The 121,896-nt window shown below is 42.0% G+C and overlaps 1 protein-coding gene across 1 annotated transcript; it reads left to right on the forward strand.

Annotated features, from left to right (window-relative positions):
- The first annotated feature begins 57,433 nt into the window (after positions 1 to 57,433).
- On the forward strand, positions 57,434 to 110,756 carry CTDSP2 (CTD small phosphatase 2). The gene is made up of 8 exons (XM_070937906.1): positions 57,434 to 57,587; positions 94,434 to 94,582; positions 95,997 to 96,035; positions 98,919 to 99,020; positions 100,610 to 100,666; positions 102,752 to 102,844; positions 103,537 to 103,722; positions 107,308 to 110,756. The coding sequence occupies exons 1-8, from the start codon at positions 57,524 to 57,526 to the stop codon at positions 107,431 to 107,433; spliced, it is 816 nt and encodes a 271-aa protein (XP_070794007.1). The 5' UTR covers positions 57,434 to 57,523; the 3' UTR covers positions 107,434 to 110,756.
- Positions 110,757 to 121,896: the final 11,140 nt, after the last annotated feature.

Raw genomic sequence — 121,896 nt, forward strand, 5'->3', positions numbered from 1 at the left:
ACGGGCAACGGCTTGCGTGCCCGGAGAGATGGCTCTGCGTGCCACTTCTGGCACCTGTGCCATAGGTTCGCCATCACAGTTCTAGTGCAACTTCCTTTCAGGTCTTGCCTTCAGCTTCCCTCCCCTTCCTTATATTGAATCTGAATTCAAAAGTCAGTGATGCTTGGGCACTCCACGAGGAGCAGACACTCTATAGATTCATGAATACATGACATATAAGCAGATTCTCATTTGCAATCTTAGCTTCTCCCACCCACATGCTCACTAGTCTCATAAACTCGACCACAAATATTGGTCACACAAATGCCTCCTTCACCAGATCCATTGGCGGAAAAGGAAAAGCCAAAAAAGGCTTGCCACAGAAATTTATCAACTGAATCCAGGTCTGTATTAACAAACTAAACTAGTCTAAGGGACCAGACAAGCATGCTGAATAAATGTACTGGATGATGAAAGTGTCCAGCTGCCAACTTCTCCTCCTGGGCGCTGCCACTTGGCTTGCTGGCATTCCCTGAAACATGTAGGGCACCTGAGGAGAGCTCATCAGCTGTGTTGCTGTGGGTCATATCCAGTGGTGGGATTCAAATAATTTAACAACCGGTTCTCTGCCCTAATGATCAGCTGGGTAGGTGTGGCTCGGTGGTCATGTGACCGTGTGGGCATGGCCAACTCAACGTCACTCAGGTCGATGGGCACTTCGCCTGAGCTGTTACAATGTAATAAGGGTTAACCAGAGAGGCAGTTTCTGTAAGCAGGGCAATAAAGATTAGGCTAGAAACAACACCAGAATGTTTCCTTCCTACCTTCCTTACAGGATTAGCCCTGTAAAGTGGAAAAAAACGAAATAAGATTTCTTCCAACAACCGGTTCTCCGAACTATTTAGAAAGTTAACAACCAGTTCTCCCGAATAGGTGCGTACTGGCTGAATCCCACCACTGGTCATATCTGAACAGCAAAGACACCACGAGTAACTTTTAAAGAAGGAATGCCCCATTGCTATCTGAGTTTCCAATTCGAAAAGCAAGCTGCTACATTTGGGGCAAGGCCCGGGCATCGGAGTGCTAGAACTGTTCCGTTGTACTTTCTGAACGGGAATTATTAAAACCCAATCAAGGTGTTGCCAGCTTAACAGGTATACATAAATTGAAGCGACACTAAGTTTGTCTCTGCCAATGTTGACTCTTCCTTTCCAGTTTATTTTGTGTCTTGGTTTCCCTGGCTGGTCAACACATCACACAATCATCATGTTGAAAGAGGCCATTTAGATCTCTGAATCCCAACTCAGTGCCGGAATCCAAATTAAAGTATTTCTCCAGACCAAGTGAAGGGGAGTCTATCGCTCCTCTGAATAATTCTTTCCACTGTTGAACAGCTTTTACTGTCAGGAAGGGATGTTCTGCACCATGCAATGATGAAGAACAGAGGTTCTTCTGTTTGACATCCTTTCACATGTTGCCAGAGTCCCCTCTTGGTCTTCTTTTTTTCCCCTAAGGCTCAACTTCCAATTGATTTACCTTCATCGGCTTCCTTTCTAGACCCCTGATTAGCATTGCGGATTTTCTCTGAAGAACTTAAGTTTTTTTTTTTTTTTTAATGTGGCGCTCAGAACCAGACACAGTATGCAAGGTTGGATCTGATCCATCTAAAATAAAGTGTTGAACTATTACAGGTAGTCCTCGACTTAGAACAGTTCATTTAGCGACCGTTTGAAGTTACAACGGCACTCAAAAAAAGTGACTTATGACCGTTTTTCTCACTTACGACAATGGCAGCATCTCGATGGTCACGTGATCAAAATTCAAGTTGCTTGGCAACTGACTCCCATTTATGACAGTTGCAATGTCCTGGGTCATGTGATCACCTTTTATGACCGTCTGACAAGCAAAGTCAATGGGGAAGCCAGATTTCACTTAACAACCGTGTTACTAAGTTAACCACTGCAATGATTCACTGAACAACCGCAACATGAAAGGCTGTACAATGGAGCAAAATTCAATTAATGGTCTCGCTTAGCAACAGAAATGTTGGGCTCAGTTGTAGTTGTATATTGAGGACTATCTGTACTTTCCACAACTCTGTAACTACTATTGATGAAGTCTAAAACTGAATGTGCCCTTTTGACAGCTCCAGCATATTGCTGATTCAAATTCAGTTTGCAGTCAACTAGTACAGTGGCCCCCAATCTTTTGGGCACCAGGGACTGGTTCAGGGGTGAAATCCTACCGGTTCGGACCGGTTCGGGTGAACTGCTAGGGATTATGGGCATCAGTTCGCCGAACCAGTAGTAATTACCCCTCCTTGATCCCACCCACTCCTGGCCGGTTGCTGCTCACCTCTTCCATCCGCTCGATATTCCACAGAATTCAATGTTAAATGCAGCAGAGAGAATGCTAACTTTTCTCCCTCCATTCAGAACGGAGCTGCTGCAGCCTGTCCCTTTAAGGAGGCTGCAGGCCCAGGAGGGAGCAGGCTGGGTGGGAATCATAAAGGGAGCAGCAGCTCCGTTCTGAATGGAGGGAGAAAAGTTAGCCTTCTCTCTGCCACAGAATTCAATGTTAAATGCAGCAGAGAGAATGCTAACTTTTCTCCCTCCATTCAGAACGGAGCTGCTGCAGCCTGTCCCTTTTAAGGTAGTCCCCAGGAGGGAGAGGAATGGGGGGGTGGAGGTGGGATGGAGCCATTTTTGTGAAAGGCAGGAAAATGGGGAAGGGGATTTTCCTGCCTGTCATCCATTCCTCAATCTCAGCACAAACTGAGAGAAGGATGGTAGGCAGGAATATTCCCCTCCCCATTTTCCTGCCATTCGCAACAAGGAGTGGCTGGGAGGGGAGGGGCCGGTGAGGAGCCCCTCGATGTGAGTGATGTCGAGTTGGCCATGCCCACCCAGTCACATGACCTCCCCCAACAAGCCACGCCCACAGAACTGGTAGGGGAAAATTTTTAATTTCACTCCTGGACTGGTTCCGTGGAGAGAGGTTTTTCCGTGGATCGGAGGGGTGTGTGGTTTCGTGTGCTGCCTATGGATGGAGCTTCGCTTGTTTGTGCGGCCTGGTTTCTGGCATGCTGTGGCCCAGTGCTGGTCCACAGACTGAGGGTAGGCGACCCCTGAACTAATATTCTAATATCTTTTCTTCAAAAACACAATTGCCAAGCTAGGTATCTTGATTGAGACTATTTTTCCTTCTCTGTTCTTTTTCTGAGAGAAATGGGTGGTTTATAAATATGAAAAATAAATAATAAATGGTATTCATTTATATAGGTAGATCTTGGCCTGTAAATGAATACGTGTCCTCAACCACAATTGAGCCCAAATTTCTGTTGCTAAGTGAGACATTTGTTAAGTAAGTTTTGTCCCCATTTATGACATCACTTGTCACGATTGTTAAGTGAATTGCTAAGTTAGTAACACGATGGTTAAGTGAATCTGGCTTCCCCATTGAGTATGCTTGTCAGAAGGTCGCAAAAGGTGATCACATGACCCGGGACATTGCAACCGTCACAAATATGAGTGAGTTAAATTTTGATCCTATGATCATGGGGATGGCTGCAATGGTTGTAAATGTGAAAAACGGTCATGTCTTTTTTTTTTCAGTGCTGTTGTAACTTCAAACCAGGGGTGAAATGCTTCCGGTTCGGACTGGATCGCCCGATCTGGTAGCGATGGCGGCGGGTGGTTCGGAAAACCGGTAGCAAAAATCCCTGCGCCCCCCTCCCCCATGCCCAGCTGAGCCACACAATCATCAGAGGCTTTTTTTTTTTTTTTTTACTTTTAAAAGCATTTTTTCTACAACCTCTTCCAACGAAAAAATGCTTTTAAAAATAAAATTAAAAAACGCCTCTGACGATCGCGCAGCTCAGCTGGGATCGTCAGAGGCTTTTCAAAGCATTTTTTTCTGCAACCTCTTGGCCGAAGAGGTGGTAAAAAAAAATGCTTTGAAAAGTCTCCGACGATCCCAGCTGAGTTGCCTGATCATCAGAGAGGCTTTTCAAAGCATTTTTTAAAAAGCCTCCCTGACGATCCCAGCTGAGTTGCCTGATCATCAGAGAGGCTTTTCAAAGCATTTTTTAAAAGCCTCTCTGACGATCCCAGCTGAGTTGCCTGATCGTCAGAGGCTTTTCAAAGCATTAGAAAAAATGCTTTGAAAAGTTAAAAAAAAAAAAAGTTGGCCACGCCCACCCAGTCACATTACCCCCCCCACCAAGCCACGCCCACAGAACCAGTAGTAACAAATTTTACATTTCACCCCTGCTTCAAACTCACTAAATGAACCATTTAGTCAAAGACTACCAGTATTCATTTAATAAACCTCTCTACCCCCCCTCCCTTCCAGATTTGTCTTTCAAACCTGCCTAAGTCGAGTGGCCATACCTATTTCACCCATTTTAGCTATGCACGGGCTGAAGAGCATTCTTCATTCTGTTTGTTTTGGGTCTCTCTTCCTCTCCTTTCATGGGACGACCGAAGTTTGTTACATTAAGAAGATGGAATGAAAATTCCTCCCTATTTTTTTTTTTTCCACATCATACAAGGTTTTATATACCTCTCGGTTTTGTTTTTTTTTGTTTTTTGTTTTTTGCAGGCTAAAAAGATATCCAGATGTGAGGTTGTTTCTCAAGTGCTGGAGTCTCTGATGTGACAGGAGAATTTCCAAGCGCTAGGCTAATTGCCAAGGTTCTTTTTAAAAACTAAAAGCCAGAAATACCGCTGCTGTTATTGCCTGTGTATATATCTATGCGTACGAGAGAGAAAGAGAGGGGCTATCACTGCACACACATGCAAACTATGATATCCTGGGAGGGCATGGGGCCTCTGTTTTTGCAGACAGTCCTATGAATGTGACCTTGTCAGAACTGAACTCTGGTCTGTTTAAAATAGGAATCAGAGCCAGAAAAATGTTGTTGACTAAGCTAAACTCCCAGCCCAAACAAGAAAGCTTTTATGTATTACTTCCTGTCCAGGAGAACCCCAAGGTCAGTTTGAACTTTGCAGAGCAGGGGAATATAATGCAACTGCAATTATCTCAGCAGATCCCACAAGGCAGCCTCCTCCTTGTCCAGGAGCTTCACACACTTGGCTGGAATGTAAAACCCTCTATAGCAGAGTTTCTCAACCTTGGCAGTTTGAAGACGTGTGGACTTCAACTCCCAGAATTCCCCAGCCAGCAATGCTGGCTGGGGAATTCTGGGAGTTGAAGTCCACACGTCTTCAAACTGCCAAGGTTGAGAAACTCTGCTCTATAGCCTGCTCTCCTTCAAGGCTTCCAGATTGCCTCAGAAAGCTACACTTTCTATCTTTGCCCTTCTCCTCCTCATGTAGGTGCTTCGTGGAGATCTGTCCCTACTGTATACTGATAGTTCCTGACTCACTAGCTATATATCACTGGCCTTCAGCCTAACTTCAGGTGAATTACATATGGTAGAAAGAAGGATCGCCAAATATAACTGTAAGCAGTGGTAGGATCCAACTAATTTAACAACCGGTTCGTCCTAAAGACCGTGTGGGCGTGGCTGGGGGTGTCATGTGACTGGGCGTGGCCAACTCGATGTCACTCACGGCAAGGTGGGGTGGCGTAGGCAGGCTGAAGCAGCAATGGCGATGGCCGGAGACTTACCTTTGTGCAGCAACAGCAACGATGATTCTCTGATGCCTCATCTCTTGCCTGGTCTCGCTGCTGGAAGTTTTTGCAGTAGGAAATGGCAAGCGGCTACTTCCGGCCTTTGTTTGTGCAGCTAGGCACACGACCCCACCCCAAGACACTGGCCTGCAGCCGCCACTCTGCCGGTGAGAGAAGCCTCCAGCCACTGGTCTTTTTTGGTGTAAGAAGCCTGCAATCACCGCTCTTTGCTGGCACAAGGGGCCTCCAGCTGCCACTTCTTTGCCGGTGTGAGGGGCCTGCAGCAGCCACTGCCACTTTGCCGGCATGAGCAGCCTCCAGCCTCCTTCTCTTTGCTGGCTGGAACCAAGACGGCAGTGGCGGCTGGAGGCGTCTCGTGCCAGCAAAGAGCGGCAGCTATAAGCTTCTCGTGCCAAAAAAGACCAGCGGCTGGAGGCTTCTCATGCTGGCAAAGAGGCAATGGCTGCAGGCTTCTCAGTGTGGGGGAACACTGTGAGGCTCGGCCACCTTTCGGGCCCTGCTCTAGGCTGCTGCCTGCTTGACCTCCACTCCACCTCAGGTCCTGCATCCAGCCCACGACAAGGGGACATGCTGCTTCCAGGCCTGCCCGGCCAGTGGATGGGCAAGCAAGCAGCTCTTGGGGGAGGCATTTTCTCTCAGGCCTCCTACCCAGAAGGTCCTGCGGAAACCAAAGCTGGGCCCGAAATGTGGCAGAGCCTCACCATGTCCCCCCCACTGAGGCGGTCCTTCAGCTGAGCACACCAAGCCTGGAGCGGATCTTCCTTCCCCGCCGTCAGCCTTACCTTTCAGCCCATGGGGCTTGTTCCATTCTCACAGTGGTGGCCCGACTTGAGGCGAAGGGCAAGTGGGTGGCATGAGGGTGGAGGCCCTGGGAAAGGCCAGAGCCAGGAACTGGTGCGTCACCTGACCTGAGGTGAAGGGTGAGTGGGCAGAAGGATGGCAAGAGCCAGGCCCGAAAGGCGGCCGAACCACACTGTGTCCACCCCGAGGTGGCCCTTCGGCTGAGCGCCTTATCTTCGCGGGCAGCCACAGTGAGCAGAGCAGCCGAGGCAAGATAGGGCTGTGCGGGGTGGGGTGGGAAGGGCCAGCCAGTGGTGAGATTGGCCGGTTTGCTGAACAGCGCAGAATCTTAACAACTGGTTCACCCGAACCAGCCCGAACCAGCTGAATCCCACTTCTGACTGTTAGCCAAAGGTAGACCACCAATCTACACAGGCTGAATAGTGTTCCCTGATCTTCCACCAATCTACACAGGCTGAATAGTGTTCCCTGATCTTTCTTCTTCTTCTTCTTCTTCTTCTTCTTCTTCTTCTTCTTCTTCTTCTTCTTCTTCTTCTTCTTCTTCTTCTTCTTCTTCTTCTTCTTCTTCTTCTTCTTCTTCTTCCTCCTCTTCCTCCTCTCTCTTCTTCTTCTTCTTCTTCTTCTTCTTCTTCTTCTTCTTCTTCTTCTTCTTCTTCTTCTTCTTCTTCTTCTTCTTCTTCTTCTTCTTCTTCTTCTTTCTGCTACATGTCTTAAATTTACCCCACTCTTCATATTTTGACTGTAGAATATTTCTAACAATACTCTGCAGGGATGGGGAACTATGGCCCTTTTGTTTGTTGATGTTGGTGTTTCCTCTTCTGTATGACAGGCCATTAAGCATTATGGCCTTTTTATGACTGGTGGGCTTCAGGAATTCTGGGAGTTGAAGTTCACCAGTCATAAAAGGGCCATAGTTCCCTACCTCTGCTTAATGGCCTGTCATACAGAAGAGGAAACACGAAAATCAACAAACAAAAACACAGGATGGAAATAAATACATAAATAAACAACAAACCAACAAAGAAATTAAATGAAATGAGCAGGAGGTTAAAACAATCTACCTGCACAGTTATTGTACAAGTTATATCCACAAGTGTGGACATTCCAAGGAATAAAAGATCCTCTATTATACATGTATAAATAACTACAGTATGTGTAGCTGCTACATTTGGCAGCATTATCAGGATTCCCACTCATGGTGTCAGGCCTGGAAGCCATTTTTTGTATTGGACCTTCAGACCTGCCACATTTACTACTGTGGGAAATTGGGAGGTGGGATTGTGTAGAGCAGGGGAAATATATAGTCATAACAACATACCTTTCTCAGAGGTTCAAGGACATCTTGCCCTGCACCTGGGAGTTTGGAACTGGGAGGCATCTCCAGTTGGGGTGACGCTCTGATTGGACCATGTGATGGACTTGTGGGTGTTGGACAGGGACTTGAACTTTCTTTTGGGTGAGGGAAACCCTGGAAGCTTTCAGGTTCGGGTTTCCTCAGATGTGCCAATCTCTAATAAAATGTAACTTTGAGGAAATTCAAGCCTCGGAGTTTTCTTTCATTGGGGGTGTTACTTGGAACTCTGACACATGGCATATCTTGAACTAGCAATTTGAGAAATACCAATCTCTAAGCATTATCAGTGGAAGGAGACAAACTTATAGACACTTTGAACCATGTCCATAGGCTCTTTTTCTAACTCGCTAAATTAAAAAAAAAACCACTAGGACACTAAATTAAGAAGTTCTACAAATAAGTTTGGAAAATAAGTTTGTAAAACCTCAAGTGGACTATTGTACTATTCATGTACCTGAAGAGTAACAAAGCAAAATAAATTTTAAGAGAGAGAGAGAGAGAGAGAGAAAATGAGAACATTTCTGGGCCTGTTCCCACAAGTTAATTCATATAAAAAATACTAGGAGTAAATATGTAGTCACAGCTGCAAAGATTTTGCCTTCCCTAGGTTTATACCAACAGACCAGAGCTGGAGGTATGATGCTACTACAGTCCTGTAAAGGATTTGGGTTCCAATGTAATTACTATTTTGAGTAATTTCAGCTTCTGTTCTAATAAGTCTTATTCTTGGGCAGAAAGTGAATCTGATGGGTGCCTGCAGAGTTGTTCATAATCCACGGAGTTCCCTGGGCGACCTTCAACCTGAGTATTATTCAGGAACTAGCTCTTGTAAGAAGTTAATAATAGAAGAAGTTTCATTTTCAAGCCTACCCTATGGGCTTTTTCTCATTTCTAAAAATCCAGGTGTTGCCCTCAGGAGGTGCATCTGTATCTGAAGATGCATAAAAGCAAAGCTCAAAGAGAGTTTACACTTCTGGCAAAACAATCTTCTTGAGAAAGAGATTTGCACTGCTAAGTAGACGTTTCTCATATTTCTAAGACAGAGCCACACACACCAGAACTCACGGACTCATCAACAGTGATTACACGAGAGCCCAACTTGATTAAGAGGTTGCTGAAGTGCAAAAAATATGACATTGACAGGTAATTGATGTGTTTTCACATCCATCCAGCCATGCATATGCCATTGTTACATTAATCTCCCCGTGTGGAATTTGATAAAACAGATACAAAGTGCTGGATTCTTCATCATGTGTCTAAATCTACCTTGTGGAAGTTGAATGCAGAATACACACCTTTCCCCTGCAACCTATTCGGCAATAGCACTTAGACTTATATACCACTTCATAGTGCTTTACAGCTCTTTCCAAACAGTTTACAAATGTCAGGGTAATGCCTCCAACAATCTGGGTCCTCATTTTACCAACCTTGAAAGGATGGAAGGCTGAGTCAACCTTGAACCGGTTAGGATCAAACTCTTGCTTCTGTGGGCAGACTTAACCTGCAATACTGCATTCTAACCACTGAGCCACCATGGCTCCTATTTAAGGTCATTATTATTACAAATGTGTTTATATATGATTTTATGTCTGATTCAAGTCATTTGCAATATGACTGTGAGGTCAGTTTTCAGGAAGCAGTTAACATAGCTTGGCCTCTAAACCAAAAAGGACTTCAAATATTTTCCCTTTCCTTCAACTTGGTTAGAAGCAGTGTGGCTTAAGTTACATACTGTTTATAAAGTGTTTTGCATATAACTTGGCAGAATTAGTTTAGGATAAAGAGATGATTGTATAACCATATAGGCTGGCAGCCTATGATGCTGGTGAAACTCATCACAATATGGACTACAGTCTTCATTAAAAATATTTGCGTTTGAAACAAGTTCAACCAACCAGCCTTCTACTTCCTGTGGCAATATACTGTGTGAGACTGGACTGTTTTCTTACTAAACATTATTATCATGATGAATGGTCTAAGTTTCTACTATGTACTGGAAACCTTTCTCTGTTCCTTGTATCTTTCATCTTTTGGTAACAAATCAAATGCAATAATTTATTTTGAATGGATGGACTTTACTGGTTCAGTTCATTCGTTGTGTTTCTGTTATATCAGAGTCAAAAAAATGTCCTATCTTTAAAAAAAGAGAATAAAGATGTATGTTTTACAGGTCTAGATACAAATCTGATTTAAATAGATAACACATATGGTATTCATCTTATACAAATATTCTGTGTTCTAGCTACCATTTTGGAAAATGTCAAGATATGCGGATGGGGCTGATGTAGGCTAAGGCAAGCCATTCTTTGAAGAACTATTTTTGGTCTGGAAAATATTGCAGAATATATATAGGTAGTCCTCAACTTGCAACAGTTCATGTAGTAACCATTCAAAGATACAATGGCATTGAAAAAAGTGACTTATGACTGTTTTTCAGTTATGACCGTTGCAGCTTCCCCATGATCATATGATCAAAATTCAGATGCTTGGCCACTGGTTCACATTTATGACAGTTGCTGTGTCCCAAGGTCATGTGATCACCTTTTGCGACCTTCTGACAAAGTCAGTGGGGAAGCCAGATTCACTTAACAACCGGATTACTAACTAGTCAAGTGATTCACTTAACAAATGTGGCAAGAAAGGTCGTAAAAAGGGGCAAAACTCACTTAACAAATGTCTCACTTAACAGCAGAAATTTTGGGCTTGATTGTGGTCGTAAGTCGAGGAGTACTTGTAGAAGCAAAGAAAGTATCTAGGTGGGTATATACCTTAACCCTCAGATTATCTCCAGTTCTTCTCAGACTATTTCAAGACAAAGTACCAAGGTGATGGTTTTAACTGTCAAAGCTGGGATAGCCTTGTTCAACTTGGTGTTCTCCAGATTTAATAAATGACAATTCCCACCATCCGCAGAGAGCACGGCTATTATGGAAGGACAATCACTTTTCACATAGGCCAACCCAATTTTTAAGAGCCGCATTGTTGTCTCTCGAAATGTAGAAGGTGACCCAGGAGGAAGGTTTTGGTTGTGTGTTTATTCAGGAATCTGCTCCTTGGAGAAGCCAAATTCTTTTTTTGAACATATAATTTTGACTGCACAGTTGAGTGTATTTTTTTTTCCTGATGCTTATGCATATTTTGGTGGTTTGACGATATCTTTTTTTAATTGCTGGGAGTCACCTTGAATATATTTCCTTTCTTTGTAGAAAGACATCTAGCAATATATAGTAGTAGTAAAGCTATCAGAGCATTTTATTAAATTGTAAACATCAAGATCACACAAACGTTACCTCAGTAACAAGCCTGGTGCAGATTTATACTTAACAATGAAAGGTAAACTAAAAAAAATAGGAAAGAAGGGAAACTAGAATTTGTATAGTGGTAGAATTAATGAATATACAGAGAAACAAACTGGCATGTTTGCTATTTGATGCTTTCCCTTGAGGCTAGTGCTAATTCCTTGCTATACTCTGTGTGTGTGTGTGTGTGTGTGTGTGTGTGTGTGTGTGTTCCTTTCTATCTTAAACTGGATGCAAGCAATGTATACAGACCAATAGTTCCAGTTCATTTATAAACCTTTGTAATTTATAGAAAACCTCTGAATATTGCTTGTAACCTTCAATTGGGCAAAATCCTGCAACATAGGGCAACAATTTTTATCCAAAATCCATGAACCATGATTCCCATGGGATTGAAATTTAGCAAACTAAATTTTGGGGCTTCTTCAATGCCACCATGCCACCATGCAGCTACCATCAGCCGCAGTCACGTGATTGCCATTTCCAATGTTCCCTGCCAGCTTTGCACAAGGAAAGTCAGTTAGGACGTTGTCCCCACTTCCATTGCTATTTTTGCCATTGTTTCTCTATTTAGGTACAGAAATATCTTTGAAACAATGACTCAACAGATCATGGGTTGTCTCATAAAAGCTGTAAACAATATGATGATTAACTCTAAAGCCGTAACATTACCTGATTGATGGGAGTCTAGAGGCTAAATCCAAAATCGTTCCCACTGTAATCAAAAACAGAGAACACAACGTGACATGTTCTGACAACTTCCATCAAACTCCCTCTGGAATCGAAGTCTGGGGCAGACTGATCAAATTGGCTCATCCTCCCTGGCAGAGGGAGCTCCATTGCAAAGTCCCAGAGCAATTAGGGGATGATCTGATCACAATAAGAAGAGATGTTAATGTCACTCATCCTCAGATCATTTCACAACTACCCCAAGACAGATCTAATGGGCAAGCACCTCAGTCATCTGGTTTAGGTTCATGGTTGCTATGGTGATCTTTCAGGCCCTTCTAAGACCTCACCAAGAGAAGGAAGCCATCAGCCTCTATCTATCTATCTATCTATCTATCTATCTATCTATCTATCTATCTATCTATCGTGATCATACTATTAGCCAGGAGACTACAACACTAGTTATTTGGCTTCAGAAGAGCACTAGTCTATTTATTTCACACTCATGTGCATATCCAAGTGTGCATTACAGGGGGCAAACTAGCTCTGCAGCAGAAAAGTAAGCAGCGTCATCTGGGGTGTTCTCATACCATCAATGTTGCCTCACAGTCAGGTGTCACATCCGGGCAGGTCCACACTGGCAGGGGTCTGACTGTCTGCATGAAACCCCGCCATGTTTCCGAGTGAAGTGGTACCTATTTATCTACTTGCATGTAACATGCTTTCAAACTGCTAGGTGGGCAGAAGCTGAGGCAAGTGACGGGAGCTCACTCTGCCACGCGGTGCTAGGACTCAAACTGCTGGAGCAGAGACCATCTCCAGCATCTTTAAGCCACCGAAGTACAGTGTCTCTCCACCAACTTAGTGAAGGGTTTGAATAGCTAAGGCAGGGAAGCCACCGAGTAGCTCAGCAGGGAGGTTGGTACAGCAGCAGGAGTCTCAGTATTCCTTGGAGTCCAACTTCAAATGGTTTATATGGCTATAGATTAATTTTAGTATCTCAGGAACCATACTTATGAATAACACAGTACAAAGTGAACATTGGACTCATTAGGCCTTGGGGGAGTTCCGAGCTATTCTGCCAAGCTGCTCCTGTCAGCATAACATTAGGAAAAAATAAAAAAACAAACACGTTTTGAATTTACTTACCCAAAGCCTAGGAGTTGTAGAAATAAAATCTATAAAATTCAATGGGTAACTAGCAAGACTTCCATATATAGAAAGATTTAATGAGAAATGATATTTTAACACAATGCAAATCACTGAAAAGCTACAGCCCAGCCTACTTTGCAGAGTTGCTGCAGGGATAAATTGTAAAATATAACATACTTTTAGCTGCTGGAGGAAAAATGGGATAGAAATCAAACATATACATAAACATTTATTGGATGGAAATGTTGGTGGAAAAAGGAGAAACCAGAGTTACACACACAAAGTATTCCAAATAAAGCTAATTTCCATTAGGCAATTTTAAGTACGTACATTTGAATTGGTGAAATAAAATCATGGATCTTCAAATACCATATGCACAGGCTTTCTTGCAGAGAAAAGGACCTTAGCAACTCTGGAGTCATAATTAGGTGTCACCAGGAAGACCAAGATTGAGAATGAAGTTTCACATCTTTAAGAGAATTTGAGAACTGAATCAGAGCTACCACTCAGTAGTAACCAACCATTTATGTTTTGCATTGTGAATAAGCTCCATTTTTTTGAGGTTACTGATTCAATCTAAAAATTCTTTAGAGTCTGCCTTTAGTGGCTTAGCAATATCAACCAGCAACCATAAACAATGATTGAGGAGCGGGGGGGGGGGGGGGGGGGCTGATATCTAAACTATGCAAAGAATACTAAATTGTCTACCCACAATAAGGATTCTTGTTCCCCCCCCCTCCAAAAAGGAGAGTAAACTACAAAACCACACAGAAGAACAGATATATGCAACAGCCATTCTGTGACTGCCTCAGCTGTAGGAGAATTTTTGATAGAATAGGCCCGATATAATATCCCAAAGAAACCCATTTTACCTCCTGTTCTCCTCCACTGTCAATAGACAAGAATCTTCTGCATTTCACCCTTGTAACAAAGGATCTAGATTGGTCTGGGTTTGGAAGATAGCATGTCTCAAGTGTGTATTAGATACAGGTAGTTCTTGATTTATGATCACAATTGAGCCCAAAATTTCCACTGCTAAGTAAGACAGATGTTAAGTGAGTTTTGCCCCATTTTATGACCTTTGTTGCCACAGTTGTCAAGTGAATCACTGCAAGTCAGATTAGTAACTTGACAAGTGAATCTGGCTTCCCCATTGACTTTGCTTGTCAGATCTCAAAAGGGGATCACATGACCCCGGGACATTGCTATCATCATCAATATGAGCCAATTTCCAAGCATCTGAATTTTGATCATGTGACCATGGGGATTCTGCCGTGGTGAAAGACAATCATAAGTCACTTTTTCCAATGCTGTTGTAACTTTGAATGGTCAATAAACAAATAGTTGTAAGTCAAGGACTACCTGTACTGGCATTTTTTAGGTGGGGCTAATAAGAGCACTTACTTATAGAGGCAGTTCTCACCTGTACTCATACTTTAAATGTCTTTGCAGTTAAATGTTAGGTCTTCAGATCATTAGTCCTGCATACGTTCCATTTCCTTCTATTCAAAATGCTTGAGGTATGCTTGTCTCTTTTATGTTGATAAACATGTTTATTTGCCTCAATATTTGCTCACTCAGACACATGGCAGTTGTTTTCTTCTTTACCAAGGAGGAACTGCAAGGAACAAAATGAATGAAAGACTTGCGAAATAAATTCCTATGTCCCTAATTATTCCTGATGAAGAAATATGGTACAGAACAAATATTTTGTTCTTTCAGGAGGAATCTTCTTCGGGACGTGTTGAAGGTCAAGCCAAGAAGTTTTAGTTAGACCAAACGCACTGAGAAGCTGGAGCTTCTACTTTCCAGTTATATACCACAGAAATTTAGCAATTTGCCATTTGAATGAAAGTACAAAGCAGTCACTGCCTACGATTCTCACCAGAGGTGGGTTTCAGCAGGTTCTGACCAGTTCTGGAGAACCAGTAGCGGAAATTTTGAATAGTTCGGAGAACCGGTAGTAAAAATGGAGACTGGCCCCGCCCCCATCTATTCTCTGCCTCCCAAGTCCCAGCTGATTGGGAGGAAATGGGGATTTTGCAGTAACCTTCCCCTGGAGTGGGGTGGGAATGGAGATTTTACAGTTATCCTTCCTCCTGCCACACCCACCAAGCCACACCACCAAGCGATGCCCACAGAACTGGTAGTAAAAAAATTTGAAACCCACCACTGATTCTCACCCAAATGCACATGTACCCCATAAAGTCTAACTGATTAACTATGCAAACCCAAGGTTCTGAACAGTTTGCATGGGAAAATGAGAACTGAACAAGTTGCTAGCATTCTATTCTGTTCAACTTCAAATCATTTTTATTTACAGGAAGTAGTGTCTGTCTATCGGAGATACAGAAAAGCCTGAGCATCTCTATTCCTACTGCATAGATGGAGTTGAATCCCTAGGTACTCTTCATATAAACAAAATACCACGAAGCAGGTTTTGGATAATTATATGCAAAGGTATCTTTGCATGCACAAGGCAAAGGCATGGGTTGATCTAACTACAAACTTAATTTGTCCATTGAAAGTCATTTACAGAATACCTCTAAAGTTACCAATCTGGCAGCGATACAATAAAAGGCAGAAGCCGGGTTTTCCTTGTGTAGCTTCGATGCTTTACTACAAACAGTTCGACGGCTTCATTAAGATTTGTCTGCATTGTTCTTTAGGAGTGTTTCACCAATGCTGTGAGGCAGCTACTTCCTCTCTCTCTAAAGGAGAAGGAGGAATAAGATTGCAGACATAGGAAATCTGACATCACCAGTAGTGATGCTTTGGAAAATGCAAGCAGCTTTAATGCTAATAACTATCTTACACACACACACACACACACACACACACACCCCAATCACCTCTGTTCTTCATTTCTGTATATATACTGACTATCTGAATGCACTGAAACGTGCCAATCTTCATTTCTGTGCATATACTGACAATTGGATACGCAAATATTTTAACGTAAAAGCTTTATGTAAGATGAAGCAAGACACAAGACATTAATAACGGTTGGGGCAGTTGATTCCTACAATCGCACACTTTAAAATGGACATTCATGCATAAATTAAAGCTCCCTCACTGTTCAATCCCGGAGAAGCCTCTACGCTTCTACGTGTGCAAAAGAAGAAGGTGTTCAGCGCTACAGAGAAAAAAAACAGTAATGCCTTTAAAAAAAAAAAATGTTAATGAGATGGTGCAAAGGCAAGAGGGAAGCAGCCCGGTTCTCTTCCTCAAATTACTGCAGCTTGAATGTATCTCATTCAGCCTTCAGAATTTACCAGGAAGTTGAGACTTGGATCCTGCACGAAGCCCAGCCTTCAGCTTGCCAGGAAGTGGGGGTGGGGGGTGGGGGCTTCCTCTATATATCAAAGCAGCTGTTGCTGAAGGAATGATGCAAAGCTCCCCAAATCGGTGAGCCTGGCAGCTGCCCTTTTCAGAGACAGCTGAGACCGGTTCTGCTGACAGAACTATTTCGAGTTGATGGCAGATCTCCTGCTCTAATATGCTGAAACCTCGGCTTTGCCTTGTCGCCTTGTCTAAGAACTGCCACAGAGCCTGCTTTCTAGCTGCAAGCATCGCTTGATTTGAACGGAGCATCTGCCACCAACTGCCACGGAGATGTCATCCCCTCCCCCAACCCTTGCAGCATCCTCCAGGCTGAGCTCCATGCAATGTTGCTGCCCCATTCCTGTTTAAAGGTTGGGCAAAACAAGGCAGTCCTGAAATGGTCCTACGTTGTGGAGGGTTAAATAGTTCCACCTGAAAACATTCAGGAGAGATGGAGAGGGTGGAGCCACCGGTGCTGCTAGGATTGGATCAGAAGCACCGATTTAGAGCCCCACAGTCTAGGAAGACTCTCCAACAATGCACAGAAGCTGGCAGTGGCCAGTTTTATGGACTGGTCAAGACTGCAGTGGGGCACCTTTTAAAAGAAATCATTTCTCAATGTTTGAGCAGCAGGAAGCTAAGCCAGTCAGATGCTACTTTTAATAAGATTCTTTTCCCCTTTGCACCCCTGGAGTGTGCACTGATGATGTTTCTACAAGAAAACAAGCAAGCTCAAAGAGCATCAAGGATCCCCCATGCCAATGTTCAGCTACAAACACAGATAGTCCTCAGCTTATGACCACAACTGAAACAAAACGTTCTTTTGCTAAGCGAGACAGGTAAGTGATTTCCCCCCACACCCCAGTTTTACAACCTTTCTTGCCACAGAGGTTAAGTGAATCACCGTGCAGTTGTTAAGTTAGTAACACGGTTGTTAAGTGAATCTGGCTTCCCGGTTTTCTCGTCAGAAGTTCGTAAAAAGGTGATCCCATGACCCCGGGAGACCGTAACCATCATAAATATGAGTCAGTTACCAAGCATCTGAATTTTGATCATGAGACCATGGGGATGCTGCGACGGTCGTAAGACTGACAAAGGGTGATAAGCCGCCCTGAATCTTCGGAGAGGGGCGGCATATAAATTGAATTAATTAAATTAAATTAAATCAGTCACTATTTTCAGTGCTGATGTAAATTTGAATGGTCGCTAAATGAACTTTTGTAAGTTGAGGACCACCTGTATTCTCCTTTGTCAGAGCGCATGCTATTTTAGAGTTGGTTTCGATTGACCAACTCTAGAGGAATGAATGAACGAAGCCAGCCAATCAGAATACTTGAGTAGTCTATCACTTGTCACTCTTGTGCGTAAGTCAAAAAAGGTTTCCAGAACAATTAAACAGTTTCTACCCTCAGGATTAAAATCTAAAAGTCAGCATCAAAGGGAGGGGGGGGGACGACAAAACAAAACAGAAGAAGCAACCCAGCAACTAGATCCTAATTTTAAAGTTTTTATAATTAATCGGTTGAAAAAGAGCCAGAAAATGTTGCTTTTCCAAGAAAGCCTTCCCCTTCTCTCCCTCTTTTGCCTGTCTGATGCCAGAGGGCAGCTGATAGAAGCGGATGTTGATGGAGATGGGTTTTCATCACCTCCTAGTGATTGGAACTAACTTCCTTCTTCCTTATTGCAACTTGATAGAACAGCTGATGGCCAAAGGAAAAGACTATATATCTTTTGAACTTATGCTATTCCTTGTAAAATATTCTGTGGTCTGTGAGAATGCCCTCTAAACTGGAGTCTTTTCAGTTTCATCAGGAAGCAGATAGACAAGACCAGAGGTTCAAATGGCAATTGTTTCACCCAACAGGGTCTAAAGACAACTCACCATGGACAACTCATCACAGGACAACTTGCCGCGGGACAATGGAATGCTTTATTAATTGTTTCATTCGGATACTTCTATTGTTGTTGACTACATTTTCATCCAAATTATTATAACACCGGATTGACCTTCTTTATTTTATTATTCTTGGCAACAATTCCGTCGAAATCAATTTAACTTTTGTATTGGTTGAATTGTCCAACTATGGCGAATTGGCCATAGCTCATTGGCTGTGGCGAGTTGTCCCATTCTGCATCAAACATTAGAGTATTATCTTTTCCATACTGGGCAAACTGATGGGGAACCTATTCCGCCACCCAGACCTCTGCTTGGCAATCTTGGTGGGGGAGAAGAGACAACACTTGGAAAGCAAGCATGAGAATCATCCTGAGATGTGATAATAACATTACATCAATAGAAATGCCATTAGACTCTGTGCATTGTACATCACATCAGCTTGTCTACCTACAGAGGTGCAAAGGCTGCAACTTGGAGTCACAAACGATGAGTAAGTGATCAATAGTCTTGGGGGCATCTAAGCAGATTTCTGAAAATTAAGGGCTCCAAATCCAATCCTGGGCTGCCTATCTTTAAAAGAATGGATTAAAGATGTCCCAGATGCCCCTCGAGGGAGAGGAGGGACAACAGAGAAGTGTACAAGGTTAAGAAAAAGCCTGGTGGGGGGAATGGGAATAGGGCAATGCCCACCAGGAGTAGTGGAGGGCATATTGTCCAGGATCTCGCAATTCTGACAATGCCCCTGGCCATGCTAGCAGGGAATGTGGGAGTTTGTTTCAGCATACCAAGATGGAAAAGACTGGCATGCTTTCAAGCACATATTATATATACCAGTGATGGCTAACCTTTTTGCCATCGCGTGCCAGGAAGGGGGGTGGGGTGGGGGAGGGTCGCGCGCATGTGTGTATGCCCACAACCATAATTCTATGCCGACCGGAAGTTGGCAAACGGGCCATTTTTGGCCTCAGGAGGACCTCCGGGGGAGGGTGGGAAAGGCCATTTTTGCCCTCCCTAGACTCCTAGAGAGGCTCTGGAGGCTGGGGACAGCAAAAAAAACGGGCCTTCCGGTCCCACTGGAAGTTGATAAATGGGTCGTTTCTGGCCTCTGGAGGGCCTCCAGGGAGGTTGGGAAGGCAATTTTCACCCTCCCCAGACTCCTAAGAAAGGCTCTGGAGCCAGGTGAGAGAGAAAAATGGGCCTTCCCCACCACCACCACCCCTGAGGCCCTCCGGAGGCAGGAAACAGCCTGTTTCCCTACTTCTAGTGGGCCCAGAAGGCCCGAAAATAAGCTGGAGCTGAGCTCGTGTGCCCACTGATATGGCTATGTGTACCACTAGTGGCATAGGTTCGCCATCTTGGATATATACTATTACATATTGAATTATGTAATAAAAAGTATTAGAAGGGAAGAGCCTCTTTGATAAGAAATTAAGAGAATCTATCCTGCTCACGTCAAACAGTGCAATCTTTATTTTGCCTCCTTAAAGAACTTTTAATTTGCTGTTGTTGTTTTTTTATGCATGTCCTGTATGTCCCTGATTGTTATTTTTGGTTGACTTCTCTCTGCTACTGTTCTCACTTCTTTCCTAAGCTCTTTTGTAAGCTGAATGTCAGGGAGTTTTTTTAAAAAAACCAAAAAAACAGGGCAGGCAGATTTGTAAAATCACAAGGTTTTGTTAAAAAATAATAATAATCCAGAAAGGTCACCTCCGAAGAGAGGGAGAAAGTGAAAGGGCAAGAAAGTGGCTGCCCTGAGGAGGTGCTGGGGGAGAACCTTCTAAGCAGCAGATGTAGAACCATTCTCCTAACTGTTGCATAACAACAAAGCTGAAAAGAAAGTCTTCACAAACAACCTTTGCTGGGAGGTGGGGAAAAACCACAGGATGCTCGCAGCTGCTTTTTCACCTGCCTTCCCTGCACTCATACATAGGAATGCTCAGCTGCTAAAGGCTTACTTTGTCCCAGGTTCAGATCAAAATCCAAAGTGCTGAGCTCACCACCTTCACATGTCAACACATGTCTTTAACGCTGCAGATTTTGGGCCTGAATGGGAGAGGAAGTGTGGAGGGACATTGATATTTCTTCCTGCCCTGATGCGTGACCCTCTTGAGATGAATAGAAAAGACGCTGCCCTTAAAGGACCCTTTGGATTTCATAATGATGGGACAATAAAGGTTTAGTAAGGCTCCAAGCCAAAGTGTTCAAGGAACTTGGTTGAAATAAAGAGATTAACCAGATGGATAGTTGTTCCCTTGCCAGCGTCAGGCACAGGAAAAACTGCACACACGGAAAAATGTTTTCTCCTGGTTTCAATGTGGCCTTGGCCACTATAATTAGCTGAACCACACAAATTCAGGTCAATTTGATTGTGACTTCAGAACAATAAACTTCTCTGCTGAAAGAGAATCGAATTGCTCTCTGGGGCTTATTCGGGGGAGGGGGTAGCTTCCCATGTGAACAGACTTCTGTGGAATAGGCATTAAGCCCACCGGTACTGCAGAATAGCACTGGGGGGGGGGGACACTCCAAAATCTAATTCTTTGCTTTGATCAAAGAAGTAACAGGAAGCAGGTGGGGTAATTCAACAGTTAACTGCCAAAGCAAACTTGCTGGATAACTTCCAGCAAACCATCTCAGCTTGAATCTGAGCTTCTCCCTGAAATATGGGGACAACTATGCTATTTCCACCTTAAAGGTTAAGAATAAACATTATATGGGACAATCTATGGTAGAGAGGAGAGATTAAAGTGAGACGAAATGTAAGAGACGTGAGGACAACAGTTTGAAAGTGATGTAAAGTGAGCTTTCTGGAATGGTCTGGAAAGATAATATTTCTGTGTTTCAGCGGTCCTCTTTCCAGGAAAATTTCTGCTATTTCTGGTAAATGCTTAGACAGTTTTCCCAGGGCTCAATCGTGCAGCTTTGCAGATGGGGAAATTGCATATGCATAAAAAGTGATTAAAACACTCGTATATCAACGGAAAAATTGTATGCTGGAACCACACACATTTGCAGAATGTTGAAGAAAGAGTCAGTTAATGCAGTCAGGCAATGGTTGCTCAGTGACTGGGTTTGTGCCTTAGTTAATTGGTTTAACCATGGTTTATGGGATAAATGCTTGCTTTGTTAAATGCTTAATCAAAGTTTGTGCAATAAACTGCAAAATCTAAGCCAGAATTGTAATATATAATTTCCCTAACTAGACTTAGCACACAAAGTCAGAACCAAACCATCATACTACAGTGTGGCTTACATTAGAAGATGTGTCAGCTCTGAAGTAGTACCCCAGCCCTGCCCCCCACCCCTGATATTGCTGCTAAAGTGAACAACAATTGGTATCTGTGTCTTTAAGAACTATACTGCAGGTAGTCCTTGACTTATGACTACAATTGGGAGCAGAATTTCCATTGCTAACAAGGCAATTATTAAGTGAATCATGCAGGCATTAAGCAAATCTATCTCTCCTCATTGATTTTTGCTTCTCGAAGCTGGCTGAGAAGGTCACAAATGGCCATCACATGACCTTGGGATGCAACCATCGTAAATGCCTTCCGGTTGCCAAGTGCCTAAACTTTGAACAAAGGACTATGAGGATATTCTGATGATTGTAAGTGCAAGGACCAATCATAAGTCATTTTTCCCCCAGTGCCATTGATCACTAAATGAACGGTTGTATCGAGGACTACCTCTATACACAACAGAAGCCACCTCCCTTTGGGGCATAAGAGGAAACCTATATATCACTTGCCATGCAGTTATTAAAGGTAATGAAATAATGCAAAATTCTTCTACTGTTCTGGAACTTGGAGTACAAAGATAAAGCTTTGGAGAGTAGGAAGAAAATGTTACCTGACATTCTTTCTCAAAATTTTTATTAGCGGGTTACCTCATCAAAAACTGGTTTTCTACGCCTTCAATCATCTTATTCTAGAAAAATATCACCAGTTGATGGGTAAACCTCAGGCAGACACAAAGCTAGGGACATCACAAAGCCAATCCAGTAGGAAAACCAAAAGCAGATCATATCCCTCGATGAACTAAAAGTGGGAATCGTCTTGAGAAATAAAGTTCTGAGCAAATGAAAGTCATTAAAGTCTTTCAGTCCCTTAATCCCACACAGAAAAACAAAAGAAAGAATTGGAGTCCACCATGTGAAAACATAGATTGAAACATTCCCCTCAATTCTAAAGGATTAAACAATAATAATAATCTACAATATTAGCCAAGGTTTTCCTCAGGGAGAAGATGCCTAGTCCAAAAATAGATAGAAAAGGAACCCGTGGTATCTTTGCTTCCTGCTTGTTTTTTCAAGCTTCTGGTATTGGACACTGATAAAAGCATATATTTTTGTCTTGCTCCGGAAGACTGACTTATTTCAGAAGTTCCTCTGGCCAAGGTTAACGTCCAAACTGTTGAATAATATTTCTTCTGCATCTATTTTAAAAAAGAAGATCTTAAAGGCTATCCTGCCTGCTGAGGATAATTTCACAATCCTAACCTTTGAAAATTACCGATTAAACTCCCTGGTTATTCAGTTCGAAAGCAGAATCAGAGGGAACAATTGCCAGACTACAGTTGGAAGAGGGATATTGTACCGTCATATTTCTCCTTTAAACAATGGAAAAACAGCAACTACTGCACGTATCCCTCTGGGATTTTCCTCCTCCTCGTCCACCACCTCCTCCTCTCCTTTCTCTTGGATGTCAGACTTGAAATCCCACGAGGGAAGTGGAGATGGTCACAAGGAAGCACAGTTGTGCAGAAATAGGCAAAGTTGACAGATGAAGCACTTCCCCCAATGTGGGTGGAAGAGGGGAAGGAAACTATCTTAAAGGAAATCATTACCCTATGAGAAAAGCCAACTAAATTTAAGTGTGACAGTAGTGGGAATAAGAGCCAACTGGCTCTGGCATAGCTTCCTTTCCTCCTTTTGTTTGCACATGCATGTAATCTGGGTTCAAAGTGTACCAAGCTGCATGTGATTTCTTTTGATAGGATGTAGCATAATGCATACGTCCAGCCATGGAGGTTTGTTCAACAAATCATGATAACAATAACCTACTACAAGACATGAAACTCGCTAGTAAGAGGAAGCTTTTCTCAAAGATCTATGTAGTTCCCAGGACTGGAGTTTCCTGGAAAACTGGGAGTGTTGAGGATTGGATGAAATTAAACTAAGGGCTTTGCTTTCACTTAGAGCAGGGGTGTCAAACTTGCGGCCCATAGGCCAGATGCGTCATGTGCTGGCCACGCCCACGCCCAGTTTAGCAAAGGGGGGAAAAGTTGCGATATGTCATGTGACGCCGCGGGTTTGACACCCCTGCCCTAAAAGATCCAGTCAAATGGTAACAATGGCCTCCTGCATTGCTATCACAACAAACATGGATCTTTTAAACCTCTTGAAACAGCAGAATGGACAACTATAGGTAGTCCTTGATTTATGACCACAATTGAGCCCATCATTTCTGTTGCTAAGCAAAATATTTAAGTGAGTTTTGCCCCCATTTCTTGCCACAGTTGCTAAGTGAATCACTGCAGTTGTTAAGCTAGTAACATGGTTGTTAAGTGAATCTGGCTTCCCCGTTGACTTTGCTTGTCAGAAGTTCGCAAAAGAGGACATGAGTCCGGGACATTGCAATCGTCATAACTTTGAACCAGTTGTCAGGCATCTGAATGTAAATCACATGACCATGGGGATACTGCAATGGTCATACATGTGAAAAATGGTCATAAGTCACTTTTTTCAATAGCTTTGTAACTGCAAACGGTCACTAAATGAACTGTTGTAAACCGAGGACTACCTTTATGATGTTTGCTCATTCTCTTGGTGGAGCAATATAAAAGTTGCCTCTTGCTCTACAATCTCCTTCTTTGAATCTTTGAATCTCTTAATATATAAACATGGTCCTTTATATTTTGTGACGTCCGTAAGACCTTTTGAATCAGGTACCTGGCCCATTTTAAAAAACTTTTTTAAAAAAAAATCCCACCTTCATTTTTATAAATAATTCAAGGCAACAAATATATCTAATATTCTTCCTCCTCCTATTTTCCTCACAGCAATAACCCCGTGAAGTGAATTGAACTAAGAGAGAGTGATTGGCCCAAAGTCACCCTGCCGGCTTTTATTCCTCACTCACTCCTGCTTTAACTCTGAGATTCTATTCAGAGGTTAAGCTAAGCTGAACAGCTGAATTAACAATGTACATGGAATCATTTTACACATACATGCCCCATCTTTTTCCCTTTACTTGCTGGTCTTAATGTTTGTAACTTAGAAAGGCATTAGAAACCGGGAGCTTCTATCTGATGTTGCCAGAAACCAGGTCTTCTACTTAGACAAAATCTAGGTACCAGTTCCAATTTTGGACATTCAAAACAAGCTTTTTAGCTGTGGGAACACAGCAAGGAATGTTAAACCCCCCCCATACACACACACACTTATTCTTTTCTGTTATTTCTATGTTACATGTCATGACAAAGCTTTCCCAGAGCAGTCCATATGCATATTTAAAAATTAAACTATAACTAAAATCGCATCCTTATTACTATGATGTACATCTATTCAATGCTTCTATAACTGCTGCTCTTTCAAATTATGGAGTATTAGAATTTTGGGACAAGGGAGGAAGAAGAATTGATCAAACTGAGATCCTAAACAATAAATCTGTAAGTGTCTAATCTCTTGTCCATTCAAAGTCCCTAGATTTAAAGGAAAAACAAAAAGCAAAGATAGCTAGGTTGGCTGTCTGCAGATTTTCAAGTTCCATTTTAAGATAGCGTTTTTTCTCAGGACAATTCGAAATCCCCAAATTGCATCCAACCTCTAGAAGTCTTATTAGGCAGATGGCAAGCAAGACAAAGGAATAAGGAGGACACTGACCTAGAATCTGTATTCAATCACCATCATCATGCTAAGCCACAATACGATTTGTTTCACTTTAGATTAGTGTGATGCATGAACTCAGATGTGGTTTATGGTTTAGCGCGATGCATGAATCCAGTTTAACTTTAATTACGGTACATTCAAATCATCCAGCCTTTTACTGTAGGTTCGTACTGTTGGTATGCTGTTCAAAGCAGCCAAGCATATTTTAGCCTGGCGTATTGTGTGAAGTCTAGGGACTTAATGTTTCAGAATGTCATGAAAGCTAACACAATAGATTTTGTTAGCCAAAGAGAAAAATGCTGTCTTAGAGTTCTGCACAAGTCCAGTGAACCAAACCAAACACATAAAAGAATGGCTCAGGACACATTGAAGTCAGAGGTGATACTTGCACAGCAACTAGCACAGAGTTAACTAAACTAACATAGCTGCCAGAGCTGATGGCATCCACAGGCAGTCAAAAGAAAGTCATAAGGAAACAGCCTCATGGGATTGCAAGTCCTGCTCCTTTTGAATCTGTGTGGTGATGTCCAATGGTGGGTTTCAACATTTTTTACTACCGGTTCTGTGGATGTGGCTTGGTGGGCATGGTATGGCTTGGTGGCCGTGACTTGGTGGGCATGGCAGGGGAAGGATACTGCAAAATCCCCATTCCCACCCCACTCCTGGGCAAGGATACTGCAAAATCTCCATTTCCTCCCGATCAGCTGGGACTCGGGAGGCAGAAAATAGATGGGGCGGGGACAGACAAAATTTTTACTACCGGTTCTCCGAATTACTCAAAATTTCCACTACCGGTTCTCCAGAACTGGTCAGAACCTGCTGAAACCCACCTCTGGTGATGTCCCATGTGAGCAGTGGAGCCAGCAGTATGATGCTGCTTTCATCATTCTGACCAAACCAACAAGATCCTGCAGATGCCCATTGAAAACATGAAAATAGTGTGGTTGCCACTCATGACACAGTCTTTGCTCTTTTTTTCTCTGAGAGGTGATGTCTATGCAACTGTGTAGAAATGTAGTCAATCCCTCAAATTCAAGACTTCCAGCAAGTTTTCTCCACTAGGTTTCAATGGGTAGGCGGGCAGGCAGGAAAGCTGAACTGAGAGAAGATGAGATATCAACTGGGGCAATGGTGAAATCCAAATTTTTATACTACCAGTTCTGTGGGCGTGTCTTGGTGGGCGTGTTGTGTCTTGGTGGGCGTGGCAGGGGAAGGATATTGCAAAATCCTAATTTCCTCCTCACTCCTGGGGGAAGGATATTGCAAAATTTCCATTCCCACCCCACTCTGGTGCCAGCCAGAGGTAGTATTTGTCGGTTCTCCGAACTATTCAAAATTTCCACTACCGGTTCTCCAGAATCTGTCAGAACCTGCTGGATTTCACCTCTGAACTGGGGCTTTAGAGGTGATAACTGCCACTGAATTGCACCGAAAACCAGTGCAGATCCTGTGGTAGTCCTGGTCCATGATTCAGTCTACATACTGCCATAACTACAGGTCGTCCTCGACTTGCAACAGTTCATTTAGTGATCATTCAAAGTTACAACGGCACTGAAAAAAAGTGACTTGTGACCATTTTTCACCCTTACAACCACTGTAGCATCCCCATGGTTGCGTGATTTACATTCAGATGCTTGAGAACTGATTCACATTTACGACGATAGCAGCATCCCAGAGTCATGGGATCCCCTTTGCCGACCTCCTGACAAGCAAAGTCCATGGGAAAGGCAGATTCACTTAACAACCAGCTTACTAATTTAAGAACTGCAGTGATTCACTTCACAAATGTGGCGAGAAAAGTCGCAAAATGGGGCAAACTCACTTAATCGATTTCTCACTTAGCAACATAAATTTTGGCCTCAGTTGTGGTCATGAGATGAAGACAACCTGTATTTTGAGCTTTGGTGGCGCGGTGGTTAGAATGCAGTACTGCAGGCTATTTCTGCTGCCTGCTGGCTGCCTGCAGTTTGGCAGTTCGAATTTCACCAGGCTCAAGTCTGACTCAGCCTTACATCCTTCCGGGGTTGGTAAAATGAGGACCCAGATTGTTGGGGGCAATAGGCTGACTCTGTAAATTGTTTAGAGAGGGCTGGAAAGTACTGTGAAGCAGTATATAAGTGTAAGTGCTATTGCTATTTTAGTTCAAAATAGTGAACTATGGTGAACCTCTGAATGGCCTTCAAAGGCCGCCCTAAGTAGGTCAAACTGCAATACTCTAACCACAAGGTAACCAAGATATGAGTCAATGAGAGGAAAGCTTCCTGTTCCAGAAATTGCTTCGATTGGTACACACGATATAATTGTCTGAAGGCCTCTTCACCACAGCCTTTACCTCCTGTTTCATATTGCACTAAGCTACGCTGCGATTTCTTTATTTTTAGCAGGGCAGTGGGTTTTCGAAATTAAATGTGTACCCTGCCTTTGTTCTTAAGGAACTTAGAGCAACACAGGAGTACAGCTCACCCATCAATTTATCCCCACAGCAACAAACTTCTACAATATAGCTGGGCAACACTCAGGACATTTTAATTGCTAGCAGCACAGTGCAGTAACACCCGCTCTTTCTCCACCGCTGCCCTCATGACAATTGACATTGGCTGTGTCTACGTGAGCGACATGTTATATTTCTGCAGGTGAGACCAGCCTGCAGTAACCTGGATAGCTGGAGGGGGAAACGGCAACCTTCATAATTCCCCACATGGCCAACACTCAACTGAGGTGGGCAGCCAGTGTGAGGAAGCGGCAATGTTGCTATGAAAGGGAAGTACTATTTTCTCTCGCTGACTGCACCCTCTTGGTTGTCGATTACCATGGTGCTCCAGCTGGCTTAGCAAAGGTTTGTGGGGAGGGGCAAGGTCTCTCTAAGGCAGAAACCCACTGAGGGGCCTCTGCTGTTGAAAGAGTTGTGAGAGCATCTCCATAAACACAGTTGGGATGAAACTCAATCTATCGCCAGAGTTTCCCTATTTAGGAGAATCTGCTGGAGTGGGGCTGCTAAATTAACTCTTGACTCCTGGGGTATGATGTCATATGACCCTTATGGCATAAGGTTACCATTCATTCCAGCAATGCACCCAATAGGAAGGCAGGCGGCTGATTCCATGCCTGCCTACCTTATTTATGTCTGTTTATGCGTCTCTCTAAATAACAGTCCAGCTATACTTTCCCACATAATCTTCTATTATAAGGGAGGGAGGGAGGGAGGAGGAAGAGGAGGAGGGAGACCCACTCTAGTTCCTTCCCCTTTCACTCACCTTTGCTGTTTCACGAATGATGTGCACGAAGACAGTTGCTTAGGGAGGATTAGCAAATTATTGTCCCAAAGGTTCACAGCAAGGGGTTGTATGTTAGAAGTCTCAGTCTGAAGCCTTTACTTATTGTTTTCATCCTCCGGGGAGCACAGCATGCTTATTTATCGCTAATATTTTTAATCTGCTCAATAACTTGCTATTTGGATGGATGGCATATGAATTCTTTTATTGTGCCGTGGTTCCGATTTCTTAATATTACACTTTTATGAGAAGCAGTAAATGAAGTGGTGGCTGGCTTTTAAAAACAAACAAACAAACAAAAAAAAAAACAAGTAATCCACCCACCATTTTATTTACTGCTTCTCATCTTTGCAAAAGTGCTCTGAGGAAGTGAGGCTGAACATGAAACATTTCGGACGAGCTTTGTGGCAGAATAACTGTTTGGGTCTGGTTCTGATCCGTGCTGAGCTACTCAAAACCACCATTCCGCAGGGAGTTTTCTAGGGGCATAATTCTGAGGGGGGGGGAGGTGTTGGGGTTTTTTTGTTTTGTTTTTATGTATTGGGGATCTCCAAGCTATCAATTGGCAGTATCACTTGGGAATAACATATTTGATGGGGAATAAATTGATTCCAGACAACATCTTCCTTCTACCTCTCATCAAATAATCAGTGCTTTCAAAACTTAATAGAACAGAACAGAACAGAACAGAATAACAAAGTTGGAAGAGACCTTGGAGGCAAGAGTGTGCTTCAAAAATTTTAGCATGGGGTTCTCTGCCCGATTGCTGGGTGGGCGTGGCTATGGTGGGTATAGCCTAGTCAGTCTCCTGCACCACTTTTTGCCCTCCCCAGGCTCCAGAGGCTTTCCTCAAGCTTCCGGGAGGGCAAAACTGGCCTCCCCAGGCTCCAGAAGCCCTTTGGAGGCTGGAAACAGGCCTGTTTCCAGCCTTCCTGAACTTCCAGTAGGCCCGGGTTTTGCCCTTCCTGAGCCCCCGTTGCATCCTGCACTTACTTGCATCCAAAAGGGGCCACGTGGGGACTCCTGGGAGGGGCGGGCAGGGCCAGCCAGGAATGGGATTTGGGGGTTCTCCAAACTGCACAGAATCTTAGCTAGAGTTTCTCCCAAATCCCCGTGAACCCCCAGCAGCCCACCCCTGCTTGGAGGTCTTTATAATATTATTTGTCTGTTCTGCAAAACAGAACTGGGCATCATATCTAACTGCTGCACATATGTGACCATCTTCCCGCAATCTTAATCATATTTTTTTCAAATATGTTATTTCTAGAAACTAACATTAAACAGGTTATACAAAGCCATTATATTTCTCACACAGTCTGTTTTTTTTTTTTAAATAGACAAACTTGTTAGTTCTCATTATTCGTTTACAGGCTTTTTAAAAATGCAATTCATATGTTAAAAGCTTAAAAACTAACTAGCCAATAACATTTTAAAATAACATATGCCTTTATTCACAATTCTCCTGTAGTATGTTATATACCAGTCTTATGATATGAAAGAATGGTGCTTGATTTTTTTTTTTGAAAAATGTAAATCTAGCAGCTGTGGCATAGAAGTGTCATAATTCCATATTTCTGAAATTACACATTATGTTATATCTTTTTTTTTTATCCTTCCGGATAAAAAATGGAAGTGTTTTACCTTCTCTGAATGCCTTTTTGTGAATTTGCTGTTTAAAGAGGACACAGAGTCCCTGTAGCAAGTGGGCGTGAAGTAATAAAGAATAGTGACTGAGGAGAAAAACAATGGTAAATTAAAATGGCCACTGCTTACAGAGGACTAGTGGAGTGTCTGTGCATAATATGTTTACTTAGACTTCAAAAAGAGGTGTTGAATGACAGAAGATCCACTGGGAGCTGCAGCTTCCTAGTCCTTTGAATACTAGATTTCACAGATAAAAAGGGAGAGCTGTTTTCCTGAGGTTATCAGAAGCATATCAGACTATCTGGCTGGCTTTTGCTAGATTGGATGGTTCCAGCAAGGCAATTCAGAGGAACTTCTGAACTGAGAGCATCAGACAGGACCACTGCTGGGCAACTAGAAATCCCAGGGCCACAGAAAGTGGACAAATGTCCCCAAATCCTCTTTTGGTGGCCCTGGGAGACCCTTGATTGCAGTAAACAGACGGCCCACTTCCATATTATTTTGAAATAGGAAATAGATGAACACTGTGTGAAAAAAGTAGTGAAAAAAGTAAGGTTCTACATTTAGGCAAGAAAAACAAAATGCACAGGTATAGTATATGTGGTACTTTGCTCAATAGTAGTAACTGTGAGAGGGATCTTGGAGTCCTAGTGGACAACCATTTAGATATGAGCCAGCAGTGTGCAGCAGCTGCCAAAAAAGCCAACACAGTTCTGGGCTGCATAAACAGAGGGATAGAATCAAGATCATGTGAAATGTTAATACCACTTTATAATGCTTTGGTAAGGCCACACTTGGAATACTGCATTCAGTTTTGGTCGCCACGATGTAAAAAAGATGTTGAGACTCTAGAAAGAGTGCAGAGAAGAGCAACAAAGATCATTAGGGGACTAGAGACTAAAACATATGAAGAATGGTTGCAGGAACTGGGTATGTCTAGTTTAATGAAAAGAAGGACTAGGGGAGACATGATAGCAGTGTTCCAATATCTCAGGGGCTGCCACAAAGAAGAGGGAGTTAAACTATTCTCCAAAGCACCTCAGGGTAGAACAACAAGCAATGGGTGGAAACTAATCAAGGAGAGAAGCAATTTAGAACTAAGGAGAAATTTCTTGACAGTTAAAACAGTTAATCGGTGGAACAACTTGCCTCCAGAAGTTGTGAATGCTCCAACACTGGACATTTTTAAGAAGATGTTGGATAACCATTTGTCTGAAGTGGTGTAGGGTTTTCTGCCTGGGCAGGGGGTTGGACTAGAAGACCTCCAAGGTCGAACTCTGTTATTCTATTCTATTCTATTCTATTCTATTCTATTCTATTCTATTCTATTCTATTCTATTCTATTCTATTCTATTCTATTCTATTCTGGAAGTTTCTGCACTGCCTTCCCAAGCAACCTTCCCCATTGCTAGCATTGGAAATGAGGCAACATCTGGAGTGCTACAGGTTACCACAAAAAGGCACCGTTTCCATTCGCAGCTTCATTTTTTCACACTTCTGCTGCTGGAGGGAAGACAAAAAGAGTGTTGTGCTTTTGATGTGCGGTGCAATTGGAAAGGGTTGATTTGCCCACACCCCTTCCCCACCTTCTTGTGGGATGCTAGCAGAGCTCCAGGAGATTAGATGATTACAGCTAGAATCTCCCCCTCCCTCCCCCCCCCCCGCCCTACCTGCCTAAAACCATTTTTAAACTCCCTGTAACACAAAGTTTGCTTAGGTATTTGATGTTTCCTCTTCTCATGAATTGCCAGAAGTTAACGTAGGTGGTTATTTTAGAGGCTTAGAAAGGGATTACCAAGAACACCCACATGCAAGAGAGAAAAAGAGAATCAAACCCGTAAGAATGAGACAGAGCCTATTTCCCCTACCGTTGCTGGCAAGGAAACAGTTCTCTCTGTCAGAACTGGGATCATAGAAGAGACAGATTTAGCGATGGGATTTCTCTTAGTGTGTCTTCGCCTATGCAATCAAAAGCACTAAATATGCCTTATAGTTTTTGGGGTCGTATATATTCCTTTTTAAACCATAAGGAGCCTTGGTGGTGCAGCAGACTAAAGTGTTGTTAAGTAGCACTTAGCTGCCAGCTGCCTGCAATTACTGCGAGTTCAAATCTCACCAGGCTCAAGGTTGACTCAGCCTTCCATCCTTCCGAGGTAGTAAAATGAGGACCCGGATTGTGGGGGCAATAAGCTGACTTTGTATAAAATAGAACACCGCTTAGGGGGGGCCGAAAGCCCTACTAAGCAGGTATATACAAAAGTAGGAAGGCTATTGCTTAACGCATTGTAAGCCGCCCTGAGTCTCCGGAGAAGGGAGGCATATAAATTGAACCAATAAATAAATAAATAAATAAATAAATAAATAAATAAATAAGTCTTTAAATTATGAAGTACGGTGGGGACAGTGATGTGGCGGTGTGGAGGAAGATGGTCACAGCTAATGCATGATGTGGGACTTTTTAACTTTGGAGCTGAACACTCTCACAGAAGAGTTATGGGAAAAGTGAGGGTACCCCAATTATATTTAGCCACCGAATTAGCAGAATAACAGAGTTGGAAGGGACCTTGGAGGTCTTCTAGTCCAACCCTCTGCTCAAGCAGGAAACCCTATATATATATATATATATATATATATATATATATATATATATATATATATATATGTAGGTCTTTGGTTATTCGGGTCTTCTCCCACGTAAAATTGGAAGTGTCTTGGCGACGTTTCGACGAAGTCTCATTCGTCATCTTCAGGCTGGTGTTCTCGGCTTCGTGCTTCCAGGAGCAATGTGAGATCTCAGCTGTCTCTTCCTTTTAAAAGGAAGAGACAGCTGAGATCTCACATTGCTCCTGGAAGCACGAAGCCGAGAACACCAGCCTGAAGATGACGAATGAGACTTCGTCGAAACGTCGCCAAGACACTTCCAATTTTACGTGGGAGAAGACCCGAATAACCAAAGACCTACATACAAACACCCGCGAAAACCTGAGAATATATATATATATATATATATATATATATATATATATATATATATATATATATATATATATATTTGATTTATATGCCACCCTTCTCTGGAGACTTAGGGTGGCTTACAGTGCGTTAAGCAATAGCCTTCATACTTTTGTATATTTTATACAAAGTCAGCTTATTGCTCCCACAAACTGGGTCCTCAATTTACCTACCTTAGAAAGGATGGAAGGCTGAGTCAACCTTGAGCCTGGCAAGATTCGAACTTACTTTAATTGCAGACAGCTGGTGTTAAATTACAGTGCTTAGTCTGCAGAGCTATCCAGGCTCTGCAGAGCTATATACCATTAGTTCACATCTAATTTACCATATTCCTTTCCCCCCCTTCCCACAATGAATGTGTGATACTGCACTTTGGAAGAATACATAGGGGAACCAGAGAAGAATGTTTAAGATGCCAGAGTGGGGATCTTTAGTTTTCAGAAAGGGTTAAGGAATTTAGGAAAAGCAAAAATGATTGAAAAAAGGAGGCACTCTCTGGATTTGGAAAGCCATCCAAGGTTTTAGGGCTGGTACAAATGTGATATTTACAAGAGGACAGCTTAAAAGTGCCCTACTTAGCTAATTCTATCTATAAAATGGAATGAAGCTGGCTTCATTTCAGATACTACTAACATATTTTGAGTTTGTGGGTAACTCTAGACTGAGGATGGCACACTGTTGGTGATTCAATACAGGGTGGGATGAGGGAACACAGTGGGTTGCCCATGTCATATGAGGAGAACTATGGTTTTTCAGATTTTTTCCTCGGTTTCCTGGGGTTGGGCAGTTGGATCTCTTTTCTTCCTTTTAAATCTGTGTGGAATTTATTTTAGGGTTTACATTACAGCTTTCGGATTTCCCAATCCCGCTCCAATGGTGGGCCACTGATTTTCAGCAATTGATTTTAGAGGGGGAGTACGAGAGGAGAACTATCACGAAGGCTCAAAGTCTCTCCTCAGCTACAAAAATCAGCGGCCGGAGATGCAGTGGCTGAAAATCGTAGCTCTGCTCATGTACCTCTTCTGCTTGCACTTAAATGCTACTACACTATCCTATTTGAGCAAAACACTTTGAATTGTCTGAATTATTTATGATCTGCAGAAGCTGTAGGTTTTACAGTGATGTTTGCCTGAAGTTGGTTTTCCAAGAGTGAGGATAGGTTAAATGAGTCAGATTGGGGGAATTTCTTATGTGCATAGCGAGAAGGGCACATATGAACACATTCTGACTACTTCGTTCTTTCAAAAATCCCTCCGTGGTAGCAAAGTTAGGGTCACTCAGATGATCATCTGATGTAGTTATCCTTTAAATATCATGGACTACAACTATCTTCATCTTAAGCCATTACAGGCACCAGGTTCCAGAAAGTTGTAAAATAATTAGAAGCGGAAAAAATAATTTGGAGTTTTGTTTCTGGGAATTCTGCATGAAAGTAACCAAACAGAAAACAAAGGAGTTCAAGGCTGTTGATTTCCCCCAACATTTAATAGAATGTTAACTTCTCAAAGAAGCTTCTGTCTATGAGCTCCTGTTGTGAACAAAGAAGTTACGTGACCCAAAAGAAGCAAAAGAAAAGAAGCATATTGTATTAAAGAAATGTATTGCAATATTATGCAATATCACCCGGACAGTTAACTTTAATAAAAAAATTAAAAACAGAATAAATGACTGTTGAAATATTCTCTTCCTCTTCCTCCTCCCATTCCTCCTCCCATTCTTTCTTAACATTCCTTCTGCATCCCATGGTGATGGCCTCTATATAACCTCTTAGCTCCATGATCATCAAAACACTCAGTACGTATCGCCCTTGCAATTCCTGGGGAAAACAGTTTCCTTAAACCAGGGGTCAGCAACCTGCGGCTCTGGAGCCGCATGTGGCTCTTTCATCCCTCTGCTGTGGTTCCCTGTCACTCAAAATATGTGTCACAACCGCCAATGTGCGACACCCGCCAGCACACGATTTATTAAGCTTTTCAACCCCCGGTAGGCCAACCATGGATAAATCCAAGAAAAGAAAAGTTTCAGAAGAAAACAGAACGTTTAATTCAACTACATCTGCTAGTTTTGTGGCCGCTCAAGAAATAGTCAGGCGCAGGAAGGGTTTTGTGGCTCCCGGTGTTTTCTTTTCTGTGGGAAATGGGTCCAAATGGCTCTTTGAGTATTTAAGGTTGCAGACCCCTGCCTTAAACCATGTGCACATCGGTTATATGAATGGACCTTAAGTACAGCAGAACCCCTACAGGGCCCAAGGAGAATGTCTTTCATGAGCAGGAGATGTAAATTGGTTCATCCAATGGAGCAACCCTTAAGGGGCCGAGGCTGATCACTGAAAAACACCAGCCAAAGCTCTGCATCAAACCAACCACTGCTTAATAACGCATTCCAGTCCTCTTGCTGACTCCACTTTTCTTTGTGCTGAAGAGGTATTTTCCTTAGAGGAAATCTCCAGTCTTTTAGTGCAGCTTGGCAGTCTTAACAGGATACTAACATCCTGATCCCCCGCCCAATCTTTGCAGCTACTTTTTGAAACCAACCTGGCTGCCGCACCCCAAGAGCACAAGTAAACTTTCCTTTAATAGGCACTGATTAGTCTCTCCAGCCCACCCAAGCTGGGCTGCGGAAGTCCTCCGCAGCCAGTCATATCCTGACGCTTTCCTGGGTTGTTGTGACTTGGAGAGAACTTGCTGTAACTTGGGCACTACAATCTGGTGCAATGCAACAGTTTGCCAGGACTGTGTCAGGCTTATGCAACATACCAACATACCCTGCAGACATTCAGGTATGCCTATGTGCATTACGAGACACATTCTGGTAGCTGATGCTAATACTGGAAGCACTGTAGGAAAATGGGAGTTTTCCCCTCCATTTAAACATTCCTTTGTTTTAGTTTCCAAGAGAACTAAACTTGTGCCTGTTGCTTTCTTTCTTTCTTTTTTTGAAGTTTTTAATTTTTATTTCTTATAAACATACTTAAATGTACAGTCTCTTATCCATTGTTAATCATACATACTATCTTTTAACTTTCATATTAGTTCATTCCTCATCCTAAAAAATTAAGGTATATTAAAGTATATTCGGGGTTGCTCTTCTACCATTTCCTCTATTTTACCACAACCTTTCCTCACCTTCTTCCTTTCCCTTCCTTCTTCTATCCCTTTCTACTTTCTTCTTCCTCCGCTCCTTCCCCTTCTCCCCTTCCCCTTCCCCTCCCCTACTCCTCCCCTCTTCCTCCCTTTCTAACCCTCTCTCCTACTCTTATTCCCCTCCCTTTCTTCCTCTCCTTTTCCCTCTCTTCTATACCTCTCTCTCCTTTCCTCTCTTCTCCTCTCCTATCCATCCCTCTGCGCCTGTTGCTTTCACACATCTCTACCTTTTCAGAAACCAAGATACAACAAAAGGAAAGAGCCTGCATTATTTAATAGCAGAACAGTTAGTCCTTGTTTAGTGACAGTCCACAGCTAAGATGGTGATGGAAAAATAACTTTGCAACCAATTTTTGTATTTTATCACCTTCACAGGTCTGTAAAGCAAAGGAAAGCTGAAATAAGATCTTAAGCAGAGATAAAGTTTGTTTAGTGGCCGCTTCACTCAATGAGTGTGTTGCCAATCCCAATTGTCATCAATAAATGTGAACTACTTCTATATCTAAGATAATAGATAGAATTTTTTAAGACCATCATATAGTCACACTGTCACCATCAAAGCTGACACCAGCCGGAACATAGAACAATTCAAAGAAGTAATGCAAGATCAGAAGATGTGGAGAGACCTGGCCCATGGAATCGCCAAGAGCTGGATACTGAATCGATAACATTATCATCATCATAGTCACATTGCAGGATCTTGATTGTTGAGGTGAAATCTTCTCCACCTATGCTTGAATCAACAGAAAACTTTCCTGGCATGAAATTTGTTATTCATATTTTGTCTGCCTGCCCCCACCCTCTCTATCACTATCTATCTATCTATCTATCTATCTATCTATCTATCTATCTATCTATCTACCTACCTACCTACCTATCTATCTTCTATCTATCTATCTATCTATCTATCTATCTATCTATCTATCTATCTATCTTCTATCATCTATCTATCATCTACCTATCTACCTACCTACCTACTTATCATCTACTTACCTACCTATCTATCTTCTATCATCTATCATCTACCTATCTACTTACCTATCTACCTATCATCCATCCATCTATCTATCTACCTACCTACCTACCTACCTACCTATCCTATCATCTAATCTATCATCTATGTATCTAATTTTAAATCTGCCCAGCTCCCTCACAATATTACTTTACTTTACTTTACTTTTATTAGACTTCTATACCGCCCTTCTCCCGAAGGACTCAGGGCGGTGTACAGCCATATTAAAACACATAAAATTTACAAAATTTAAAAACCCTTAAAATCAAATATACCAAAATTTGGCCCACAAATTAAAAACTAACATACACCCATTAAAATTCATATTCATATTAGGCTAGCCCGGCTTGTTGAAACAAGAGGGTCTTCAGGGCGCGGCGAAAGGTGCGCAGGTCGGGGATCATACGCACATCTATTGCAGATTCCTACCCTGCCTCTGTTTCAAATTAGTCCCAGTCCCCTAATTTTTCCTCTGCGATAATAGGTAACAAGGTCTAAGAGCTTCTAATTTCCTGAAAGGTTTTAGAATAAGTAGAAGAAAAGATACTTTAATGCAAGTGTAGTTAAAGTAAACATAATTCAAGACTGTTTCAGTCATGGCCTGGAGAGAAGATGACCCACAAGTCATGTATGTATGGTAGAAAAAAGATGTTGCCAGGGTATGCTTACTCCATGGTTAGGTGCAAATAGGGAAAGGTCCTTACTTATTCTGCATTTAATATTAGCAAACCTGGAAGACTTGCACCAATGTATTAATGGAAAGGGCAACACAGTCTCTCCTCCCCACATGTCTTAACTAAACATGGGAGGAAAGAAAAGGTGGGTTTTTCCAAGTCAGAATGAACATGTATGTCCCATCAGAAACCTCACAGGAGCTGTGATTGTCTTGAGTTTAAACGCTGTTTTCCAAGCTGTTCCAGATTATGCAAATCACCAAAGGGTAATTAATTCAGCCAAATTTATCATCTGCAATTACAAGTTCATTATTTATCTTCCATTTCTCAATTGCCATTTATAGTCCCATGTTTATTATGCATTGTTTGCATTAGAATTCTCCCCAGCCGGTCTAATTGGAGTATATCGATGAGTATCTCAGCATGGCATAAATGCATCTGAAATGCATAACTACAAAGTATAAATGGAAGAAATGGCTACTTTATGAGTGTCCCAAATTCTGGATTTCACATTTTCATTTTAAAAGTCATTTCTCTTAGACCACAGTCATACGGTTTTATGTCTACTCAGAAGCAAGCTTTACTGCTTTAGTCACAGTACAGATTATCAAGGCAACAGGAATGCTTCGAATGTTGAAAAGGATGACAATAACAACAGCACCAACAAATTGGCTTCAATAAATAGGAAGGTTTTCTCTGATTTTTCCCAAAGTATCATGGAGCTTTTTAGTTAGCATTCAAACTTCAAGTCACTTGCACCATTACCTTATTAAATTGTTATTTTACCCTAGGTCTCCCCCCCCCCTGGTACTCTCAATCTAAAGGAATCAGGCATGTGGTTTTGAAATTTCTCGCATACTCCCAGAGAGTGAATGTTAGTTGTACTAAAAAGGCTTTTCAGCTGTCAAATATGACAGGTCTCCTGATCAAGCAGCACTAAATCTGAAGGCTTCTTACATCTCCGGATGTCATCGGGGACCATGACTCCTGAGGCAAAAAGACATCAGTCTGTCAATCAGCCCCTTCTAGCAGTTTCTCTGCATTCCACCAGGAACAGCAAACCAGCTCTCCTAGTTCCTAAAGACATGGGGTCTGGAGCTTTTCCCACGTGAATCCTGGGAGAGTTTGCTGAGATTAAAAGTACACCATTACAGTACTTAAAGGGTTTTTGTAGGTCCCAGTGCCCTCTAAGTTTGCTTGCGTGCCACAAGGGAGCAGAGAACAAGAATGGGAAGCAAGGGTCGTTAAGGAACTGAAAGAAAGCGACATTGGTCATAGGGTGAACTCATCCTCTAGAAAACTACCAGGAAAATCTGTTTGGATGTGGATATTTTACCCTGCCCCCTCTAAGCATCAGGACAGAGGAACAAAGAACAATATGTGGGTGGCACTAAGTCGGGACTTCTGCTTCCTGGGAAAATTGCTCAACTTTTCTTCACAGCCTCCCAGTCGTGCAATCTCTTCAGAAATTTCACTAGACGCTGAACTCATGGTCATAAGGGGTTGAAGTGCCCTCATTTTTGTTGAGAATGACGGATGAGATCAATTGCTGCAGTGAATTCCATGGCTTGCGTACAACTGTCACACTTGGGCACTGTAGTCATGGATTTGCAGAATATAAAAAGCATTGGTCAGAGGTTAAAGGGTAATGATTAACTCATGAAATGTTTGGAAATTTAAGCATAATCTGTCATGGACTTTAGTGTCATAATTTGCCTTATTAGGGCATTAGATTCATTTATTATTCTGGCCCAGCTGTGAAGGTAATTCCTTCCTTCCTTCCTTCCTTCCTTCCTTCCTTCCTTCCTTCCTTCCCTTCCTCCCTCCCTCCCTCCCTTCCCTTCCCTTCCCTCCCTCCCTCCCTCCCTCCCTCCTCCCTTTCTCCCTCCCTCCCTCCCTCCTGCAATCACAATACAGGACCTTACAGGCTTTACAGCAAACTACAGTAACACTAAAACATCTAAGGTGAAAATATAAATGTCCTAAAATAAACCAATAAGAAGTACAAAATAGAAAAACTCCTAAACTATTGATGATACATTGGTGTTGCCACAAGAACGGAGCAACAGTGTCATGATTAGGGTCTCCATTGCCCATTCAGCAGTAACCATGAATCCTCAAGGACTCTAGAATTACAGATCTGCTTTTTTAAAGCCAGGCAATGCCACCCCATCAAGAGACAACACTGGAACCAAACCCCACCCCACAATGGATGAACAGCATTCATCAACAACAAGTATCTTACTTAAGTTCAGCCTATTTCATCCCATTCAGACATGGACAATCTCCAGATACTGGGTCAAGATGTTGACAGCATCTCCTAGATGCCCTGGGCATCATTATTATACTATGATACTATAGCCTGAAATACAAACAGCTCTCACAGAGGCTGCTGCATAAATGTGTGAGACAGTAGAGGGGGAGAGAACCAATCCTTCTGATACCCCCTAAAGGAGAAAGCATTGTTGATCTCCTGAAGGAACTGAAATTGCCTACTCAGGAAGGAGTAAAAGTCACCTAAAACAATGCCAGCAATCCTGAAGTGTTGCAGGCAGTCCAGCAGATGCCATGAAATAACTTAGTTAGTTAGTTAGTTTAGTTTATTATATTTATATACCGTCCCTCTCCCGAGGGACTCGGGGTGGTGAACAGCCAGCAAATAAAATACACAGATACAAAATTTAAAACAATATTAAAATCTAATTAAATCAATTTGGCTCATAGTTAAAAACCCTATATTAAAACCCCTAATTTTTTTAAAACAATTCTTGTTTCAGGCAGTAGATCAATAATGGAAAATTAATCTGCTGGAGCTTTGTTGTTTGTAATAACCACACCTATTATTTTGTTGTCTTTCAATATTGGGGAAGCAGACTATCGGTATTACATTTCCAATACTGAAGTAACAATTCATTATTCCATGGACCAGCTTCTAATGTAGAACTACAGAATCCTCATTTTGTGTTCAATACAAATGTCTTGGACAGACCGCATAAAATAGAATCAGCTGAGAAGTCTTGGGGTGCTCATCTCTCCTCCCAACAATAAGGGGGAAATGGAGGAGGCCTACATAAGGATTACTGCAGCTAAATAATGTGAAAACATTATCTATCTATCTATCTATCTATCTATCTATCTATCCATCCATCCATCCATCCATTCAGCTAGCTAGGTGGCTATCTACTATCTATCTATCTATCTATCTATCTATCTATCTATCTATCTATCCATCCATCCATCCATCCATCCATCCATCCATTCAGTTAGCTATGTGGCTATCTATATCTATCTATCTATCTATCTATCTATCTATCTATCTATCTATCTATCCATCCATCCATCCATCCATCCATTCAGTTAGCTATGTGGCTATCTATATCTATCTATCTATCTATCTATCTATCTATCTATCTATCTATCTATCTATCTATCCATCCATTCAGTTAGCTATGTGGCTATCTATATCTATCTATCTATCTATCTATCTATCTATCTATCTATCTATCTATCTATCCATCCATCCCTCCCTCCCTCCCTCCCCTCCTCCTCCTCCTCCTCCTCCTCCTCCTTCTCTCTCTCTCTCTCTCTCTCCCTCTCTCTCTCTCTCTCTCTCTCTCTCTCTCTCTCTCTCTCTCTCATTTACCTTCAATCTCCTCCTCCCCACCCTCTCCAATCTATCAGAATTGTTTGCCTCCCATCTCACCTAGAGACAACTCTGGATGGCTTACAAACATTAAAAGCCAATAAAACATTTAGTTTGCATGACCTAAATTTATAGTATTTATGACATAGGATGACCTTGTCTTCATTTCCACAAATATTGCAATTTAACTTCCTATTTTTAAAAAAAAACCAAAATCACTTGCAGTCCTCACACTGAGTCCAACCTTCTGGCCACTAACAACCTGGAGAATCTTGACATCTGATGGATCTTAATTGATCCCAGCCATGCCCTGGAGCAGTGGCAAAGCGAGGAAGTACCACTGTGATGAGGCCATACTTTTTCACCTTCTTCCCCTTTAACAAAATGTTACCAGGGAGATACGGTCTGTGGTATCTGCATATTATTTCCCTGGAACATGGAAGTTTGGACCTTTCGGTTCTAAAGTTCACAGCCCATTATTCATGCTGTTTGTTGGCCCGAGGAACTACTGCTGATTGATGGGAGATGCTTTGACCTCTGGCCCCAGCAGAGGAAAATGCTACAGCCCCACCCTGCTGCCTAAGGAGGGAAAGCCGTGCCCATAGAGAACCTCAGTGTAGGCCTTTCTTTGTGGGGGGAGACAGTATTTTCCCCTTGCTTATGTTTCTAAGCAGAGCTGGGCATCGGGAGAAAAGAAAAGTAGGTCCTTCTGGACAGATGGAAAGGCCGTAATGATCCTAAGGTGGTGAGAACATATCATACTGCCCTAGGGAAGATTGTCTGAGAACAGGGACTGGCTAAATGTGCTCTGAATGGCCTATTCATCTGGCTAAAATCTTCTATTACCGTATATATTTGCCGGTGTTATTTAGATTTGTATGCTGCTGAATTCTTCCAGCTAGTGCTGTTTCAAAGTGTTGATGGCATGACTGGAAAACAATACAACGGTTCATTTAGTGACCGTTCGAAGTTACAACAGCACTGAAAAAAAGTGACTTATGACCGTTTTCCACACTTATGACCACTGCAGCATCCCCCATGGTCATAAGATCAAAACTCAGATGCCCGACAATGGACTCATATTTATGACCGCTGGCAGTGTCCCAAGTTAATGTAAAACACTATTTGCGACTTTCTGATGAGCAAAGTCAATGGGGATTCACTTAACAACTGTGTTTAGCTTAACCACTGCACTGATTCACTTCACAACTGAGGCAAGAAAGGTTCATTGCAGTATCCCCTTGTCACATGATCAGTATTGGGATGTTTGGGAACTGGCATATATTTATGACCGTTGCAGTGTGTGTTGTGGTCCGCCAGCAGCCTGCAGAGCTGGCAGCAGAGTCGGACAGTGAGGAGGCTGGGGAGGACGATGGGCCAGTCCTGGAGTCTGGGGAAGGCTCAGACGAGGGCTCTGCATCAGAGGCAGAGAAAGGGCCATCTGGGAGGTACATGCTGCCTCCGAGTCTCCAGAGTTGAACTTCAGTGAGGCAGAGGAACAGGGGGAGCCTGTTCCCAATGCGCGCATGTGCAGAGCTGCCAGAAGGCAAGAACAGCTAAAACAAAAGGGACAACTCGGGAGTAGGGCTGGGAGATGATTGGCCCCCTCCCATAAGACTTAAAAGAGGAGCAAAGGCACATGGGCCTTTGCAGGAAGCAACGTTTGTTCATTTGGTTCAGTTTAAAGCCTGAAGCTCTGTTTGATTCTAGACTCCATGTGGCTTTGCCAATTAGGTCTTTGGCAGCATGTCAAGGGAGATAAAGGTGGGTGATTATCCCGAAGGACTCCTCCCAAAGGACTCTTTATAACTAATTGGGACTCATCAGTGAATGAACAGAATTCACAGCTGTTGCAATAAAAGAGGTTTTTGGGATTACTTGTGTGTTTAAATGACTCAGGAAGCCTAGGTCAGCACAGTGTGCAAGGGTCATATGATCATCTTTTGCGACCTTCTGACAAGCAAAGTCAGTGGGGAATCCAGATTCACTTAATGACTGTGTTAGCTTAACAACTGCGGTGATTCACTTAACAATTATGGCAAGAAACGTCGTAAAATGGGCCAAAATCCACTTAAGAATCATCTTGCTTAGCAACAGAAATTTTGGGGTCAATTGGGGTCATAAGTCAAGGACTCCCTGTATTTTCTTGACTCAAAGCCCTGCCTCTGAGAGAATCGGCTCCAAGAGTTGTCTCAAGTTGAAGCAGGTGACCCTGTAGATATCTTTTTTCTCCAGTCATGATGTTTTGCTGCCTGATTGGGACAAGGTCGGAAGACTCTGCAGCTGTTCAGCTTGGAAGAGGAAAAGGTGCTTCAAAGTGCCTGGGGTATTTGTGTTGCACCTGTTAGCAACTTCTTAAAGCAGCTGCATCTTTTCCCAAGATTGCACAGCTGCCCTTTGCAGCTACAGGGCAGTTCTGGGAATAGACACTTTTGATTTAAGGAATTGCTGACAGGTGGCAACTGCATACCCAAGCACACCCCAAAGTCCTTTCTGCTTTTCAATCTAAACTGCTGCACAATCCCATGAATGTGGGTATGGATGCATGGAAGCTGGCTGAAACCAACTTTAGACAGTGATTGACAGTGCTCATCACTCCACTTTTGGACAGGAAGCTTGTTTCAGGTTTCTAAGAGTGATGTATGACAGGGGTGTCAAACTCAAGGCCCAGCTTAACACCGCAGTTCTTAAGCTGCGCCCATGGGGTGCTTTGATCTAGCCCGCGGGGCCAACCTGGAAACAGCAAAGGACCGGCCCATGGTGCCTCTGCCAATGAAAACGGAACTCAGGAGGACTATGTGTGGCCCTCCCGAGTTCCGTTTTCGCTGGCAGAGGGTTGCAGGAGGCCATCATAGCTGAAAATGGAGCTCAGGTGCCTGTTTTTGCTGGCAGAACATTCGGGCTGCCACAGGCACCCCCAACATGAGTGACATCAAGCTGGCCACACCCACCCTGCCCATGCCCACCCTGGGCCACTGAGGTCAAACACAATCCTGATGTGGCCCTCAATGAAATTGAGTTTGACACCCCTGATGTACGATATATCTAGCGCGTCCTGGTAGGGCTGCTGCAGCAGCTCCCAATGTTAAATCCAGAGTCCTGTGATACGCTTAATTTTTTTTTAAAAAAACTAGTCAGTTGCCTTTTAGGTTCTGAATAATTTTTTTTAAATCGGCCAAGTTACCTAAGCCTTTTAATCTTCATTTTTGTGGCATGAATTATATTTATGAAGCCTTCATTGTCTTCACATTAAATATAAAAAAAAAACATTACACACAAAAATATTAAATATAGTCTTGTTATTTATATTGTTCTTCAGTTTTTATAATGGTTTGTTTAGTATGTGTTAATAGTTGAGATTGTTCTTGGTGAACAATAAATTTTGTTACATATTGTTTTTGTGCTGGGCTATGGCCTTCAAGATGTCTATCTAGCCAGCTGTCTGTCCATCCTTAATATTCTATGGTGATGTAATATCATGCTTACATTATTGTTATAGTGGAGATAAAAGCAGGGAGGCATTCCTCGCAGGACAAAACATATATAATGATCCCCATAATGAATACAGGTAGTCCTTGACTTATGATCACAAATGGGACCAGAATTTCTGCTGTTAAGCAAGGAGTTTGTTAAATGAGATCTGCCTGATTTTAAAACTTTTTTTTTTTTGCCATGGTTGCAGAGGTGGGTTTCAGCAGGTTCTGACCAGTTCTGGAGAACCAGTAGTGGAAATTTTGAGTAGTTCGGAGAACCGGTAGTAAATATTCTGACTGGCCCCGCCCCCATCTATTCTCTGCTTCCCGAGTCCCAGCTGATTGGGAGGAAATGGGGATTTTGCAGTAACCTTCCCCTGCCATGCCCCCCAAGCCACGCCCCCCAAGCCATGCCACGCCCCCAAGCCACACCCACAGAACCGGTAGTAAAAAAATTTGAAACCCACCACTGCATGGTTGATAAGTGAATCATTAAGTGAATCACATAGTCGTTAAGCAAATTGGCTTCCCCCCATTGACTTTGCATGTGAGAAGCCAGCTGGGAAGGTCACAAGCGACGATCACATGACCCAGGAAGTTGCAAGCACTTTGAAATACACTCTGGTTGCCAACCACCCAAATTTTGATCACGGGACTGTGGAGATGCTGTTGTGGTTATAAGTGTAAGGACCGGTCATAAGTCATTTTTTTCCAGTGCCATTGTAACGTTAAAGGATTGCTAAATGAATGGTTATAAATTGAGGACCACCTGTAATTGAACCTACATTTTAAGCTAGTGCACCATTAAGTCTTTCTTGACTCTAATCATAATTTGCATGTTCATTTATGATTGGTTGTGTAAAGGATCTCCTCTATACCGGACTACGGTTCTTCTCCAGTAGAAAAGGGCAGACAGCTGTTTTTCTTAAGGCTCCTGCAGTGGCCGAACCAATCAGAGCACTGGGAGAGGAAATGCTGGCTATTTTTGAACATTCCTTAGGTGATTTCTTGTCTGGAATTGCTTGAAGTCCTTGACTTTAATTCTTTACTTTTCTCATGGCTGGGATTCAGGTACACAAATCTGAAAATTATTGGTTTGAGTCTCAATGCAGCAAGAGCTCCCTAAATCAAGGTAGATCCAACTGAAGGTGGGATTTACGCCTAAATCTCTAGGGTGTTTCCAAGTGAGACTTTTATTATACAATTGCTCATTTACAGAATTTTAGGGGAAAGGAATGTCATGGTAAATGTCTAACTACTACATCTCCCTGATCACCCGGACCTGCAAGGGTTAACTGATCACATATCCCATAACCCATGTAACCACTCCTTACCTCTTTGCCCCTCCTCCTGGGTATAAAGGCTCCGACCACATGGTCCACAGAGTATTCCAGATGTATACCTGAAAGAGAAAGGTACAAGGTCAGTGACCTCCAGTACCATTAAATCTATAATAAAGTTACAGAAAAGAATCGAAGTCTGCCTTTGAGTTATTGGGCTAGATCCAGCTTTCAACAAGGAAGAAAGGCTGAAGATTGTTTTTCATTTGCAGTTGACTTACATTTTCCCACCACTTATGATTGTTTAATGAAGTATAGACTAGACAACACATACAGTGTCTTCTGATTGCTAGTACCATAAGTGCAGGGCGCACACGGAGGCTTGGGGAGGGCCGGAAGTTTGGGAAGGCCAGAAATAGCCCCTGGGGAGGCTGTTTTCGCCCTCCCGGAGGTTCGAGGAAAAGCTCCAGAGCCTGGGGAGGGCAAAAATGCTCCCCTCGCCATGGTGCAGGAAGCCAACTAGGCCATGCCCATCATGGTCACGTCCACCCAGCAACCGGGCAGAGAACCCCTTGCTAAAATTTTTGAAGTCCACCCCTGCTCTGAAGGGAGATCTACTATGGAAGGAGACCATACAGCAAAGACTCTTTCCTTAGTTATTGCTGCCTAAAAGGATGTCCAGAGAGGAACTGAGAAGATGACTATTAAAACAGACAGGTTCACGTAAAATTTAAGGCCTACAAGAGATGCAGTCCTCCAAACTGAGTTGAGCATCAGCTTGTCAAATGTGGAAGCGTATATGTATTCCATGCATCTAATAGCAATACCACTTAGACTTATATACCACTTCGCAGCCCTCTCTAAGCAGTTTATAGGGTCAGCATATTACCCCCAACTATGTAAGGATAAAGTGCAGCCTTACAGAGCCAGCTGCAGATGTGCTGGCTCACAACTCCCAAAGACCTGGTGGTTGGTTAAAGTGCAGTTGGCAGAATGGAAGCTTCTGGTTTTAATATGGTTTCGAAAGCTGACAGCCATCCCCCCTGTCCATAATATGGAAGCCATATTAACACCAGAAGCTTCCACACTGCCAGCAGTTTTGCAGCCTAACTCTGCCCACAGCCTGGAATTTGATCCTGACGGACTCAAAGTTGACTCAGCCTTCCATCCTTCCGAGGTCAATAAAATGAGGACCCAGATTGTTGAGGGCAATAGTCTGACTCTGTAAACCTCTCAGAGAGGGCTGTAAAACACTGTGAAGCAGCATATAAATCAAAGTGCTATTGCTGTAACCACAAATTAAGATAGACAACACATCCGAAGATGTCAGGGTGTAGGAGAATGGGATCACACCTGATCTGGGACTTCCTGAAGTTCCCAAATAGCTTTCAAAGACATCCAGACTGGCAGCATGTTAAATGACACAGGCCCTATAAAAACACCAGTCAGAATTCCTCCCCGCCCCCATCATATGATGATCACTATCATCATAGTGTTTTGAACATTTGAAAATATTATCTAATTGTTGCCATTCATCAACCTCATAACCCAACCTGGTGCCCTCCAACTGTGGTGCTGTCTACATTTTCAAAATCGATTTCAAGATTTCAAAATTGATTTAAGGGAGGCTGACAATTACGGGAATTGAAGTTTTAAGGAGGACTTTAGATTGGAGAGTCCAGCCTAGATCTTCTTGCTTGAGAAGGAAACCCATCCTTGCCCGGCAAGGAAAAAGCTTGCCTTTTGCCATGCTTTCACATTGATTCTCCAAGACCAGGCCAACTCAGTTCAGCCATGTCAATTGTGAGCTTATGAAGTCCAGCTGCCTCTTTTACTGTCTACTGAAAATAGTAGATTCCTGTTGTGGGCCTCAGTGCCAGCTGCAGGATTTGGTAACAGAAGTCCTGGCCAAACATTCTCAGTGGGCCTCTTTAACCTAGACAGCTCTAGTGTGCATTTTGTTATGCAAGTATGCTTGAGTGTGTGTGTGTGTGCACGCCTTATAACGGATGTGTTACAAACATGTACGGCTGGAACACAACGTGCTCGTTTCAACTGTGCTGCTGCTATTAAAACAACAGTAACGTTGGTCTTTCCCACCCCACCTCCCTCTTGTCCAGGAGCTGCAGAATATAAAGTACTATATATATATATATATATATACAAACACAGTGTTTTCTTCTCAAAAACAGAATTAACTAGAATCAGATGTCCTGCAATTTATTTCCTCCTTTTTTAAAAACAACATGTATTTTTTTCCTCTCATTTCTAGTAATATAACCACCATGGTATGCACAGGAGGGCTTCTATTCGCAAAAACCTTGAAGATGTTTAGACGTTGAGAAAACACAAAAGTTTTGGTTTTTTTACTTGCGTATGTGAACCTCCATCCCTCCTTGATGTCAGTATGACTGGTGGTCAAATTTATAATTTCAGAAATGGAAGGCAAATTTTGCCCTTCCACCAGCAATGTTCCTACATGGAGTACATCTTCCTCATAAGAATAAACAGCCATTCATTTTTTATGGGGGAAAAAAGGAAAAATACACAGAACAATATTTACAGAAGACTAAACTTGCTTCTCAGATAACCTTCTCCCTTGCTTTCAAGAATTGGCTGTTGTTTATCAATATGTCCCTGAATCTCAGGGGTGAAATTCAGCAGGTTCTGACAGGTTCTGGAGAACCGGTAGTGGAAATTTTGAGTAGTTTGGAGAACTGGCAAATACAGCCTCTGGCTGGCCCTAGAGTGGGGTGGGAATGGAGATTTTGCAGTATCCTTCCCCCAGGATTGGGGAGGGAATGGGGATTTTGCAGTATCCTGCCCCTGGAGTGGGATGGAAATGGAGATTTTACAATATCCTTCCCCTGCCACACCCACCAAGCCACACCACGTCCACCAAGCCACGCCCACAGAACCAGTAGTAAAAAAAAATTGAATCCCACCACTGCTTAATCTGCATGTCTGCTTTTGGAGTTTTCTTTCTTGACTGGGTTACCCTTGTGCTGGAATTTGGGAGAAGAGAATGGAACTGGCTTTATAGGTGTCATTGGATGGTGCCATGCAAGGTTTTAAAGAAGCTTCAGTCAAGGAACTAGAAGGTTACTACACTTCCAAACTCCTGGAAGAAAGGTATCAATTTAACAAAGAAATAATAACAATCAGAATAAAGCAGAAACAGGAACTCTATGGCTCAGAGAAATATAGTGCTCTGTGAGGATATTACTGAGGTGATACATTAGCAGCCAATTCCATGTTACATCAAGGATAAAGCTGAATCTCACTCACCACACAGCTGCCATTTCCTTGCCCCATCAAATGTTCTGCAGAACAAAAAGGGGTGAGCAGAATAATTATTGATGTAAACATCACAGCTCAATTTTGATGGAAAACCAGATAATGTTTGGAAAAGAGCAGGATGCCAAGACATTAACCATTTAAACCCAGAATTTATTTGTTTGTTCAATATCAGTAACCACCCATTTCAAATATGAATGATTGAGGGACCTAGGAATATCTAGCTTATCAAAGAGAAGGATTAGGAGGGACATGATAACTGTCTTCTAGTACCTGAGGGGTTGTCACAGTGAAGAGGGGATTGACTTATTCTCCAAAGCACTAGGACAAGCAATGAGTGGAAACTTGTTAAGGAGAGATCCAACCTAGGAGAAATTTTCTGACAGTGAGAACAATCAATGGAAAAGCTTGCCTCCTAGGGTTGTGGGTGCTTCATCACTGGAGGTTTTCAAAAACAGACTGGACAACCATTTGACTGGGATGGCTTAAGATCTCCTGCCATCAGCATGGGGTTGGACTACAAGACCTCAGCCATATGATTCAATGTTCTATAAGTAGATGGTGAACAATCATAAAAAAACAAGTACAAGTATAGTAGTCCTCAATTTACAGCAACAATTGAGGAAAGGAGCGCGCATGCGCGGCCCCCGTTGCAAACCGGTAGTAAAGGTAAGTAAAACCTACCCCTGGTGGGGCCAGTCAGAATTTTTACTACCGGTTCTCCGAACTACTCAAAACGTCCACTACCAGTTCTCCAAAACTGGTCAGAACCTGCTGAAACCCACCTCTGATGCCTGGTCACCCCTTCACTGACAATCTTCTGTCATATTTCTCCCTACCTGTCACTATCTGCATTCACAATAATCGCATCCACATAATTGCCTTCCCGAGTTCATTGTTAACCAATCTGAAAGTAATCCACATCTTCTCAACTCCTTAATGCGAAGCAGAGCCTCTCCTCCATACCATTTTTTTTTAAATGTGTATGTTGGCAGTCCTAAAACAATGGTTCCAAACATACCGATGGCTAGCATTTTGCATCATCTCTCTTTACCACATGAACTTGGGAAAATACCACAAGCGAGCTTTCTTAAACTCCTCACAGGGACCCCTGGAGCGCAGGGAAGCTGTCATTACCCTCCAGACAAAAGAAGAGAGCCTCTCTCCTTGCTTTGTGACGGGATAAAGTGAGACAGAAGGGTCCAGGCAAAAAGAAGAGGGTGAACTCTTCAGGGGTCAAGGAGGCAGGGAAGGAGGAGGAGGAGAAACGATCGGTTGGGCTCCTTACTGTGACTCATTCTTCTCCAGATGGCCTGGAGAAGCCCATCTGTGTCTCCCCAGGGTCATACAGGCCAGTTCCTCTGCTTTAGAAGGGTAACTGTTCTTGACAATGAGGGCAAAGGGCAAAGGCAGGGGAGGGGGCTCCTGCCAAAGGGGAAAAGCCCCATTGTCCCATTTATCCCAAGGCCATCAGCACCAGATGTGCAGGAGAGAGAGAGAGAGAGAGAGAGAGAGAGAGGGAGAGGGAGAGGGAGGGAGGGAGGTGTAAAAAAGGACAGGTATGAATAATCACCTTCCATTGCTTCCATAGCATCCCTAGCAGTGACCTCAAGGCCAGAACAAGAGTCAGGCTAGCTGGCTGGTCTTCCTAGCAAAACAATCACAATTCCAGTGGAGCCCCACCCCCCCACTCCCTCCCTTGGATAATCCATACGTTTACTTAGGGGGTCCAATATTTTTCTTTTCTGGATTTCCTGCTTATAGCAGCATAGTTATCGTAACTAGTGGATATACACATTTATGTCTGATTTTACTTGAGTGGCAATATAGCACAACCCTAGATATGTTTACTCTGGTCAGTCTCTTCCAAGGCTAGCTGATTTCATGAATGCACCACCCTTAATGTTTTCTTGGCAACAGTACGGAAGTGGTTTGCCACATCGCCTTCTTCTGGGATATATATATATATATATATATATATATATATATATATATATATATATATATATATGTATAATACATATATATATATATGTGTGTGTGTGTGTGTGTACACACACACACACACACACACACACTTTTTTATCTTCCTAGTCTAGCCTACATCTTTGGTATTCCCTTAGAAGTTTCCATCCAAAGACTCACCAGGCAAAATATTGCTTAGCTTTTGAGACAAAGTCAGCAAAGCATTGCTACCTGATTGAGGTCCACCTGACTTCCTTGAACAACTTAAGGGACTTGTACAGTTTAGAAAGCTTATTCCAAAATAAGTCTGGAACTGACCTTAAGACAATCTTTGATGTGATATAGACTTAAAATGTTAAAAAAAGAGATACAGATTTATATGTGTACTAAAGAAAGAAAAACATGTGAACAGCAGGAAACAATAAAAATAAAAAGTAAGTTGGACTTCCCTCCCAAATATCTGCCTAAATAAAAAAGCAGTTTGACCAATAATTCTTTGTTTACTTGCCAGAGAATAAGCACCATTTCATCCATCAGAACATCCTAGATTTACATTGTTCTCTCTCTTTGCATGGGAAGTCTTCCTCTGCAGCCATGATTAAAAAGGCATTTAAGTCATTTTTCCTCTTGAAGGGAGGAGAAATTTATAAAAATATATAATAGTATTTGGGGGAATTCTATATTAGAATAGAGATAGTTCTCGAATTATGACCACAACTGAGCTCAAAATTTTTGTTGAACATAGAATAATAGAGTTGGATGGGACCTTGGAGGTCTTCCAGTCCAACCCCTGCTCGAGCAGGAGACCTTATACCATTTCAGACAAATGGTTGTCCAGTATCTTTTTGAAAGCCTCTAGTAATGGAGCACCCACAATTCCTGAAGGCAAGATATTGCTATGCAAAACATTTTCAATGCCCTTGTAACTTCGAACGAAGTTGAACTATTGTACGAATCATAGATAAATGAACTATTGTAAGTTGAGGACTACCTGAATAAGGTAAAATCTTATTCAAGTCATGCTTGCTCCTGTTGATATGGAGATGCAGTTTTCTTGACTATAATCTGGAAGTTCACTTTGTGAATCCCTTTTTCCAAGAGGATTGCTTACTTCCCAGTCTAGCATACGGTCACGGGATTCCTTGGTGGTCCCCCATCCCGGCAGGCTCAAGCCTCCTGAACTTTTGAGCCCAGACTTGATCAGCCAGGTGCTGCCACCTGCTGAGACATTTAAGTGGACCAAACACATTATTACATTTGTGTGCTGGTCTCTCACTTTCTCTTTCTCACACACGCACACAGACAATATAATATCATGGGATTTGGCAATATGGGAAACTAGATTATACCTAGCTAGCTTCACACCTTGTACTAAACTAAAATGTGGTTTAATTTTGGCTTACGTAGGTGCTTGAATTTAGGTGTGAAGTATCCTATGGTTACTTGTTCAACAAACCATGGTAAAAAAAGGCCATGCAATGTGGAAATCTAGTCATTGAAATAAATCAATGATTCATTTAGATCAGGAGTGTCCAACCCAGAGGTGAAATGCTCCCGGATCGGACCAGATTGCCCGGTCCGGTAGCGATCTTGGCTGGTGGTTTGGCGATCCGGTAGCGATGGCAGAGTGAAGCTCCGCCCATCTGCCCGGGTATCATTACTTCCTGGTTTTAACCAGGAAGTAATGTGTTTTTTTTTACCTTCTGCGCATGCGCAGGTTTTGCGCATGCACAGGTTTTGCACATGAGCAGGTTTTGCACATAGGCAGTGTCAGGATTCGGCGTTCCAGGCAGGTTTTGCGCATACGCAGGTCTGCATGTGCACATGATGCACACACACACGTTAGCGAAGCACACGTGCAAAGCACACATGCAAAGCACACGTGCGCGGGGTGCATGCACTTCCAAACTGGTAAGGAAGGTAAGTAGATTTCACCCCTGGTCCAACCCATGGACTTCATGCAGCCCTGGACAGCAAGTAATGTGGCCCCACAAGATCATAAACCTTTAATATTATTATATAATTTTTAGCATTTTTTAGCGATACTATATCTTTTATATGTCGCCCAAGACTACTCCTTTTCACTCGATGCAGCCCAGGCAAGCCAAAAGGTTGGTCGCCCCTGAATTAGATCATCGTTTATTCTGGTAAGGATAGAGAGTAAATCAAATCTGTTGGTAGACCTGATTTGCAGAAGATCAAAAAGATATACCCAATTGCATAGTAACTGTAACAGTTAAAAACTCCTCCCATCCCCACCAAAAAAAAAAAAACCTTCATATTATTCAAGAGTATATTTTTTGTGCGGAAAAGGTATGAGATTTTATATATTTAAAATAAATTTCCAGGCTCATATTTTAATTCTGTAATAACGTCTTGCAGCAAGCTAAATTTGGCTAATGCTGGGAATCTAGTTATAGATCCATCTGAAATAATTTTTATAGAGAATCAAACAGATTTCTCCAGAATTTCAGAGATGCTTTCTTCTGGACATTCTGGAGAAGTTAGGATCTTCTGTATACATGCGAAATGTGTGCACAAGTAGCCTTAGTTTAGACTGCCATATCATAGGACTAACTACAGAGGAATGGCAGAAAGGCATAATAAAGGTATGTAAACAACCATTCCTGTTTTGCTGATTCCACACTGCAAGGCCTAACCCCAGGAACATGACCTGCTGGTGGGATATGCTCCAAGGCAGGTGGCTAGTTTTTGTGGCAAAGAGAATGCAGGACCAGACGGGTCTTTTGGTCTAAACCACTAAGGTGTTTTTAGAGGACCTACTTTAAGGCCCCATTCCAGCACTTCCTCATTGCTAGGGCTGCTTCCTTTCCCATCCCAAAGAACATCATCAGCGTTCAAGGTTCTAGCTCTGCCTTATGTTTTTCCATAGAAAGGTAGAAGCAGATTTTGGAGATCCAGCTGCAAAATGTAAAGATTCCGGCTTATAAAAGCAAGGTTCAGGCCTATCTACTGCAATTTTGCCATTCCTTTTCCCCCCTCTTTATATGTCCTGCCTTAGTTGTGATCAAATCAACTTTCTACAGCTATTAAAGGTAAAGGTTCCCCTCGCACATATGTGCTAGTCGTTCCTGACTCTAGGGGGCAGTGCTCATCTCCGTTTCAAAGCCGAAGAGCCAGCACTGTCTGAAGATGTCTCCATGGTCATGTGGCCGACATGACTAAACGCCAAAGGCGCACGGAACGCTGTTACCTTCCCACCAAAGGTGGTCCCTATTTTTCTACTTGCATTTTTTACCTGCTTTCGAACTGTTAGGTTGGCAGAAGCTGGGACAAGTAACGGGAGCTCACCCCGTTACCCAGCACTAGGGATTCGAACCGCTGAACTGCCGACCTTTTGATTGACAAACTCAGTGTCTTAGCCACTGAGCCACCGCATTCCTTCTACAGCTATTACTAGTGTTCATAAGCTGACATTCTAGTTTATTTCAGATGTAACAGAAAACCAGTTTAGCCCAGGGGTCAGCAACCTGCGGCTCTGGAGCCGCATGTGGCTCTTTCACCTCTCTTCTGTGGCTCCCTGTCATTCAAAATATGCGTCAGAACCCCCGATGTGCAACACCCGCCAGCATGCGATTTATTGAGCTTTTCAACCCCCGGTAGGCCAACCATGGATAAATCCAAGAAAAGAAAAGTTTCAGAAGAAAATAGAATGTTTAATTCAACTACGTATGGCCACTTAAGAAATAGTCAGGCACGGGAAGGGTTTTGTGGCTCCCGGTGTTTTCTTTTATGTGGGAAATGGGTCCAAATGGCTCTTTGAGTGTTTAAGGTTGCAGACCCCTGGTTTAGCCTCTCTAGATGCAGTATCCTTGGCCACAAGTTGGAGATTGCCGTTTTATTTTTCAATGGTGCCGATATCAGTTCTTTCCAGATCCTTTTCCTGAAAGTTCCTCTCCTCCATCAGATGAAGCCAGGTTATTCCCTGATCTGGAATAACAAACTGCTACAATCCAGACAGGGAGAGCGCCCACAATCTCTGCAATATGCTCCTTTGTTTTTCTTATGTAATGGGGTCAGCACAGCATCCATTTTTAAAAAGCATTTCCTCTACACTTCCAAGGTTAATTTGACTCTGTTCAATGTGTTACAGCAAATACATACATGGTTATGTATTTACATACCAACTACAGAGTGGTATTTACTAGGGGGCACAAAGCTTAATATGAATCATCATTTCAGTTCTGACCAAATGTTAACTCCGCTTGCTTTGGAGCCCAATGTCAACAGAGATAAAAAGAAAGAGAAGATTGATGAACTAGCTGATCCTACAACAGCACTCAAATGGGCATATGCAGTTTGCCTACTGCTTTTCTGTTTGGTTTCTTAGGAAAAATAGCTAAGACTCCGTTCCTCAACCAATCACATCCTTTACCATTTTTAAACTCTTATTATTTTTTCCCCCCAAATCTAACTGGGGGACTTTTAGTGGATTTAGTGAAGCATGAGAAAAGAGATACAGAAATGCGACCGGAAATATCGAATAGTGCCATTTTAACCATTCTAAAACCAAACAGGGGAAATGTGTTAAGGGGCTGAGGTGTAAATGCATGCGGGGACCTGAACTATATAAAAATTGCATATATTGTAGTAAGTAAGAGCTATATAAAAATTGCATATATTGTAGTAAGGGTTTTTCATCTAATAAAAGTTACTAACTTCTTCGGAGTTCTGCTTGCTTCCCTGTCTATAAATACACACCCCGCTCTTCCGGAAAAAAAAAGAGGGCAGCTACATCACCGAGAAGAAACAAACAAGACTACAATACGGGACGACTTTAATCGTGAATTTACAAGAGCCATCGCAAAGCAGAGCCACCGTTTCCTGTTCGTTTTAGAATCGACTTTCAACTTTTGGTTTTTTTTTTTAAATAAAAAAAAAAAAGAGGCCAGATTCTCGGGGAAGGCGCCGATCTGCAGTTTTTAAGAACCACTGGGCGGGCCCGTCAACGTTAAGTTACGCTGGTCTGCTTTTTATTTTTCTTTTACTCCAAGTATAATCTAATAACATATCGGGAGGGTATACAGTACCCGAGGAACAGAAAGGATCGGCTTTCATTCTCCCTGGAGAGAGAGGCTGTAACATTCCTTGCAGTAATTTAAAATTTTATTTTCTTTCACTCGGAGGGCGTTGCACAGCCTCCCGAACGTAAAACTTCAAAATCTTCAATTCCCCTCCTACACATTTCTCCCCCCCCCTCCCTTCCCCTCCCCTTCAACCAGCGGTGCCTGTTGGGAGAAGCCAGTCGTCCTACAAGGCGGCCAGCCCCAAAGGGGGCGTGGCCACGCCTGCCCTTCTCTTTCCTCCGGCGCCTGGAATGTTTGTTAGGTAAACACCGCATAGTAAGAGTTTTAGCCACGCCTCCTTCGCTCTCCCCTCGCTCACCCTCTCTCTCTCCCTCTCTCTCTCTCTCTCTCTCTGGGCCAATGGAAACGCTGGAGCGGTTTCAAGGCTACTCCCTGTGTAGAGAGCCACTGGGCTGGTGGTAACAAAATAACAAAAGCGTCGAAGGTTGCAAGAGTAACGGGGCTCCTTCCAACGCCCCCCCCGCCCCCTCCTCGGCTTGGCTCCCCGTTTTGGGCCCTTATGCACGGCGGAGAGCCTGTTTTTGGTCCGATTTGTGGAAAACCGCCGGGCGGAAGCGAAGCGCAGAAAGGAACCGGAGCTCGCTTGTTGTTTATCTGGAGGGAGAGGACTGGAAACCGCCTGTGTCCCATTTCCTCGCGCTTGTGCGTGTGTTGTGTTGTGTTGTGCGTGTGTGTGTGTGTGCGCGAGAGGAGAGAGAGAGAGTGTGGGGTTGCCTCCCCCCACCCCCCCACTTTTGCTTCAGCCCTGGATTCTCCATGTTGGACCCGATCTGAGGAGCATCTACACGGCTGCCTTTGCAAAGAGCTTACTCCTCGGCTTTGCAACTGAAGGAGGAGCGGGGCGGACTCCCTTCTCCATCGCGCCCATTCCTTCTCTTGCTTCCTCTCCCTCCCTCCCCCCCCACTCATCCTCCTCCTCCTCCTCGGATATTTCCCTCCTCCGGACTAAAGGATCCCCAGGGTCTGTGGGATTGTTAGATGGAAAGCCGGTCTATCATCACCCAAGTGCAGAGGGACGAAGCCTTGGTCTTTTCAAAACAAGGTAAGGGCGAAGTCGAAGTTAGAAACTTGTTTTCTTCCTAGCTGGCCAGCCGTCCTGGGGGGGGGGGAGGGGGAGGGAAGAGACCCTCTTCTCTCTCTCTTCCCCCTTAAAACAGCCTCGGGTTTTTTTTAAAAAAAAAAGTGCGCGCGTGGGTGGTTCACTACTACTTGATCCGTGCAAAAATAATAATATAATAAAGGAGGAACTCTGAAAGTCCTGACGTGGGTGGAAGGAGATGCGTGTTTCTTTAAAAAAAAAAAAGGAAAAACACTTTCCTCCCAAATGGTGGGGAGGGTACGCGCGTTTTTTAAGAGGAAAAAAAAAAGCTTCCCCCCCCCATCGCGTCCTGATGTATCGCGTAGAGCTTGCGTTCGCGAATGTCAGTCAATCCGTTTCGATTTGGGGGGGGGGGGGCAGGTAGCTACAGGTCTGTGCGAGGATTCCCCTCCCCTCCCTTCCCTTCCCCAAATGTCGAACTCGACCGGGCCCCTGTGCGAATTGGGGGTGGGGGTGATGGTGGGGTGAGAAGTGAACTTGGTTTCCCTTGGTTGCCTTCCCCTGGGAACGGCCTTGTTTTTTCCTCGGTTTCCCCCCCCCCACCCTTCCACCCCGCCTGGTCCGAGGGAGCCAGACAGGCAGGGGAGAATTTGGGCGCTTCTTGCATAGACACCACACACTCTCTTAATGAGGAAGGGAGAAAACTCTCTGAACGCTTGTTTTTCACCCATCTCTCTTTCTTTCTCCCTCCCTTCTTTCCTTCGCTTGTAGCTCTTCCGCGCGTGCGTAGCTAAACAGGCACTTGAACCTCTTCCAAACGTTGCTGTTGAATCGTTCCGGATCTGGAGCTGGTGGGTGGGTGATTTTCTTCTCTTTTTTTTTCTTTTTGTACCCAAATCCCAAATCTTAAAAGTCACATTAGAATCATTTTATTTATTTTTATTTTATTTTATGTTTATTTTATTGCCCACCCCAGGTCTTTTCCTAGCGTCTAAAATGAAGCGTCTAAAATGAAGACGAAGCCATTACGTTGACATAGACACAAACGCACATCTCTCCATAAATCTTTAAAAAAAAAAAAGACCGAAAGTGTCGATGACGGCATATCCATATTCTCTGCGCGACGACTTTCCGTGTTTTTTTTACAATATGTTCCGGTGGAATGTAGTCATAGTACTACGGGGGCTTTTGAGGTTGACGATCCGGATCGCATTTACTATAGAGCGAGGAAGCGGAGGCTACCGAACAGGTTTCCTCCGGATAGTTTAATGCCACCATTGGGCGGAAGGCGAAATGCCCGTTTCCTAAATGTTTGAGACTTGTATTTTCAGTATCCTAAAAAAATAAAAAACAAAAAACATTGTTTTCCTCTTTGGAGGTTCGCACAGGATTGGATTGGATGGGATCGTTGCGTTTTAATGTTGCCACCTATTTATGTTGCTTTTCTCCTAACACACCCCCCCCCCCTTTCGTTTGTGCTGGTGTTTATTCAGCTGATGTTGGCTAACCAGATTTTTCTGCTTCCCTATTGGCCAAACGACTCCCCCTCCCCTTGCGCTCTTGACAGAAAGGGTCTTGGGGAGAAGCAATGGGGGTGGGGGAAAGGCTGGACAACTTGTCCTCTGCTGGATGTCACTTAATTGCTCTCCAGTGGCAAATCTAGATTCGGTGTAGCTACTTCCACTCTCTCCCCAGGTAAATGAATGTAGGAGTTGATTTCTCTCCCCCTCCCCCCCACCTTGCAGATTTACATGCAGCTAAATATGCAAAAGTTATCCCAGATGCATTTGGGCAGCTCTTCCCAAACTGTTGCCTTCCAGGTGGTTTGCCAACTGTGGGAGTTGCAGTCCTACGCCCTATCAGGATGTCAGGTTAGGGCAGGCAGCTTCTAAGGATTGGGCATACCCGCTCTCTGTTGAGGTGGAGAGGGAATTAAAAATGGAGTTTTGTTTCTGCATTGTGTTCTTAATTCTGGGCCGTGTCTACCACCCACTACAGCTATTATGAGTCCAGGTTATTTTATTCCCAACTCCTTCTGATTCTTTTGTATTTATGGTGATTTGTGAATAACGATCTAATCATCGATAACATCCCATTATTTTGTCACTGGTCTTGATAAAAGTTTGCCAGATCAAAAAATTGGATGCTCTGCAGTGCCGCAGAGCTGGATGTGTTTTGTGATGGAATCTGAATTTCAGATGTTCCAAAAGAAGGGGTCATCCATCAAATTCTCTTGAAATGGGTCTTTACAAGAAGGAAGGTTGGGGGGGAAGGAGGAAGGTTGGAAAGTTCTTATTTGCCAAGAACCCATACCTGATCACCTGAGTACATGCAGTAGGTATCAAGAAAAGTGAAAGGGACTGATTTGGAGAAAGCAAAGTAATCCTGTGCATAATGATTCAGGAGGAAGACCCACAAGACAATAGGTCCTTAGAATAAGATTAAAAGGCTGAAGAGGGGGGGAAATAGCTGGTGTTAAAGATTTGCTTTGGAGTAAACAGTCATGCATAAAATTGAATTGGTGCATTTAATGAAATGCTTGATCATATTCTCCCCCCCCCCCCACCTGCTTCTCCTCAGTGCCTGGAACAGTTTCTCGTTGCCAGCTCTCCATTTGCCCTCCCCCCCTTTTTTAAAAGTTGTCTCTTTTCAGGGAAATGGAGGTTTTGGTGGCAGCCATCCAGAGAAGCTTGGATATGGAAGCCTCTGGTGAACAAACAAGATGCAAATTAAGCTAAGGCCTTAGCAGGGCCTGCCAAAGTACATTTAAGCCCACTAGCCAGTTTCCGAATACTGCAGCTCTCCCCTGTAATTTTAACAGGCAGTGTTCTCTGCAATCTTTGTTGATCAAGGAATGTGAATAAAGGTTTGTAGGAGGACTTGTTGATAAAGGCCTTGGGGCAGAGCCTGGGGGCTGGGTGCATTTTATTAGCAATCTGTATAGCTGGCATCAAATAGAGAATGCAGGTTGTTTTTTACTTGATGGATTGGCAGTCAGGTGAGGATTTCTACTCTTGGGAGAGGATCCTGGATTCTGAACCAGGTCTATTTTCTGATGCTGTTTTTTTTTTTTTACTGAAAGTTTGGTGTAGTACTTAAGGCATAGCCTGTTGGGGGGTGCAAAATAGTGAGTTCTAGTTCTGTCCTAGGCACAAAGTCAGCTGGGTGATCTTGGGCAAGTCATTTTCTCTCAGCCCTAAGAATAGGCAAACCACTTTTGAAAACCCTTACCAAGAAAACTGCAGGAATCTGATAGTCTTCAAGAATCGAACACAATTGAATAGAAAAGTTATTGAAATGCACTATAGGAATAGCACTTAGACTTATATATCACTTCGCAATGTTTTACAGCCCTCTCTGAGAGGCTGACAGATCTGGTCAGCCTATTGCCCCCAACAATCTGGGTCCTTATTTTACCAACCTCGGAAGGATGGAAGGCTGAGTTAATCTTAACTCTGGTGAGATTCGAACTGCCAAATTGCAGGCAGCCTGCAGTACTGCATTCTAACCACTGCGCCACCACGGCTCTTCCACTATAAGGTAGTAAATGGTGTTTTTTGTTTTTTACCAAAAGAGAGTCAGTTTGGTCTAATGGTTAAGGTACCAGGCTAGAAAAAGTGAGTCGATTTCTAGTCTCATCTTAGACATGAAAGCCAACTGGGTGACCTTGGGCCAATCATGCTCTCAGCCCAATTCACCTCACAGTGCTCTTGTTGTGGGGAAAATAGGAGGAGGAAAGTGTATTGAATATGTTCGCACCCTTGCATTATTTGTAAAAAAAATAAAAAAACAAGGATACAAATAAAATAAATCAAATATGCTAGTGTCCAAAGGAAGAGGATCTGATGGCTGTGTGCTTAGTTTAAGTAAAAAAAAAATGGTAAAAAAAAATAAGAGCAGAATAACACTGAGACCCCTTCTCAACTATTTCAAAATTAACCAGCAAGAAAGAAGAGGACAAATTGGTAGGTGGTTGTTTATAATCGCTGTCCCTCAGTTATGGAACTGCTTTTCGTTAAAGGTCACCTTTAAATTGGAAGGGTTTAAGCGCAAAACAAGTTGATGTTGATATTTAGAGACGGGTGGAAGAATTATTTTGTGAAACATTGTAAATCGTTGCAAATAGCTCTGAACTTTAGAGAAAGAAGAGATGGACATGAAACTCAACATTTTATATGAAGAAGCATGTGGATTCTGGAAGGCAAATGATGGCAAGCTTATTTTTGTTGACAAGAAAGGCATTACGTATCCATAAAAGTTCATCAATGCCGGACAGATTAATAAATGCAAATTTCAGAAATCAGTGGAATCTGAAACGTGGGAAGAAAATCCATTCTATACATAACATGTACCTAGGTCAGAATGTAATAATTCAGCTCGTATGAATATGTCACAGCCATTGAATCTTAGGTCTGATGTGAACTTGGCTACAATTTGCCAAATCTCCAATCAATCCTTGTGCTCCTCTCCTTTTAGAAGTACATTTTTGGAATGTGAAGTCGATTTGTCAAATGGAAGGCTGCTACTGTATATCAGAGTTAGAAAGAGGAGAGGCCACACATACCATGGGGAAGGTAAAAATGAAAGCAAAAATGGGTTATACAAAATATATGTACACAATGCATATTTGGGGGGAGGAGGGCAAGGTTTTTTTTGGGGGGACAACAGTTTGTCAGGATTAGCATATTTTCAGGATATCCATGAGGGTAGCCAAGCAGGAGGCTTTTCATTGTCCAGCAGAGTAATATACCAAAGAACAACAAGAGCCTTTTTTAAAGGATTCTAACTGTTCCCAACATTGTTGGGGTTGTGCGGATTGATCCAGGGCGAAGTCTGTCCCAGTTATTACATTCCTTTCTAGGTTTTTGTATTCTGTATTCTGTTGGAGGGAGAGCGTATGGATCCATTAAATGGGAATTGCAGGAGGAATCCGCTGTTGCCATGAGCTCTTTTGTTCTCCTGTAACATGTTAAATTTTGTGCAGGAGTTAGTAGCACAGACTGATGTAGGAAGCTCTCATGCTTGCAGACAGTGGTTGCCTCTGAGATTGATCTAGGGCGAGTAGGTGACGTCATTCAGGTTTTCAGCTTCCCTTCCCTTTGCTGAGTTCATGTTCTGGAGCTGGGCATCCGTGTCTCGTGTTCTGTAAAACCAAGAACCGCCATTTGGGAGTCCACCCACTCCTGTTCCCAGGAGCCTTGGAACAAAGCTAACATTAGTCTGGTTTAATGGGAAGGGATGATTTCTATTTATGAGCAGAGGACATGCTCCTCGCGTGGCTTTGCTTTTTGTTGCAGCACCCACGGTCTTTTAAAATTAATATTGAAGACTGGAAATCTGTCTTTGGAATTTAGTAGGGATTGATTTAATTGGGATATCTGCCGCCTTTTTTTTTTTAATAGTCTGTCTTTTTGTCTCATGGTTTCAAGAAATAAGAGTTGTTTGAATGGAAGGTCTCAAATGGTAGGATACCTGAACACTGGTGTGTGTGTGTCTGTATGTGTAGAAATGTATGAAATGGTGGAGATAAGAGGATCCCTGTAGCAAATGAAGCCAGGGAAATGCTCTTCCTACACCCCACCCCACAAGGAGAGAGGATTGGTTTCAGAGCCAAACTCTTTTATTTTAACTGTAGAATTAATGGGAAATGCATGAACGCAGCAGCAAATGTCCTTTTACTGGTTTGCTGCTTTTTTAACAGGAGGGCTTTGAGAAATTTTAGAAGTTTGTGATAATTATGTTTAAAAAGAGGCGAGTTTGAAAAGTAAAAGAAACGTTGGTTTAATTTGTACAGGAATGTTTGGAATGGCATTCCTTTCTGTTTGGATCATACCATACACAGCTTCCCAAAAAGCAAAGGCATCTTTCAGAGCATGCGTTGATACAAGTTTAATAACTGAAGGTTGCTGCCTAGCAGGGTGGATTTGATTTAAATCGAGTTGATTTAAATCACAATTTAAATCATGATTTAAATCACTAGTAAAAAGGCTTGATTTAAATCAACTCGATTTAAATCATAATTTTTAAAGAGCAACTCATCTCTGCTACTCCTTTGACCCACTGTTGACTCACCGATAGTCCCAGTGTTGCAGAATATACAGCCTCATGCTACATAATTAAGTTCCATTTCATGCTGAATAAACTAAATTATTTATGTATCTTAAATAGAAAACTATCTTACGATAGATTTTTACTCCAAAAGTTTTTTATTAAAATAAATTCGATAAAAATAAAAAAAAATTGATTTAAATAAAAAAAACTGATTTTTTTGATTTTTTTTAAAAAAATAATAGATTTTTATCCACCCTGCTGCCTAGAATATTCCCTAAAGAACTTTTTCCTGAATTTGATGGGTTTCGTATTTTTTACAGATGAGTGCAAAGTTTTGACTGACTTTTTTTTAAAAGGAAGACTACTTTACTCCGACTACTTTTTAAAAAAAAAACTGGTTAAAGAATTCTGTGGGAAACAAACATGTGGGTTAAACATTAGGGATGAATACACACACAGTCTCAGAGATGAGCTACCTAACGTTCCAGGACCTTGTTAGTTTGGGTAAGACCTCCAGAGATGTCATCCAATTTGAATGTTTAAATGATGGGTTGAAAATCATTAACCTTATGAGGTAGAATCATATAAACTAGGATTAATTAAGGCAGTTCAACTTTTAAATCAATTTTTTTAAAAAATGTCTACCTCCTCCTTGGGAGTATAACATTTTTGCAATAATATTTAAAGGCCACCAGAGCTTTCAGTTAAGTTGTATACCTGTGAGAGACACAAACATGCACACTGTCACACACACTGGTTTTTAAAAACTGGGCTAGGCTGCTAATAAAACCTAGACACTTGTACAAATGGGTAAGATTAAATATTGCCTTTAATGGGGCAGTCGCTTCATAGCATTGTGGTGATATAGGTTTCTTCACCAATGAAGCTTTTTCTACTGAGTAATTATTGTGATGCTTCAAAGGAAAGGGGCAGCCTTATATTCTGCCCCATGTTTTAAAGAGGTAGACTAATGCTCGAGCAAAGAGGAGGTAATTGCCTGATGAGAATTGCTAAATGGATTTCAAGCATCCTCAGACAGAGTTATTGTTGTAGTTAAAAGACCCCAAGAAATCCAGCTTTGATTACAGAACATCCCCTTAGTTATATAGAAACTACTTTGAAGAAAATATATTTGATGTCAGCAGTGATGTCATGCAAGGGCATCTGCTAGCAGAATATTCCTCCTTTCACGTTTGAGCTAGCAGGGCTAACAGAAGGGATAAAGTCCTTTAAAATAATAATAATAATAATAACCATAGTTCTGAAATTCCCTATAACAGATTTGTACCCCAGAGGGAATCCTTCAGCCAGAATCTTCATTTTTCAGATCGCCACACTCAACATTTTAATTTATCGACTGAAAAATTCCTTCTGGAACCATATTTAAATTTTAGGAGATAGCAGAGTATGCCTGCCCAATTCTGATTTGAGGTTCTACTTGTTTTTGAAATGTTAACGGGGGTCTCTGGATTCAGCTGGTTGATGGAGTTATGTAAGTATTAGATCAGCCTTCCCCATCTTTGTGATTATCTAGATCTGTGAACTTCAACTTCCAGAATGTTTAGCAATTGTCACACTTATACAGAAATACTGGGAGTTGAAGGCTATATCTCTGGAGGGTGTCCAAGTTGGGAAAGGCTGCACCAGAAGATCCCTGGAAAAGAGATGGGTTGGTTCTGTGCAGTTGGATATACAGGTAGAACAAATCTATGGGATGAAATCAGGGTGGATTTGATTTAAATCGAATTGATTTAAATCACAATTTAAATCACTAGTAAAAAGGCTTGATTTAAATCAACTCGATTTAAATCATAATTTTTAAAGAGCAACTGTCATCTCTGCTACTCCTTTGACCCACTGTTGACTCACCGATAGTCCCAGTGTTGCAGAATATACAGCCTCATGCTACATAACTAAACTCCATTTCATGCTGAATAAACTAAATTATTTATGTATCTTAAATAGAAAACTATCCTACAATAGATTTTTACCCCAAAAGTTTTTTATTAAAATAAATTTGATAAAAATAAAAAAAAATCCCATTTAAATTTTAAAAAATCTGATTTTTTTGATTTTTTTAAAAAAAATCATTGATTTTTATCCACCCTGGATGAAATATGGATAGTAACTCATATATTGAAGTATGTTTTTGCCATCAAGTTAGTGAGCAATCTTGAAAATAGGCTACAGGTAGTCCTCGACTTACAACAGCTTATTTAGTGACTGAAGTTACAATGGCATTGAAATAAGTAATTTACGACAGTTTTTCATACTTACAACAGTTGCCGCATCCCATGGTCACACAATCAAATTTCAGATGCTTAGCAACTCATGTTTATGACGGTTGCCTGTCCCACGGTCATGAGATCACTTTTTGCAACCACTTGACAAGCAAAGTCCATGAAGAAGCCAGATTCACTTAACAACTTTGTTACTAACTTGACAACTGCAGTGATTCACTTAACAACTGTGGCAAGAAAATTTATAAAATGGGGCAAAACTCACTTAATAAATGTCTTGCTTAGCAACAGAAATTTTTGGGCTCAATTGTGGTCATAACTCAACGACTACCTGTATTAAAAATTAACCATATGTATACTTGGTTAATAAAGTAAAGAGTGGGAGAAATGGTTGCATGGCTTAAATAAAGACCTGGAGAAAGCTGGAATTCCAAATACTATTATATATTCTTCGTGCATTTCTTGATATTTTAGCAACCAGATCTAACTCCAGAGGGACTAGAAAGCCAGTATAGAAAGAACCAGGAAGGAGGGGAAGAAGAGGCTCTTCACAAAAGCATCCGGTTGCACAATTGTTCTCTGAAATTTAAAATATGCTTCAGGAGGAAACTGCAGCTGATAAAAGGAAGGAACAGGTTAAATCCAGTGATATATACAAAATTACGTAATACTTGTATCAAAATGATAAACAATCTCCTATCTCATTCTTCACCACCTCAAATCTGCCTTCAGTCTTCAGAAATACTTGCTTAATGATTGGAAATTATGGATGAAACATGCTTTTCAACTTGTTCACCACAAGATTTGTGGTCCCCCCCCCCCTTTCATAAAGAGGTGGGGAAAACATGGATGGTTTCAGATTTGGGTTTTCCCAGATGTGCCAATATGACATCTTCAATAAAATGGAACTTTGAGGAAATTCAAGCCTCGGAGTCTTCTTTCGTTGGGGGTGTTACTTGAACCCTGACATTTTTTGCCTGTCATTTTGTGGAAAACCTTGTGTCCTATCATTTACTAGGGCAGTGTTTCCTAAACTTGGCAACTTTAAGATGTCTGGTTTTCAACTCCCAAAATTCCTCAGCCAGTATGTCTGGTTGGAGAATTCTAGGAGTTGAAGTACACACCTCTTCAAGTTCATAAGGTTGGGAAACACTCTTGTTAGAGTCAGTAGTTTGGGGACTGAGCAAGGTTTTTCCCTGCTAAGAATATCACAAAGACATAAAAGGTTTTCCTGTCTTCATTTGCTTAAAAGCTGTTCTGTTCTCCAGTTTTCCCCACATTGTGTCTTCCACTAGGGAAGACTCCATAGTGAAACATTCAAGGAGGGGCAATTTCTGAATATCAGTTGCATCATAAGCTATTTTTCTCACCCTACGTTTCCTTCTCTTCCCTATTCATTAATGAATTATATGATAGAAGTATGCAAAATTACAGGAAGTTTACATCCAGCTATTGCCAGTTAGCACTTAATTTTGTTAGGACCAGCAGATTTATGTAACTACCGTAGTTACCAGAGAGAAGACATGAGCTGTTTCTTAGAATCATCTTAAAAAGAGATAAAGCCTTGTTCACCTTATATCTAGTAGTCCCAAAGGTGCTTTTTAAAAAGACAATGGACTTTCTTGGATTTTTTTTTCTTTGAAAACATTTCACTTCTCATCCAGAAAGCTTCTTCAGAATCTGAAGAAGCTTTTTGGATGAAAAATGAAATGCTTCCAAAGAAAAATAAAACCTAAGAAAGTCCAGCTGCCTTTTGGAAAAGCACTTTTGGGACAATCATGACTTGGGTGATTTGAGAATCTCCATAGATACTTGTTTCTAGCAGATACTTCCTTGAAATGTTCAAGCAGGACATGTAATCCTTGAAAGCCAGTTTTGTGGTATATGCTGCTTTGGAAGATGAAGTCTTCGCTTAGCTAATCTATAGGCTTATTTTACATGCATTAAAATGTCAAAAAAGTGCTTTAAACCCCCTTCCACTTCATGCCTCTGGGCATGTTAATTTAAAAAATGCCATGGCCAAAAAAGCTTAGAAATATCCAGCAATAAAAATTGGATTCCAGCAGCTAGGAGCTTTCTCTTCTCACATTGCCCTACACCCACAACCAGAGCTTGAGCATCTGAAAGTAAAGTCTAGGAACTCAGGAAGTAATATATATGGGATTTGGGTGTGTTTTCGGGTCCCTTTGCCCTTCCTCCTCCCTTCCCCAGCCTGCATCTTCTCAAAAGGAAGCTTATCTCTGTCTTCTGCTGAAAGGAAGAAGAGATGACCTAGAGAAGACTTGTTGATCATGAATTAGTGGCAGGAAAACGGATTTCTCAATTCCCACTAACTTCCATCAACCCTGAAGCCTGTTGTGCCAGCGAAATTCAAGAGGTTTTATTGGGAAGTGGATGCATTAAGTCATGTAATTCCATAAGGCTGTGCTAAATTGTCTAGGAATAAGCACCTTGAATGGTGGTCATATCCTGAGAACTCCACGAACCCATCTGTTTTCTTATCAACACTATGAAATGATTGACTCTTTCCTTCTGGGATCCCCACCCCATTCCACCTGTCCCACAATCTGAGAAGCTTGGGATTTCCTAGTGTCTCTTATTCAGTAACCAGCCAGGAACTGGCATTTGATGTCACCTGCTTTGGCAGTAAAGCTCTTCTTGGACCGTTTACATAGAATGAATGAGGGAAGTCCAAGATCGACTGTCTATCCACAGCAACTGCAGCTTCAGGCTTTTATAGGGTAAATAGAAGACTTGAAAGAAAAGCTTTCCACATCTTGCTTAACCCACGCAGAATCCTCAAAGATGTTGATGTTGGGAATACCCACTAACTGCAGAATGGAAATTCTGTTCAGCTGTGTTTAAACTCGACAGTGAATTTCTGAGGTTACATCTGTGTGAATGGGGGATGCTGGGGATGTGCTCAAGGGACATGGCTTCCTCTGCACATACTGGGAATTTATGGAGGTAATTAGTTGAACAGTGTATATCTATATCTCATTGGCTAGGTCCATAAAGCCAAAAGTAAGCAGGGCACATTAGAGCTAACAGTGGAGAATTGAATATGTTTCATTTTCTATACACACATGTTATTTTTTTTTAAAGTTTCTGAAAGAGATATAACTTTGGTCCCAAAGTGTATTTTTATACTGTAGTTCTGTCTTCCGTAAGGGAGGAAATGGCCCTTAGCATATTTAATGTGCATCAACATTTCTGGCATTAGGTTGGAGAGTTGGGTAACGTCTTTTCTATGTGTGTTGACTAACCCTCTGGAAGTTGCAATCCTATCATCATTGTGTGAGGGTTTCCATTTTCAGTATTGCGGTTAATTCATCTGAAGAGTTAAGTTTTATCAGGACAAACACTTCTGCTGCTTCTGTTGCATCTGCGAGTTTTTTCTTTTTCCTTTGAAGTATATGTAAACTTCTATTCTTAAAACATAATATTGCTACTGAACCAACGAAGACTTGTGACAGGAGCTGGAACAATCCCAGATCCATGGTTGTAGGGATGCCCAAAACTGTGTGCTAAAACATTTGCTTCTGGGCATCTTTTTAAGAGAGAGGTGCTTGAGTTATGCTGCTTCTACTCATCGCATTGCATGTGTTTTGCTGTATTAGGTTGCAGGGTAGGGGTGGGGGAAGCCAATGAGAAGCTGCCAGGATACCGTTCCATTGCTCTTACAAAGCCTCTGAATAAGCCATCGCTCATTTTTCATCCCTTGTTCTGAAAACAACCATAATCGCTTCATACAGAAAACAAAACAACATATCTTTTTTTTAATCACGACCAACACGTTATCATAATTATTTCCACAGCTATTTCCAAGTTGTCCTCCTGAAACAGGAGGTGGCCTTATCCTACTCCAGTTGAACTGCTGACACATGCCATTGTGAACGGTTATAAGGCTCATTTTAGATTTTATTTTCTGATTCCTGCTTCTGATTCCTATTGTAGCAGGCACTTTTAAGAAATAGAAACAGATTGAAACTATGCTGCAGAAATATGTCCATAGCCATTCCAATTCCCAAATCTGCTCCTTGCAATTGAAAAAGATGACTTACATTCTTTCAAAGGCTTAGGCTTTGGCAGATCTCCAAGTTCCTCCTCGGAAGCTAGTAATTGATACTAGGCTAAGATGGCTGAAGGAAAGGATTGACCGCTAGCAGGGTTGAAAACAACTTGCTCATAATCCAGACAGTAGTTCTGTCCTTTATGCTTCCTGACATAACCGGTTGTTAATCAGCAGTAGGGAAGTCATTATCTTCTCTCATCTCTATGGAGTGATAAGCTGTATAGAGCTTCAGCCTTACAACTGGCATAAAAATCACTGCTGTAACATTACTAAAATGGAAGCAGTCTTCTGAAAGTGCAGCTGCCTGTTCGTGTAATAAAAGTACAGCTGAGCGCTCTGAAGAAGAAGATGGGGAATTTCTCCTTTCCCTAATTGCAGAACCACGAAGGATTTGCTCCCTCTGAAATCCGTGCAGAGATCTGAACGTTCTGGGATGTGTCAAATAGGCGTCTGCATATAAAATACGAGGCTAAGTCAGGGAAAGATAAAGCAAAGGCTAAAATGCATTGCTAAAATGCTGTCTGCCTTGGAATCCTCTATATCTGATTGCTGTTATTGGATGTTGGCCAAGATATGAAGGAACCTTTTACCTATGCAAGCAGCCTGTTTGTGAACAAGCTCTGCGAAAATCTAATTAATGAGCCAGGTGGAGCATGGAACAAGGAAATTGGTTTGAGCTACTGGCAGGATTAATGCACTGTCTTCTGCCATAGTTTATTGGAGAAGCCACAACAGGGATTAATGGACATACTAATGGACATTCTAAGCCATGATTTACAAAATGTGGTAGCTTGTACACTCTAAGGATGTGAAGAACTCTGTGGTCCAGTAACAGGACATCTAGTGTCTCGCAGAGTGAGAGGTTTCAAAACATGGTGGACAAGGATCAGAGAGACATTTCAGTTTTATCTGTTAAGGGAGGCATCAATCTGTTCATTGGAGGAAGGGGTTTCTAAAAAAGAAGAGCAATCATTTCATAGAAATACCACCTTAATGCACTCACAAATAAATGTGGGCTGAGGTATACTAACTTAATTTCAAAGATTCTGTAATCTAACAGTTCCCCCCTGGCATTATAAACCTGATTAATGAGACTTTGCGTGAATCTGGTTTCCTTAATTATGCTCAGTGGTTAGAAACTTGACAGGATCAGACCTAGTCCAGAATATTATCAACTATGTTTCATTCCAGAATAATCAATCCTGGCCTTTAGAACAATTCAGGTGGAGTTTTTTAAGAGAGAGAAAAAATGGAATAATGACATCAGAATAGTCTATCACCTGACCATCAAATTTTACACATAAAATGGTTCACATGATATTAAACAACCAAATAAACCTACCATGAATGGATGCATCCATTCTCTCAATCCAAGTTACGTAATGGAGTTGTTATTTTAGGTTGGTATCTTGAAAGCTACTGTACTCGGAGAAGGAACTACTATGTATGTTTCCTTCAGCTCCTGGAGAAAAGGTAAGGGAGAGTTAATTAAAAACTATAATTTCTGGATTCATCTTAAATTGGGAAATTATGATTCAGTTTTGAAACCAACATGGTTTAGAATTTGGCTTGCTTCAGTGCTGGTAACCATAGCTTCTCTCCAAAATGATAGTTAATTACAGCTTTCCCAATTTAATTGGACTGTACAAAATGAGGATCCAAAGATTGAATACAGTTGTTTGCTGTATTTCTTGACTTAAGAAACCAAAATATAATTGACCAAGAGGGGATTAGCTGTAGCCTCCATAATATGTCAAATTTTCCTTAGAGGTGGGGCTGCTAATCTCTTTTACGGTTGGGTAACTGAGGTGCTCTCTTAGTTCATTTGATTTTGCTTAAGGCAATGGAACATTTAAATGCAGATCAGGCAATGTGGCCGTGGGACCCTAACAATTGGCCTTCAAGTAATTTGTCCTTGTGTTGTGCAAGGGTTTGATAACAGTACGAGAAGATAAGTCTTTATCTTCTGAGCTGATTATTGAGATGGATTGTCCAACATATTGAGAGAACAGGATTGCAGCAATGGTTTCTCTAGAATGTACTCTTTTCTTTGAAAATTTCTCCTTCTCCTTGTCGACCGGTCTTCCTTGATTGTGCTCCTTCAGGAACTAGTACATATAACTTATATAGTCTCCAACAAGTCTGCCCATTGGCAGTACTGGCTGGGATGATGACAGTTGTAGTTTAACATAGCTAAATGATGCCAGATTGGGACAGCTGGTATAGGACTGTGCCTAGCATATATGCTTATTTCTTCCTGTAGACATTAAAATGGTTCTTGCTGTTTTTGTTGATGATCTGTGGGACAATTTTCCCCAAAGAGACTGCAACCCGTGATTTAGGACGATACAGGAAACAAGTTTAAAAATATAAAAATATGCATCCTTGTATTTTCCATCATCCCTCATCCCATTCCGCTGAAGTAAGGGGAATTGGCAGCAAGAAGGAAATCTCTGAAGCTTTCAGGCAAGCTGCTGTGGGTCTTTATTAAGGTTGCTTTGTTTTGTCTTCTTGGTTGTGATTCGACATTGTTACTCTTTTATTGGGCTTATTGTTTAGCAGCAGAGTAGATATTTTGTCTGCCTACAAACAAATGTCTCCAGTCTCCTCCACTTCTTGTTGTTGTTATAAATAATTTTATTAAAAATCTAAAAACAAGGGTGTAAAGTAATATAGAATCGGGAAGAAAGAAATCAAAGACAGAGCTAAAAATGCAAGAAATAAAGAAAAAATATAATAAAAACAGAAAAGATACAAAGAAGTAGCTTCTTATTTTCTTTACAGCAGCTGTAAGTATAATTATAAATTTACCTTTTCTCTAAAATTACATCGTGCGTTTCTTCTTTCTATAATTTATCCTGTCTAATTATAAAAACCATAAATCATAAGTTCATTTTTTTTTCCATTTTACACAAAAAATACATAAGGAGTTTGCAGTCAGCCATAAACACAGATACTGTCTTCTCTAATCAAACAAGTCAGTTTGATCGCCTCAGCAAGTTTTATCGTCCTCGCCAACCATTGCTCCATTGTGAGTATTGTCAAATCTTTCCATCTTTGTGCATTCAATAATCTTGCTATCGTTATTAACGAAGCTCCCCAGTCTGAACTTAAAATGGAAATTACAGGATATTACTTTCAAAGATCTTCTGAGAGAGCCATTAGGAAGTTTATTTTGGACAGAGTGGATCTAAAATGGAATTGAAGGTCCAGGGACCCTCCGGTCTGGAAGATATACACACACAGGTCTCTGGTGAGTTTTCTGATCAGTCTTTGCAGTGTTTTCTCATTGATTTTTCTCTTCCTCTTCTTTTCAGCTCTTTGCAAGGTGTATACGCTGGCTGCAGCAGAGTCAGAGTTCACCAGTTAGTGCTATCAATGTTGTTTCCCACTAAGGGTACCTGCAAAGTGAAGATAGTATGGACTTCACCCAGGAGCAACTGGCGTCTCAATGCATAGAAACTAACTAGGTGTGCACAAACAGAGAAGGGGGCTCTTATTTTCATAACTTCTTTTCCAGTCTTTTGGCAAAGTTGCTGGATATGCTCATTCTGGGTTCAGCTGTTCAGCAGAATGCACAACAAGGGTAATAACACCAAATTCTGACCTATGTATTTATGATATCATTGCTAGTTGCTCCAAAACATACTTGTGTCTTGATATCTCATGCAAGTAGGTAAGTTGTGGTGTTTGCATTATGATGTCACATTTGTTTCATTTATATTTTGCATGCATATGGAACTACTGTGAGGCCCACAGCATATTTCATGAAAAGATTTCGGGAGCTTGGAATCACATGGTTACATTTTTTTCTCCATATAATCTGGAAAGGGAAAAAATAACTAGAATGAAGGGGCAGTGAATGTGGGGCCAAGGGAATACACATGAAGGGCATCAAGTTGAGGAAGGTCATAGCTATGAAATAAGAAATTCTCCACAATGACTTTGTAGGTTCATCTCTGTAGCTTTTTTTGGAGTTGGCCAGAAAAGGTAGCCATTCCTTCATGCAAGAACAACTTCATACTCACAATTTCCAGCCCTGGAATTTCTTCCATACAGATGCTGACCAAGCCTGCTTCCCCCCCCCCACACCAAGAAAGCCAATGGCTAGAGCAGCTCAAAATATTCAGAGTTTAGTGTGTTTTGTCTGATAATTTTTGATTTCCACATGAAAGTAACCATGTGATAGAGCATGCTGGCTGGGGAATTCTGATAGTTGAAGTCCAAGCAAGCTTAAAATGGCTAAGATTGAGCATCACCGTTGTAGAGACATAGGAATAAAGGTAAAGGTTCCCCTTGCACATATGTGCTACTTGTTCCCGACTCTAGGGGGCGGTGCTCATCTCCGTTTCATAGCCGAAGAGCCAGCGCTGTGCGAAGACGTCTCCATGGTCAGGTGGCTGGCATGACTAAATGCCAAAAGTGCAAGGAATGCTGTTACCTTCCCACCAAAGGTGGTCCCTATTTTTCTACTTGCATTTTTTATATGCTTTCGAACTGCTAGGTTGGCAGAAGCTGGGACAAGTAACAGGAGCTCACCCCGTTATGTGGCACTAGGGATTCGAACTGCTGAACCACCAACCTATTGACAAGCTCAGTGTCTTAGCCACTGAGCCACCACATCCCACAGACATAGACATAGGAATAGTCCCTGCTAAATTATTATATAATAATAGTCCCTGATGCCTGTATTGTAGATTTCCAGTGTGAGCAGGAAGCAAGCACATCATCCTTTTCTTGGTGCTGGTTTTTGCCCTCCTAGTTCCAAACAAGCTTGAGTATGTCTTCTGTATTTCTTAGGGTAAAATATTTCAGAGCACAGTTCCCTAAAACAGCAGAAAAGCTAGCTTCCAATTTTCATCTGATTAATATGGTATTTTATCCCTCAGCTGAGCTATTCCCCTTAGAGTTATCCTCCATATTTTCATGTTACATTAAATACTATTTTGATATTATTGCAAGCTATTTTTGCTTGCAATAATAAAATACCACTTCCTATTTCAATTACCGTAGGATTAGTACAGCTTAAAAAAAAGATCAGGTGGCTTTGAATTTTGATGTAAGAAATATTGTGACCGTGATTAGAGCGAAGGATATAAAGAGGAGGAGTTAGCAATGCAATGCTTATCCACCATATTTAAAATCATTTTACATAGAACATGTGCAATAAGATGGCAACATTTTAGGAGCCTGGTTTAGCTCAACAGACAGAAGCACTGTAATTTAACACCAGCTGTCTGCAATTAAAGTAAGATTGAATCCCGCCAGGCTCATGGTTGACTCAGCCTTCCATCCTTTCTAAGGTAGGTAAATTGAGGACCCAGTTTGTGGGGGCAATAAGCTGACTTTGTATAAAATATACAAAAGTATGAAGGCTATTGCTTAACGCACTGTAAGCCGCCCTGAGTCTCCGGAGAAGGGCGGCATATAAATAAAGTTAAAAAAACAAACAAACCATGTAACATTACTAATCACAAAAAACTGAGCAGGGTTAGTTGATCCATGCTGATCCAGCCATTCTAGGGTGGTTCCACAGTTTTACAGAACCAAATAATTCATTGTGTTCCAGCTGGACTAGTATGATCTATAAAAGGAAATGGAACAGTCTGTCTGGTGTTTCCTAGAACAATAGATTTTGCACATTCCTCATATTTGGGTGGAAGACAACCAAGAAATCCCCTAACTATAGACTGACTAGGGAAGTTCGGGGGAAAAAAATCTGACTGTCTCAAAAGGCATTTTATTATTAAATGTAATATTAAATAACTCTAATGAAATAAATGCAAAGTGATTGTAAATCTGCATGGTCATGCATTGACCAAGGTTAGCCTGCTTCTAACCTGTGCTATACAACAATAAAATACTGGTGGTGTTGGAGAGGTTTCTGTAACTCTCTTAGAGGGAAGATGGGGGTGTAATAAAATTATTTGGATGTTTTTGCGTTTGTTTCAAGGAACGCCCTAAACAAGTTTAACAAGTGCTTGACAATTAAGTGGAATAGTGCCTGCATATTTCCCCATTTAGCTCCATACATTGAGAGCCTTTTCCAGCCTGGTGCCCATCTGATGTATTTTACTAATAGTTAGCATTCAGGATGCAGACGATATGGGATTGTGAGAGGTGATTCTCAGATTGATGAGAAGACAAGAAGCCATTTCCAAAGCAATCACACGGGAAAACTGCCCCACTTACATAAAAGAGCCAAGCTTCCCCACTTTTACATTGAACATGTGCAGGCTTTCACCAGAAACGTGCCATTTTAATTTGCCTATATATAAGTTTCTTACATGGAAGTAGAGTCCTTGTGTTGTTACTAATCATCTTCCTGATTTGAAGAACTTTGAGAAACTTTGAATAAACCCTTCCAGTCTAGGTTGCTATACCAGTCTGATAGAAATCATAGATTTGGAGAACAGTTAGGTTGGATGAGACTGGACTAATGTCTCTGGCTGAAATTATATATTAATGCTGACTTTCCCATTATTCCCACCAAGGAATGTCTCCTTTCTCCTTCCCTATGCAAAAATAGGAAAGGATGTCAAAAGCATAGGGAGCAGCAATCCTATTCAAGGCTTAATCCACTTATATTCTTACTTTGTTTTTAAAAAACAAGGTGATTGTGCCATCCTAATAGGGTAGATTCCCTACATCAGCAGCCCCTAACCTTTTGGGCACCAGGGACCAGATCCACGGGGGAAAAAATTGTTCTGTGGACTGGGAAAGGCATGGGTTCATGTGCTACCTAGATCCTGCGCATGTGCAGATGAAGCTTCGCTCACTTGCATGACCCAGTTCCTAATGGGCTGCAACCCGGGGATTGATGACCCCTGCCCTACATGAATTCCCTAGAGGGAAAAAAACATTTGCAAGGTGGATTAAAGGTAAAAAAAAAAAAGCTAACGTTAAATCAATTTCCCTCATCAAATCCCTTCCATATATTTTTTCCATAGAGGGAGGGAGGGAGGAAATCTTAGTACAAATAATGCATTAGGTGCTGAGTTTGGTTGTAGCCATGTGTGTGGAAGCAAAAAATAGATCTGAACAAGTTTGATGTTTTTATTTTTCTATATTTAAAAACAATGGTTCTAGTCCCAGCTGCAATAAGTAATGGTTTCTTGGCAAAACAGCTTTCAGAAAGGCCTCTGAAGCTGGTTTTAAAACCTCCTGGAGAAAATAAAAGAGTTTTGTTACCAAAGATACCTTACTTAAAACAGACCTTCCAATTAATACATTAGGAACGTGGGGGTAACATTTATGCAAAAATTCTCTCTGGTAGGAGAGGGAACTGGGGAACGACATAAGTGCTAATTCTTGAGCGCAGAACTTGCTTTCTGAAAGAAACAGCAATATGTGTTTTCACATATCTTGGAAGGCAAGATATGTGAATAGGGGAAAGTTCAGCTGTGGGCAAGCAGAACATATATCAGCAGAACCCCTGTGGTCTTCTTGATCTCCACCTTCAGATCCACACAACAATCCATCAGGTCTCCTGATCTGCTATATGGAAATATAGAAAGTCAAACTTTGTCTATTACAGTCAAAGTCTTTGTAACTTGGGTCAAATAACATATTTGTTCAAGATTAAATCCAAGATGGCTGCTGTTTACATCAACCCTGTGACTTGAATTTCAAGTGTACAAGAAGTCCATACGAAGTGCGTTCTTATAGTTGAACCTTTTCAGATATAAGAGCTAATTTCAAGTAGAAGGTGGAGTTTTTCTTCCATTGGAAGTTTGATATACAAACTGGGTTTTGGTCTCCAGGCCTGTAAATGGTGCAGAGTTTATATGCACTAAGTGCATTTTCATTGTCAAACCTCTAGATTTGTCTTAAGAAAGCAATAAGACCCTTGCTGCTGGATCTCAGTGTAACTATATAGGTAATTCTCATTTAATAAGTGCCACAGTCAGCAATCATTCACAGTTTGTTAATGAAAAAGTAACTTCGTGACAAATATGTGCAATTATGACCTTTGAAGATCTGCAAAGCAAAGGAAACCTGAATAAGATCCTAAGGGCAGTCACATTTTCACACAGTGACCACTTCCTTTAATGACTGAGTTGCTAGTCCCAATTCTGGTTACTCATTGAGGACTACCTGTATTCAAGCTTGATTAAGGCTCCCAGAATTCTGTGTTGTCTCTGGAATTAACTTGTATTTTCTTCAAAAGGAAAATTCTCCTTAAAGTTGAACTCGGTGTCTACTGGCATTTTTCGTGGCAACTGTACAGAAGTGGTTGGCCATTGTGCCTTTAAGGGTTTTTTTTTCAACTTCTTAATCTAGCCTACAGCCTAGAATTCTCTGGTGGTCTCGCATCCAACTATTAATTGATCCAACTCTCGTACATGTTTGGGTTTGACAAAATGGGCGGGCACTATGCTGCCATCTGCTGCTCTTTTAAATATAATCTACAGAGGAAAAATCACTTTGAATGTAATTTGGCTTGCCCCAAAGGAAATGTATGGGGCGTTTTCATCTCCTTACCTTTTTTATGTCTCTTTCCTTCCCCATTTCCTTTATATTTAGAGAGAGTTTGAAACATCATGTACTGACGCATAAAAATCTACATACGTTATTTTACAATTAGTTGCATTTTTCAATAGTAAAGAACATATGAAAAATAACTTTTTCAGACAATTTTTCACTTCAGAAAGAAGCTGAACGGAAGCTGTTTGCCATCGACACTTGCAGCGTGAAATTGTAACTTGGATTTCTAGTGACTGAGATGTGGCACACCTGATATTCCCAAGTGTTGATAGTAATATTATTAAACCTAAGAGCAAATTTCTTTTCTCTGGACAAAAGACAAGTGCAGTTTCCCCAGACATGGCTTGGATACTTCAGTGGAACATTCTTCTAAGGACATTGGCATTTTATCTGTCAGAAAGCAGGATAATAAGAAGGGAAAATTTGATTGTGTTGGAAAATGGGACAGCGGCCCTTTCAACAGCACAGATCAAAGGACCCATGTCGGTGGTTTGTTTGCTGTTCAACCTAGAGCCACTTCCCCAGGCTGATTTCTTTCAGAGGCTGGAGATGACAACTCTCACATTTTCAGGCCTACGAGTTGTAATTGCTTGCATCTGGATATCAGGCTGGCCTGGCCTCACTTTGGAACCCGTGCAATAGCTTCTACCAACCCTGTTGGTAAAACAGCTGCTGTGTTTGTCAGTGTACCAGTTTCAGGTGTGTCCCTCATTAATATTTTGCAGCAATATACTCTAATATCAAGGCTGCAATTTGCCTGAAGAAGGGATGGTTTGCTTTAAACGAGTGATCTTGGATCTTTTAATTCATTTACTTGGCATTAAATCCTCTGTGTGTCTCTCTCTTCAAAGAGTTTTCGAAGCCACTCGCTTTTAGCAATCGTGAATCTCTGATTTTTGGGGATTCTTGGGGATCGAGGGCCAAAATGGTTTGGGGCTAAAAATGCCAGACTAGAACTGGGAAATTCTTGTATTCTTATTTTATGGTAAATTATTCTCAACCTTCTATAGAAAGATAATCTTGAAATATATTGGATACAGGTATTCCTCGACTTACAATTGAGCCCAAAATTTCCATAGATAAGCAAGATTTGTTAAGTCAGTTTTTGTTTGAATATCTAAAACCATATCTGGCAACAGACAATGGCATATTATTTGCTGTTAAATCTTAAGCTATATCTGAAAACAAATCCATAGTTTGCTTTAAGCCCTTTTTTTCAATAATTGCAAATGCTTGCCCGTTGTGATCTAAATTTTATGTGTACCTGGATTTAAGATGACACTAGACTTGATCACCCCAGTAATTTCAGCATAAACCAAGCCGCCTCATCCTGTTATGTTTCTGATGCATTGGACTTCAATTCCTAGCTGCATGTTAAGGATATTACTTATTGGTTGAACACTTCTGGAGGACACTAGATAGGGGGAAACTCATAAAGCACCATGGTACCTCCTTGTGCCTCTTTCACGTCATGGTTGAAGGGTGACAATTTCAAGTGCAGTGTTAGTGCCCTCCAACATGCTGAATTGCCATCAGAATGGTGCTACTGGTGATTAATGCTGCAAGTTGTCTCTGAACAAATTACTTCTTTGGGTGAATAAGTTTTGGTATGTCTGCTTTAAAAATATACATATGCATCTTATACAAGCAGGGAGGGGGGGAGGGAGATTTTTTTTTTGCGGTAGTTGTTAAGTAAACACCATGGTCATTAAGCAAACAGTTGCCTACTTGTTGGCAATCTGAAGTCCTCTCCTTGTCCAGACAGGAATGATCAAAGAATTGTTCTACTTACTAACTTCATTCTGTTACAGTGATCAGCTATGCTAAAAGCCACTTTTTCCCCAGAAGCCTTAGCCTTCAATGTTGTGTACAGGTAATTCTCATTTAGTGACCAGTTGGGACCAGCAACTCGGTCATTAAGCAAAGTATTCACTAAGTGAGACCATAACTCTGCTTATGATCAGTTTTCCTTCTGCTTTATAGACCTGTGAAATGTGAGGATTGATTGTAAAGTTTCTTTTTCATCGCCATAATTGAAAATGGTTACTAAACCAGGCAGTTGGTAAACAAGAACTGAGTGTATTCCTAGGCTGTGAAAAGGTATGGAAGCAGATGGACTTACCATGTTTCCTACAGTCAGAATATTGAATGTGGAGAATATTGAACTGGAGAGTGGAAAACAGTACAATCAATGTAGATAGATATTACTTGAACTACAGTAAGGGGAAATATTTACACATTAATGGTATCCCAGATTTGAGGTTTTTTTCTGGGTAAAGGTTGTATAAGATCAACTGATGTGATTTTCATTACAGTAAAACTGCAATGGCCAGCTAGGTGTCAGCATATACTATTCTAGTCAAGCAGAATTAAACCTGGTTACTACTAGAATGAGAGACTACCAGGAATTCCAGGGCTTTATGCTAAAGAGAGAACTTAAGAAAAAGAAGTCACAACCTATTTCCTTATTGCCATGAAGTCACCATCTTGCGCTTCCACTGTTTTGAGACAGACAAACTTGTCCCTTGAATGAGGTGAGAATGAATTCCTTCACATCACTGGAATTGTAGAAATGGGTTGACCATTGGAATCAATTATGATCCAGCGATGATGTAGCTCAGCAACCCTGTAACACTCTCGGATAGTTTAGCCCTATATATCAAGTGAATACATGGCAGTCATAGGCCACTTTTTGACACACAAGTTCATGGTGCTCCTTTGAACCAACCTGTTCTAAGCTATGCCCTTCTTTATGGTATCTGCCTCCTAGCGCAGAGATCCAGTGCACTGTGGTTCTGACTGGGAGGGGAGAGCCTCTGTAATAAATAGATTTTTGATTACTTCTGCATTTGAACAGGGTCCAAAATGTGCATAAAGCATGAAGTCTGCCACTTCAGCACTATAAACTCTTGCTTCCTCTCCTCAGAAGATAGGAGAGAAAGGAGTTGTTACGTCTTGGATGTACTGCTTAGAGTGACATCTACTTTGGACACAAGATGGAATCATGGGTGGATGTGACTATTAGTTCACCAGGATGCCTGGTAAACATTGTTGGCTGTATGACAGTTGGGGAGTGATTGATAGTTTGGCCAGATGTCAGAACCATGCATATGGCAGAAACAGAGAAACTATATAGAATAACTTTTATTTTCCTTCCCCCCCCCCTTCCTGTATGTTGTTGACTGCATAGAGGCAGAAAGCATATTGTATTTTTCCCTGTTTATTTTTTAAGAAGTGTTTGTGATTTACAAAAATATAAATATCAGCAACACGGTTTCTAAGGCAGTTAATTATAGATAATACACATGTACACGCGGAGAGACAGAGAACGGTTTTCAAAGGTAACTGTGGAAATCTGCAAAAATGTTTTCATGAAAAGAACGATGGAATTCCATTACCTATCAGGTCTTACCTGTCTTTTGCTGATGGATTCTGGGGTTGTTTTTTTTTTTTGTTTGTTGTTGTTGTTTCTATTTTTTCTTCCTGTCACGACTGCATAGTTATTTTCATTCCTTCCAAATTCCATAACGAACTGAACTTATGCTGAAAAATTGAATAGGATTTTTTTTAAAAGTTGATTTTTTTACATCCATTATTTTGAGCACCGAATCTGGATCCATTTAAAATGTCTGCTGACATTTTTCTCCCTCCCTTTCTCATTTTTCTTTTTGAGAGCAGAGTTGTCATTAAAAAACAAAAAACTGGAATAACAACAACTTGTGCAATTTTCCTGTTTCTCCCATTGTCACAATTTTGGCAACAGCAGGACTCCCTGGGTCTGCTGCTATTTGTTCAGGAATCAAAACACAGTCGAGCAGTCTGAAAACGCTCCAGATTGTCGTCTTCCAGCACCGAGAGGCCTTTAAAATATAAACGCCATTTTGTAATTAGTTCCTGAGCAGCCTCTGGCTCTGCTGCGATGCATCATGGCAGTTGTACATGGAGGAAACCTAACCTCCCTTCCTAGAGGGAGATTTTATGCAGGCAGACTTTCCTACTTGGGTTTCAACTAAATCTTAACGCTGAGGCGATTGGATGGTTTACTGTGAATGCGGCATGCTTCACAAAATAGACAGAGGAATGGAGGTTGCTCAGGAATAGGACTTGCACAAGGTTTCCGGTTCAATCTACCACATCAAAAGATTTCCACCTGAAACCCTGGCAGTGGTTGACTTTATGCATTTCATGGAGTGCTTGGCAGTTGGCAAATCTGACTTCACACACCTGGACTGCCAAAACAAACCCTATTAGAGTTTAATGTGAGGTATCAACCCAATCAGGATGAGGAACTTGTTACCCTCTGGAGGTTGTTGAATTACACGTTGGTATTGTTTATTAATGTACGCACTGACTTATGCTAGCTGGGAATTGTAGTTCAGCATTTGGCAAGAGCAATAATGGCAACTTGGCAAAACTGAACTGGATAAGCCATCTGGTCCAGTACAGGTAGTCCTTGACTTACGATCAAAATTGAGGCCAAAATTTCTGTTGTTAAGTGAGATAACTTAAGTGAATTCTGCCCCATATTACAATTTTTCTTGCCATAGTTGTTAAGTGAATCACTACAGTTGATAAATTAGTAACTCGGTTGTCAAGTGAATCTGGATTCCCCATTGATTTTGCTTGTCAAAAAGTTGCAGAAGGTGATCACATGACCCTGGGCAACGGTCATAAGTATGAACCAGTTGCCAAGCATCTGAATTTTGATCACATGATCGGGGGGGGGTTGCTACAAAAGTCGTTAACTATGAAAAATGGTCATAAGTCACTTTTTTCAGTGCTGTTGTAATTTTGAACGGTCACTAAATGAACTGTTGTAAGTTGAGGACTATCTGTATAAAGTGACTTTGGGTATTCTCATTGATAAAACAGTGCTGATGGCATGGGGTATTGGACTGGCACCAGAGAAATCCAGGATCAGCCACAGAAGCAGCTCGGTGCTTTTGGACTGCATGCTTCTTCTCAACTCAACCTAACTTACACAGTTGTGAGGAAAATTGGGATGAGGGAGTACTTTGTTTGCTGCCTTGAGCGTGTGAAAGATGGGACATAAATCTAATAAATAATCCCAGGAAAATCTCACAAAGAAGGAACTTAGTATGAGCTTTGTGCCACACACAGTCATTGCTTGATGTCTGGTTGCAAACCAGGAGAGGATATAGAGCAGAGGTGTCAAACTGGCGGCCCGCGGGCCAGTTGCGTCACATGCAGGCCACACCCACCCCTACTCTGCTAAGGGAAAAACATCACGAAACGTCCCGTGACAACAACATGACGATGCAAGTTTGACACCCGTGATATAGAGGAAGATTAAATGGATTAGACAGGTTTGGGGGAAGAAGGGTGGCTGAGCAAGATGAATAACTTCTTACTAGAAGCCGCTGACTTGTTTGTTAGGGCCATCTTGTAGCTTATGAAGTTTGGTAGTGGTGATCTACCAACAAGTTGGTAATAGGAAAGCAGGAAAATGGACCTTTCATGAGGTCAGAAGGATTCCTCTACAGGCTTGATTTGTTTTAATGATAGGCAGCTGAAGATGTGAACCAACACCCCACCCCCACCCCCCACTGAAAAGTGCTGGCTGCAAGTTAAGGAGAAGACTCTTCTTGCAGCACCAGCCAGCCCGTTCACACCTGCATCTTGTCATGTGATGACATGCATGAATGAACTTGTCTGTAGAATAAATGGTACATTTGCCAGAGGGAGTCAGATTGCCTTTGGCTCCTTCAGCCATGTTGGGCTTTGTCTTCGCTAACATAAGCCAGATAAGAGACAAGGGAACTAACTACCGTAGTCTATAGGAGGAGAATACCGGATTTTGTAGATTCCTCGCAACTATTCTTCAGGCCATTTTGTGTGATTTTGTGTATCCACCTGGAAACTTGTTTTGTGTGGTTGTATGATAATTAAGTGTGAACCAAGAATATGATGAGGATGTCAAGGGATTTTCTCCAGTGGCTTTGCCAAGATAATTTTATATAATGGAGGTAGAATGGAAAGCTTTTTTGAGGGTGTAAATCCAGTTTTCAAAAAGATTTTAATGAATATCTCCCTTCAAACTTTTAGTATTCAGTTAAACCTCATCTGTCGTGCTTTCAGAGTTATTAATTTAGGTGATCTTTTTTTTTAATTAGAAGAGCAATTGCTGTAAATGGTGGCTTATTGGGGCTAAGAAAAGATTAAAGTGGTAAGCACATACTCCTTCTCAAAAATGTAGCCGCTGTTCAAGTTTATTAGAAGATGATGCTTTAACTCAGGGGTGTCAAACTTGCTGCCCACGCGAGCCGGATGCATCACCCGCTGGCCACCCCCACCCCCGGTTTAGTGGAGGAAAAAAGTGACGACAACGTGACGCTGCAAGTTTGGCAGCCCTGCTTTAACTTATTTAAGAGTGAAAACCTTAAGTATTTGGCTCTCCAGCATTTATTTATCTATTAGATTTTTATCCCACCTTTATTTTTTTTATAAACAACTCAAGGTGCTGAATATACCTAATATCCCTTCTCCCTCCTATTTTCCTCACAACAACAACCCTGTGAGGTAGATAGATTGGGCTGAGAGAGAATGACTGGCCCAAGATCACCCAGCTGGATTCCATACCTAAGGTGGGACTAGAACTCACTGTCTCCTGGTTTCTAGGCCAGCACCTTAGTTACTACACCACACTGGCTCCCTAATGCCAAAGTACATATCTGAGGTATAAAAATATATTGCCAAAGTGCATGTCTGAGGTTATACAAATGGTTCATCCTTAAAAATAATTTGTTTTTCCCCCAGTTTTTCAAGTTCTCTGTCTTCTGCTAACCCTTCAGCCAGCCTTCAGTGAAACTGGCAAGGAGTGGTTCCATTGGCCAGAATTTCTTGTTTCCATTTCTTTGTTTCCAGTGTAGCATAAAGTAGTCAGCGGTCTGGTCGCAAATAAGGATATGTCGTAATGTGGTTTGTTTGGCTTAATACAGTCCAGTCCAGTCCTATTTTATTTTTATTTCTGTTCTGTGAACCAGGCCATCATGGCTTATTCAGCAAAAAGTGGTTATATTCTAGCTAGGTTGATGGGCGTTCAGATAGAGGTGTTCATTTCATATCAGCACATTTCGCAAAAACAAATTGTTTCCTGTTAAGGTGTTTGGGGAAAAACAAAGAGAAGGAAGCACTGCCTTCTTAATCCTTCCCACCTGACCAGGAAATAATAGAATAATAACAGAGTAACAGAGTTGGAAGGGACCTTGGAGATCTTCTAGTCTAACCCTCGGCTCACGTAGGAGACCTTATACTATTCCAGGCAGGTAAACAAAACAAACAAAATGTTAAAAAAATTACAATATTTATGTAGTTACTTACCAAGCACATCTAAATTATATTAAAGTAACCAAAATATCTTTACAATCTCCAAGGCATGTCACAACTTTTGAGTACCCCTAATATTTGGAAATTGAAAAATTTGACCTTCCCTACATTCAGCCTCTTCTTAAAAGCCTCCAGTGATGGATTACCCACAATTTCTGAAGGCAAGCTGTTCCACTGGTTAATTGTTAACCAGCTAATAGAGAGAGTTGGTTAGAAAGAGAAGAGGGTGGCTGTTCTTGGTTAAAGGACAAAACAACGGAGATAAGGCAGCCAGCTGAAATAATGCAACAAATGGAGAAAGCGCACGTTTGCACCTTAAAAGCAGCTGCGGGATTTGTTATAATATTTGGCCTCACATACAGTACAAGGGGAGCATAAGTAGCAGAAGACTGCACTGATTTGAAAGAATCTCAGCAGTGTGTGGTGAAGATAAGGAACAGTATATAGCAGTGACGGCGAACCTTTTCCGCACCAAGTGCCGAAACTGGAATGTGTGCATGTGCCAGAGAACCCCAAACACCAGCTGGCCGGTGCGTATGTGTGCACCAGCCAGCTGGTCTTCCAGTTTCTAGTGCATGCATGTGCGCCAACCAGCTTGTCTTTGGATTTCCGGCGGTTCGGCACACGCGAAGACCAGCTGGCCGGCACGCATGCACTCGCCGGAAATTGGAAGGGCAGCTGGTGACAGCCCGAGTGCCCACAGAGAGGGCTCTGCATGCCACCTCTGGCAAGCATGCTGTAGGTTCACCATCACGGGTATATAGTATAGGAAGGGCTCATGGGAAAAGTAATTTTAGAGTTCCTTTTCTCCTTTACTTTTTTCCTCCTAATCCTCTAATATCCCTAGGCCCATCTTTAGTTCAAGTTGTAGATGTAGGCAATAGAACATTTTAGGCATATAAATAAACTATTTAATTTATTTGTATCCTGTTTTTATTATTTTTATAACTCAAAGCATGGGGCTCCCCTTGAAGAGCACTCGGAGGCTCCAACTGGTCCAGAATGCGGTCGCACGGGTGGTTATGGGCGCGACTCGTTGTGCCCATGTGACACCTCTCCTGCGTGAGCTGCACTGGCTCCCAGTGGTCTTCCGGGTGCGATTCAAGGTGTTGGTTACCACCTTTAAAGCGCTCCATGGCGTAGGACCCGGGTACCTTCCAGACCGACTTCTGCCACCAGTAGCCTCCCACTGGCCAGTCTGCTCCCACAGAGAGGGACTCCTCAGGATGCCATCGGCCAAGGTATGTTGGCTGGCGACACCCAGGGGGAGGGCCTTCTCTGTGGGAGCTCCTGCCCTATGGAATGAACTGCCCCCGGAATTGCGCAAGATCTCCGACCTCCGTGTATTTCGCTGTGCCCTCAAGACCCTGCTGTTCTGCCAGGCCGGCTATCAAAGTAAATGATTTTAAATTGGGTGTTTTAAATTTCTGGGTTTTAATTTAGGCCGAAATTATTTAATAATTTTAATTATTTTTTAATTTATATCTGTATATTTTTGTGTTTTAATAGGCTGTACACCGCCCTGAGTCCTTCGGGAGAAGGGCGGTATAGAAATAAAATTATTATTATTATTATTATTATTATTATTATTATTATTATTATTATTATTATTATTATTATTATTATTATTATTAAAAGCGGCAAACATATCCAACATACCTTTCTCCTCCTATTTTTCCACACAACAACCACCTTGTGAGGTAGGTTAGGCTGAGAGAGAATGACTGGCCCAAAGTCACCCACCTGGCTTTCATGGCTAAGGTGGGACTTGAACTCAAAGCCTCCTGCTTTCTAGCCTGGTGCCTTAACCACTAGATATGGGCGAGCTACAACTGTCAGCCTTTCTTGTCATTGACAGTGCAAAATCGAGAGGACTAACTTTACTGTAGCCTTTTCCCGCCCTTTCTTTTAAGCTCCGGGGCCAGGAATCCAAAAATAGTATTTTCCTGTTCCTTCCTTATTGTATTGCCCATGTAAGAATCACAATGGCAGAAGTGTTTTTTATCTTCTCCTTGGAAAAAGTCCCATAGTGTAGGGAAGATGATGTTTTCTCACACACAACCTTTTGGCAACCGGCCTGCATTTATGGCCTTTCACAGTGTCTCACTGTTACATGACCATATTTTTTTTTTGTTTTTGCCAAAAAGTGGCATTTACTTCCAGTTTTTAGCAAAACCAACTCATAGCGAAGAATTGGTTGGCTTAACATCCACAGCGTTCACTTAACAACTCTGGTGGTTGCTTTATGTCTGCCATAAAAGTCATAAAATCAGGTTGTCACATAGGTAACTTGCTTTATGACCATGACTACTTACACCTGTAATAGACAGGCTTAAGACTTATGGTCTTAAATTAAGGCTACCTGTAAATTCCCTCTACCCATAATACTGTAGGCCTAAAGAGTAGCAAGTTTTAAGCAGAGAGAGGAAAAGCTTTTGCAAGGTATTTTGGCCCATGATTCTAAGAGTACGTTGAAATAATACTGCATTGAGTTTTTAAAATCCCCCTATTAGGGATGTTTGTCTTTCGCAGATGAGCATTTTATGATACAATCAATTTATATTTTCAGTTGAAATGGGCAGAATGAATGCAAAATACCTTTTCCCAGTTAATATTCTAAACCAACAGAAAGTATATGCTTTTAGGGTGAAAGTACTACAGAGAAAAATGTTTTGATAGTGACATTTTTTTTCTCACGCAGTTAGCATGTTATAAAAGATTCGTGATCGAATTTGGGGCAATTGTTGGATAATAATTATGATCATTCTAGGCTTTGGGCTGTGAAACTAAGAATGCAGAAACTGGTTTGGCGGAATCTCCAAAAGGCAGAACTTCTATTAGCGAGGGAGGAAGTTGGATGTACTTTGAGAATGAGCAGATCTACACAAATAGGCATGGAAAGACAACGTGTGGGTTGCCTCCTTGCAAGGCGTCTTTAGTTTTCTTTTGTTCAAAATGCATTCTGATAATAGATTCTGATAACTTTTTAACATCTTAAAACATCTGCTAATGATGCAAGGGCTTTGATATTGGAACAGTATATCTGCACCTAAGTGTCTGTTGCAAACTATGTCACCAAAGTGTCAAAGCATGTGCTATGACATCACAGCGCAGCTCTGTCCTTTTGTACCTGCGTTGTAATGTTGCATGCAAGTATGAAGGAGTAGAGTTGGGTCACAGTGTCATGATGCACACATTCTCATCTGTCTCTTCCCCGCTTCCTTTATTACCCTGAACACTTTTTTTCAATTTAATCCAGGTTCATGAGATAGAAGATTCCTTGGTCTGTCTGGAAAAATAAAACCCTTTTAAAGAGATCTGTATTCTACTATTAATGAGATATGAGATATTTATGAATAATAATTATTGCTTGTTTTTGCTCTGTTCCTCTTCCCTCCAGATCTCTCTTTCATTTTATAACCTGTTTTTTACTCTATGAGCCTACATGCTGGAATTACGTTACATTGATTAGCTCTGTACATTGTGCTGAACCACAATGCTTGGCCATAGTTCGTTAACTAAACCATATTAGGTTGGCTTTAAATAACTTGCTAAGCCACAGATGTCAAACTCGCTGCATCACACTGCCATCACATGACGTTTTGTGATATTTTTTTCCCATTCGTGGAGCTGGGGTGAGCGTGGCCTGCATGTAACGCATCCGGCCCATGGCCGCCAGTTTGACACCCCTGTGCTAAGCAGAAGCCAAAAAAAAAAAAAAGAGAAAGTGTAGCTTGGTGTGATGTCAGCCTAGATTTCCCTATCAATTGTAAGTTTTTTCCTAGAGAAGTTTGTTATGGTCCCCTTAAAAACTCTGCATTGCTTCTTCATTGTGTTGCTTCAAAAGTCAGAAACAAAACCTTGAAGTTCTGTGATGGAAGGAACAGAAACATATTTTGGAAAGTGGAGCTTTGATTTCATTTGAAAAATGCTAGATGTGGAGTTTGTGACTTTTGGCAATTCTTTGCAGACCATTGCTCAAGAAGGTTGATTCTTCTTATCTTAAAAAAAAGTCTCCAGATCTTTTTGGAGAAACAAAGACATGAAAGTGTGTGGATGAGTCCTTGTGAACTCTCCAACGTAAAGCTGACCCACATTTTGATTTTTGAATTGCGCAATGATGCCTTCCTTCTTAGTAAGCTTTTTGTCCTCATTACAATCCTGTGAAGTTAAGTTCATGGTTGAGTGGAATGTTTTTGCTGGGCCATCTGTAGTCATTGACCCAAACTCAACCAACATCTTTTTGCTGCTTTGTGTGACTGATAGTACCCAAAACTAATTTGCAAAGATGACAAATACATGTGCACCCTCCAAATTATTTTTCAGGTCTACTTTGAGGATCAGAAATACCTATTTAAATTTACCTTGTAGGGTTTTGCTTGTTGCCAATTATAATATCTACTGCAGATATACCTTAGCTGAACTTGACAGCTGGCAGAGAAGGCATGGGACAGACAGGAGGAGAAGAAGAGAAACTGGTGGCAGCAGCAGTGCAGATGAAGGAAAAGAAAACATATTTTCTATAGTGCCTATTGCCAGCTTTTTAATTTTGCTCCAGTTGTTGCAATATTGACTGGATTTTTCCCTTTTAAACTAGGGTTAAGGTGCAGTTTGCTGAAAGCATGAAATCAACAAACATATTTAGATTCTAGGGCCATGGTTTAACATTTCCCAAGATAAGTTTTATCATCCATCGCCAAATTTCATTCTTTAGTTAAATGTTAACATAAGCCTTCAGGTCTTCCACAAAATTGTCCTATCCTGGGAAACCTTCAGTAGGGACTTCAACCTTAATCCAGAACTGAAAAAAATGCCTATGAATAAGTAACTATGAACTGAAAAAGCTTCTTGGATGAGAATCGAAACATCTTCAAGGAAAACCAAAGGCCAATTGCCTTTTGAAAAAGCACCTTTGGGACAACCATGACCTGGATGACTGAGAATCTCCATAGACAATAAGTGACACCATTTTCTTGGCAATTACTTCCTCTTTGTTTTGATTAAATCATATAAGGGAAAGAGAGTTCACCATCTCCGAAGATAGTCTGTTCCTTTATTGAATGGTTCCTACTTTTAGAACATTTTTTTTTTAAATTTACAGCTAAAATTTAGTTTGTAATCCATTAATCCTTTGATTTCTTGTCCTGTCTTCAACTGTTTTGAATAATACTTCCTTATATGTGACATATTTCAGATGCTTGAAGACAGCTGTCGTGTCTCCCTGAAATCTTCTCCAGACTAAATACACTTGATACCTCCAACCATTCCACCACCTTGGTTGCTTTAGTCTGTTAATGTCCTTTCTAAAATACAATGTCTAAACCTGAATGCAATATTCTAGGTATGGCATGACCAATGCAGATTATTCAACAGCAATGACTTCTGTTGATATTGATGCTATTTTTCTGTGGATGCAACAGGATTCCATGTAATTTTTTTTGCAGCATTATCATATGATTGATTGGGTCATATTCCGCTTCTGAGTCCCCAAGACAACCAGTTTCTATCTGCTTGTGCTGCTTTTTCTGATCCTGTATTCATATTTTTTCTTAGCTGTTGTCGTCCCTTCCACTTGAGACAAGAATTTAGCTTTTATCTAGATGAAGCTGGACTTGGCAACCTGGTCCTTAAACCTGGAATCAAGTAGGAATAGATAGCTACTTGGCTCTTGCTTGCATTGACAGGTTTTATTTTCTTGTTAATCTAGACTCAGTTGTTCCATATGTGCTTCCATAGATAAATCAGGAGTATGTTCAGCAGGTAGGGCATTGCTCACTCATGGAAAGTGATCAGGAAAGTGCAATCTTGATAAACAGTGAGCTCTTAACAAGGCCGCATAGTTAGCAAGTGCCAGGTAATTCACATCTGCAACCTACATAGATTCATATCTTGGATAACAGCACCCAGCCCTCTGGGCCATCAAGTTAATAAAGCTCCCTCAAAATATTTGGAGGATATCAGATTGTCCATTCCTGCGATAAACTTTAGTCTGTCAAAAACTAGCCCATAATGGATCACAAAGTATCTGCTGACCATCAGTTATCATTCTAATCATTCCTTGAACTTTTCAACCAAGCCCTTGGTGCCCAGATCTGTATCTCGGGCTTTTCCCCTCCCCTCTTACTCAAGTGAAAGGCTCTTTGGGATTCCTAACAGAGCAAATGAAAAGTTTTCCATTAACCAAGGTCAGAGCCAGAGGGACATGTGTCTGACTTTGGATGGCCAGTTTGAGGTCTAAGGGTGTACCTATAAGTTTATTTCTGGATATTATACAGTGACCTTGAGAACCAAGGTCATCCATCCATTAAAAAAAACAGTTCCTTTGTAGATTTGGAGATGTAAATTTTGGACATAGAGGGGATGTTTTTTTCTGATAATTTCTTACCTCCTTCACCTAAGAACAAGGTTTGTTGACTTTTAACATTGGAATATGTCTTAGATGTTCTGCTTCTCTTTCTTCCAGTTTGTCTCACATACAAATAGGACTTTGATTACTCGGCCTCTAAGAGATCCTTCCGTAGTTTGCAGAGTGAGAGCATGTCTACATATCTCTGCTTTTGCAGAAGTTTTAAGACTTGAGATTTCATTGTTTTAAAGAGATCCCGTTTATTGATGGCAAAGAAACAGAAAGCAGTACGTTACTACTTTCTGTGTTGTATCATACGGAGCATTTTGAGTTTTACATGTATTACGATTGAAGAGTATGAAAAAAATATTTGCCTTTAAATGGAAGTTTGTGGGACTTTAATAATGTGGAGGAATAGTTAAAACTGGCCCGATCATTTTAAAAGGTTTTGGGGCTACCGAATTTTGGACCACTTCATTCTCTGTTGCTTTCGTACAGATGGAGGTTACATTCCCGCACAAGTCAGACTTACAGTTTGGATTTGATGGTTCACAGTGCAGTTTTTTTGAAATTGCGGCACTGTTACATTCAGAAAACCTGGCTCAACTCTTTTTCGTTGCAAGGGAGGTCTTGCAGAAGACTTTTTATCTACTGTAGTGGAATGCAGATAAACGGGGTTAAGTTTTTGAATTCCAATGGAAGATGAGCCGAGTTGCATCTTCCAGGCTATTGTGCCAGACCTCTCTGAAGTTTGCAAATCAAGTATAAAACTAATTCTGCTGCTACAGTATTGTGCTTACTTCTAGAATATATACATACATTTAGAAAACCATACGCTATGAGAAGATGCACTCAAGACTGTATGTTTAGATGGATTTTTTCCTAGCTATTTGGGTAAAAACAAAACGTGAGAGAGTGCATGTAAGAACAAACACTTGCTAAACGTAACACTGTTCAGAAACGATCTGCTTTTTCCTATTCATTGGGATGAATCATTCCAGGATCTTGCTCAAAAGTCCAGCAATGATTGTCACTTTCTTGGATAAATCCAGTACGAAGAATGAGTTTATATGACTAATGCACTGTAACAAAATATGATTGGGGGACGGGGGCACTTCAGGATAATCATGCCTTAGCTTTCATATCCAGTCCTACTGGATGGACTCATGAAAGCAAACATAGCTTGTAGAGTGCAACCTACAGTCCTGCACTGAAGTATCTAATTGGTCTGATGCAGGGGTGGGTTCTACTTACTTTTACTACCGGTTCGCAACAGAGCCGTGCGTGCTCGCTTCGCACGTGCAGAAGCTTCTGCACATGCGCAAAAGCATTTTGATGATGTCAGGGTCAGTGGGCGGAGCCTCCTGCCAGTTTTACTACTGGTTCTATAGAACTGGTGCGAACCGGGGGCAACCCACCACTGGTCTGATGGCTCCTGAGTTTCCCTGCTTCTCATTGGCTGCCCGTGAAATTGTCCCATTTCCTTGCTTGGGGAACCTCATGCTTTTCAGCCCCTATCTTTAGTAATCCTTTTTCCATCCAACTGTATTCGTCTGCAAGCAGTCCTTGACTTACAGCCATAATTGAACCCAGAATTATAGTCATAAATTGTGTTCGTTAAGTGACTCTCCACGTCACCATGGCTGATTTTACAACCCTTTTTACATCAGTTGTTAAGTGAACCCAATGGTTCTTTTTTTTTTTTTTTTGCTGGAAATCAGAAATTAAACCCTGAACTTTGGAACCGGGTTGTAAGTAGCTCTGGGGAAGTCCATTGTAACTTTAAATGGTCACTAAACGACCAATTGTAAGGCAAGGACTTACCAGTAACCTACTTCATAAGTTTTCCCAGTCTTCCCATAAGCGTCAACGATGGAAGAGCATGCATGGATTGGTCAATATTTGTGGATCTATAGTGCCACCTGCTGGTTTCTCCTGGACATTGTGAGAAATGGAGGCAAGATTCAGCCTCTTCATTATTTTCATAAGCTCTGACAAAATGAAGCCCTTTCCCCAAAGCTAAAGATTGACTTATTGACAGCATTAAAGCAAAGAAGAGATGAGATGTATTGATGGATCCTTGTTGTTGTCCCGCTCTATGTAGAGTACAATTGACAATGTGGAAAAGGATTCTTTAAAAAAAAAAAAAGTTGATTATTTCTGACTAGTCATCATCCCTGCCAAAAATGCTTACCTGAGTGTGTGTGTGTGTGTGTGTGTGTGTGTGTGTGTGTGTAATGAAATGTTCTCCTGAGCTGCAGACCTGCAACAAGTTCTTATTGTAACTATTCTTCTGTTTGTAGTGTTGGTGTCCAAATCCTCTCCGAAGAAGCCTCGTGGCCGGAGCATCTTCAAGGCTCTTTTCTGTTGCCTTCGTGCACAGAATGTGGGGCAGACGGCCTTTGGCAACAATCATGGGCTGCATAAGGAAGAGACAAACACCATTGCCAAGGTGAGGAAATGCTGGTGTGATGACAGCTGAATCCACCCATCTACCCAGAGGGTTTGCAAACGCAGCTAGTGGGCTTGGGAGCTACTTTTTCTACTTCCTTTTTCTTTCTGGATTCTGGCATTCCCGATGTTAAATGGGTGTCCTTAGGATATAACCTCTACCTGCTTCCCCAGGCATCAAATACTCACCTTGCTGTCTCTGAATGTCCTTTCTTGCTTTTAATTTTCTCCCGCCTGTGTATCACTCCTTTTTTTTTTTTTAATTACGCAAACAAACCCTTGATCCTGTGCTCCAAAAAAAAAAACCCACCAGTGGCTCTTTTGTTCTTTTATAAAATTGCCTGCAGCAGGAAAATATCTGGTTGTACTGAAAGCAATTGCTTTTAGAATTGTTTTGGAAATCAGGGCAGCTTTTCCTAACCCAACCGTTTGTCACTGTGTAAGGGCTGACATTCCCAGAATTTGCAACTGGAGATGTTGGAAGCTGCAGTCTCAACACATCTAGGAAATGCCCAGTTGTGGAAGGCTGTGGTATCTGTAACTGGTATCTATGGAGAGTGCTATAATATAGAACGAGGAAATAAATTGCCCATATGAAGATTTCTCTGCTTCTCCATGGGTTGGGAAGCCACAGCTAATCACGGGAGAGTAGAACAATGAAAAGCAAACCAGTTTTATCCAGAAATGGACTTCATTCTATTTTCTATAGTTGTGTAAGCAGACAGAAAAAGACCTTAAATATTATAGCTGATGGTGTATATATCTATCCTTTCTTTAAAACTACACGGTTTAGTTGCCTTGTCTCTGAGATGTGGATGAATATCCTCTTTAAAAAGAGGACATTAATTTCCACTATTAAAAGGAAAAAAAAACTTTGATTATGCATAGCAAGGATGGGGAACCTTTTTATGGACAGGAGCTCTTAAAATCATGTGTCATCTGCTCTTCCCTTCTTTTTTTATTTTGGCCTGCAGTTGACTCAATTAGATATAAACCTAACAGAGATGCAATGCACTTATTTTGCTTGTGATTTCTTTATTTTTGAAAGACGCCTGTAAGTAAATAAGTAAGAGCACTGCTTGATTTCCGTCTGTTGCCCCAAATATCTGCAGCACGATCAAAGAAATTGGGGCTGCATTAACAGACTTAAAGTCCCCTTCATGTGTTAATCTAAAACATCCTCTAAGCTTTTCAAGCATGTAGCGCTTGTAATTTTTCAGAGTCCCTCGGCTACCCTTTTCTTCATGTGCCATGGCTGTTCTGTGTGAGAAATATGTATAGTAATGTGTGAAGCCAGCCTTTGCAACGCTGTTCCTTGACAGAGGCTTTGCTGAAATCCCCGAAGAATAGTATCACAGTCTCATCTTTCTCATAAACCTACATCTTTGCTCTCCTCTTTTTTTCCCCCCTTTTAGTCTGATCTGTTGCAGTGTCTTCAATACCAGTTTTATCAGGTATGTGTTTGTTCTAAAGGCAAGAGAGATCAGTATCTGCTCTTGAGCCAAGTCTTCATTTGTCCTCTGGAAATAAATGGCAGGCGTAAGGAGTTCCTCATTGAGAGAAAATCCCCAGTAAGGGGCAGCAAACAGTGGCATTTGGGGTCCTGCTTACTATGGATTGAGTAACAGTTCAATGTGTCTGCTGGTTTAATATTACCAGTATTTTCAGTGAGACTTAGTTGCAATTAACTTCAGTTTTGATGTGTTAATTCAAATAATGTGTGTGGCAGCAAGGAAGGAAAATAATGCAGTAGATACTCAGCTCTAGCTTGGTGGTAACAACCTTGCCTCTCTGTGTGTCCGCGGGCTCACACATTTGTATATGTGAACAAAGAAAAACGATCCTATTCTGACTAAGCAAATTTCTGTTCATCTCCTGTGAAATGGGGGGGGGGGGGTTCTGCTTGTCTTGCTGTTGAGAGCAAATTTTTGCAAGCAGGAATGTGGCATGGTGTAATTCACACCAACAGCAAATGTGTTAGTGAAACTCTCCTCTGTCAGTTGCTGTGAGCATTCACAGGACTGACGACCATTTTCCCATTTGGGATGCAGGAATTTTGTCATTCAGAGTACAGCTTGGACTACAGCAAGAGTTTATCCTTAGTAGAAAGTTAATATTCTCAAGCCAATTCTGTAGCCAGAAATGATAAAATTCAGACATGGGTTTATCAATAGTTTTGTGTCAATGAAGTCACTGAGACATCGGGGGGGATATCTCGTGGCAGTGTTTTCCCAACTCAACAATTTGGAGTTTTGCAGAACGTATTCTTGAATGCAAACTGCTGCTCCTTCTTTGGTGTGCATATGCACTCCTTTTCTCTGTTTTGTAGAGGTGTCCTCCCACATGCCAGCAACATGGATCAACAAGTAAATTGCTCCTAGAAAATGTAGCTGTCTGTCAAATAAATAGAGACAGTTTCCCCTGGAGCTTAAAAAATGCTATGATGAAGAATGATGGGGGTAATAAAGAGAAAAGTTGTTCCCTGTTTGCCTGAAAATGACAGTAACTACTTTGAAAAGGGATCTAATGTTTGCTGTAGAAAATTTTAATATGTCAACACAGTATGCAAATTCAAGGCATATTCACCTATTCATAACTGGCTTTGACCAAATTCTGAAATGTACTTGTCTGAAAGAATACATAATGGAAATTACTTTGCTTTTAGAAAGTTTTAGAAAAAAAGAATCGAAACTTAACTGGACAATGGTACATCCTTAGTCTAAAAATAAAGTCATTGAGGCTTTAATGTGGGCATGAGGTGATTATTGGATGGAGAGGGAGACAATAGAAATATACAGGCTACAGCCTACAGTGTGTAACACTGGAATTATTCTACATTTTAAAAAGCATCTGTATGAATTGTACTCCTGCGTTAAAAATAACTGTAGATTAAAAATAGATCTGTTAGTTAATGGGAAGAAAAGCACTTTTGAGATACAGGTAATCCTTGATTTAAGACCAGAAAATTTGTTGTTAAGAAATTTGGTCATTAAATGAGATATTCCATGACTACGACTTGCAATATTGATTTTGTTTCTGAGAAATCAGCTGCAAAGGTCTCAAATGATGATCACATGACCCTGGGATGCTGCAGCCATCAAAAATTCAAGGCCCTTGCCAAGCGCTTAAATTTTGATCATGGGACCAAGGACAGGGCAGCAGTTATTAGTGCAAGGGCCAGTCGTAAATCACTTTTGTCAACACCATCATCATTTCAAACGGGGCTAATGGAATGGTCATAAGTCAAGGATACTTGTATTTTTATTGTGGAGGTTAAGGATCTCTAGAGGTCTAAAACCTGAGGTGATATGCACATTTTAAATATTAGGCCTAGGGCAGTGGTTCTCAACCTTCCTAATGCCGCGACCCTTTAATACAGTTCCTCATGTTGTAGTGACCCCCAACCATAAAATTATTTCTAAAACCATTGAAAATATGTGTTTTCCAATGGTCTTAGGCGACCCCTGTGAAAGGGTCGTTCGACCCCCAAAGGGGTCCCGACCCACAGGTTGAGAACCACTGGCCTAGGGGTTGTTGTTTTTTTGGCCATGCTTTTTTTCTCTGCAGACAGACTTAGACTTAGAATAACTTTATTGTCACTTCGAATGTACACTAATCGGCATACATTAAAATGAAATTTCATTGCATACAGTTCTCAAAGGATCACCACCTCCAATATACACTACATAACCATGACAGAATAAATAAATAAAAAATTATGCATATACCCACATATATTATATGACACAGAGAAACAACACAGTCTAGTTCGGATGTATACACGTACATGGTGAGGAAAACAAATCTTGCAAGTTTCCCAGACGGATGGCATAGGGAACAAAGCTGTTACAGAATCTGGTAGTCCTGCTAGAAATACTTCGAAACCTCCTCCCAGGGTGGATTAGTTGCTGAAACAAGAACTTTCCAAATGACAAAATATGGTACTTTTTAATATAACTGCATGAAGCTTGTTAAATGTGCCTCACAACAGCGTCATTTCTTTTGGTAAGATGCCCAGAAGCATTTGGGAATGCATGGCATATAAAGCAGAGCAGGGCAGGAATTTAGATTGAAAGGGAAATGGGCTATGATGCATGAGACAGGGCTCGGGTAACATTTTCAAGCAGTTCCTTAAAGCAGCTGCATCTGTTCCAAGCAATTGCAGCTTGATGTTGGATTGAAAGAGTGGCTGACAGTTGCTATGTTCCTGCAGCTTTGCACAGCTGTAAGATAAAAGTTCCAAAATTAAACTTGTAGAATTAAAACAGGATACAACGCATATCACAAAATGTGGTTCTTGCAGCCAGCGGAAGCTAAGCTCACTTTTCTTTTTCTAGATTCCTGGAACATGCCTTCTCCCTGAGGTGACTCAACAAGACCAGGGCCGAATATGTGTGGTGATTGACCTGGATGAGACCTTAGTGCACAGTTCCTTCAAGGTGAAACCCTTGAGTAGCTCCCTAGTTTCAGTATTGTTGCATAATGGATAAACAAGAACAAGAAGACCCGGAGGGCATACTAGATCAGGGGAATGAAGGTCTGCTTTAGAGGGAACATCTGATTTAAATTTCCTCCTGCTGTTTGATGCCTTTCACATATATTGGCCGATATGCAGGTAGTCTTTGAATATATGATTCTAATGGAGTCTGCTCATCATGGTCATGAGTAGTAATGGTTGCAAAATGGGTTGGTCGCGTGATTGGCCCATGGTCCGATTCTATGACCTTTTTTGCAACAGCCGTTAAGTAAATCCGTTGTTAAGTGAACATTGCATTGTTAAGCAAAATAATGGATTTCTGTGGGCACAATTTTGCCCAAAACCTGGAAATGCTGATTTTCTGCAAAATGGTAGTAAAATGTGGTCATGTGATCTCAGGATGCTACAAACAACTGTGAATTTAGTTGTGTTACCGAGCACCCAAAGTTTGACCATGTGACCATATCGGGGGAGGGGAGGCTGACCATTGGAGCTTTGAATCCTGTTTATAAGTAGCCCCAAGGTAGATCTTTGTAACTTCAAATGGTCCCTGAGCAACAACGAAGGACCGGCCCACGGTGCCTCTGACAGTGAAAATGGAGTCGCGGCCCTCCCGGGCTCCATTTTCAGCTGCAACTGCCTCCTGCAACCCTCTGTCAGCGAAAATAGAACATGGGAGGCCTCCGTTTTCGCTGGCAGAGGGCTGCAGGAGGCTATTGCGGCTGAAAACAGCGCCTTGATGAGTGACATCATCTGGCCATGCCCCCTGGCCACGCCCCTCCCCTGGCCCACCGAGGTCAAACACAATCTTCATACAGCCCTCAATGAAATCAAATTTGACACCCATGACCTATATCATACTAAAAGGAGTAGTTGTTCAGCACATCTCTTCATATATGTTCTGCCCTTGGAAAGAGTGATGATCTTACCAAAGAAGATCAAAATTTATTCCATCACTACAACTACATCTCCTCTAAGCCCCAAGTAGTAGCCTCAATTTACAATTTATGAATTCAGAGCTTCTTAGTGGAGGCACTGTGTTGCTTATTCTAGGTCAGTATTTCTTAATCTCAGTAATTTAAGATGTGTTGACTTGCAACACCCAGAATTCCCCCAGCCATCATGCTGGCTGTGAAATTCTGTAAGTTGAAGTCTGTGCGTCTTAAATTCACTGAGGTTTAGGAACACTGAATTATATAATAACAAATTTGTGTTGGCGACTCCCATCAACAAATGGGAAGAATCTGTCAGAAGTTAGAATTAGCATGACTAAAACATGCCTGATCCATCAGGAATTTAGGTTTTTGATATATAGTGCTTCAGGCATTTAAGGTAGTTTTTTTTTTTAAAAACGAGACAAAATGCAGAATCTTGCAATGGAAATGGAAGCAGAGCCTATTAAATAATGTCATTTAAAAATCCTGGAAAGAAGTCAGGAGCTGTCTTTAGACAGAAAATTTGGGAAGAGGGTCCTGCCGGGGTGGGGGTGGGGGGAGAATAGCGCAAGATTTGTTTGCCAAATTAACATGTTCCTTTTAACAAAATTCTCAGCCAATCAACAACGCTGACTTCATTGTGCCGGTTGAGATAGAGGGAACAACTCATGAGGTAAGCCTCTTGCTCTTCACAGTTGGAAGTTGGATGGGTTTGGCGATATTTTGCTTCTGGTACCAAGTGTGCGTTTAAGACTTTTCTCTTAGCCAAGACCACCTGCAAAAGAGAAGAGGAGGAAGGTCTGCGGTGAAGGCCTCAGCCTGGTTCAAGTAATCCAGGATAGGCTGTTACCAGGCAACACGGCCTATTCTTGATTACTTGTTTCAGGAGGCGGCTTCTTGCAACATAGGGTTGATGTTCCATCATAGTGACCTCCCTGATTGGATGATGCACCAGCAGGAGCTTCCAGAGAGGAAAAGTCACCAGGTGAAGAATGGCAGAGACCACCAAGGACTATTGAGACTTAATCTACATTTGTTTTGGTTCTCTGCTCCCTAAAATGTCTGAAATAGTAGCTATATAATCCTGCAGTTGGTTTCTGATAATGTAGCTACTCCTTACCTATCAACAAGAGAAAGTGTTCTTACAATGGACTTGGCAGATTTTAAAATGGTGGGCTGTAGCAAAGGCTGGAAATGTAACTTAAAAGATTCTGCAGATTTCACGAACCAGCCAGTGGGCGCAGCTTCTTAATAAAAAGTACAGCAAAGAACCACCCTCTTTAAAATAAGTAAAGGTACCTTTACTCAACATCGTCCAGCAACTTGTCCCCTTGCTTCTTTTGGGGAATGTCCTTTATAGAGAATATACAGCAGATTATAAAGCAGTAATTCGAATGTACCTTTCTTGAGATCTGTGATAGCATATTTGCTTTGTTCCAAGAGTAAATATAATTATATGATGCATAGTTCCTGTTCAAATTATATATTTCCTCTTCCAAGGAATATAGGATAGCGTAGTTGGTCCTTCCCGCCTTTTTTATCTGTATAGAAAAATCCTGTGAGGTGCCTTAGATTAAAATATGGTGTCTTCTGTTGAGTGTAACAGCTGAGCAGAGACTTGAACTGAGGTCTCCTTGTCCAAGGCTGATACCTCAACCAGTTTATCATCTGGCTTTCATTGGTGACACTGAGGAGGTACCAGTATGAAGTTCCATCATAAAAATTTGCCCTTCTTCCCTTCCCTTCCTATTTTATTTGTTAGTTTTATATTCTGCCTTTCCTCCAGGAGTTTCTCACCTCTGAGATGATCAGACACTGGATGTCTAAGGCAACCTTCCAAAACATTGGTATTTTTAAGACGCATTGGGAATGCAATTCCCAGAATTTGGGGGGGGGGGGGATTTATGCAGCCGTTCCAGAAACTTAGGCTGAGATCACTTATTATGTTTGCAAAGTTAGATTTCCAGTCCTGCTAAAGTTTTCCCCCTATCCTTCATTCATTTTATTGAGCAAACACAGATCTCTGTAACTGGATGCTTGCCAAATAATAATATGAATAGAGTCTGGAAATGCTGTTATATTTCCTATGTGACTTGCCCCTATGTGTCAGACCCTGAGGGATAAAAGAAGGCTGGGTAATGAAGGGAAGAGTGTGTGGTGGGATAGATTATGACACGAGAGTTATGGATTGGATGTCTGACCAGAAAAAAGACAATATCTGCATTTATTGCGGTCTGGAAACCCCTTTATAGACTTTTTGCCTGAAAGAGAAAAAAACAAGCTTATGATTTATGGATTTGTTGATTAGACAGAAGAGATTGTAGAAAGAAAAGAGCTATGTGGTAACCTTAAAAGTAAGAGGTAAATTTATAATTGGACTTATAACTGCTGTAAAGAAGACTGGACATTATTTCTTTGTATTATTTCTTTCTCTATTTTTCTTTTACTTTTATTTCCTTTCTTGCATTTTTAGCATTTTCTTTAATTTCTTCTTTTGTTTTTCTCACTTATATTAGTTTGTATCTTCTTTTAAGAAAATGTTCAATAAAAATTATACAAAAAAGGGTTATGGGTTGGAGAAGCAATTCTGCCAACTCTTTTCCACCTTCCACTTCACCCTTAAAATATTTGCCATGCTTTGCATATTTTGGCAACACAGGAATTAAGCCTGACCTTTAACTATTCCAGTTCTAAAGCACACTGCAGATATAAGAAAGTACTTTATGTACCATCTCCTCACCTTTCTGTTAATCTCTAGGTGTATGTGCTGAAGCGGCCATTTGTAGATGAATTCCTGAGGCGAATGGGGGAGCTGTTTGAATGTGTGCTCTTCACTGCCAGCTTAGCTAAGGTGAGTGAGTTCCAGATAGCTTTGCCGGACTTGTAGCTATGCTTTCAAAGTTCCCTGGTGCTATAATGAGAAGAATTTGTCACTTAAATTTTGTGAAATTGGTACGATGTAATTATAGATTTGCAGGGAATTTAAATTCTTATTAATAACTGACCACAGAAGGTTCATATATATATATATATTCTCTCAGCCCAGCCTACCTCATCTTACATAGGTGGGGAAAATAGGAGGAAAAAGAATATTAGCTACGTTCACCATCTTGAGTGATTTATAAAAATGGGAGATGATAGATTAGATTAGATTAGATAGATAGATAGATAGATAGATAGATAGATAGATAGATAGATAGATGATAGATAGATAGATAGATGAGAGAGAGAGAGAGAGAGAGAGAGAGAAGAGGGAGAGAGAGAGAGAGAATTTTGTATATACACACACAGGCACATACACATGGAGAGAGAAAGGAAAGAAAGAAGAAAAAGAAGAAGAAAGAAAGAAAGAAAAAGAAAGAATAGCCAATTCCACAAAACTTCACTTAAAAGAATCAATGCCAAGTAACAAATTCTGCTTTTATGGGACCTGGTCACAGAGGCATAGTATTCAGATTATCTTGACTGCTGGGTCCTTTCATTGTCATTGTTTTGTTTCTACTCACAAAGCACTCCCCTCATCTCTTTCTCTCTCCTGGCTAGTATGCTGACCCAGTGACTGACCTTCTGGACAAGTGTGGAGTCTTCCGGGCCCGCCTTTTCCGGGAGTCGTGCGTGTTCCATCAGGGATGCTACGTGAAGGATCTCAGCCGGCTGGGCCGTGATCTGCGCAAAACCCTGATCCTGGACAATTCTCCAGCTTCCTACATCTTCCATCCAGAGAACGCGGTGGGCTTTTTACTCTCTAACTTTCCATACATGATGGCTAAGGAGTGGAATTGTGGATTAATTTGTAGTTCTGATTTTGATAGATCACTTGGCTAAAAAAAACCATTTTAATCTGGTTTTGGGGAAGAACTTTTTAAAAAACCAATAGCACCTTCAAGAGTTGTTGTTCCCTTGCTTCTAAACTCTTGATGTGTACTGTGACATTTGCTTTCTTGAGCTGAACATAAATGACGGTTGGTTTGCTTTGGGAGTGGCATTCCCTCTTCAGTGACAGAAAGGGGGGGCGTGTGTCTTCTCAGATCCCTAGCCAGAGATTTATAGGAACAGTGTGGAGGCAGATGCTGATCTTCTTTTTCACCTTATCATTGCAAGACTTTCTCGTCTTCATGTAGAGATAGCTGAGAAATCCGGATTCCGGTTTGACATCGCGGCGAGACAGCCGGGAAAATAGCAGGCTCTAAGGAGTCCCGCTAAAAACCCGGCTGCCGAACCGCCGCTGATGGGTCTTCGGACCAGAACCGTTCTGCAGGGACGGGGTAGGAAGAGAGGCGCCTCAGACGACCAAGAGGAACAGGCAAATTCCTCAGAGGTCGGAGGGAACTCTGTGAGTCGGCGGTGGGGGGCGGCAGCCATGGCGGCTGCCACGAAGCTGGGACAAACCGAACTAAGAGACGGGCAAGAGGAAAGAGGAAAAGAAGCTCTTTGAAGCCGGGTGAGTGACACCAACCTAGGCTTGAAATAACTCTAGAGCAACGATGGTTACTTGTAAGACCTCTAGCCTTAAAATAGCGGCTGTGGATTTGAGGGGCATAGAAGATTTTGGAAAGTAACTTCAGGAGGAAAAGACCCGCTAGGAAATTTACTCTGGTATAGATCCAATTGGAACAATTCAACATTGAGACATGCTGAAAAGATTGGGAAAAATTCTCAAATTAGAATTGGACTTTGAAAAAGGAAAAAAGAAAAAGGTATGGATTCATTTTTAAAACTTAAAAGAAGAAGAGAGTTAAATTGGACTGTTACATAATTGCAACAAAATGGATATTGGCGTGACTAAGGGAAAGTGTGGATTGCAGAGATACACCTTCTGTTTTAAAAAGAAACACTGCAACTTGCTGTTTGTTTTGGAACACTCTGAAATTACAAATAATAGCCGTGGGATTTTGGTGGAGGAGGTTTCTTCTTTGTCTACAGATGGCTTCTTCAGTGGAAAGAAAGAGAAAATATAATGGAACTTTCATAACTGTTACTTATTGGCGCAGGAACAAAAGAAGTCAAATGGCGCAGGAACAAAAGAAGGAAAGTTGATGTACTTTGCAGGGAATAGATGTAACAAAAAGAATTTAAAATGACACATGGAGAATTAATTTTGGGAATTTTGAATTCGAAAGGGAATATATGTTGATAGACAAGGAAATGTAGAAATAAAATATATTCGGTTGGGAAAAAAGAATATAAAAATAGTCTGATTAAAAATGAAAATGTAATGTTTAGATGAATATTAATTATAAAAAGGAGGTGTTCATAGATGGATAAGGATGGAAAATAAAACAATGTGATTAAAATAGAAAAATAAAGTGAAGATGGATAATATTGTTAAAAAGGAGACTCTTATAGATGATTAAGAATGAATATGAATATGAGAAGAATCCAAGAAATTTTATTGATTTATATTGTTTGATGTAAGAATTAAGTCTCAATGTTAAACTGCAGAAAAAATTGAGAATGATAACATGATTAAATATGAATAACTATTGTATAGATGGAAGGTAAAATAAAAAGGGATTACACAGAGATAAACAGTAAAATTAAGAATATGCTTAATGAATATGCTGGAAACAGTCAAATAACAGATGAATATGCTGGGAAACAGCCAAAATAATAGATGGAGATTTTTTTTTTGGGTGTGATAGTAAAAGACGAATATGCTGGGAAACAGCTAAAATAATATGAATATGCTGGGAAACAGCCAAAACATAGATGATTATGCTGGGAAACAGCCAAAATAATATGAATATGCTGGGAAACAGTCAAAATAATATATAGAGATGTTTATTTTGGGTGTGATAGTAAAATAAAGATGAATATGCTGGGAAACAGCCAAACAACATGAATATGCTGGTAATCAGCCAAAACAATAGACGACAATGCTGGGAAACAGCCAAATAATAAATGAATATGCTGGAAAACAGCCAAAAGAAGATGATCAAGAGACAGATAATTAAAATAAATATGATTTAAACTGGAATTGATAGTAATAATAAAATGATTATGTTGGGATTAGTATTAAAAATAAAGGTGACTGTTGATATGAATAGTAAAATGAAGATGATAAGATTAATAATGAAATGACTCTGTAAAATGAAGAGTGTAATGTGTGATAAACGGGGTAAGTTAAAAGAGATTAGGATTTAAAGACTTAAGGTAATGGGTCCTAGGATATGGGTATATAGATAGAATTTAGGGTAATGATTGTAATTAAATACTGAGTTGTGTTATTTGGAAATTAAGATTTGTGGTGATATAATAGAAAAGTAAATGTTTAGATTAAGATTACAACGGTGGAAAAAAATTCTGTTTTGGCTTTTACTTTAAAAGATGTAATGGTAGAGATGTGGGAAAGAGCTTGATAAAGAGGGGTAAGCGATTGTACCTATTCATGACCGGATCAGTGCTCCGTTCTTAAAAGATGTATTTTATGTTTATGTTTTTAAAAAATTAAAAAAAAAAAATTCAAAAAAAAAAGATAGCTGAGAAATTCTCTCTCAGCTCCTCCCCTTCCATCTTTCCCAGTTTACTGAATGCTGTCCTACACACCAAGATTATAATCAGAAAGAATTCAGCTAATTCTCTCTTGTTGACTGGCATTCCTACAGCCCCTGTCTAGCTTCTTGCCTTTAAAGTGGCCTCATCCCAGTAACATGCCACTCTGTTTAATATTTGAAATATTTAACCAACTTTAAGCAGTTCACAGATTCCACTCTCCAGTGTAGGAAAACTCCCATCGCCACAGTTCTAACTAGACAGGGATTTTTTTCCCCCTTCCTTTCTCAAAGCACTAGGCCATCCAGCTGAGCTGGATTCGAAGGAGAATTAAAACAGGAAAAAAAAAAAAACCTCACTTATTCACACAATCCGTAAATGAAGTAGTAGGAATTCATTAACACAATATATGCTAATAAGCACTAACTTGGACAGCCTTTAAAAGGCTTGACTAAATTCCTGAAAGACAGGTCTCTCAAAAGACAATGGGCCTTAAAAATCTCTACATGGCCTCCCAAAAACTTGGGAACAATATGCTCCCAAATGCCCATGACAGGAGGAAAAGAGCAGGGAGGTTTATATCTCCATCTTACTAGGCTCCCCAGAGCATCTGTTGATCACTGTGAGAAACTAGCCTTGGCCTGATCCAGCAGAGGCCAAAGGGGTTGCAGCCAAGAGTTAAATAATTGCTGTTAACATTTTAATGCCACTCCTCCGATCCTAGTTTTGCCAGGGTTGTTTTACTTTTTCAAAATACAGTACCTTGTTCCCTGCCTGCTTGCTTCTGATTGACTTCTCTTTATCTCTCTGACTGCCCTGTAGGTGCCGGTCCAGTCTTGGTTTGATGATATGACAGACACTGAGCTGCTGAACCTGATTCCTGTGTTTGAGGAGTTGAGTGGAGCGGAAGATGTCTACACCAGCCTCGGCCAACTAAGGGCACCCTAACATTTTCCTAGTGCTGTGGCCGCTGGGGAAACTACTTTTTTTTTTCACTCTGTGCCTTCAGTATTGGCCAGGAGGGAAAGGGAACAGTGCAATTGCTCCCCATCACCCTGCCACAAGGCAGATACAAGCACTTTGGAGGCAATAACCTGCCTGGCTGCCTTCTGCGCAATGCCAGAGCAGTTTCCAACCAGGGTATGGCTGGATGCTAGAGCTTCTAGCCTTTCCACCAAGAGCAGGGACATCCAAAATAACCCCACCCCATTCCCAATAGTGCTAGTATCTATGCACTGCACCCCAACCTTTAGGGGATCGATCCTTCCTCCCTCCCTCCCTCCCCTCCCGTCCCCAAGGCAATGCCAAATGTTTTGGATGGATTCTTTAAAAGGTACATCCTCCTCACTTGCTTTTACATATTCTTGGCAGTGCTTCTTACACAGCCCCCAGGCGAAAATATGTGGAGACTTCTCATCTCTTGGCTGGGAGTCAGGATGGCCGCCTCTACACTCTCAAGATATTTCTGTTCTTGCCTGATCTTCTCATATAAGATCTTTCTGGGTTGTTTTGAAGTTGTTGCTTTCTTTGCCTGTTTTGTGAAGCTACCTTTGCTTCGCAACCTCTGGTTCCGGGCCTCATCGCCCTGCTGGCTTTGAGAAACCCTTCCTCACGTGTGTGTGTGTGTGTGTGTGTGTGTGTTTGTTTTTAACATTCTGTCTTGCAGTTGTGTTTTGCCTCTGATGAAAGGTGAGACCCCTGGACTTAGAAAATACTTTGCAGCAACCCCCACAACACTAGTAACACATAGCATTAGTGAGGACAAAGCTAGCCAGCCCCACCAATGCCACACTCCTTATTTGCTCAAAGACGAAGCGTCCCTGCACTCCAGCTTTGATCAGTTCCTTTGGGGTGGGTGGGTGAAGGAAGTGACTTCATTGCCTTAAAAAGGGCACCCAGTTAGGAAGCTGCCAGGACAGTAGGGTGCCTACCCTCGACCCAGTTCTTCCATTGTCTTTCAGTGTGGAAGATGGAAGGATTCTGATGGTCGTCCCCTGATGGTTTTTATCTTGCTTGATGATGCTGAAGGCATAACTTCCCACTCAGGTTGCTCTAGGTTCCATCGTTATAACATGACAGCCCTTAGTCCCCCTTGGATGGTGACAACGAGTTGGGGAATGAATCTGTTAGAAGCTAGGAGACTTTCCATGTACGCACAAGCCTGCTTCGTATGTCATTTGCCTTAACAACTGCCTCGCTGCCTCTGTGCTGCAGCTGCTTGGCAGCAAGCAACTGTGCCTCTTTTGGTGTGGCCTCTCCAATTCCCGCTCTTCCCCGCTCCCCCCCCCCAAACTGGTTTCAGCTCCAAGCAACCAAAAGTAGTTGGAGAGTTTGTTAATATTTATATCGCAGGGAGTCGCCGGTGGACATTGGTTTTGTTCTTCCTAGGGTTAAGGTCCTCTTTCCTTTCGAACTGTGCCTGACATACTGTGAACATGTGCTTCTCAAGTGCCACTGGGAGCAAGGGAAACCAAATGGATTAACAGTGCCGGCTTGCTTTTTTCTTTCTTCCTCCCCCCCACCATCAGCAATATATTGCAAGAGAATCTAATCTGTGTTTAGCCATTGTAGGGCTGGTAGCAAAGAGGGGTGAGGAGGGTAGAGTCCATGGGGCTCTTTTTTAAAAAATAAAAATGGTGCTGCCTTATTGTTTAAGGGGTGGCGGGCAAGTTACAGGTCATCTCATCACCTCAGGACCAAAGCATTGACCGCTGCTGTTTGTCAACCAGCCAGCTGTTAGCCTGACCAACACGCTACTTGATATTTTCATCCCTGTTTTAAGTGTGCTGATCAGTTTTCAGTGGAGCCCTGAGACTGTGTGTGCACACTTAGTCAAACTTCAGTCAATTCTTGAGCGGCATAGGCCCTGTTGTCCCGTGTCCCCCCCCCTCCCGGTCCCCCCCATTTTTCCTGGCTTCGTTTTTCTGGTCCTGTTTGGTCTCCTTTGCTGAAGGTCTGGATTCCTGTGTTTGGGGGAGGGCAGGACGGGGGATAGGTTTCCAATTTCAGACACCAATGAGGAAGTTCTTTCCCTCCCTTGCAGTTCAGCCAGCAGCTGCTTACGCACACAAGCCAGGAGGAGCCGTTAAACTTTGCAAAGTTAATGAATGTTGGAAAGAACAAACCCTTTTTGTTTTCCCTTCCTATTCTCACAGCGTTGTTCTTGCTTTGTGTCAGCCGAAGACCAATTGCCTCTCTCTTCCTTCCTCCCTCTCATGCCAGCAGCTACCCCAGCCTTTTCTTCAAGATGAAACAGGTTTCTAGTCCTTTGTTGGACCGAGGTTAGATGCTGCCCCCTGAAGGGAAAAAAGAAAAGAAAAAAACCAGTTCCCAGTAACCTTAGCCAGTATGGTCATATGTGAGGGATGCTGGGGATTGTAGTCCAATATGCTCTATCTACATTTGCTGCAGAAATCACTTTTTTTAAGCCTTAAAGAGGGTGGGATTACGATGAGAAGAAAGCAACCCATATATTCTCCTCTCTAAATTGAGTGGGCAACATCGCAGTCCTGGCGTGGAGGGATCTGTATGAAATGAGTCTGATCTGAAAAGAGGCAGATTTTTTTTTGGGGGGGGGGTGTATTTGGTTTTATCAAGTTGTGGGAAAGAAACTGGTTGCTGAAAATCATGTGGACGTGGTGATAAATCCCTTCGGACAATCCTGCGTGGAGGGAAAAACAGTGATCGTAGGACTTCAGTAAGTAGCAGCGCCTGCCATGTTGCCCATAAACGCCCATTCCCACTCTTGATTGTAAATCATGTTTTAGAGCCATAAGGATTCCTGGGTCCAAACTACCATGTTGGGATTGTGCCTTGATTGAACTATGGTTAATGAGGGTAGAACTCCAGCCTAGAGGCGGCCCCAGCACTTTACCAGGGCCATGCCTTTAATGGCTGCCCCATGTACTGACTACACTAAAGACACATACACACATAAATCTACCCACGCTTGTTTATGGTACCTTTTTTACATCCAGTCTTGTTTGGTGCTCCCATTTCATACAAGAAATGGAGGCTGTTGGCTTTTGAAGAAAAGAAGCCTCCAGCTTTCCCTTCTCTTCTCCCTTCTCCTCATTAAACTGTACAAATTTATCACATGTCCTCACTTGCTGGGTTTTTTGTTTTTTGTTTTTTTTGTTTTTTTTTTAATGTTTTAATTGAAAAAAAATCCCAAAACTTGAAGCTGGCACTTGTTGCCATTATGAACTCTTTCTATTTTTGGAATCTTTGTATTAACTGCAATTAAAGAAATAAAAAGAGATCAAACTGTGTCTTTTCATTAAGCGTTTGAGTGGGTAGCTCTCTGAGGGGGAAAAAAACTAAGGTTTTGTAGCTGCGCAAGTAAGTCTGGAACACTAAATATCCTTTACGGTATTCGGTGGAGAAATGCACAAAGCTGCACAAAAAGGCTGGTTCTTGGAGTGACTGCAGCATCAGGCAACGATGTATGTTTAAAAAACCCGATGCAAAAATTGCTTTCGATTTTTTTTTTCCTCCAAAGAATCAATTTGCATAATACAGCTGCCATCCTAACTGAAAGCCAAGTATAATTATGTTAAACTTGGTTTCAAAATCATCTAATAATTGTTGATTTATAAATAAAGCATAGGTATATTTCTGCATTGCAGCCAGATGATACTGGACGTAGGGCTTGTTTTCCATTTTCCAACCTAGCATTCTTCAGATACAGCTGACAGTCCCAGCTTGCCCAACCAATAGGCCAGCACCTGGATTGGGGAGGGAGAGTATGGTAGGAACGTTTGAGATATGCCTCCTGGCTTTTCAATTGTGTGTTGGGGTTTGGAAGACTTGCTCCCATAACTATTCATCCTTTGAAGTTGTGGGGAATCCTCAGACAACCTTTATGAACCATGTAAACATTGATGGACTCTACCTGGTTTGAACTGGAGCCAAACAAATAAGCATCACCCTGCAAAGACCCAGAAATAAACATTTGAGAATTTGCTCTCAGTCGTTTCTATGTTTTATATCCTTAACTTCTGCCAAAAGAGATCCTGAGTGTGTTGGGAAAGAGGCTATTTTCCATTGCAGTGGTTCTAGATGTAGCTGGTTCAGAAAGAGACTTTTTCCCTCTCGTAATCAAAATTATTTAGTTGAAGTTTCTTGGTACCCTCATTGCAGAGTAGAGTAGAACCAGACTCTGGGAGAAGAGATTGGGGGGGGGGTGTTCCCATCAGAAAGAATTGGGGGGAGAATTTCATATGATTGAATTCACTTCAGTTTTTCAGTTATGAGGCAGAGCTGGATGGGGCAAGCAATACATTAACCAGTTTGAAGAGCTGAGGGGGGAAAATACACCTTGTAAGAGTCTGGAAGTGGTAGCTAAGAGGCCTGGAGAACTGCATTTGGCTCACAGGCTAAGGGTACCCAGCTTCTCTTAATACCTTAAATAAGCTAGGTGCAGGGAGTGAGGAAAACACCAGCACCTGGTTTATTCATCCATTCAGTTTGAATGCTGCCTGATTGTAGGAGCAACATTAACACCAACAAAATATGAAAAATTATCTCGTGTATAAAAATAATTGCAAAATAAGTGTAATGTAGCAGTCCAAATAACCAATATAAAACATTACAAACTAGAATTCCATCCAAAGTCCTGAGTAAATAACCAGGTTTTCAAGGTTTTCAAAGTTATTGGGAAGGAGGTCATATGGGTCTTGGGTGGGAGCCCTATTCTAAAGGGCAAATCAGTCTTGGAATGAGCCACCTTACTGGGTCATATGCAAGCAGAAACCAAAGAAGACTGTGGTTTTTCAAATAACCACGCTCTGCCACATAGGGCTTTGTAGATAATAACCAGCACCTTGAGTTACACCTGGAAATACAGGCAACCAGTCTAGTTCACAGAGCAGAAAGATGTCACATCAACAGGCTGAGGCAATATTATCACTGCTTGTAGCATTGTATTGTGGCTCAGTTGAAGCTTCGGAGTGGTCTTCAAAGGCAGCCTCACGTAGAGCATGTTGCAATAGTTGAGCCATGAGATGACACTGTGAGTAAAGTGATCCAGGAAAGGATGCAACTGATACACTAGATGGAGTTGTGCAAACACCTTCCTGGCCACAGCAGCTACCTGCTCTTCAAGCAGAAGCTGTGAGTATGGGAGAGCCCCCATATTGCATGCCATTCCTGACCAGGGAGGTATAACCCCATCAAGGAGAAGATAGAAAATCCTTGTGCCTGGACAGTCCTGACAGTCACAGCCCCTCACTCATGGTAGGACTGGTCTGCAGTTGGTTTCTCCCCAATCAACCTCCAATTGATAAACTACACATGGGATGCTCAACCACCTACATTGGGCACATCAGCTTTGGCCTTCAGCATCTCTGCAGCAGAGTATGCCACTCCAGTGTGGGGCACATGATCTGCACACATGAAATAAGTTGATGTCACCATCAATGAAGCAGTATGCTTAGTGACAGGTTGTCTCAAACCTACACCAATTGATAAAATATATCCTTTTGCTGGCATTGCCCCACCAAAGACCAGGAGAGAAGTAGCAACAGATGCTGAGAGAACTAAGCAAGAGAATGGTTCTTGACATCCTCTGAACTGACATACTGTATGCTCCTAACCCGCTGACTCAGTTCTAGGAACAGCTTTATGGCAAGAACAAACATTCTTGAGGGTACACAAGAACAAAATTGAATTAAAAGATGGAGGAAGGAGACCATAGAGCAAGGAATAACATTAAAGGAGGATACGGCTGAAGGATCTGACCTCCCTTATACTACTTGGAGGGCCCTGAATGGGTTGAGAGTTGGAGTGCCTAAGTGTAATATGCTCAAGTGGAGGCTCTTAGCAGATAACAACACATTATGTTAATGTGGAGAGACACAGAGCCTGGCCCATCTACTGGTATATCAGCTACTACCTGAAACATGTGCCGATGGTGACTTATTTTTGGCCAAAAGTACATCAAGAAGGTGGCTTCATTCTGGCAGTTTAAAGTTTGATCGAGACACGGGAGGAGGAGGAGGAAGGAGAAGGAGAAGGAGAAGGAGAAGGAGAAGGAGAAGGAGAAGGAGAAGGAGAAGAAGACTCCAGGCACTAGCACTGAATTTCAACAGCCTCACTTGGCTAACCTGGGATCGAAAGATACAGTTGTATATCATCTCCATATTGATGATATGAAAACGAGTAGTAGAGCCCTGGGGAGTGACCTACCCCAACCCCCACCCCTCAGCATCGGAAATAATTTGCAAAGAAAGGAAGAAACCACTACAATTTGATGCCCCCAAATCCCAACCATTCCCAATCCAGCAGTTCTGTCCGTGGATCATGGGCAGCTTCTAGAATATAGTCTCAATTCTGGCTATTGGCTCATCTTCTTCCCTGCACGATGAGCTTGCTCTGCCTCTCTGTCTACTGTCTTTTGCATTGCATTTCCGAGCAAACCACTTTAATGTGGTTTAATGCCATATTCCTTCCTGCTCCCATTTTGTTGCATTATTGATGTAACCCTGCATTTCAGAAAAATCAATGGAAAACTGGGATGGCAGCAATAAAGAGAGGGCTGGCCCAGGAACCCCTGTAGCTCCTCCTAGTTCAAGGTTTTCAACGACGACAAACAAACAAACAAAAAAAATTAGATGTTTTCCCTACATGAATCCAAGTCATTGGGCAAGGCCAGCTCTGTTTGGACCAGGCAGCTCACAAGGCAGGCAGAATGCAAATATAATCATATCTGTATGAGCTGGCCTGGATCCTCCGGTCAGAGGCTGTTCTGAATGGGAAGGGACTATTTTCTCTGCCTGGCAGACTCAGCCTTAGGGAGAAGTGCAAGTTATCTCCAGCAAATTCTTGGTAAGTGTGGGCATGGTTTATGGGGTGGTTGAAGCCGTGCTTAGGAGGAAGGTGGGAAAGAGTGGGAGGAGATGGAGAACCCTCCATAAGGGATGGGTATCAAGCTAAGCTGATGGAAGTTGTTTTTCCCAGAACAGCCTCAGGAGAAAAATCAGATTGAAGAAAGAAGTGGCAAGGTTTCCTGAAAATGCAAGCACTTAACTAGCAGTGCAGTCTTACGGGTATTTGAGCCCCACGTAAAGTTACAGCCTTAAGAATGCTCAAAGGGAGCTTATTTAAGGCAGCCCACTGAACTGTGTGAATTGAATTACAATATATTTCTTTAAGCAAATTAAGCCTCCAAGATAGGTGTGGGCTGGTTGCAGCCATTGCCTCAAATAGGATCCACCTTGCATACCCTTAAATGTCCTCTGTTTGTTGGGATGTCATTTCTTACAAGACTGAAACTGGGAAATGAAGTCAGGGTCAGAGACAGAATTTGGGCTTGGCTACCTTCAGTTCCATGTGGTTGTGTGAACATGTCTGATATGAATTGAGCTTTAGCACCCAATAAGTGATATTTTTGTCGACAGCTTCTAAGGTCGGTTAGTGGCTCTTTGAAATTTCCTTGGACAGCTCTGTATTTATTTATTTAATCACTTTATGTGGCTGCCCATCTCATAAATGTGACTCTGAGCAGCTGACAACACCTTAAAACTAAAAAATATTAGCAAAGGATAAAAATCTACCATGGACACCAAGGAAAACACCAATCAACACAAACATTCTAATAGACCAGTGGGTCTCAACCTTCCTAATGCTGCGACCCTTTAATACAGTTCCTCATGTTGTGGTGATCCCCAACCATAAAATTATTCCTAAAACCATTGAAAATATGTGTTTTCTGATGGCCTTAGGTGACCCCTGTGAAAGGGTTGTTCGACCCCCAAAGGGGTCCCGACCCACAGGTTGAGAACCACTGTAATAGACCATCTAACTTCCCCAGTCCCAGGCCCTGGAGCACATCCAGGTCTTCAATGGTTTTGAAAAGGCCAGGGGGATCAGGGCCAATCAGATCTTGGGGGCTTTGGGGGCTTCAGAGGACTGGCCCTGAATAAAGTCTAAATGTACCAAGAAGGACTGGGTATACTCAATCCAATCAAGTGCATTCTTACTACAAGTTTTACATGTTGCAGATTACAAAATATTGGAACAAAAGCTAGGGGATAGAAAACAAGGGAAAGGGTATGGAGCAGAGAAAATCTACTTGAAGAGCAATCTTCAATATTTGGTAGAGAGGCTACAACCAAGCCTGCTAAACCTTCGGTTCAGGGCAAGACAATGAGATCAGACTTTTGCTTTGAAAAAAGCAAATGGAAGATATGAAGAAGCCAGATTAATCAACGTGATTACAATGAACGCCCAGCCCATTCTCAGGCATTTGTTTTGATAGCAAAAAGCTTTTCGAATTTGATTGACCGCAATGATTCTGCTTTTTGTTACTTTAGAGCTGACAAAGCTCCTTCCAGGATATTAAAAGCTGTAGCAGGTCTAAAATATGCACCGATGGCTTCAGACTTTATACCAGTTTGATGACCGTATCTTCATCTCCCAAGGCTGCTCGTTCTCCCTTGGGCATCCTTAACTTTTGCTGTGCCAGCATCTGAATAGCAATTCCCCAGAGGACTATGTCAGAGCTAAATTAGACGATACTGTCCCATATGCACAATTTTACACCGCCCTCTTTTTTCTCTCTCAATTTTAATCAGCCCATGTTAATTGAAGGTTATGGAAGAAGAAGGAACTGTCTTATATTGTATATGAAAATATTGATCTCCCCAGTCCAACAATATTTGATGAGTTTGACATTGGTTCCCCAGAATTTTCCAAGTGTTCTAAACCACACTTGGAATGCATGGATTGTTCCTAGAATATTCTGTATCAAAAGCTGGTATTCCACCACTGAGCAATGCCCATTCCATCTCTAGTGTTCTCCATATCTTTCCAGTGTTGCCTCAAAGGACTTGCATGAGTGACATCACCGATCCTTCAGAAAGTATTGTGTTGAGGATTCCTTCAAGAGCAATGCAAATGAGTCATTAATGCAAGCAATAAACTGTTTCAGAGAGCTATCTACATCAGGCCTGATGAAATGCCTGTTTTAGATGGGGTTGGCTGTGTGTAGGGGATGTTTTATTGAATTTATTATTTTTTGTTTACTTTTAAATCTTATTTGTGGGTTGTGGGAGAACGGCATGGAAAAGCATGATTAGAATTTGTTCCACAACACAGAACAAAGGTCCTTGGTACTCTCTGAGCTTGATGGTTTTCTTGCAGACATTTCATTCCCCAAACTAGGTAACATCATCATCATCATCATCATTAGTTCAATTTATATGCCGCCCTTCTCCGGAGACTCAAGGTGGCTTACAATGCGTTAAGCAATAGCCTTCATACTTTTTTTTGTATATACCTGCTTATTAGGGCTTTCGCCCCCCCCCCCAAAAGCGGAGTTCCTTTTTATACAAAGTCAGTTTATTGCCCCCACAAACCAGGTCCTCATTTTACCTATCTTGAAAGAATGGAAGGCTGAGTCAACTTTGAGCCTGGTGAGATTTGAACTTTGCAGTAATTGCAGGCAGCTGGTGCTATTTAACAGCACTTTAGTCTGCTGCGCCACCAAGGCTCTTGTCATCAGTGCTCCAAAGATGTTATTTAGTTTGGGGAATGAAACATCTGCAAGAAATGCAATCAAGCTCAGAGAGCATCAAGGGACCTCGCAGTTCAATCTTGAGTTACAAATAATATCTTCTAGAGATCCATATGTTACATTTTGTGATGATATATATTGTATAAAAGTAGAGAAATGTGTCCCCAACCCCCAAGATGGGAGATAACACAGGTAGTTTAGCACTGATGATGTTACCTGGCTTGGCTAGTGAAACATCTGCAAGAAAACAACCAAGCTCAGAGAGCACCAAGGACCCTTCATTTCAACCGTGAGCTACAAATATTCTCCTTTATCAATAACACAGAATAGGAGTGGGCAACCTATGTCCCGCCATGCTGAACCACAGTTCCCAGCATTCCTCACTACTGGTTATACTAGTTGAGAATGTTGCAAGCTGTAGTTCAGCAACACTGAGAAAACCATAGAGTGAAGCATACAATCAGAGTAGTAAATCATCATGACAAAGTAGATGAGTAGATAAAACCAATAACTATGAAAAGCCAGATGGTATGCCAGAGCAAGTGAAACAAAAGGAATATCTGGCATCTTGGGGGGAAAAAATCAGCATTGGTTCAAGTCATATCTTTGGGAGAGAGTTAATTCCACAAGCAGTGCACTGACGAAAGGAAGGATTGCTTTCTTCCTTAAGCACTTAAGTAGCTTGTAGTATTGTAACAGATTAGTACAAAGCAGATTACCTTTGCCTGGAGAAAATATCTAAAGCTATTAAGGACATAGTACATAAACACCTTTGCCATTACAAAAAAATCCCACCCCTCTGGAAATTCTATGAATATTTTGAGATGAGAGGTTATCCCAGTGATGGCTAACCTTTTTCTCGTCGTATGCCAAAAGCGTGCATGCACTGCATATGATAGTGTGCATGAGTGCCACATCCATAATGCAATTCGGCCCCTGCTCATGTGCGCACGACCCCCCTGCCCCCCGTTTTGAGCCTAATAGGCCTCCTGGGCTCAAAAAAGGGTCATGGGGGGCGGGGGGGTGCTGCACCCTCCCATGCCCTGTTTTGGGCCTAGTAGGCCCAAAAAATGGGCCGCAGGAGGGGCACACCGCCCCCTCCTGCTCCCTCTGCACATGCACACACGACCCCCTGTGCATGCACGCGCGTCTTCCACATGCACCCCCTCGGCATCCCAAAAATCAGCTGGCCAGCGGGAGGTGTGCACATATTAGTGGTGGAGCTGAGTTGGGTGATGGCTCACATCAGTGGTGGGTTGCTCCCGGTTCGCACCGGTTCACAAGAACCGGTGGTAAAAAAATTTAATAGTTCGGAGAACCGGTAATAAGATTGGCTGGCCACCCCCCCGAACCAGTTCTCGGCCCGGTCGCCGGTTGCTTACCCCGCCCACCATCATTGCCTGCATGCAGCCCTGGGGCTCCGCCCTTTGCCAGCCAGGAGCACTGCTGCCAGTCGCTCCCATGCATCCGGCTGCCTGCCTGCCTCGTCACCGCCACCATGAGGAAAGGCCCCGAAGTTCTGCTGCCTGGGATCGACGTGGGCTGCCGCAGGGAGAAGCCAGGTATGGCTGGCTGGATGCTGCCCAGAGCTGAGCTCGAGGATGGCAGGAGGAGGAACGTTGCCTCTTAGCTGGCTCGACCGAGGGATAAGCCATCCACCCCAGACACATGGGAGCAGAGCAGAAGGCGAAACTTGCCCCAGAGGCCGCCATCCCCTGGGCGCGTGGGGCCCAGCATCCCCACGACCTTCCTAGGGCCCTGGGTCTACCTGCGAGGGCCGGTGTGCGGAACCCGTGGGCCAAAGATGGCGAGTTTTCCATGGGGGCTTCCCGGGCTCTGACCGGATCAGAGAGCCATCAGAAGGTGCGAGATGCGCGCCTCATTTCCTCTGCGGGGCCGGGCCAAGTTTGAAAAAGTTCCCCGCCGGCGCCGGACGGGGTCTGGTGGCTGCAGCAGCAGCGATGGCATCCAGGCAGATCCAACAGGTGAGAGCGCAGGAGGCGCCGTGCAGGTGCGCCTTTGCAAAGCGGCCTCACGGCCGGCGCCTCCTTTCCCCATCCAGGGCTGCTGCCTACACTGCCAGGGAACCGGCAGAGGGAGTAGGGAGGGTGGGCGCGAGGGGGTCCTATCCAACTGGGCTTTTGCAAAACCAGGCACAAGTTGGGGATTCCGATGCTCCACACGTGTTTTGTGTGGCTCGTGGGGAGAGGGGGGTGGGCGGGAATCCGAGCCTGTGGATTGGCTTTTTTAGGGTGGGGGGCCAGGATCTCCGATGACTGGGACTTCCAAGGGATGCCCCTGGCTTTGCAGCGGAGGGGTCTTTAAACCTGCCTTATCTGCATTCCTTTTCTTTGCAAAGATCCGTCCCCCCCAAAAAAAGGACGGGTTGCCCAAACCTCCGAGGAGGTTGTAGGAAAAAAAATCCCTTTGAAAGCTTCTGGCGATCCAAGCAGATTTGCCTGATTGGCAGAAGCTTCTAAAAGCATTGTTTTCTGCAACCTCTTAAGGTTGTAGAAAAAATGCTTTTAAAAGTAAAAGTTAAAAAAAAAAAGTTGGCCACGCCTACACAGTCACATTACCCCCCAAGCCACACCCACAAAATAAGCCACGCCCACAGAACCGGTAGTAAAAAAAGATTAGAACCCACCCCTGGCTCACATGCCCGCAGAAAGGGCTCCGTGTGCCAGCTGTGGCACACGTGCCATAGATTCACCATCACAGAGTTATCCTATATGGAATACACATTACCAAAACACCAGATTTCTTTGCTGGATACCACTGGGCACTTCTCTCAGAACATCCTACAGAGCCCCCAGTTATGTTATTGTAGTTAACAGGGAGCAGGGACATCTGATGCAAGACCTAGATGGAGTTACCATATGATTCTTTGTCATTTATAGAATCTAAAATTCGGCTGCGTATACGTGAAATGCTTTCCAGACATAGTTTAGTAACTGGTGCTGGGCAACTTTACTGCTTCCAAAGTTATTCCAGCTATCAATGATTCTGGAGAAAACTCTTGAGCAGTCGAGAACTTGATAAGATGACAGGAACTTAGCTGGATTGCCAGTGACTTGTTCTTCCAACTTCTAGAGCCCCCATTTGAGTTTCCACAAAGGTCTAAAAGCAGTTTACGGTGACATGGATGAGGATGGGACTCATGGGATCTGGACAATTTTGCAGCATTTGACAGAGCTCAGCATTAGCCAATGTATCTGCTAAATATTGTATGTGTGTATCTCTCAAATTGGATCGAGAGAAGGAGGCTGGAGGCCTTTCTCTGCTATGACTTTTAAACTGAATGTCCTGGGATGATTCTTCCGAAGCAAGGAAATGTTAGTTATGAATAGAAAACTCATTGATTTTGCAGGACTGACCCACAAACAGGAAGGAGAGTGCAGCGTCCTTCCTGAGTGTCTTTCCTGCAAAACCCCTTATGGGTGGTGCTGACCCATTCGGATGCCATCGTTTCTATGAAAGTGTGTCTTCAGGAGGAAGTTTGCTCTTCACTTTGCTCCATAAGGGAGTTGCTTTAGAAAGTCAATAGGTTTTCCCTAATCTTTGCATAGGAGAATCTCTGCTTCCAGAGTGTGAAAGCCCTCACCAGATTCCTCAAGTCTGAACCTTAGCCAAGAGAGGAAAGGCTGGGCGATTCTTTCCAGAGTCAAGGCCAAGGACCTGCCTTTTTCTCTGGAACTCCAGCTGGTCCAGATTAATCAGTTTCATCCCTGGGGAATGTCTATAACTATAGATTCTCAACTTGACTTTCTTGGGGGTTCCCCCCCCCCCCTTTGACAATGTTTCATTTGTCATCCAAGTTCAGAACTGAAGAAGCTTCTTAGATGAGAAGCGAATTGTTTTCAAAGGAAAAAACCAGTTTTTCCCCTGGATATGTAGAAGCATTGCTAAGATGTTTTATGGAGCATAACAGGAGTCTGCCTCTTGCTGGACTCCTGTTAAACCCCCACCACCTGGCTTCAATGAACTGGGGAGAAGAAGGCAGAAGTAGGAAAGATGCCTTTATGGCTTTGTCAATGGAGTCCACTTCGATCTCCCCAAATGCTTCACTTGGCTTTGGTGTTTCTCTTTCTCCAGGCTACATTCAAGAGAAAAGTTGTGCTGTGCCCATTGCAAGAAGAATAGAGATTTGTGTACTGTAAATATTTGCACCACTTCCAGTGCTCTGCATGCATGACTAGAAAGACCCACTTATAACAAGAAGCAAAAAAAAAAAAAAGTGTGTGTATGTGTGTATTAGAAAGAATTGGCAGTGGTGCACACACTTGCTGCAATTTAATTCCTCCATCACAGAAACTAATACTGTCTATTTTATCCCAAGGGAAGGGCAGGGTAGATGTGCTTAAGGCACCCTGTAAGTGCTCCATAAAACATCTTAGCAATGCTTCTACATATCCGGGGGGGGGGGAACAGGATGGGACGGGACGGGGGGGACAAGAGCTTTGGAATTCTATTCAGATCAACTCCTGGCAGCAAAGAGTCAGCTCAGAAAAGCTACTTCATCTGAATCTATACGCAGTTCACCTTTCCTGAAGCTCAGAGAGACAGAGAGACGTCCATATTATTATTATTATTTATTCAATTTATATACCGCCCTTCTCCTATTGGACTCAGGGCGGTGGACAGCCAAGGATAAAAAACATACCAATACAAAATTTAAAATCAATTAAAAGAATTATACAGCTTTGGCCCACAGTTTAAAACAATCCAATTAAAACCCAATTTACACTTAAAAGCTAAGAAGCTAAAAAGGGCTCACCCCAAAGCCACGGATGATCTCGCCCAGCGGCTTCACATAAATGTTGAACAGAAGGGGCGAGAGGACCGACCCTTGCGGCACCCCACAAACAAGGTGCCTCGGGGTCGACCTTTGCCCC

Source organism: Pituophis catenifer, unplaced genomic scaffold, assembly GCF_029215685.1.
Source record: "Pituophis catenifer annectens isolate HBS135680 unplaced genomic scaffold, rPitCat1.0.hap2 SCAF_2, whole genome shotgun sequence".
Lineage (NCBI taxonomy): Eukaryota > Metazoa > Chordata > Lepidosauria > Squamata > Colubridae > Pituophis > Pituophis catenifer.

Excerpts from the sequence above, each read along its gene's own strand:
- CTDSP2 (XM_070937906.1), top strand. The coding sequence starts at position 57,524 with ATGGAAAGCCGGTCTATCATCACCCAAGTGCAGAGGGACGAAGCCTTG. Across the intron at positions 96,036-98,918 it reads TTCAATACCAGTTTTATCAG|ATTCCTGGAACATGCCTTCT; the intron begins GTATGTGTTTGT and ends TTCTTTTTCTAG. Across the intron at positions 103,723-107,307 it reads TCTTCCATCCAGAGAACGCG|GTGCCGGTCCAGTCTTGGTT; the intron begins GTGGGCTTTTTA and ends ACTGCCCTGTAG.